A 144,179-nucleotide genomic window follows, 5' to 3' on the forward strand; every position below is an offset into this window, starting at 1 on the left:
CATGCTGCGGAGGGAAAATTCAGCACTGCAGCCTAATTTTCGCACAGTAAGGGTATGTTCACACGGCCTATTTTCAGACGTAATTCGGCGTTTTACGCCTCGAATTATGCCTGAAAAGACGGCTCCATTACATAGTTACATAGTTACATAGTTACATAGTTAGTACGGCTGAAAAAAGACACATGTCCATCAAGTTCAACCAAGGGAAGGGAAAAGGGAAGGAAAAATTACTACACATAGGAGCTAATATTTTTTTGTTCTAGGAAATTATCTAACCCTTTTTTAAAGCCATCTACTGTCCCTGCTGTGACCAGCTCCTGCGGTAGACTATTCCATAAATTCACCGTTCTTACTGTAAAGAAGCCTTGTCGCCTCTGCAGCTTGAACCTTTTTTTCTCCAGACGGAGGGAGTGCCCCCTTGTTTTTTGAGGGGGTTTTACATGGAACAGGATTTCACCATATTTTTTGTATGCGCCATTAATATATTTATATAAGTTAATCATGTCCCCCCTTAGTCGTCTTTTTTCAAGGCTAAATAGGTTTAATTCTTTCAATCTTTCCTCATAACTTAAATACTCCATGCCCCTTATTAGCTTCGTTGCTCTTCTTTGTATTTTTTCCAACCAGGGCATCCTTTCTATGAACTGGAGCCCAGAACTGGACTGCATATTCTAGATGAGGCCTTACTAATGCTTTGTAAAGTGGTAATATTACATCCCTGTCCCGCGAGTCCATGCCTCTTTTAATACACGACAATATCCTGCTGGCCTTTGAAGCAGCTGACTGACACTGCATGCTGTTATTGAGTTTATGATTTACAAGTACACCCAGATCCTTCTCAACAAGTGAATCCGCCAGTGTAGCTCCCCCTAGGACATATGATGCATGCAGGTTGTTGGTACCCAGATGCATAACTTTACATTTATCTACATTAAACTTCATCTGCCAAGTGGACGCCCAAACACTTAGTTTGTTTAAATCTGCCTGTAATTCATGAACATCTTCCATAGTCTGAACTATATTACATAGCTTGGTGTCATCTGCAAAAATAGAAATCGTGCTATTAATCCCATCCTCTATATCATTAATAAATAAGTTGAATAATAGGAGTCCCAGCACTGAACCCTGGGGTACACCACTTATAACCGGTGACCATTCAGAGAAGGAATCATTGACCACAACTCTCTGGATACGGTCCTTTAGCCAATTCTCAATCCAATTACAAACTATATTTTCTAAACCTATAGTCCTTAATTTACCCATTAGGCGTCTATGGGGGACAGTGTCAAATGCCTTTGCAAAGTCCAAAAACACTAAATCCACAGCGGCCCCTCTGTCTAGACTTCTGCTCACCTCTTCATAAAAACAAATTAGGTTGGTTTGACAACTTCTGTCCTTAGTAAAACCGTGCTGGCTGTCACTTATAATGCTATTTATTGTCACATAATCCTGTATATAGTCCCTCAATAGCCCCTCAAACATTTTCCCCACGATGGATGTTAAGCTTACTGGTCTATAATTACCCGGGGAAGACCTAGAGCCCTTTTTGAAAATAGGCACCACATTTGCCCTGCGCCAGTCCCTTGGCACTATACCAGTCACTAGAGATTCTCTGAATATTATGAAAAGGGGGACAGAAATAACTGAACTAAGCTCTTTAAGAATTCTAGGGTGTAACCCATCTGGTCCCGGGGCCTTGTGCACATTTATTTTATTTAATTTAGCTTGGACCATCTCTACATTCATCCAATTCAGTATATCAACTGATATATTAACAGCACTGGCACCGGCTACATCAGCTGCTCCTTCTTCAGTTGTATATACAGAGCTAAAGAACCCATTTAGTAACTCTGCCTTCTCTTGATCCCCTGTGACCAACTCCCCATTACCATTATCTAGGGGTCCTACATGTTCAGACCTGGGCTTTTTTGCATTTATATGCTTGAAGAATTTTTTGGGATTTGTTTTACTATCCCTGGCCACCTGCCTTTCATTTTGTATTTTTGCTAATTTTATTACATTTTTACAGATTTTATTAAGCTCTTTATATTTTACAAAGGCTACAGCTGTACCCTCAGATTTGTATTTTTTAAATGCCCTTTTTTTGTCATGTATTGCCCCTTTCACAGAAGGTGTAAGCCATGTGGGGTTTAATTTGAGTCGTTTATACTTGTTACCTGTAGGATTAAATTTTGCACTATAATAACTCAAAGTAGATTTGAAAATCTCCCATTTATCATTTGTTCCATTATTTGACATTAGTTCTTCCAAGTCCATATCCTGAATTGCAGCCCTCATCCTGGGGAAATTGGCTTTCTTAAAATTAAATGTTTTTGCCCTCCCAGCCTGCGTTTGTTTTTTACAGTATAGGTAAAATGTAACTATATTATGATCACTGTTACCGAGGTTTTCACGAACATTGACCCAACAAGATCTGCATTATTAGAAATGACCAGATCCAACAGAGCTTCACCTCTAGTCGGGTCTTCCACAAACTGGCCCATAAAATTTTCCTGCAACAGGTTGAGGAAATGTCTCCCCTTTGCAGTTGAAGCCGAACCATGACACCAATTAATATCCCGGAAATTAAAATCTCCCATTATCACTACAGTACCCGCCTGTGCAGCCCGCTCCATCTGTTTATATAGCTGAACTTCCATCTCCTCAGTTATATTGGGGGGGTCTATAGATTACACCAAAAGTAATTTTTTCAGTGTTTACCTCCCTTTCTAGTTCCACCCACAAGGTTTCAACCTCCTCACAGTATTCACCCACTATTGTCTCTTTCACACTCGTCTTCATATCATTTCTCACATACAGACATACACCACCACCTTTCCTATTTGTCCTGTCTTTACTAAAAAGTGTAAAACCCTGTAGATTTACAGCCCAGTCATGTGAAGAGTCCAGCCATGTTTCAGCAACACCAACTATATCTATATTTTCTTCCAGTATCAAGGCCTCCAGCTCCCCCATTTTGCTTGCTAGACTTCTGGTATTTGTGAACATACACTTTAACTTGCCTGTCAGTTTTTCACTTTTATTATCAGAAATGTGATTTTACATTAATCGGGCCTTTTTATTTACACTGATGTTTTGTAACGAAAGGATCTCCTTATCTTGTTGTCTAGTCCTCTCCCAATTACGCCTGCAAACATTTGCCCATTGCTTGCAATGGGTTTTTACGATGTTCTGTTCAGACGAGGTGTCATTTTACGCGTCGCTGTCAAGAGACGGCGCGTAAAAAGACGCCCGCGTCAAAGAAGTGCATGTCACGTCTTTAGACGTTTTTGGAGCCATTTTTCATTGACTCCATTGAAAAACACGTCCAATTATGTCCGTAATGGATGCCGCAAAAAACGTGAGTACTTGCAAAAACGTCTGAAATTCAGGAGCTGTTTTCGCCTGTAAACAGCTCCGTAATTTCAGACATAATTTTTAAGACGTGAGAACATACCCTTATTTTCCGCAATGTCTGAACTAAGTTTCCTAAAGATGTATAGAAACAAACGTAAAAAAATCGGCTGCTGCAGAGCGGAATTCACCGGCAATTCCGCCACATCTGAATGTGGCCTAAAACATTTCGATTTTGCAGCAGATTTGCTGCGGATAAATCTGTGGCTTAAAATTATGCCACACGTGAATCTAAACGTTTTTCCAACCTACTGTGCGCCATTAATATTACTGGTGTCTATTTAGCAGAGTGCTCCCTCCGGCACCAAGATCCGTGTGAGGGTCCTATTACACAGCCTGAAATGAGAGACAGCTCGTTGATCGGCGCTCATTTGCTTCTTTCACAAGAAGCTATGTATGGGGATGAACGCTCATTACTACGATTGTTCGTACCCAGAATTTTTTTTTATGTCGGCAACACGTTTCCCTGTTTACACAGGCAGATGTGCTGCCGACAACGATAATATTTCTCGCAGCATAAACAATACAAGCAGCCGATGAACGAGCCTTTGCTTATTCATTGGCTGATCGTTGCCCTGTTTACACAGGACGATGATTGAGCCATGTAAAAGGGCTTTTAGACTGTGACCACTGCACACTATAGCTATGCCCCTGGTTTGGGCAGCAATCTGATTCTAGGAAAGCCTATCTGTCATGGTCTTTGACATTTGTGGTATTAGAAGTACATAAATGTAACAGTATAAAATGTGTAAAAAAAAAATAGATTTTCTATATTCATCAGAATAAGTATACTTAGCAGATGACATACTGATGACTAAATTAATCAATGAAGATGTGCATACCTTTTGTTTTTCTCTCATTAATTATTTTCCTTCTAATTTTTTTAATTGATGTTTCTATTCTAGTCATGCCAGGCTTCTGAAATGAAACCAGACATGAAAACGGAGAAACATGCCTAATGTATTATTCACAATACAATGCCGGTAGATTACGCTGCATCTGATAATGAAGACAGGGCGCTTATACATTGCTTTGATAACAATAGCATCTGAATTGTTCTAAATCTGATTTACAGCCATGTGACCACTGAATAGCTATTAACACAGCAATTTTATTTTACTTATTTCCTTTTAAATTTGCTGTCAATATTTTTTTTTATTTTTTCTTTCTGGGACAGGCTAAGGACAACTGCCCGGCAAGGTTAAGTGCATTCTTACCAGTGGCAACAATTATTACCTTGAAATAAAATAAACTCGGAAATCTGTTTTGGGCATAGACAGCTAATTTACTAATGAATATGTGCACTTAATTTATAATAAAGTCATATTGGCCGGAGATAATTCAGCACTGATATTTATCTAGAATTATTTTTATTGTTGAAGACTTCTATTAAATAAATTGGAAAGGATTAATTTTGCGAGATGAGATTGTCACAGACTGCGGGGTAAACTAGATTCATGTCAGCACTAAATTTAATTATTGATCGCAATACAATAGTGCTGAGAATATCAATCCCCAAGCAGCTTCCAGTAACTATCAGCAAATTCCAAATATAGAGCTCAAGCAAAAGTGTGATTGCAAATGACTACATTTTTAATAAATATTTCATTAACAATTTCAAAATCCAATTTATCATTCCATACTGTCCACTTATGACTTGTTGTATAGACTTTATTTCATTAACATGCCAGAGGCTGTGTATGATGTTTACAGATTTATCGTCAGCGCAGTACATAAAAGATTACAGTTTTTAATGAATTTTAAATATGTACATGGTTTATTGGTTAAGAGTTGTGGTAATTCATGTTCATGACAATAATAATAATAATTACTATACAGATACTTTGGATTTAGTAGTCTACAACCAAGGGTTGAAACAGCTAGAGTTAAATGTCAATTAACCACTTTATTACCAGGATATGCTCATGAAGACAAAACCTTTGCATATGCACTGTTAGAGCATATGAACGACATAGAGAAGGGTTTTCTGCTCAGGATCCCTCGCTATGAGCCCATGTGGAGAGCCGTTAGTGATGGCTCTCACTCTGGCAGACCCAGTCCATCCATGTATTGCATGGTGGATCATTCAATAAAATTGCCGGCATGTAATACCACATTTCTCCAGTAGTGGGCTCTGAAGGGGAATTGTCTGTCCACATGCGGCTTCCCCTAGCGATCACAACTGATCACCAAGGGTTTCTCAAGCCAGATCTGTGGTGATGAGCCTATTGCCAGGCCGGTTTCAATTAAAAAGTTAATCTTGAGGAGACAACCCCTTTTGCTCCTTCTCGCAAAATCACACTTGTACATAGATAGTTGTGCATATGCAATGACTTGCTGGAGGGCAATTGTGATTGATAAACATAGAAGGCTAAGGCTGGCAGGGGCAAATAGGATTTTAAAAGGGGCTTTCCAAGTGTGTTGCTGCCCTTGGTAGAGATGGCAAAATTATTCCTTCTCTCCATTATACAGACTGTAATGGAATTTAGGAAGATTGGTAACTCTAGTTAACACCAAATATCCTCAGATGGTTGGGATTATGTATGGGTTAATAGAAGTGGCTTAGGACAGGAAAGTGTAGTTATAATTTAATTATATTCATTTGAGTAGGTCCAAAATTCTGTTTTGCTAATACAAAACTACAAATCCCATGCTAATCTTTAGAGAGCCATAGAGTTACTTGATAAAATTATATTTGCCTGAAGTGGTTGAGCTTACTGCATAGGGATTTATACAACTCCCATTGAATTCAATAATAGAACAGTATGTGATGAGCTCCAACTAGTGGCGGCAGAATGAATTTTATTATTTAACTCAGCTTCTCATGAATGGCTCAGAGGGGTGTTTCCAGGTATTCGTGTGGTCCTGGCTGCCACACACATTAGATAGAAGTCTTCAATTTCCATCAATTGATGTAGGATTTCCCAACTATCATTTATATATGTGTATATCCCAAGTATTGTCCCCATAACGGGAAACAAGAATAGAACAGATTGTATTTTGATTCTCTGCACCAAGATAGGGGGCACCAGAGGTGTCTGACAGCCACTTATCTCAACCCCCATTAAAATAACATGCAGGCTTAGCCTAACATTCATCTTTATGGTAGAGACAGAGAACATGCAATAGCTATCAGCTGAAGTTTCAGCTTAAAACTGTTAATAATACTGTAGTAATTTTAACAATAGTTCATCAAAATGTATTGGGATAAAGTGATAAAAATAATTTAAACAATACTATACATTACTAGGGCACGTTTGAATATTATTTGAACTAGCAATTAGGAATGAGCTAATTGATTCTAAACAAACTGAATTGAGTGCAAATTTCCGAAGTTTTGGATTCTGCAAAATCCAAAACTTTTTGGGTTTGCGGCACAAATCGGCAAAACAGTGGCCGCTGGCCGCCAGGTTGAGGATTAGAAACAGGAAGAGGGAATAAGAGGAAATAAAAAAAAAGTACCATACTTATTTGGTCTCCTGTAGCAACACGTCTCAGGAGATGGACAGGAACACATTGCTACGGGAGACCAGGGGAGGGGAGTATGGTATTTTGGGAGTTGTGGAATCGCAAGTGCCCCGATAGCCCTGTTTGAATCTCTAATGTCTTCTAGGGCTGTAGTCAACTTGGGTACAGACTAAAACAATATCAGAGAATCAAGAGAGTCATACAGGACAATCGGAGCACTTGCTTTTTGCGGCAAATTTAGTCATGATGAATCTAATTAGACAGCCGATTCAATAGAATTGGCCCCAAAACAAATTTTCGGAAATTCTCTCATCTCTACTAGAAATAGAATAAGTTATAGGATATAGGATCGATTTGTTACAGATTTAATACAGCCAAATAAATTTAAATTCTTTACTTGTATTTTTGCATTATATCTTTGACATTCTAAAAATGTGACCATTTTTCTGTAAGAAATACTTAAATGCATTCTTTGGAATATCTAAAATAGCTGCTAGTAAAAAATGTTACCTTCCTAAGATATATTCAATAGAAAGTGAACAAATATTGTTTTCTCACAACATACTGAGGACACGTAGACATTTAGGCTTTGGCAGTATTTTTAACTTATTGTTTCCATAGTAACCAAATTTCTTGAGAATTTATTTGTATTTATCATAATTCTTAAAAAAATAAAATAAACATTCTCCTGCATCACTGTTCATATACCAAAATGACTAAAATGAGTAGAATCCCTGAGTTCCTCTTGTTCTGAGGAGCAATAATTTATTCCTTGGTGAAATCTTTCATAAATATTATTAGCTAAGAGAAAGCGTCCAAAATATTTAACACATTGCCGTATTCTGAAAAATAAAATATATACTGTACATAAACCTCCAGATGCTTGTTGTTTTTGAGAGTTCTCTTATATAGTTGGTGGGAATACTCTTTAACTAAATTGTAGGGATATTCAGGATTCGGTTATCCACAGAAACCGAAGGCTACATTCACACGAGCGTATCAGATTCACGCATGGGTAAAACGCGTGTGAATCTGGTCCGTGTGTGTTGCGTTATGAATCAGTGTGCTTTGCGAGTGGCATGCATTATTCACACACTCGCAAAGCATTTTTTTTTTATTATTGTCAATTGAATTGATGCGCAAAGCACGCACCGCACATTGATGTGCATCCGTGTTGCAGTGCGTGGTCTTCACGCACCCATTGACTTCAAAGGGCGCGTAGGTGCGTGAAACCAATATAGGACATGCAGTGAGTGACAATGGATTCTCGCTGCGAGAAAACTCCTGCATGTGTGAATGGCCCCATTGAAATCAATGGGTCCGTGTGCTGCGCGTGCTTTCCATGCGCAGCACACAGACGTTATTCATGTTAGTCTGAATGAGCCCTTATACTTGATGCCACTTAGCAGATTTGCTGCAGATTTTCTGTCCAGATTTGCAGATGAAAAATCTGCAGCATATTACAGTAGCAGCAAAGTGAATGAGATTTAAACAAATTTTCTGCACAGAAATTAACCAGGGGTGCAGATTTTTAATTGCTGCAGAAAGTGCACACATTTGTTGCAGGTTTTCCCTATTGAATTCAATGGGGAATAAGAAATTCAGAATTAAATTTTATTGTTGCAGATTTTGCAGCAGATTAACTGCGGATCCACAGCAAAAGCTAAAAGTCTAGATAGTTTTAAAAAAGATAAAATAAGTTTAAAAAAAAAAACAACTATACATACCTCCCCTTATGCTCCCATGCCAATGTGTCCCTTCTTCCCTGCCGGTCTCTGTACACCCGGTCTCAAGCGATGATGTGTCGACAATCACAATCACAAGCTGCAGCAGTCACATGTGAGGACATATTATCGTTAGGGGCTGAGTGTACAGAGAACATGTGGGAGCAGGAAGGCGTTGCCAAGGGAGCGCCAGTGGAGGTGAGTATAATTTTTCTTTGTGGAGGTGGACAATTTAGTGCGGATTTCCCTGCAGCTGTCAACAATTTTTTTAAGTAAATTTCCTGCAGCAAAGCTGTTACATGTTTTGGAGGAAATGTTTAAAAATATAACTTTGAGTGGCAACAAAATATTAATTGTGTCTCCCCTCCCCCCATCACTAATGTAGAAACATTTCTTCAAATAAAGATATCACTTGCATTGAGCTTGGAAAATGTTTGTATATCTCTATTAGTACCTTGTTCTTCTCTGATCAGTTAGTGTTAGTCTACAAATTGATGAGTTGTGTATGTTAGTACTAGTGTTATTGTAAGTGGTTCAAAGTCTGAATTTATTATATCATATTATTCTCACTCTGGGAGGTGATTCTCTTGTGCTCATTGTATACTCTATATTAGAGCATGGGGGAAGGGACATGACAACTGGTCTGGATATATTCAAGGCTTAGAAAAGTGGTTGTCAATTAAATTTTGTGTCTTAATATTGTTTTTATACCATCATTAGGGGTTCCTACTTTAGATAACCCCAAGCCATATGCCCTATTATGGTCTATGAGAATAATAGGGACAAATCCCCTGCTCTGGACCCTCTCTACTGCTCAGAGCAGGAAGCTGCTGCAAAGAACATGTCTCTCTTTGAAGGACTTGGTTCCTCCATGTGTACTCTCTAACTTCTTCTCTAGCTGCTTCACAGCAATAACAGCAGATAATTGGATGTTTACCCATGATCAGCTCAATGGGGGGACTGGTTGTCAAGTGGTTGCCCAAACTATGTTATTATTGCCACCTATGGACAAGAACAATCTGACAACCCTTTTAACTCCTTCCTGACATCCGCTGTATATATACGGCGCACATCGGGTGGGGGAGTATGGAGCGGGCTCACGGACTGATCCCACTCCATAGCATTAGCGTGTCGGCTGTATCTTACATCCAACACTGCAGTGTAATGAGTGGGATCCCGTACAAGCGCAATCCTGCTCGTTTAACACCTTAGATGCTGTGGTCATTAGCGACCGTGGCATCTAAGCCATTAAAATAAGGGGGACGGCCCACTCAGACGTGCCATTTCCCCCCTGCAACGCGATCGCGGGGTGCCAATGGTTGCTATGGCAGCCAGGGGGCCTAATGAAGGACCCCAGGTCTGCCATCTTTGTACTCATATAAAGCCCTGCTACCGGCAGGTCTTTATAGGAGACTTTCAGTATAACAACATCAGTATTGCAGCATATCATGCAAGCGATCCAGCGATCGCTGTTTCAAGTCCCCCTAGGGAGACTAGTGAAATACAGTAAAATGAAGTTGTTGTTTTTAAAATATATAATAAAGTAAAAATATTAAAAGTTAAAAAAAAGAACCTTTTCCCATTTTCCCCCAAGCACAATGTAAACAAGTAACATAACCTTTCTTCAGTTTGTTATTGTTCTGGGCAGTGTGTGATGAAAAAAAATACCCATTATCTGGAAACTGTAAACAAGCAGGCTTACTGCTACAGATTTTTTACATTCCTACAGTTGAAACTTGCAGCATAGCTCATTAACAGATGAATCACTCATTGGATATTCATGTGTTAATGAGCCATTTCAAATATGCTTTGCATGACATGTGGGTTCACATACCTCAGTAAATCATATGGAATCACAGGATGCTTATGACGTAGATCCCCTTCTGAGGGAAGGCATACTTGGAGTTTATGTTAAAATTTATCTTCAAAACCTAAGGCATAAACAATGAAATAAAAACCAATGACAGCAACATTTCTATTTGATCTATAGGTTTTTTCTTAAAGGGTATGTGTACCTTTGCAAACAATCTAAAATTAAACATAACAAAGCAACTTTGAAAAAATATAAAAAATGTAAAATGCAAAAAATATTATACCATTTTAAATATACAGCTTATATACAGATCTATATGTAGCCATGGTGACAGACTTCAAACAAACCTCTGTGTAGGCTGATTCTGCAGTCATGTGTTACTTTGCTCCCTCTCCTTTCTCTTCTACTGTAAGTAGATTAGCAGGAACCAAGAAAAAGATAGAAGGAAGTAACACATGACTGGAGGGTCCGACTACACAGGCTTGTTTGTAGTCTGTAACTATTGAGACATAGAACTACATAAAAGCTGCATACAAAAAAGTTGCTTCATGCAATAAAAATAATTGCAAAGGTGGACATACCCTTTAAATATTAGGAAAGTTGATTTGTCAGATTCAAGATTTTCATAGTATCCAGCTTATTTCCTGGAGAGTCAATGAGGAAGAGAATTTTTGAAATCACGCTTATACTTAGTTAAGGCTATGTTTATATTTGAGTTGGAGACTCTGTTAGGAGCCTCCATCGTGGTGTCTGTCAGATGTGATGGGAAGAATAACACTGAATACAGCACTATTCTTTCCGTCAAGACGATGGACACCACATCGGAACCCTATGTACCCCTTTATAAGTCAGTAATATCCGTTGTAGGACACAATCTGCACTGCATCGTGGTTTTCCATTATAAACCATAACGCAGATAGGAACAGAGCCTAAGGTGTTTAAAAAAAATCCTCTCTAATAAATTCCAACTTGTCAACTAAAGCTTTGCCGTACTCTTGACTCAACAAACAGAATATGGTTAATCTAAATGTAAACATATTTACAACTCAAATGTACAGTAGGACTTTCTTCTGCCAAGACCTATTAAATCCACAAAACAGAGACTCAATTACTGACAAAACAAGCCTCAGTATTTACACTGAAGCTGTAATTTTCTATCGGGAATTAGCAGACCAGCTGTTATAGATAAAGTTCCACTTAACAGCACGTTTAAGAAGCTAAAACAATCAGAAGTAAAAAGAAATAATGATGTAGTTAACATTTTCAAAGCCCAACTGTAAAATTGGTTGTGCAGATGTGACAGGCGTTATTGTATCTTTCAAGGCAAATTGCTTCAATTTATCGCCTGCCACATCTGTAATGTATAAATGGATATAGACATATGCACATTCCTTGAAGGCTAAATGTGCCCATGAAAATAATTTCAGCGTAGATTGTTTTTGATGTGCCTAGTTGTAGTCATGCTTAGCGAAATTGCAAATATGTGCCTGCAGGGTGCAGTCATTTTGCTTCATTATTTCAAATTTGAGTTTGGGTTTTAACCTCTTCACTGTAGTCATGTTTACCTGGAACCTGATTAGCCGTATATAGAAAAAAAATATTAGGATAACTGAATTGCTAGATCCCAAAATACCACAATGTTTACTGAATATCAATGTTGGGATCCTGACCAATAGGAATTTTGAAGAGTGTCTGCCACCAAAATGCTGTCATTCTTAGTCTTTGGAGCTATCATTATAGAACCATGTAATAAATAAATTATCCTCTTATATGACTGTGATTTTTTTTCCTAGTTACTTAGACTGTAGCTCTCCTGAATTCATACATATATATCTTAACAAATATTTATTAAGGGTTCTGCCCTTGACCAGCCCTCTTAAAATACAGTATTTAGCATCTGACTGGTTAATCATGTCACCTCATATATTCTGTTTAATCTAATTGGTCAGAGTCTTCACTGCAGCTCCACCATTTAGACTAATTCAGACACAAGATTAAACTCTGGAGCATTTATCCAGAATGAATGGTCTTCTATTGGGTTCTTCAGTTTCCTTAATGACGTGAAGATGACTTCTCTGATAATATCCATCCATGGCAACAGTATCAGTGAGGTTTGTGATTTCCTAATACGATTGGAGTTGACTACAAATGGAGCATGGTGTATAATACTCTGTTTAGTTAAAAATGTCTTTAAAGGGTTGTCCCATTTGGACAAACTCTTTCCATGGACTCACAAAGGGTGGCCCCCTGCTCCACATTACCATGTTTTACATAATTGCCCATTCATTTGATTGGCCGTCCTGTAAAACCACATTTTCCTGGTGCAGTGAGAATGTCAATAACAGTTTATCGCTAGGGGTTAGAAAAGTCAGCTGATCACTGGGATGGCTTCATTCTAGGAGTAAAATGTCCACGTCACATAGTCACCGATGCTGATTTCTGGAGGCTGATGACTGGCAAAAGTTAATATGAACTATAAGTCACTAAGGAAAAACTTGGGCAGGAATAGATTTTGCATTAAATTATGAATGGTAACTGATATACAGAACATGTAGCTTGTCTTGACTGTACCAAACTTGATGGTGATTTTTAGGTAAAACTTTTTTGAGTAGGCATATATATTTTTATGGAGTTTGCAGGCCTGTGCACATTACTTGCCTTTCAAATCCAGCTAAATAAAAGATTTAACATTTATAGTCCTACTAAAAAGAACTGTTGAGATGTCAACATCTTCTAATAACTTCTAATATTGTTGTACAATGACGATATTCAAAATCTTATGAGGCATATTTACCATACATGCTATTTATACCATGTATTATGTATAATCCAGTGGTTTATATTAATCAAGTGGTGACATTTTTCTTAGAATGTAAAATTAAAGTTTAACAAATGGAATTCTTTGAAGTAAGTTTCTAGGAGCAAAGTACATAGTCTAAAAATATTACATTTCAGACATTGTATATATATGGCCCTTCTTTCACGATAACCTTGTTTTCCATAGTCTCCTGTACACTGAAATGTCTTCTATGTACAGATGAGGAGCAAAAACTCCAAACAGTGTTGTCTACAAATAGGCGTCTCTGGTTTGACTAATAACCCAGGTCTTGTTCCAAGACTTTATATCGGACTTTGACTTGTAGCATAGCTAACTATAGGTGGCACTAGAGAGACAATTTTCCTTCTTCTAAAGGAGAGCTATTTTGCATATGGAAATTATACAAAAGACAGATCGAAATAATTTTACAGTAAATAATGTTAATAAAAAAAATTATATTTAAAAAAAAAATTGCAGAAAAAAACTAAAGTTAAAAAAAAAATTATTAAAAAATACAACATTCCTAAAATACAATGCACTCAAAGTAAAATATTAGGCAAGTTTACAAATTATCTTGACTAAAAATATCTTCCATTTTGTATCTATAGCTCCTACGCAGATCTATGTATCTCCATAGTTATAGAGCACAAACTCTGTATAGTCTGCGGACATGCTGTCTTCCATCTGTCCCCTACTTTATGTGAATACATATTAAGTAGGTTAGTATGAAGTATCGGACAGATGGAAGGGGGTATGACTGTAGAATCAGACTACACAGATTGTTTGTAGTCTGTAACTATGGACACACATACGTTTGCCTAGGAGCTAAAAAAATAAATAAATAGTAGATATAGTAAAAACTATCGGCAGGTGTATTGGAACAATAAAAATAGTACACATACCTTTTATGAGATGTATATGCACTCATGTCTTAATCAAGTAGCACTCCTTGAATTAAAATGTTTCACACCCTGAAAACTCACCTGGTGTCCAAAACTAAATTTAATTCTTCAATATAATACTTTCAATTCTTGTGCCATTGTACAACTCAGAAAACCTCCTTATTAAAACATAATAATAAAACCAATCTTTGCTAGGTGCAAACTTCCAACTCCAATATCATCTTCCACCTTTACTCTCATAACTTCAAAACGCGTGGTCTTACTGTTTTTGTTAACAAGGTGCACAGAGAGTCTGCCCACACACTGAGTTTTGGTTTACATTTTACAATTTAAGATGACACAAGGCACAAGATGATGAGAAAACTGTGGGGAGGCTTCCAGAAGATTGATTCTTCCATCAGCTCAGTCTTTTTTTGTGTCTTTTATTGACTACAAACGGTACAACACCAATGCAGACAAGAGAAGGGCCGACTGTCCTGTTTAATCCTGAGGGCATCTGCAAAAGGTGATCACTTTTTTTTAAAGAAAAAAAAAAAGGAATCCTATGAGGAAATCAGCCCACGGTATGAGCTGTTGAGCTGATTTAAGCACACAAGGGATGCCTGGGGTTGAGTTGAAGAATTCCGAGGTGGTAGATGAGAATGAAACCATTCCACAGAGTAATATTACGGAGCCTTAGTAGCAGATGGCATAATGGATCAGCCAGAAACCTGTCATTTGGACGATAGGGCAATATATCTGAGAGGCACAAAATCATTCATGTTTTCCTTTTCATTCCATGAAAAAAGAAAAAAAAAATAGCAATTGTTAACTTTGATAATCACCCGCCAGAAATGTAGACATCTTGCGGAAACATTTCACATTTTTAACTTGACGGACGGGAAATTGTCTCTAGTGTCCCCATTAGATACAGCACAGTGGTGTAGTTAATTCTTTCCATGCCACATTGAAAATGTCTCCCATTATACAATACGCATTATGTATTTAAACCGCACAAGGGCTAAGAGGTTGTCCTGGTTCATTCCGTATATACAATATGTTTCGTTTTGATTTATTCCTAGAGTGAAGCTCTCATTTCTTAAAAATAAAACAACCGCCTAGTACATGATTATGATATATTCATAGGAGGGCAAGAAAAAATAAATATATATATATATGCCTATACACAGTATAAATTTATTTAAGTCAATGCATATGAAGGTCATATATTCAAGTGTACATTAAACATATGGAATATATTAAATCAGGCAGTTTCATATGAATAAACAGGTAGTAAAGGTATCTATAAACATAACAATCACTTGAGATATATATATATATTGCGTAATACAGGCATAAACAGATAGAGCAGAGCCCAATTTGTCATATAACTCTGTGGATTGTTCTATGCATTGTGAGAACTCTCCAGTTACAGGGCTTGTCTGGAATGAGCTGCAATACCAGACACAGCCCATTAACAAGAGTGGCGCTGTTTCTGGATTAAAAAAACAGGCCCTTTTTTTTTTCAAGATACGCACTATAAGGACACAGATTTACGGCATACAAATCAATCTTGATGCAAACTACAACTGTATTAGATATCAAATAGTGGCGAATAGGACAATGACCAAAATTAGGCCACTTTCAGCTGCTACTTGACACCAACACACTCCATACCACCCGCAACATGAAGTCCTGGTGCCCCTATCCCTTTGCTAATATCGCAGCACCATATCCCTGGGTGGATTCTCAATACCAATTTAAATGGTGCAGGAGCAATTTGGAATGGGCCGCTCTCCTGGGACCCTATTGCTGATATATGGCTGCATCTATGGTACAATTACCATTGTAGTCAATTTTCTGCCTTACTCTGGATCAACATGGTAGGTTTATGGGTTGGACTTTACAGACCTGTGACTTTTTTAATCTAAGAAAGGTAATACAAATGCCACATTTAATGTCAAAGTTGTCTACTATAGAACTAACGGATCATCTATTTGCAACATAAAATCTAGTGCCATTGCTTTGTTTATTTTAATCCAAGGAGCCTCAAAATCGGTTATCTCTGCTTAATTTACTTCTTATGGTCTACTTAAATTCCTGGCTGGCAAGATGCAACTGCCAGACCATAAGAATTTCTGGACTATCAGATGCAGAATTAGGACAATAAATTTCTCTAGATTAAATTTCCCCATCTTGCTTCTGTCATATGATTCATTGCCACAGCAATTCTTTTCATTGCATTCCACATTTAACAACACTATTTCACCATTTTATTCCTAATAATCCTCTTAATTCCCATACATCAACAGTCTAAATTCTATAAAAATAAGCATTCTGGGATCAATGTTTCCAGTAGCAAGTGCTGGAGCTGTTTTCATGAAGCTGGACACATGGGAGTCCTTCGCTTCTGTGATCAACACTCAACAATTTGAAGTAATACCATAATCAAGATGCAAAAATAACAAAAATTTACTGACAAGACCATAGTAGTAAGATGAGAATCACGTTTATAAATCATTGGTTGGTTGAATGTAACAATAGACTATAGAAAATTTTCAGATGTGACCTGTACATCTTTTTGGAACTTCTCTTATTGTAGATCTCCACTTTATACTTAGAAACCTGACTATATGTGAATTAAAACGAATATATATATGTGTGTGTGTGTGTGCGTGTGTGTGTGTGTGTGTGTGTGTGTGTGTGTGTGTGTGTGTGTGCGTGTGTGTGTGTGTGTGTGTGTGTGTGTGTGTGTGTGTGTAGAGCAAAAAAATCAGGCAGCACTCCGTAGAATTTCCGTGAACAGAAGTGGGTACTTTATTACCCTAGTGCATAGTTTCAGCTCCCAATGTTGGAGCCTTTCTCAACTGCTTGGGGGCATTAGTGTTCAGAGTGCTGTACCCATCTTAGTACATTGTAATAGATAGAAAGATGATAGATAGATAGATAGATAGATAGATAGATAGATAGATAGATAGATAGATAGATAGATAGATAGATAGATAGATAGATAGATAGATAGATAGATAGATAGATAGATAGATAGATAGATAGATAGTATTATTCATATGTTTGTTGCGAGTCAAACTGCCAAAGTACATACAGTATATTTTCCTTATATCATGCTTGAACCTTAAATATTGCAATTAAAGTTCTGATACACACATAGTCACTTCTTATATGTGACCTCACAGATAAATATAGAATACCAAATTGTTTACATTTCACAGATAGCACAGTTTGTCTAGACTTTACCTCCACTTACACAACCAACAGACGGATGTTTCCCAACCATCTGAATCAGATTTAGAGACATTTATTTTTCAGCACACATGCTTTAACAAACCCGAGGACATGTCGTACTGATACAGCTCATTTAGTGGATCAGCTTTGCACATAGCAACAACTTAGTAAATTGTGAGAAAAGCAAACTTGTCAAGATTAAAAAGTATAAGTGGAAATACCAATACAAAGGCACGGAGTGTAATGTCAGAAGTCAATGGCCTGATTTCCCAAAAGAAACAACAAAATAGCGGAATCTAAGTCCAAACAGCATACTAATAGATATCAATAAAATGTCAAAAGCATGTTATCCTAACTTGCATTATCCATTTACTGCAATTTGTCTGGTTAAGGTCAGCTCATTATCAAAACAACTTGTATCGGAGCTCAAAGAAATATGGTTGACTGTATATGACACATATTGAAAAAAATTGTCTGGTTCCAGTCTGATGTAAATAAAGTGCAAAAAAGCTAAAGTCTTTCTCTTCGTTTGTTCATCCTATTTATTTTTGAATCTTTAATATAGAAACTTGCAGTATGTCTGTATGTAACAGATGCCACGTTTCTGACTACTAGTTAGCATTCCATTGCAATACTTAATAACCTAAAGCTAATTAAAAAAGAATGGGAATAAGGAATTTAAAAAAAAATCATTAACCCCTTAGTGACCACTAATACGCCTTTTTACGTGATTCACTAATGGGCTTTAGGCTAGGCTGACGCCTTTTCACGTCAGCCTAGTCTAAGTCCTGCACGGGTCTCCCGTGCAGGCAGGAGCCGGGGCTCTGCTGTCTGATGACAGCTGAGCTCCTGCTCCAACGCCCGCGATCGAAGTTTACTTCGATCGCGGCCGTTTAACCCGTTAAATGCAGCCGTCAATAGCGACCACGGCATTTAACTTTGTTTACAGAGGGAGTGCGCTCCCTCTGTCACCCATCGGCGGCCCGCGAATGCAATCGCGGGTCTCCGATGGGGTGTCATGGCAGCCGGGGGACTGATAAAAGCCCCCAGGTCTGCCCTGGACATATGCCTGTTAGGACGCGCCGGAGGCACGTCCTAACAGATTGCCTGTCAGATTTACACTGACAGGCAATAATGCTCTGGTATACGAAGTATACCAGAGCATTATAGCAGCGTTCGGAACATCGCACAGTAAAGTCCCCTAGTGGGACTAATAAAATCAGTCATCAAAGTAAAATAAAGATTATTAATAAAAAGTACAGTAAAAAAATAAATAAAACCATTTTTTTCCATAAAAAGTGGTTTTATTTAGTAAAAGTGTAAAAAAAAAAAAAAGTACACATATGTGGTATCGCCGCGACCGTAATGACTCCATTAATAAAGTTAATATGTAATTTAAACCGCAAAGTGAACATCGTAAAAAAAAAACGCAAAAAACTGGCGAAATTGCAATTTTTTCCATTGCCCCCCAAAAAAGTCATAATAAAAATGAATCAATAAGTCCCATGTACCCCAAAACAGTACCATTCAAAACTACGTCTTGTCCCGCAGAAAACAAGCCCAAAAAATCACTACATTGATGGAAAAATAAAAAAATTACAGTTCTTGGAAAGCGACGATGCAAAAACAAATAATTTTGGTTCAAAAGTGTTTTTATTGTGCAAAAGTCGTAAAACATAAAAAAACCTCCACATATGTGGTATCGCCGTAATCGTACCGACCCATAGAATAAAGGTCACATGTTAATTACGTCGCACAGTGAACGGCGTCAATTTAAAAACGCATAGAACAATGGCGGAATTTCAGGTTTTTTTTATAATCCCCCCCAAAAAGGTTAATAAAAGTTAATATAAAAATTATATGTACCCAAAAATGGTGCCATTAAAAAGCACAACTAATCCCGCAAAAAACAAGTCCTCATACAGCTATGTAGACGAAAAAATAAAAACGTTATAGCTCTTTGAATGCGACTATAGAAAAACAAATAAAATAGCTTGGTCATTAAGGCCTAAAATGGGCTGGTCACTAAGGGGTTAATTGTAAATGTGGTCATGTGGTAGTGTGGATACCTGGGCAATAGGTGTAAAGACAATTTTTATTTTGTTTTTACCCTTAAAAATATTCAAATACCCTATTAGGGAGTTCGAAGTTCATAAAGGGAGTCCTACATTTGAGACCTCCATCAAAACACCAGAGCCGAGAGTGGCTACAATGAGAATCTCACTATCTGACCATGTATTACACAAAGCGCCCATTGATTTAAATGGCCATGGGGGTAATACTTTATTTCCCCTATGATGGTGTGCAGGGGAATTTGCTATCAAGTTCCCAGCAGATTACAGGGTATTGCTGGCAGTCCTAGCATTGGGAGATTTTGTGAACAACTTATTTTTCTAATACTTTTTAAGGCAAAAGTCATATAAGGTGTTTTGATCATTGTGCAACATACAGTATGCATGAAACATCTTATAACATTTTCAAGGGCATAAAACTGTCCAGAACACTGTAATTGTCGTGTCATAAGAGACGTATTCCTCATACATGAGACATATATAACACGCTAAGATGTTTCTAAATTCATAACAGCAATCTGTGTTCCTTAAAGGACAGCACATGATTTTACACACCCACACATTTTATACTTGTTTTTATAATTATTATTGTGTGAAAAATAGTTACACAAATTGCATGTTTTAACTTGAAACTTAATAAGACTTTCAATCACATAAAGAAATCTTTAATTCGAATGTCTATTTGCGTTGACTGTTGTCTGTCATTTATTTCAATATACAAAGTAACATGGTCTAGTAAAGGGAATTGAGGCAGGGCTAAGGCTTCAGGGACGGTTATTATTTTTGTTTTTCTTGTTTATTATTACTTTTTTCATTCCTATTTTTATGACATATTGTCTTGCAAAAGGTCATAAAAGATGGGGCGTTATTATAAACTGAACTTTTCTGGGTCTAGTTAGTCACATGGTAGCTATCCTAGTGATCATGTGATCAATAGGACCGATAGAGGCAGCAGCATTTCCTAACTTAGATAGACAGCACTATGTATATAACGTTTAAGAAAGCAGAGATAGTAAAAAGTAGTTTATGCCCCCTTGACCAATGGACAGTTGTCTCTGACCGGCTGTTGCGAAAGGGCTAATAGTGTGGCATTATCTTTCTCGTTGCTGTACAATATTTGTGATTTACAAAAATTAAATTAAGAACACTTACCACCAACTTACACTTCAGATCACAGGTGATCGGTGAGGGTTTCAGGAGCAGGATATCCTCTTATTGTTGGAGGACCCTTCTAACAAAAAGGAATTGTCCAAAGTGGACAACCCTTTTAATGCATTGGATACTTTCAATTGTCTTCACCCATTTTGATACATATCTTCTTATTCTCAAACACCCTTGTCAACTGACTATATCTAGAATTCTCCATTTTTTTTTCTTCAGCTTGTAGAAACATTTCTATCTTTTTTGTATTACTCAGTAAACAACATCATAAACATTTTTCATTTAGAAAAAAATAAAGTGCAAAAAAGCTTAAGTCATTCCCTTTGTTTGTTCATCCTATTTACTTTTAATATATTTTTCTGGTGCTCGTCGGTAAATGTGTTTGTCATGTTTCCATTGGCTTTGTAGTATAGGACAGGCTGTTAAGCTTGTGTCTGGTTTTAAGCTTCTTGTCAGAATGGCTGTCACTTCAAGACTTCAAGGTCCAATCTAGAGATGCCCTGGAAATAAAATTGTTTTTTTCTTTTTTAGAAAGCATCTCTCCTTAGATGTATCTTTTGTTAACATTACAACAAGTATGAGTATGATAGCTTAGAGCTCGATGTTTGTATAAAAATATTCGAAAAGGCCTTTTGTCCTCGATGTTTCTTGAGTATCAACACAAAGCTAAAAGATCAAACAAGAAAAGAATAACAACTACGAGAACACGAGATTGTCTGATATTTAGATGATTCATTGCTCTTGACTTTATATTACTGAAAAATGTATCTCTTTAAAATACAACATTATAATGTACAACCCTCGCCACCAATTTCATATTTATGGGGTTTTATAAATATTTGTCAGCTAAGTTTTTGAATAAAAGAAACAAAGTTTGTAGTCAAGTTTTAACCATTTAAAGAATATATAATGGCATGAACTTATCGGCGTCTATTTAAGCTATTAAAAGCTTGGAGGACTCCATTAATAGATGGACTCCCTTGGGCAGCCTGTAAAAAAAAAATTGGTATTAGGCGCTCATACATCTTGGCTTTATACTATTGAAAACAATGACGTACCAATGGAAAACATGGAATCTGAAGGTGTAAAAAACAATGTATACGCATGTAATTCTGAACAACAGCAGGCAGAGGCGTTATATTAAGCTCCTGGGCCACAATTTAAAATCTGTACTAGGACCCCCAAATGCCATGTGATATTTATAGCACTTATGTCTTCTTATGTTGCAGAGGTGCTGTTGGTCCCTCTCAGGTACCAAGTGGTGGCTGTAACCTCGGCACCCCCTTTAGTTTCTCTCCAGAGGGCCATTAAATTCCACCTAGACTTTCCTTAACGAGGAAAAATAATCAGTGACTATAGATCTTTGGGTCATCCTAAATTCCAAGTAGCAAAATAATACCTTAGATGGATTTCTTTTTTACTTAAACACCTTCTGCCATTTTTAGCAGGGGAATTACACTTTCGATCTTCAGAAATACTATTATTCAGATATATCAGAATAACAAAATTGTTCTTTTACAGGGTTATCGAGTAGAAATTGAACATTTTTGATTGTGCAGAGTGACCACACTTAAATTATTTTCCATAAAACAAAGACAGCTTAAGCAAGTCAATAGTGTACGAACCGTGCAAACAAATCCTTATACAGTATCTCAGCTTCCAGCACTGCTGTGAATGTAAAGAAGGAAGTGGGGTTATCTGCAGTATCACAATCATTTTCAGGGGTAAAGTGTCCGCTACAGGAGAAATGTGTATTGCATGGTGCCCATTCAAATGAATCTGTTGAGTCCTCCAGAGCAGAAACTACTCTTTGAAGAATCCCTCCGCTCTGGCTAATAGAGGGAGGACCTAAGCAGGTGACCCTCTTCTGTTAAGTCCAGTAATAGCACATATATTCCGGGGTTTTTCTTCTAATGTGACAAGCTTCGTAACACTAAATATTAAACCCATCTACCCATGTAACTTAATTGGCTTCAAATGTCAAGTCCACATGAAAACTTTATTGTGGCAAAAAAGGGACAATTGCCAAATGGCTTCTGCTACCTAGAGGCCTCTACTTCCCAGTTCCCTCCAGTGCTTTCCAGTTTCTTCTAGTTTTTCACAGACATTTTCAGCAACAAGATATGAGACTTAGAAAAGATTTAAAGCGTACCACTAACAATATAACATTTTATTGCGGCATGCTTTTGCCTGTACTGCTAAGTTGAAGAGGCCATATGCCTCCGGTAGCGGTTATCTCCTAGTTAAACAAAGGATCAGGCATATTAGAATCTAACTTGCAAAACCCTGTTTCTCCCAACAGCAAGGGGCAGTGCGGTTCTTCTCTTATGCATTAGACTGTCATCAGATCCTGTTGGATCAGCAACCAATTATCTAATGTTTACATAGTTACATAGTTACATAGTTAGTACGGCTGAAAAAAGACACATGTCCATCAAGTCCAACCAAGGGAAGGGAAAAGGGAAGGAAAAATTTCTACACATAGGAGCTAATATTTTTTTGTTCTAGGAAATTATCTAACCCTTTTTTAAAGCCATCTACTGTCCCTGCTGTGACCAGCTCCTGCGGTAGGCTATTCCATAGATTCACAGTTCTTACTGTAAAGAAGCCTTGTCGCCTCTGCAGCTTGAACCTTTTTTTCTCCAGACGGAGGGAGTGCCCCCTTGTTTTTTGAGGGGGTTTTACATGGAACAGGATATCACCATATTTTTTGTATGTGCCATTAATATATTTATATAAGTTAATCATGTCCCCCCTTAGTCGTCTTTTTTCAAGGCTAAATAGGTTTAATTCTTTCAATCTTTCCTCATAACTTAAATTCTCCATGCCCCTTATTAGCTTCGTTGCTCTTCTTTGTATTTTTTCCAACTCCAGGGCATCCTTTCTATGAACTGGAGCCCAGAACTGAACTGCATATTTAAGTCCAGTATAAGATATCCACACATCATATGACACTGCTAGGCTACGTTCACAAATGGCGGATACGCTACGTAAAGGTACACAGTGTATCCTGGTGGCCGCAGGGAATTCCGGCCGAAAAACCGCACCAAATTATGCTGCAGTTTTTCGTCCGGAAGACCGCTGCGGAAAACTGCACGTTTAAAAAAAACAAAAAAAACACATACTTACCCTCTGACGTCCTGCAGCACGTCTTCCTGCGAAGATGTTTAATCCCATGTGACCACTGCAGTCTGTAATTGGCTGCAGTGGTCACATGGTATGAAACATCATTCCAGGAGGCCGGCCTCTTTTCTGCTATGTGTCTTGAGTTTTACCTCCCAATGAGATAACTCACAACACGCAGCATTTACGCAAATACAATTAACAGGCTGCGGACTAAAAAAACACATTGCAGGTCAATTTCTAAGCTTTTTTTCCGCTTATCATTTACGGAGCGTGTGGATGAGATTTGTTCAAATTTCATCCGCTTTGCTACTACTGAAATCTGTTGTGGAAAATCTGCAGTATTTACAATATGTGTGAACTTACCCCTATTGTGGAGGGGGTCCATAACAAATATTTTGCAGAGGATCCTTCACTAGTTCTGTACTGCCTTGTAGACTATGTCAGCACTATATCTATAACAGGTAATAAGTACTGTACATACATAAATATTAAATTGCTGTGAAATAAAAAAGCAACATATTTCTCCTACTAAACCTGACACACGTCATGCCCTATTTAGAAAACGAAAACCTTACACCATGTCTTTAAAGCTAAGTGCAGCTTTGCAAGTTGCTAATAGCTGTGTCACTGTTTGGCTTTGTGTGAGCACCAGTAGAATGGACTATCTCCTAAGATGAGCTGGTAACATATGAAAATGGCACTGTGGTAATAAAATATCTTAACTGCAAAGTATCCGAACATCCATTGTAGTTATTGGATGTTTCACATTTTCTCACACAAAGTAAAATGCTCTTCTCTGTAGCAGCATCAAAGAATAGAAGCACGAGGCGGCCTTTACGCTTTTGAACATAACAGAAAAGGAATAAAACTGATACCATTTTCTACAATATAGGGCAATTATAAAGACGACTCTTTTATCCTGTGGGTTTCACTGTAACTTCTGGACGGCAAAAGTAGTATTCATAGATATTGGAATTTGAAGATTGGTTTAGTAGACTCGTAAAATCTGTATCAATCAGTGCTAATTATTTGAATATATATCTTTAAGGGCTGACATGAAAGTATATCACAGTTTGTAATGTTTCTGTCCCTGTGCTTTAACTTAATGGACCCTAAGTCTTTGCTTGTTTTCTTAATTAATTTACTTAAAGTAGAATATACATGATCTGAGAAATATAATGCATGATAAAGAAAAGGTTAAAGGCTAGAAATCATGACTATTGATGGCAGTAAAAAAAATAAAATAAAAAAAAAACATAAGTGGGAGACTCAGGATAGATAGATAGATAGATAGATAGATAGATAGATAGATAGATAGATAGATAGATAGATAGATAGATAGATAGATAGATAGATATGAGATAGTTATATATAATTCTCTACACTATTTGCGATCATTTAAGATAAGATACAATAAGATAAGAAAGACTTTATTAATCCCCGAAGGCAAATTAATAATAGTCCCAAAGAAGCTCCATAAAAAACCAACACAACATTAACACAAACATACAACTAAACAAATTACAAGCACATTACAACAACTTAAAAATACATAAAAACACAATGTACAATTCAATAAAACTATGATGCAGATATATTTCAATATTTCAATATATACCAGTTACAATAGAAACATTTTAGAGTATAAATCAAGTTATATTATTTTTTATGATGAATTTCCTGGTACCGCTCCCTATATATGTATGTATCTCTATATCAAGCAAAAGTCACACCAGTTTAGCCAGCAATTATTGCGTAACCATGGATTCCATAAATTTGAAATAATCTTTTCCCAATCCTGAGAGTGACAATAGTTTTTTTTCGATTATAAAGATATAGTATGCTGCAGAAAATCCTTGACTGGATGTGACTTGTGGCATTTTCTTTAGGGTTTCTATCCTTAGTTTAGCATTCACTTATTTAGAATAAATGTCTCTATGAGCAGAGTAATATCAGACTTCTAATCTTAAATTAGACCATTTACGAGTCAAAGCAGACTCCAGAGAAATCAATATTTTTATAAGAGTTTTATCATAATTATTAAAAAAAATTATTTATTTTTTATTATTTTTTTTCAATAAAATATGGCATGTACCCCACAACAAAAAACCCTCTCCCACCTTCCTTGGGGCAGTGATGAATAAACCGCATATAGAAACAGTTTAAGACTCACAGCATGTACAAACAAAAAAGTATACAAAATTCCAGCCCTATTAAGGTATATCGTAACAGAGATACATAATATAAAGTGTCAGGAAAGAGCATTACTCTCCATTGATTTGCTGTAGCAGTGATACCACCAAATACATTTCTTTAAATGCACCTTGGAGGTAGATCCGGCGTATCAATCCAAGGGCCACAGAACAACCCAATTTTGCCTCAGTTTTACTCTTCAGATACATGTAATATGAGTGAATGGAGTGTGTCTGTGGGTGTAATTGTCATTTCACTTTGTGTGTCTTCTGGTTATCCAGTTGTTAGTCAGTGTCTCCTCTGTCTGCATGTGCAGCCTCCATGATGTTGAAGCCTGTGATCTGAGTAAATGAAGCTTTCCAGCAAAAAAAATGATGTCAATTGTTGTAGAGAGAAGGAATATGTGCTTCATAAAACTAGAGGCATCTCATATACTCTGTGCAATAAGAACAAGTAAGATAACCTCTGTGTGGGAACTAGTTCCATCACTGCCAACCATTGATGGTCTATGAAAGGTCCTACATTTGCTTCCCATTTACTTTTAATTAGAACGGGAACTTTTGATGATAGAAGAACAGAAGTCTCCTAGTAGAAGATGACACACTTATAATATATTCTTATTACTATCATAGACATGTTGTTGCCCATGCTGGTGTAGATATGAATTGGGCTTCAATGTCTTGTCTTGGGTTCTGATCTTCAGGTTTCTCAGTGGTGATGACTATGAAATGATATATGTATTTGCAGTGCTCTACATAGAAGAAAGAGGCAAAAAAGCAAAGATCAAAATGGGCACCCTATTATGGCGCCAGGTTTGCCACCCAGGACAAAAGTGCCTGGTGTTTGTTTCCTCCTTCATTCCCTTCAATATATCTATAGCATATATATAGCATCCGCATGTTCTGCCTCTATGTAATGTATACCCTTGTATCCCAAAATCTTCTTTTTGGTTGTCCTTTCCCGCTTATCCCCGGTTTTCTGGAACCCTCTGATTGTTTGGAGCTTGGTCAGGGGCTCCCCATGACACAGTAGCATAACCTGGCAGGTTTACAGTAGAGACGGCAAACAGATTTCAATTTGCTTAAAGATGCTTGGCAAAACACATCTCAGTCAGAATCTAGAAATATAGAATGTGTGATCAGTCAAGACACCACTTTTCTCTTTTTCTTTCTGATGACTGTATTCCATTGTATTCTAAAAATTTCTACCCAACACCAAAGTTCAAAGGCATTAAAAGTATTCCTTCTTTATTTGGTGGCACTCCACTTAGACAATTCATCTCTCAAATATTTAGCTCTGGGCATAATCACTTAAATATTTACATTGAATCAGTAGGATTTAGTGTTTTTGAAAGCAATTTGTTTAACTTGTTTGTATATATACGTAATATGTCCCCCAATGGGTCATAAAATATCTCTGGTGGACATTCACATTTTTTTTTATTTTTTTTTCAGTTTTTCATCCATAGGAGCACCAGTTATAGGGGGGAAACAGCACCCTGAGCTGACATCAGTCACTGTCAGAGCTGATTTAGGTTTGCAAGTGTCTAGCAGCTATCATGTGATCGCCGGGTCCAATTTCAATTTCGAATCACTCTATAAATTAAATGAGAAAGTCAGAAGCTTTAATGAACTACTACATTTACAATTTTGCAGGTTTAAAGCCCAGGACCATGTGCCATACGTTTACAATTGCGCAGGTTTAAATCCCCGGACCATGTGCAATATTTTTACAATTGTCCAGGTTTAAAGCCCAGAACCATGTTCCTTACAATTACAACTGCACGGGTTTAACAGGCTACTCTTGGTCCAGCTTCTTCTCTTTGGAAGTCTGTGATATAGTTTAGGATATATATTTTTATAGTTTAGGTTGACTCCTTGTACCGCTTGTCTGAGAAGCATTAACTGGGTGCACAATGGTTGTACATTAGTGCACTTGCATAGTTCGTTTCATAGATTTTTCCAATTCATTGAACCGTTTATCTGTTATATTCACTGTTTAAATATCTTATGTAGATTGGTCTGTATCTAATGACCAATGTTCTTTATTTAAATGTATGCAAATAGAAAACTCTGAACCAAGAACGAGACTTCAGGTTCTTCAGCTTGATACCAGTAAACTTACTGGTCTCCTTGAACTCCTGTATCTGAATTTCTAATAGTAAAACTCATCAGACCATGCAACAGAGACTCATAGCTCTTACTATACATTAGTACTGTCTCCATTCCACATATATATACATCACTATAGATAAGCAAGAATGGAAACGGCAATTATATGTGAATTCATTGTTTTTATCGCTCCCTATTAAATCACTACTATTATTTTGGATAGGTATGTGTGCACCTGATGACCTATTACTTTTAAATCATGCAAATAAAGGGGTTTTATATCAATCCCTGGAACCTCCCACTAGGGAATAATTAAAATAAGTCACGGCAAATAAGCTGAGAGCTAATGAGAGGTTGCATTGAGTTTTCATATGTGTGAGTTTATTCGGAGGCCAAATACTTTCCATAACACTTGCAAAGCACATGCACAAGCTTGCTAATGATAAATCTGCCCTTCGTATTTACATGGTCATTAAGATAGACTGTGCTCTACAGTGTATGCCCTGCATGCATTAAATGATTCTTTCACTAATACACATTAGACTAAAGAAATTACTAGCTATAACTATGGTTGTTAGGTGAAAATGGCTATCTAAACATAATGACTAAGCTAGATAGGGAAATATAATTGGTCATTTTGTATATAATTGCATCCACTATTACGCAATTTGTGCAACCCAGTGCCCTTGATAATTGTGGTGCAATTTTTCATGTTGTTGTTTATAACACAGAAGCAAGGTAGGTCACAGCGTTTTCTAGATGTTTCGGTTGTAGAACAGCTGAATATATAGTCAGGAGACATGATACCAATCTTATACTTTTACCTGGATTTATATGAAACAACAGCTTTTAATTAAAGGAAAAGTATCAATTTGAAATATATTTCATATAAAGGTCCATGACTATGGCATTGCCCCATGCACAGACCTTGCACCACACCACACGGAGTCCCTATGGGTTCGTATTACATCAGGCACTATATTCTCCAAAGAAACATGCAATTGAGCGGGCCACCTTTCAGATGACAGGCACATGGAGGCACATTTTGGCATGGAGGCACAGTTCGGCCCCGATAGCAGGCTATGGGCACCGTATTACAGATCCATTCAAAACAGATTAATAATATGGCAGTGTGCATGAGGCCTAAAACTGTGTTGTAGTGACTCTTTTGTCACTCAGATCCTTTTAATTTTCACATACTGTACAAGCCGAGACCTAACGTAGATGTCCTGATACTTGGCTTAAATAATATAGCTGGGCATCTATCTATCCAAAAAGGCATGATAGAGTAGTGCCTGTCACAAGCTCATGGTGCACACAAAAACGTATCCACAGTCATTACCAATAGTGCTGCTTCCTATCACAAGACCTTATCATGCTAATTTAATAGAATTTTAATTGGAAGATTTATTGGCGTGGAGTGTTATAAATGTAATGTAAGCTTTGGTGTTCATGTTAAATCTGACCTCTAGGGTGGCAGTGTGAAGAAGTGTATGGTACACCCGCCTTGTAGCAATTTGGTCAAGGATTAAAATTCAAAGAGAAAAAAGCTATGTCACTGTAGCTTCCCTGGGGTAGCCCTAGTGATCCGCTTTGAAGATCTTGAAGAGGGTTACAGACTCCCAGCACCCTCCTTTCCCATTGTCCTGTCCCTTGTGATTCACCCTTAAATTGGAGCTACAGCTGCATGGAAGATCTTGAAGGAGGGTAGTCAGCCCGCTTTGAGAGGGGAAGCAAAAGGGAAAAGAGAAGCTATGTCACTGGAGCTTCCCTGGGGTAGCCCCAGTGACATAACTGGACCGTTACATCACTAGGGATACCCCAGGGAAGCTCCAGTGACAAGGTTTCCCCAAGCGGAGATAAGCAGCCGGGGATTCCAGCTGCTTTGAAGATCTTAAAGGGATAATAGTTGCCCCGCCAAGCACAAGCAGGAGTAAGGCTTGCAGCCTACTCACATGAAGATCCAACTATCCCCCCTTTAAGTTTTTGAAGGGGGGATAGTCTGCTTGCTCGCTTTGAAGTATAGACACCAGAGACAGGAGATGTTACATAACTGGAGCTTCCCTTGGGATAGCCCATCCAGACTCCCTCTATATATGTACTGTTTCTTTACTGGAGCTTACCGATGTACATGTTAAAAGAAGCCTGTGACAGATGCCCAACAATGGCATCCATCACACATAGGCTATAATGGTATCAGTTTAATGGAGACATCATGAAAATGGTCCTAAAAAATTAATTACATATCTGTTAAATAGATACCATTCAAGTCTATAGATGACAGATGCCAGGGCTAGGTATCTGTCACAGCCTCCGTTTAACGTATACAACGCAGTCTGAACAGAGCCATAATGAAAATCTGATACAACATTCTGAGCAACCAGTAATTGATTTGAATGCTGTGCCCAGTTACAGAAATCTATGAACTAAGCCAAAGAGCCCTTTCTTTCTGTAAATCATTGGTGGTCCACATGGTCACCATGAGGAATTACATTGTTGGGTTCCTCTGTTTGTCTTGGCTGAGCGATGTGCCCCTTTAACATCTGTTGGCTTTTTCTTCCTATTCCTAGAGAGGTGGGGTTAGTTGAAGACGGGTAATTTACAGTCTACAAGACCATCTTCAGCTGCAGTGGCTTTACCTGAGAAGTTCTAAAATGCTGAGAGCAATTTAAGAGGTACAGTGTTTACCTGACAACTTCTGCCTCTTCATCTAAGCAATCAGTGGGGGGTCTCAGTGTCTATATGCAGTGATACTCTAGTGGCGTCTGTTGACAGAATGTTATTATTTTTACTCTGACTGTGTGGCTGCCTCACCTGGCGGTTAGCTGAGAGACAGGCATCCATTAGGCCAGGCCCCTGACTGACTGCTATGGTGGTCCAAGATCACGGACTTCTCCAATTTAATGTTCTCAAAGGCTTTTCTGATATATATGATCCGTTTTAGCGGAGATATATATATATTAGCTTTATATAAAGTGGTCCAAGTTTTGTATAAGATCGAAAAATGTAACTATATGCCCCAGTAGAAGCAAGAAATCATGTGAACACATCTTCTGCACACATAATATCTAGGTGCTATAGATATAGATAGATAGATAGATAGATAGATAGATAGATAGATAGATAGATAGATAGATAGATAGATAGATAGATAGATAGATAGATAGATAGATAGATAGATAGATAGATAGATAGATAGATAGATAGATAGATAGATAGACTGCATCACCAGCATTTATATAAATTAATAAGCCAAATACACAAGTATACTGTATGCTGCTGATTTTTTTTTAAAATCTAAATGAAAAGCTCCAGGATATTTTTAAGGCTGAAAAGTAATAGCTAACAAATTAACATTTCAGCCAAGTACATTAAAATAATTTCCACTTTACAAACTACACTGATGCGGCTTTATTCCCATTTTCTCTGTTTTATTTCGTAAATCAGTTAAATCAGACGTGAAGAGGATCAGCATTCCATAAGGGGAGATTCTTTTTTTAGCAAAGAATTTAAAATGCGCATATTCTGTTTTGTGAAAAATTGCTGCCTCATTGTTTTATTTATTATGTGCTTCAAATGTATAAATCTACAAAAACCAGGCAAATCCAGCGGTCTTATGAAGCATCTCATGCTAAGCGTATATTTTCTTTGGAGACTCAGATGGAAGTATTAAACAATGTATGAGATATTAAACAAGAAAAAGTATTGAAAACCTCAAACATTGCAAGCCATGACACAGAATCTTACACTAATGATATGTTAAACACCTAAACATGATGTAAAGCTAGTTATACATCAAAGCATGAAATTTTTTTATATATATATATATATATATATATATATATATATATAGATTTTATTCAAGAAATGTACAAAAATAAAAACACATTAAAAAACCTGGTCGTCCTACAATGTTTCCTACACAGTGTTAAAGGACATATAGAAAACTCCCATTATAAATAGCCCAGGCTATCAGCTTATCCAGCTTCTGTAAACTCCTGAAATCAGCTATAACCTTTAAGTGGATGCAGTGGATGCTGCAAGGGAAATGTAGATTTACATGCCACAAGGCTAAATTAAGATTGGTGGAAACCTCGGTGCAAAAGTAGGGAACCGGACCTCACCTGAACCGCTATCACAGCCATTAATAGGAGAGGTATGGAGACGGCAACAACTCTTTTATATCCATACATATATGTGGCCAACCCCCAAAAATTATTTTGGCAGTTACTGTACCTAGCGAAACACTTTGTGGGTGAAGTGAACCTCTGTGTTAACGACTTTACAAATATCTGATTGACAAATGGTGTTTCTATTATGGAGATGAGCCCAATAAATAAAGGCACACAAAGCCTGGTTACTGTCAAATCTGTTCTTTTTAAGAAATTGTGGTTAGAGTGTACCTTTAGGAAAATAACAGAGGACCTCAGAAAAAGTGTTATAGAGATGCATTAAGCTGTCACCAGATTTTGCAACTCCTATCTGCTATTGCAGCAGATCGGCGCTGCAATGTAGATTACAGTAACGTTTTTATTTTTAAAAAACGAGCATTTTTGGCCAAGTTATGACCATTTTTGTATTTATGCAAATGAGGCTTGCAAAAGTCCAAGTGGGCGTGTTTAAAGTAAAAGTCCAAGTGGGTGTTTATTATGTGCGTACATCGGGGCGTTTTTACTACTTTTACTAGCTGGGCGTTCTGACGAGAAGATTCATCATCCACTTCTCTTCAGAACGCCTAGCTTCTGGCAGTGCAGATCTGTGACGTCACTCACAGGTCCTGCATCGTGTCGGCCAGATCGGCACCAGAGGCTACAGTTGATTCTGCAGCAGCTTCGGCGTTTGCAGGTAAGTCGATGTAGCTACTTACCTGCAAACGCTGATGCTGCTGCAGAATCAACTGTAGCCTCTGGTGCCGATGTGGCCGACACGATGCAGGACCTGTGAGTGACGTCACAGATCTGCACTGCCAGAAGCTGGGCGTTCTGAAGAGAAGTGGATGATACTTCTCGTCAGAACGCCCAGCTAGTAAATGTAGTAAAAACGCCCCGATGTACGCACATAATACACGCCCACTTGGACTTTTACTTTAAACACGCCCACTTGGACTTTTGCAAGCCTCATTTGCATAAATACAAAAATGGTCATAACTTGGCCAAAAATGCTCGTTTTTTTAAAAATAAAAACGTTACTGTAATCTACATTGCAGCGCCTATCTGCTGCAATAGCAGATAGGGGTTGCAAAATCTGGTGACAGAGCCTCTTTAAGTATGTACAATTTCTGAAATTAAAAAAGCTTTTTAGGGGGTTTGACTTTTTATTTTATCTTATCATCTATGGGAGGCAGAACATTTTACCATATATGAGTAAAATCACACCTTATTGATGACCAGGAGTGCTCAATATTGTATAAAAAGATCCCTCAATATCTCTTGGGGATTAAAACAATACTTCGAAAGACAAGGCCCATCCCCAAAGGTATCCAAGGGTCTTATAGATGGAAACATGTCTGGCTGCCATTAGTGTTGGAGAAAAATCTTCCAATGTATGGCCATCCTTAAGTAGACAAGTACATTTAGTTCAGTATTCATAGCTGATCTGGTTTGAGTTACTATAGGTTTGAGTTTTTTTCATCATGAGAATATGGTTTTATAGGTAGTAAAAAAAATAGCAATAGTTATATAGTATAAATACAGTATCTATACAGATATGTCTTCATACCAAGAAGAACATTGTTATTATGATTTCCATATCTTCGCCACACGTGAAGATAAGACATATCGTTGGTTGCATCCACCATTGGGTACCTATTTTTTTAAACATAAAGTATTTCGACCAATGTTTTAATAATAGCGACTGTTTCGAAAAAGCCCAAATAAAAGAACACTTGAGGCCTTGTCTTTTGCTTTCATCCTTCTCATCTAAAATAGGTTTCTTTCCTATCTTTCATTTTAAGGTACATTTCTACAGAAGCTCCACTACGAAAATACTGTTTCTCGATGACTGCAGGGAAGTGAGCCCCCTAAGAGCCAGTTTCAGATTAACAGAAACCATTTTCCATTCTTTGGTTATGTTTTTCATCTCAAAAGACTTTTCCTTTCTGTTATTTTCAAGGTTTCGCTCAGTATGAAGCTCGATGTGCTAAGGTGTTTCAATGACTGCAGTGAAGTGAACTCAAATAGTCTAACTTGAGAATGACATTTTGTTGAATTAATTTCATTCCTGGGTGGATAGGTGAAAATATGTTTCCTTTTTAACAGAAACTATTTTCTCTCCTACAAATGGTATCGGCCAGCAGATGATGGTGACACTTAATTATCTCCGTTAGTTTCCTGTATTTGCACAAACATGTTAATTGATGTCATTTTGATGCATAAGAATGAATGTCAATTTAAGATTAGGAAGCACACTCTTTCATTTTAACAATGTTGTGTGTCACCCGTAATTGATAATTAAAACAAAAGTATTATATAATGGAGAAGAAGTGAAAACAAGAAAATAAGGACTCGTTTGTCTGATGAATTCTAATTATTTTAATTAGCTTAACAGGAAAACTTGTATTTGTTGGTAATGTTGACCTTAATATGAAGAATTTGGTAAGATAACTTTTCTGTTATTTCATACACTCAACTTCATGTCAAAACACAGAAGGAAGTTACAATGGAAACGCTTTAGACTGATTGTTAATATAAAGTATTCATAAAATATCAAATCTAATACAAACAAAAACCAGAGCAAATAACCTTATGAGGTTCTGTTCATACCAGGCTTTTGGTGCGCAAATCGTAGGACATGCACATAGCCGCCGTCATTGTTTTCAATGAGCCCGGATCGCAGAAGACGGCCGTAATAGGACATGCCCGTTCTTTCTGCGGTGCGGGTTCCCGGGCCGTGCAAAGACCGTAAAAACTACGGTCGTGTGCATGGCCCCATAGAAATGAATGGGGCCGCAATTCTCCCGTGGATTTTCGGGGGAATTGCGGCCGCAAAAACACGTTCGTGTGAATGTGGCCTTATGAACTTCTCGCTTCAAGTCCTTCCACAACATTTCTATTGGATTAAGGTCAGGACTTTGACTTGGCCATTTCAAAACTTTTTTTATTCTTCTTTAAATATTCTTTGGTAGAACGACTTGTCTGCTTAGGGTCATTGTCTTGCTGCATGACCCACGTTCTCTTGAAATTCAGCTCACGGACACATATTGTGACATTTTCCTTTAGAATTTGCTGGTATAATTCATCAATAATGGCAAACTGTCCTGGTCCAGATGCTGTAAAACATGCACAAACCATGATTCTACCAGTACCGTGTTTCAGAGGTGGTATAAGGTTTTTTGTGCTGGAATGCAGTGTTTTCTTTTCTCCAAACATAACGCTTCTCATTTAAACCAAAAAGCTTTATTTTGGCCTCATCCGTTCCCAAAACATTGTTTCAATAGCATTCTGAGTTGTCCAGGGGACCTTTAGCAAACTGCAGATGGGCAGCAATGTTATTTTTGGAGAGCAGCGGCTTTCTCCTTTCAATCCTGCCATGCACACCATTGTTGTTCAGTGTCCTCCTGATGGTGGACTCATGAACATTAACATTTGCTAAAGTGAGAAAGTCCTTTAGTTGCTTAGAGGTTACCTTGAGTTCGTTTGTGACCTCGGGGACTATTATATGCCTTATTTTTGGCGTGATCTTGGTTGATCGACCACTCCTGGGAGGGTAATGATGGTCTTGCATTTGCTCCATTTGTACACAATCTCTCTGACTGCGGATTGGTGAAGTCCAAATTCTTTAGAAATGGTTGTGTAACCTTTTCCAGTCTGATGAGCATCAACAACTCTTCTTCTGAGGTCCTCATAGATCTGCTAAGTTTGTGCCATAATACACTTCCACAAACATGTTTTGTGAAGATCAGACTTTGATAGATCCCTGTTCTTTAAATAGAACAGGTCGCCCACTCACACCTGATTGTCATCCCATTGATTGAAAATACCTGACTCTAATTTCACCTTTAAATTATCTGCTAATCCTCAAGGTTCACATACTTTTGCCACTCACAGATATGTGATATTGGATCCTTTTCCCTTAATAAATAAAGACCAAGTCTAATATTTTTGACTTATTTGTTTGATTTGGTTCTTTTTATCTATTTTTAGGACTTGTCTGATGTAGTTTTAGGTCAAATTTATGCAGAAATATAGAAAATTCTGAAGGGTTCACAAACTTTCAAGCACCACTATATTAAAATCCATGGAACAGTAAGAAATAATGGTTTCTCTAAAAAGATGCCAATACAGCTGTGATAACAAAACACTAGAAGAAAGAGGACATTCATTAACAAGGATGCATGGATTCTATCAAAGAAATTGTGAACTTGCCAGAGACTCAAGAAGACTCAAAGAGAAGACACACTAAGAAACATTAAGGTGACCATGAGTCAAGATCAAATGAACTCTTACTGTAGCTAAGGCTATGCTCATTGTCCGAAGCCTCCATTGCAGATTTCATCATATTTGACAGTAAGAACAACGGAGACCTCAGCGAGACCAAGTGGACCTCATTGTAGGGGTTTTCATACAACTTTCCAAAGACCTTGTATAACATGAAAATCTTTACAGTTATATTCTGCCTCTCAGTTTACTAAGAAATTAGGAAGTTTCGGATGAACATAGGCTTCTCCTGAATTAGGGACTGCTGTAGTGCTTAGAACTGTTGAAGATTTTATTAACCATCAGTTAGCATGTTAAATCTGTAATCTATGGTAGCCTCCAGGAAAAGCCCTGTTTAGGAGTATGGGCAATAGCTTCATATTTCTTAATTAGATGGGTTGTACAAGATTATAAAAACAAGTGCTTTCTTCCAGAAACAGCACCACACATATCCACTGGTTTGGTCTGGTATTGCAACTTAGCCCCATTGAAGTAAATAGGGCTGAGCTTCAAAATTGCACACAACTTGTAAACATGTGTGGTACTGGTCATGAAAGAAAGCAGCCATGCTTTTCTAGTCCTGTACAATCCCTGTAATAATTCATATATTAAGAACATATTACTGTTATTCCAATATCCACAACTGTATACAAGTAATTCTATTGAAGTAAAAGCTATAGGGTTTGTCTATTATATCTGTTGACTGAGGTATTTGATTGATTTTGTGGTACGACTTCCTGAATCCAATGATGGTATTTTCTCAACTGTAAGGAAAGTGCAGTGGGATGTAAGGTCAATTTGATGAGAAAACCACTTAAGTGGTGGTTATTGTGTTTTTTTCTGATTTTGTTTCCAATTATTGTATTTAATGTGAATCTTGTGGAACCAACACCAAACATGTAAACCAAGATGTTCTATACAACAAGCACATAGTGCCTTAACCGGTACAGGTCCGTACCGTTTAGCAATACTTAGTTTAGCAATTTTTAGTATGTGTTAGTTTAACAACTATAACTTTTGCCTTTTTTATAATTTTTAGGCTTATGGTTTGAAAGAAATAGTACAAAATAATTTATGCTTTTTTAAATTTTAGAATTTTTTTCTGGTAATCATATAGTGTTAGCCTAAAATAGAATTTTTATTCATATTAGTCACCGTCTACTGTTAATTTAGATCAATTCCAAGTTAAATTTAGGGTAATTTTCCGGGATGTGTTTATTTTATTTGTATTTTTTTTTTCATTTCACTTATTTTTGGCTTTTACTTTTATTTCGTTTTTCCATTGTCTGTCCTTCAAAGGTCAAAAAAGACCATAGCACCCCAGAAAAAAATCAGGTGTGGCATTCTACTTATTTCAGCGCATTCTGCACGGAAAAGCCGAGGATTAGCTCCGTTGAATGACAATGGGTCTAATCCTCGTGCAGTTCTGCTGCACAGTTGCACTACATTCACGGCACATCTGCAATGAAAATGCCTTGGATTTCTGCTGCGGATCGTGTAGTAATTATGTTTCGGATTTGCAATATGCAAACCCAACACATTTGTATGGATCCTCAGGGTTACTGCCTTCCATCCACCAGATCCTGATCTTGTGAGACAAAGTACTGTAGGAGAAGAAGCTAAATATGAGTTAAATACATGGAGACTTTCCCCCAAGCATCGCTATAGTGGCTGCCCTACTTTACTGTGTAGGAGAATCTACACTAAACTGGATGTAAAAAGAACGAGTGTCCACGCTGACAATCGCTGTGTAAAAAACCTGCCAAAAAATTGTTCATAAATTGAATTTTTTTAATCCGCAGTATGTCAATTTATGTTGCGGAATCACTGGTTTTCTGTTGCAGGTTTTCAACATTGAATTCAATGGGAGGTAAAACCCACAACAAATAGCAGATGTTGCGATTTTTGTTTCGGAAAAGCAAAGATCGCAGCTAGGAAAAAAAAAATATCATACTTAGGTCCCATGCACACGAACGTAAAAACTAGACTTCTATTGGCCACGGGTACCTCCTTGTATGCTTACCGGAAGGTGCCCGTGCCGTTGAAAAATATAGAACATGTCCTTTTTCAGGCCGTAATTACGGCACGGGCAGGCACATAGAAGTCTATGGGGCTCCCGTAATTACGGGTGACTACGTGTGTGCACCCGTAATTACGGGAGCGTTGCTAGGCGACGTCAGGGGATAGTCACTGTCCAGGGTGCTGAAAGAGTTAAACGATCGGCAGTAACTCTTTCAGCACCCGGGACAGTGACTTCCGATCACAATAAAGATCAACGTGTAAAAATAATAGAAGTTCATACTTACCCAGAACTCCCTGCTTCTTCCTCCAGTCCGGCCTCGCGGGATGACGTTTCCGCCCATGTGACCGCTGCAGCCAATCACAGGCCAATTACAAGCTGCAGCGGTCACATGGACTGCCGTGTCATCCAGGGAGGTCGGGCTGGATGTCGAAAGAGGGACGCGTCACCAAGACAACGGCCGGGTACGTATGAATTTCTTTTACTTTTACTGCGGAAAGGGCTGCCCCTTCTCTTTATATCCTGAACTGATAGGGTATGTTCACACGAGGGCGTCCGTAACGGCTGAAATTACGGGGATGTTTCAGCCTGAAAACATCCCCGTAAGATCAGCCGTAATGGCATGTGCAGGCGCTTGAACGCCGCGTCGATTACGGGCGTAATTGGCGCTGCTATTCATTGGAGTCAATGAATAACGGCTCCAATTACGGCCAAAGAAGTGACAGGTCACTTCTTTGACGCGGGCGTCTATTTACGCGCCGTCTTTTGACAGCGGCGTGTAAATTACGCCTCGTGTGAACAGACAAACGTCTGCCCATTGCTTTCAATGGGCAGATGTTTGTCAGCGCTATTGAGGCGCTATTTTCGGACGTAATTCGGGGCAAAAACGCCCGAATTACATCCGTAAATAGGCCGTGTGAACATACCCTTTTACTGCGGAAAGGGCTGCCCCTTCTCTTTATCCTGAACTGATAGAGAGAAGGGGCTTCGGATTAGTGCAGTGCAATTTTGCAGCGAAAACGTGCCCGTAAATACGGGTGGAATACTGGTGACACTGGACCCGTATTTACGGGCACGGGTCCGTAAATACTGGTGCAATACGGGTCGAATACGTGTGACCAAGGACCCGTATTTACGCCAGTATTTACGGGAGGAAAAAAATATGTTCGTGTGCATGAGGCCTTACTAATTACTCTCCGCCCCTGCTTCCAGACCGTCCTCCAGGGATGACGTTTCTTCCCATCTGACTGCTGCAGCGAATCACAGGTTGCAGCAGTCACATGGGATGAAACGTCATCCCAGGAAACCGGCCCGCAGGGCGTCAGAGAGATGCATCTCCATGGCTACGGGTAGGTATGGACATTTTTTTACGTGCTGTTTTCCACAGCGGACATTCCGGACGAAAAACGACACCACAACTTGGTGATATGATGTCGCAGAGCAAAGCTCTAGCTACCCGTACATTTCCCTGCAGTGGGCTCTGCAGGGAAAACATAGCATTACATGGCGGCCATTCAAATAAATAGCCTACCATGTAATGCATGGACAGGAAAGGTCTGCCAGAGCCGAAACTGCACTTACAGAGTGGCTCTCATTTCTAGCTCATAATGGGGGTCCTGAATTGGGTACCCCTCCCTTACAAGTCCATAGGCCCTGGTAGGGAATATGAACAGTGGCTGTCATTGCGAGACAACCTTTTTAATTCAGTGAGTTATCACAGAGAACAAATAAATCAGTTAAATGGGAACTTCAGCTCTGCTACATATATCATCTGACAACAATAATAAAGGGAGCCGAGCACCTACTATCTTATAAGACCAGTCATCAATTCCGGTCACATTTAAACATGCCTGCTGTACTACCATCAGATGTTCTTTGTCATGCATTGCTTTTAGCAGTAGGAACACTATAATAAATGACTTAATTTCTTCCCTCTTTCTACAAAAAAAAAAACAATACAAAAAAAAATCCGAAGATTACATTTGGTGGCAATTAAAATGCAAAGCCCATCATTTACTTTGCAGTTCATTCAAAGGCCATCAATTAAATATGCAGCTTATCGTTTTCCTCTTTTAGAAATGAAAGGTGAAATAAAATGGAGAGCATTCTTTTTTCAGCTCGGCATGTATGGCTCTTTACATTTTTTCAATGCTCATGACACAGAAAGGTCTCTGGCTAATTCATGTGGAATGGGGGAGTTGTCTCAAATGTTCTAGCCATGACAAAGCTAATGAGAAATCACTTTGTCTAACATTTATGTCTCAAATACGCAAATATGTTCGACTCACAAATTTAAGTGATTAGCATGTTAGTGTAGCAATTTGAGATCAGCCTTTTCATTGAAGACCTGCTGCATTCAGTAAACTCAAGCAGTCATCCTTAACCGAGGAGACTATTAACCCCTAAAAGGGGTTGACTGGTTTAGAAAACCCATTTTCAAATACCCTATTAGATAATTCTCAGTAAAGAAAGGGGTGCTACCTGATCAAGGCCCTCATCTATTAGCCAGAGTAGAGTGGATGCAAAAGGTCTCTTTCTGGAGGACACTACACATCCACACATTATATGGACAGCCCATTGATTTTGATGGAAATTGTTTAATGCCTCAGTTCCCCTGTGGTGGCGCTGCAGGAGGATTGAACAATTGGGATTTCCCAACAAATTACAGCTGATTGCTGGGGGCCTCAGTGGGACACCCTGCGATCAGCTGATCATCAATTGAATGATTACAATGGCTATTAATATATGTTTTGAAGCGGTTGTCCTAACCGATTGTCATGAATACAGCTGTTGAAAGTGGTAGCAATCTTTTGATATCGCTCGGGAAGATGTGGGCAGCCACACATATAACATTATATGGCAGCTGTTCAAATGAATGGTCAGCCACGTGATACTTGGGCGTTCTGGCTAATAGCGCAAGTCCTGAGCAGGGAACCCCTTCTAAGATGGTCTATAAGCAATTATAATGTATTTGGACATGTGTCCATAAATGTTCTGTAAATTAAGCACATCAGCAGTATATAGCTCTCATTATTGCTACAATATATCAGTGTAGGTAAAATGTATCCGCCTGGTTAACTCACAGAGGATTGCTTCCAACAATTGTATCCAACGCTTAGCTAGGATCAGGACTAAGTCTTTATGGTCCTGACATGTGTAGGTATTAGTGACAACTTTAGGAAGTGCTTTCTCAGGACAGTTCTTTGTAAGCATGGCCAATGCACTGACATAATGATTGTCTGCAGTCACTAATAGGAGGAGTTCAGAAACTTAGTACATTAAGTTTAATAATGAAACAGTAAGCTCCTATACTCCCCCATAACTGTATTATATGTCCTCCATAGGGCATATTATATGACTCACTATCTCAGTAAGTTGTGTCCTGATTATCCTGACCTCTGTTCGAAATGTATGAACTCATCTATAAACTTTTTTTTCTCTTTTGGTCCAGCCCAAAATTCATGTTTTTTTGGGAACAGGTTCTCAAGTTTCTCAATGATCATACAGATGTTTGTGATCAACCCAAAACGTTTTGATTATTGATAGACCCGATAAGTTCTCCTCACAACCTGATTGCTCCTTTGTAAAGGGGGAACTTTTTCACCTTAGAAAAACTAAAGCCAAACTTTGGCTGGCCCCACGTGTGCCCGACCCTTTATAATTGGAACCGCTCGATCATCCTCGTTCTTCTATTACTTAAATGGACATTTAAACAAAAGAACTTTGAAATGAAATTTCTCCGGGTATGGGGTAGGTGGCTGAATACAAGGGCCCCCATTCCATTTGAGACTTCCACCATAGCTGGTTGAAAAATATTCTGACCGCTATCCTTCCCCCTATCTTACCCCCTTAAATTTTCCTGCGTGGCTATCCCATATGTGCTATCCGTTTTAGACTCCTTTTACTATATTGTTTTGCTTAGCTTGTGTGGTTACTATGAATAGAGAATTGATAACCCTCCGCCCCCCCCCCCCAGTTTTGATATAAATCTATTGCATAAGTATGTGTATTATACTACGTTTTGTGGAAGGCCTGCACGTCTTCATATTTTATGTTACTTTTGTTACTATGTCCCTTGTATCCTTCCTGATTATGTTATCGTATTTATAAAGTTGGATTGTTTACTAAAAAGAGACTGAGTGGTATATTTCAGTACAGGTTATCCTTTTTACTATTGTCGACACTGTGCTAAGTTTTAATGTAATGATATATATTGTCTTACATCATATAAAAAGATGAAATCATTTGGCTCAGTTATCCTTTAAATTTGTATAATGGTATGACACATGTCTCACTTTATAGCTGAACTATGTCCAACTCAAAAAGACAAGTTATCTTTTCTTGTACAATGACCCAGACATAAGGTCTTGTCATAATGAATATGTATGTTCATTTAGAGCAATTATACAAAATCTTTAAACACATACTTAAGTCATCTTTCATCACAGAGATCTTACCAATGTATTGAAAATGAGCAAGAAGAAGACCAGGGCCAAAGATGATCAATAATTACACTAATAAGTATATGCATTACAAGAAGTAAAGAGATCGTGAAAGGTATAAAATAGCTGAAGTTTCAATTGAACCCACAATAAAATTGTACTTCACTTTTATATACTGTAACTATTTAAGACTTGTTTAAAGCAACACCGATATTCATTCAAATGGGGTCATGTACTTAAAATATAATGTACTTATCAGCAGCTCTTATTTGAGTTTTAATGGCTTCCATGCCAAATTAGTTCGCAATGACATAGCTATTGCCTCTGACTAAGAACCTATTGCATATTGATTGAACCTACGTAGCTTATCAAATAGGAACTAACAGTAAATAATTCTCATTTAAAACATAGTATAAACTGTATACTAAAAGAGATGTAGCAGAAATGTAATAATGGTCCCTTTTATTAGTTGAAGTTACAGGTAGGACTGGCATTACATTGTATAGTGCCCTGTTCAGTGCCTTCTAGCAATATCTATAGTGTAATGTTGCAAAAAATGTAGCAAATGTAGCAAAACGTTGCATCTGCCATATTGTGCTCCTTGGGAAAACACTCCCACATTGTACGCCCAGTCTGGCACCCCAAAGTAAGAACTGCCGTATGCAAGAAAAACTTTCAAAAATGTTCATTCAGGAGCTTTAGCAATATGGTGCACATGTTTGCACTATTTTCAGTTCCACATCTATGCAAAAATGTGCCCCATTATCTTTACCAGTGGTAGAGCCAGCAACACAAAAGCTTATTTTTTTTCTTATTTTTTGCATCAGACTGTAATATACTGCAGCATAGATCAGTGTTCTGCAACCTGTCTTTCTCCAGATTTCATAGCTTCCCGGGACTTCTAGTGTCACAACATATGGAGAGTAAAAGGTTGCAGACCACTGGTGTAAACAGGGTCAGACTGGCCCATCAAAGAACCAGGGGATCCTCCGATCACCCCAAGATCTGACACAATAATAGGCCCCAAAAGTACAGTAGAAGGCAACCCCATTTGAAGATGACCTTGAACCAATCACTTTCCACTGGGGTCTATTTCTTATGGTTGGAGCCACTAATAACCTATTAGACCTCCTTAATAATATGTCCTATGTGTGTATAATGATAAAAGCAAAGATTACAATGCAATTAAAAGTGGACATCAAGATGCTTTGTATAGATAGAGGGTGGGCCCTCAATATAATCTCCAACAATGAGCCCAAGGAACACGACCTTGGGGTAGATTGTAACGTTCACGGCCGCAGACCGTCGTTCCTACTCACCCCCCGACAGCCGCGGCCATGGACTTGCGAGTGCTGGCCGGCAGCTCCTTCCTAGGAGATGCCAGCACTCGCTTCCACTCCGCACTGCAGTGTCCCGTAGGGTGTCCGCCGTCGTGCCTGGCCTTAAAGGGCCAGCGTGCGCAAATGTAAAATATTGTTAATTAGCCCTAATCACTATGGACTATAAAAAGGGCTCTGCCCTTTCACTCCTTGCCTGGGCATTGTTTGTATTCCTATGTTAGTCTTGCAGATGGTCCCTTAGTTGCATCCTGTTCCCAGTGTTCCCCTGCCCTGCTACCTGTATCCTGTATCCCATGCTGTATTTGTTCCTGTGCCCTCTCTAGTGTTGGAGTTGTGTTGTACTGTCTGCTACGCCTGCTGTCTTACACCACGTCTGGTGTCATCTGCCACGCCTGGTACCTTCTGACACGTTTTGCATCACCTGCCGTCAAAGTACCATCTCTGCCTAAGCCTCCGCTACTGTCTGGACTATTAGGGTATGTTCACACGGAGTGTTTTCAGCCATTTTTCGGGCCGTAAACATCCAGAAAAATGGCTGAAAAATTGGAAGCAGAACACCTCCAAACACCTGCCCATTGATTTCAATGAGAAAAACGGCGTTCTGTTCTGGGCGTTTTTTGCATGTCACTTCTTCAGACATTTTTGAGTTTGCGTGTGTGCATACCCTTACAGGTACCCTTGTGATTGGACTTTGTATAGACTTGGTACACTGTTGTTTGGCCAGCTGCTACTCCGCTATGGCGGTGCGGCCTAGTGGGTCCACATACCCCTAGATCGTGACAGTAAGTAAAGAAACTTTGTTTTAGGAACTAAATTTGGTGGCCAAGAGGGGGGAATGGTTTATTTATTTATACTGACGAGTGGTTTGATTTCTATGTAAGCACAATGTCTATATACCCACAGATCGTGACATAGATCATGGATATATAAAACAATGTTCCCTTATTTTTTAAATTTTTATTATTTAGGGGAATTTTGTGCAGTCTAGAAATGGACTAAATTGCTATTTTAAAAAATGAATTATACTTTTTTTTGTTTCAGAAATTCCCGTCATTCAAAAAAAAACAAAAAAAAACCCACTTTATAAAATAACTACCATGGGACATGATGTATTTTTTTTGTTGCAATAGCTACTACATTAGAAGAAATGAATGATGATATCATGTCAAGAAAGAAAACCCAAAGGCGAGCTTTAAGTAGCATAAATGGCTAATTTATCCCTTGTCTTCCCAACAGTTTTATTCAATATGTGCCAGCTTTATGGGAAAAAGAAGATAGTAGTTCTTGGAAACTTGAGCCTCTATCACTGTGTGAGATCAAAAATGTATTCATTGTAAAATATTGAGTCACTAAGCCTGTGTATTTCATTCCAAAAGTAGACTAGAAACATTTCAATCAAGCATGTGAGAATGTGGCAGGCAGGTTATTTGGGGAAAGGCATTGAGGAGAATAATGTTGGTGATGCTAGTGACCTAGAAGTAACCTGCTCTTGTAGCTAAAGTATTAATTCGTGTAGGAGCCTATAAGTAAGAAGTGGTAGTTTGTTCCAAAAAAAAAAAAGTATATGAAAAAATTTTCATATGTTCTGTAAGAATGTAAAGTGAACACAGCTCCCAATAGAAAACGTTACTTTCATTCCAAGTAGCATTTACCCTGTTGACCCCCCAAGTGTTATTGACTACAAGGCTCATGCATTACTTTATTTAATCTCTCAGATCAATGATTTTCCAGTGAAGCTGTAGAATATTATATTGTTAAGAATAACATACAGCACTAGAGGAACCACCAAAGTCTAAATCTACCTTTGGAAAGGGGTCGGGGCAAATCAGAACCGGGACCTCCTCTCAAGGGTGGTTGTTGTGATACCTTTCTGGATCTACTATATGGGTTTCACCTCTTCATTTTGTAAAACCGTGAAGGTATGTTGTTTTTTTCATACATAGGGGAGGGGTTAAAGAAAGTAGATGTGTGGGCAGGTGTCGGGAATAATAGACTGAACAAGAGGAACCACCAAACCACTTCGACCATAATTTCATGGAAAGCAGTAGAGCTTAACTTAGAGCTTAACTTCCTAGTGCCTGGTAGCCCCATCTGAGCCGTTCATGAGAACTGGAATTAAACAATAAAATTCATTCTTAGACCACCAGAGGATTTATGCCCATTGATTTATTCTAGAGGTCAACGGGGGCTGTATACATTCTTGTGCAATGAACTCCAACTAGTGGTGGCTGCAGACAGCCCAAATTGTATCATGTAACTCTATGACTGTGTGGAGGGAAGCAGGGGATTTGAAGCTTTGAATAATAAAAACAAAGCTCTGACCCCTATGAAGAATCGTGGACCTACTGTATGTATAGTAAATTAAATCAAAGCGGATAGGTCAGATATTTGTGTTGCCCTGTCTGAAGGCAGCAGAAAGAGGTGACAGACACACTGATTTCAGCATGCTTATTAGATAATGTGCCATTGTTTCTGAGCATTCTGAGTAAATCTAACCCTTGCGGCGGGCGGCCAGCGTCGGCGTATGAGTCCAGGTATATTTATATATTCAGGCTACCCTGAGTGAATTCCCCCACCTTCCATTCGCTGATTGATACTTTTCTCCCTACTGCACTTCATAGGGAGAAAAGTGTCAATCAATGTCTGAAGGGCGGGAGGGAGGAGGGAGGAGGGAGGAACATGAATATACTTGGATCCACACTTGCGGCGCTGGCTGAGCACTGCAAGTATAAATTTTAAATTCTATTAAACGACTTAAAGAGGCTCTGTCACCACATTATAAGTGCCCTATCTCTTACATAATGTGATAGGCGCTGCAATGTAGATTACAGTAGTGTTTTTTATTTAGAAAAATTATCTATTTTCACCAAGTTATGACCTATTTTAGCTTTATGCTAATGACTTTCTTAATGCCCAACTGGGCATTTTTACTTTTGACCAAGTGGGCGTTGTGGAGAGAAGTGTATGACGCTGACCAATCAGCGTCATACACTTCTCTCCATTTATTTACTCTGCACATAGTGATCCTGCATTGTTCACTATGTGCAGTCACATTTACACACATTAACGTTACTGAAGCATCTTGACAGTAAATAGACATCTTGTCCAACCAGGACGGGATGTCTATTCACAATCCCGACACTTCGGTAACGTTTGTGTGTGATTTACAGCACTGCAAGCGTCAATGAAAAACAGCTACAAAAACATTGAAAGAAGTGACATGCATTTCTTTGACGCGGGCGTCTTTTTACGCGCCGTCTTTTGACAGCGACCCATAAAATTACACCTCGTCGGAACAGAACATCGTAAAACCCATTGAAAGCAATGGGCAGATGTTTGTAGGCATAATGGAGCCATTTTTTCAGGCGTAATTCGAGGCGTTAAACGCCCGAATTACGCCTGAAAACAGTGCGTGTGAACATACCTTAACTAATAATTGACAACTTGCTGAAATAAGTGTCTGTCACTATTTTAGCTAAGAAAGAGTAAAAGAGACACGGCACCACATAGTGCAGGTAAATGATAATTATGGTAGAGCTACTAAATATTAGAAAGTGCTCACCTTAGGTTGTAGACACTGGCAGGTGTCACAACAGGGATAAATGTAAAAAAGCTGCTGCCGGGTCCGCAATCACAACAACACTGTGTTTGTTGTCAGGTAAATGCAAATAAAGAGAAAAAGGGGACCAAAGAGCGCTGCTAATGAAGGCAAGAGTCTATACAAGGTTAAAATTTAATGTAGGTATACGAGGACAGGGCTACGCGTTTCAACGCCGGACCGGCGTCTTCATCAGGCAAATCCTGATTGGCCTGATGAAGACCAGGTCCGGCGTTGAAACGCGTAGCCCTGTCCTCGTATACCTACATTAAATTTTAACCTTGTATAGCCTCTTGCCTTCATTAGCAGCGCCCTTTGGTCCCCTTTTTCGCTTTATTTGCTGTCACTATTTTATGCTGCCCTCAGACAGGGCAGAATAAATATCTGATCAATCCACTTTGAAGGTACCTTTTCCTGCCCTAGCCCACTTCCATTAACCCCTTCACCGTCTCACCCAGGGATACCAGTTTTACTTACATTTCTATACTATGTGTAAAATCGGGGGTGCATCTTGCCATCTCTATCCTCAGCACCAACGCGATTGGAAACACCCCTTTAAAAATCCTGTGTTTTACCTTGAAGAGGAAGGGACAAACCGTACTTTCTTTGTCGACAGTTAGTGGCTGCTCACATGCAATTTCCTCTGGAAGCCATGTCTGACAGATCACTTTTGAAGTGAGAGATGCACAGGCTTCTACGTATCACCACACAACTCAATGGTCGTGTTCTGATGTTGGAAAGTTCAGTTCATACTTATGACAAATCCATTTACCTCAATGGAAACTCTATTGATGTATACTATATATATGCCAACATAAAAACTTAAAAATTGGTCTGATCAAAAGAATTGAAAGCTATCTCTAGTAATGGGTGGATTAACCTATAGTTTAATAAAAACCCTAATGCAAAATCAAGAAGCGTGTTACAAAGTTAACTCCAGAAACTTTAATATTAATGCATTTAACCCTGATTAACATCATCTGTACTAATGTATAAATTAGACTTCTTTTTCAAACTTCACAACGCTGACATCTTTCTAATGAGAACACTAAATATAAGATATATGAGAGTACTACGAAATGTTGTATTATTTAAGTTTTCATTCTAATATTAAGTTGATTAAATTACTTGATGGACTGCTTTATATGTTATTTTCCAGTAACATTTTAAGTGTGCAGAAAAGCTGACGATAGTTTAGGAGGCTGGGGTTAGAGATTCAGATGTCCTGAAAAGCTGTAATTTAATCTTCTAATGTGTATTTCTTGGTGAAGTGTTGTGTCATGCGTTGTTAAGGGTTTATTTAGGGCTGGATTGCCAAAAATACGCCATAGAGTAGGCCGCAGCGAATCGGCCTGAAAAATTCACATTTTACATGTGTATTTCAGAGCAGAATTGCTGCGAATTTCACCCTTTTGTATTGCAAATGGTGAAATATACAGCAGTCTGCGGCAAATTTGCATTAAAATCTGCATGCAAAACATGAGATTTTGTGGCGTATTTGATGCGGCCAACTAGAAGGAACTGCTGTCAGTTAATATCATATATAATTATCATAAGGAGCAGCTGTCATCTGCCACTTCCTTGTAATTGAAGGAAGACTGGGTAAGTGCTCCCGCAGCTAACATTTCAGGGACTGTATGAATTTTCTAGACCGGAAACACTGTTCAATTGTTTGTGGCTGCTTTTCCTGTCTGCCTAGTCTACGCACTGAATACAACCTCTTTTTTTACGTTGTTCAATAGTATCCTGATGCTCAGGGCCAGTCTTAGGGGTGTGTGTCCTGTGCCATCAGGTGGAAGGGGGCGCTGTGCTGGCTCCCTTCCCCTGCTTGTTTCAGAAGCGCCTGGGCCCGGTGACTCAGCAGCCGCTTTTCCACCCGAGCGCTTCTTTACTCCGTAGCGTCGCTACCGCTGTAGTAGCCATTTTGGCTGCTAGCGGCGACACCGGGCAAGAGGGCGCCCGTGTCAGGTCCCCCCATGGCCAGTGGCGCTGCTAGAAGCCTCTGCGGATGCATCATCGGTAGCGACACCACTATGACAGAGCAGGGAGGTATCTTCCTACTCTACTATCTACTAGTGCCACTGTAGCTTCCTGAAGGAGCGAAATCCCTATGTGGCCGGGGATTCCGCTCCTGGACGGAGTGCTTGATGTCTCTGTCCATAAATGGACAGAAACGTCAGGGGCTTCTCTTGGACTGGAATCCCCGACACTGTGCCCAGGGATTCCACTCCATGAGAAGCCAGTGACCTCACTGTCCACAGACGACAGGGGATTCCCCTGGAGTGCAATCCCCGGTCACAGCGTCGGCAACGCTGTGGACGGGGATTCCGCTTCAGGAGTTGCCCCTCATCTCACTGTCCACATACGGACAGAGAGGTCAAGCGGAGCGCACCAGGAGTGGAATCCCCAGCCACAGGGGGATTCTGCTCCTTCAGGGAGCTACAGTGGTGCTATCTACAGGAAGGGGGGTGCTATCTACAAGGGGGCTGTGTGGCACTACCTACAAGGGGGCTGTGTGGCACTACCTACCAGGGGGCTGTGTGGCACTACCTACAGGGGGCTGTGTGGCACTACCTACAGAGGGCTGTGTGGCACTACCTACAAGGGGGCTGTGTGGCACTACCTACCAGGGGGCTGTGTGGCACTACCTACAGGGGGCTTTGTGGCACTACCTACAGAGGGCTGTGTGGCACTACCTACAAGGGGGCTGTGTGGCACTATCTACAGGGGGAATCTGTGAGTAGCGGGCTGATGGGCATTTTAGTGTGAGTGGTGGGCTGATGGTCATTTTACTGTGAGTGACGGGCTGATGGTCATTTTACTGTGAGTGGCGGGCTGATGATCATTTTACTGTGAGTGGGGGGGTGCTGATCGTCATTTTACTGTGTGTGGGGGCTGATATTCTTCAAGTGGTTTCCACCTCTGAGCTCCAATTGAAATTAACAGGAGGCAGAAAATACCTGCGGCACCCATTTGCTGCTTTATTTGCCTGCGACTTTTGCATTAGCTTCAACGGCTTAAAAAAAAACCTCAAAAATAAAATGTCAAATAACGCTGTCAATTCAAAATCTACTCAAAATTCTTGTGAATTTTCAGGCAGATTTTTTTTGCTTTACAAGAAACGCTGTGTGAACATACCCTACGAGTGTAGTGCTTGTTTTTAGCCATTTTCTGTCTGTCTGAAAACAATTTTTGGTAGGGGTGCCCTGAGGAAATTTTATTTTTACAGTGGTGCCTCAAGTCTGAAAAGGTTGGGAAACTCTGTAAAAGGCTACAGGATCACGCCGGCCTACACAAGGATCCCGTCGTGGAGCAGCTCTGTTCATCGTGGCAACGGAGCCTAGGTGAGTACATTTTTTTTTTGGGGGGGCACTGTCTACAAGAGGGAGGTGGGGGCTTATGGCACGATCTACAAGGAGGAGGTGGGGGTTATGGCACTGTCTACAGGGAGGCTGTATGGCACAATCTATAGGGGGGCTCTATTTACAAAAGGGGGGGCTGTGTGTGGCAGCCAGGGGAAGGGGGAATTATACTGTGTGTGGGCCTCTAAGCAGACATTACACTGTGTAGAGATGCTACAGGAGGCAATATACTGTGTGTGGCACTTAGGGGGCATAATACTGAGCAGGCACAATTAGAGGACAAAATACTGTGTCCTTGAATGCATTATAATATATTATATTATTAAATATTATTATTATACTGTATGGGGGTACTAAAGGGGCATTATACTGTGTGGGGCACTATATAGGGCATTATACTGTGGGGGGCATTATAATTTTTTTATGGGGCATTCGTTTTATGATGGGGATGGGACGCTGAAAGATAATTTTGCACAGAGCGCCATCTATCCTATGGCCGGCCCTGCTGATGCTTACTTCCACGAATCATATTAAATGCATCATCTTAAGTGTTTTTAGAATTTGCTACTTCTATAGGTATCCTGCTATACAGACTACATGCATGCTATACTAATCTGCAGAATTGCTCAGAATCAAAAGCTTAGAGCCAGCAGTTTGGCACCCGCCATTGTAGATACCACCACATGTTCCCAATAGCTTTTTTTAACCCCCTTCTCCCACTGAAAAATTTTTGGGAAATCAATAACGCAAATCCAAATTGGAATGAATAGTATCTGACAAACCAGTTTTTACTACAGTCTTTTTTATCAATTTGGAACAGATCTATTTTTAATATCAATAAGGATGACCTATTGGAGTCAAGGTCACCTCAATTGCAAATAAAGGTCTATACTGTTAAAAAGTAAAAAAGTAAAACAAAACTAAATAAAAGAACATTTTCACATGTTTCTGACCAATGGTTCTCCTTGAGTGAATGGGGCTGAGTTCATATACCAAACACGGTCCATGGACAAGAGTGGCACCGTTCTTGGAAAAACATATTCTTATACAAACCTTTCAAAAGCAGATATAAATGATCCTTCATGTTGATTTAAAAAGTAGTAAGGAATTGTAAGAAATAATATGGATATTCAAGTAACAGAACTTGCTTCAAAGTCTTATAGAGGCATTGCAAGAAATGTCTCATGAGAGGTGTAAATAAGAAGCTTTATCTTTCGCATAATAGGGTGTCTACAGTCACCAAATTGTGATTGTAGTAAAATGTTTGTGGTTAATTGTTAGATTTAGATGCATTTTAAGTTTGAAATTAGGACAACCTCTGTTTATATGCCCTATGGACAAAATAGAGGGGATCCTCTGCTTGGGAACCCCAAGCAAACGGCTTATCCCACCCTTAAGGATGCAGCAGGACCCTTTATTTATTTGAATGGCGGCAATGCAATACCACGTCCAATGCAGGAGAAATGTGTGGCCATCCACAACATTCCCCCACCAGCAATAACAGTTGATTACCGGATGTTTCAGGTGCCCATAATAGATGTGCCCATCTTTTCCTTATTTAAGCAGAGATTGCGTGTACAGGTTATTGTGTTTGTAATACTCATCAGGAAATGTTAATAATGTGCTATGTGCTTATATTAGGCTCTGGTCACATCTGTGTTTGAGAGAAATAGAGATAACCGGATCCGTCACCGGAACCTTCGTTTTAATGGGGTTCATGGGGTTTCTGTCATGGTGACCAGTATTTTACCATAAAAAAATAGCACAGCTTGCTATTTTGTTTGCCATTTTCTATGGAATCTGCAATGGAGGCTACTAATAAAACCTGTGACGCAGATGTGAATAGAGTCTCAATATCTGAGCTATAGACATATATTACTTGTAGTATTTATGATTCATTTTTGTTTTTTTTTATTTTGTGCATAACAAATTTGTCTGTCTGTGATTTTTGACTAAGTTGTCCGGAAAAAAACAAAGAAGAAAGTTGGTGACTCTGGTGGTCACCCATATATAGGGTCTGCCCTGAGCCCACTTATGTATATATGTTAAGCACCTAATGTTATGTTATGCAATGCAACTGTATTTGTAGTAGGAGAACATGTTCTTTTCCATAGAGCACTATATATTTTGTACAAACGGGACTCTCTGAATGCACATTAGCATCAGAGGTCAGTTGTACTAGGAGAACATGTTCTCTTCCATAGAGCACTATATATTTTGTACAAACGGGACTCTCTGAAGGCACATTAGTGTCAGAGGTCAGTTGTGGTGTGTGGCCCCTTTACAGAGATAGTGATGCGTGTGGGATAAGCAGGAGAGGGAGAAAGGAGTCAGTACAGAGTTGGTGAATTTGTAGAGCGGGGCATGAGCCGCTGTTGGATAGCCAGGCAGGACGACAGCTGCCAAATTGTATAGCTGGTCAGGGCGAGAGCCGCCAGATTGTATAACGGGGCAGGACGTGAGCTGCCAGATTGGATAGCCCGGCTTGGCGAGAGACGCCAGATTGTATAACGGGGCAGGACGCGAGCTGCCAGATTGGATAGCCAGGTAGGGCACAAGTTATCAAGTAACTGATCCACCAAAAATACTTTGTATAGCTAGCGTATCGCTAGCGCAGCACTTCATATGAGATCAAAGATCCCCTGCACCACAACCAACACGATGTCCCTTTCTCACCAGTTATATCAGAAATATCAGAAACTGATAAGTATAGAGTCTATTTATTAGTGAAACTGTCAAACTTATGTACCAAATATTGTAACTATGAAGATTGTGCCTTTGTTGGAGTAAAGTTCTATTCAGCATCTCATACCTGTGTCGTCTGAAGCTCCTGTTCTGCAATTTCCTCTGTGGGGCAGTAACCATCCTAAACCCTCTCCTAATACCAAGTCAACTATAGTTACAAAATTGCCCAACTGTGTTACTTTAGGCAATAGCTATATTAAGCATTGCTATCCTTTTATAACCAGGATTGCGCTGGCGGCTAGCCCCTACCGCAATCCTGATACTAGTAGGGAAATGGTATGTGGGGAAGCAACAGTTTTGTCTGTAATATAGTAGATTCAGCCCAGTCTAAATGAATAGAGCGGGTGGATACAGCTAATGATGTCACTCACCAGTGCCTGCCCATCCACTCTATTGTGAAGCAGTGGACCAGAGGAGGAGTAGAATGGCATCAGAGACTAGGTGAAAATTATTATTTCTATTGTTAATCCTATGGGGGGGTTCATAATGACTGCTCAGTCAAAGGATTGGACAGTCGCTTTATGAATGCAAAAATGGCCAGCATATGTACACTGCACTTGCACTTTAAGGGATCAATTTATGGTAGTAATGGATATATTAATGCTTTTATATCACATTCAACACGATCTCCCTGCTGTTCCCATATGAAAGATGGCCGCGTCTGCATCATGGATGTAAGGGCGCAAGCGCGGCCGTCATTATGATATCTCTGATGCCCTAGACACTTCTTAATTCTTCACGCATGCGCAGTTGCGCTTTCTGGTTTCCTTAATGGCGGCGCCGTGATGAGGAGGCTCGATAAGGTGATCTCCGTTTTTAATTATTTATATTAAGCACATATGCACTTTCACAGATGTTCCCACTTACTTACATTGGATACTTTAAAGAGATTGCTGCTTTTAGATACTGTACTTTTAAGTATCCATCTTAAATATACATATTTTGTTTACACTTTTTTGCAATGATGTGTGTTGCTCTGAAAAAATGTATTTTATTAATGTATTTTTATGTGCTCTGACCTTATTGATATTTTATTGATTGTTAATTGACACTTGGATTTATACACTGTATCACTCACATGTTAGTTGCTTGAGAAAGGCTCCAGTGGAAGGAGCTGAAACGTTGCTGTTTATGGGACAATAAAGTACCCTCTTTTTCACCTATATTTGTACGGAGTGCTGCCTAATTTTTGTACTATACACAATTGGGATCTTGGTCTGCTCCCGTTGGCATGCACCCAAACTATACCGGTGCTGCTGGATCATTTTGTCTACCTATAAATATATATATATATATATATATATATATATATATATATATATATATATATATATACACAAACATTCAGAGAAATGACCACTTAACCACTTAGCTATCTCCATTATTTATGTTGACCAACAACTCGTTACTACTAGTTAGCCTGTTATTATGTTTTCCCTATCCATTTTCTGACAGATGAATATATATGTAATGTATTTAACATTTATATTTGTATATATTTTCATATCCTGCATTGTAATATATAATGACACTACTGTATAGTGTCATTTCCATAGAAAAATAATGCATTCAATTCAATAAATAAACTATTGGCCGTGAAGAATAGGGACTTGACAAACAATATATAATAATAATAATAATAATAATAATAGAAATAATCCGTTATTTACTAATCTAGTATACTCACTATAACACATACAAGCCTCATGCATATACTTATGAGGCCTGCTGCTCTGTGGCATTGGAAGATCAGCTATGAATGAGGCCTTTGTTTAGGGCAAGCATGGTATAGGCTAGTGCTGTCAAAAAAAAATACATGCCAATAATACTTGGTGATGGTACATGTTGACTCATATGTCAATGTCAATAATTCAAGTCGATGTTTTGATGCAATTGTAATTGTGGAGAGCTGTCTGAAGCAATGTCAGTCAGGCAAGAGGTTTGCTCTCTATAAAACACATTGGGGCCAATTTATAAAATATTTGTGTTGCTATGAGCACCAATGGGAAGCTTGCCAAGATCGTATAATTTCAGGGGAAAAAAAATGCATACAAATTTAAGTATAGCAACACAATAGCAATTCAGAATGTGACTCTTATGGACCTTGACACAATGATTTAATGTCATATGATTCGTATCCCATAGTTACTGTTTAGGCACATACATAATATACAACATAAACAGTATTCAATTAACACCTAATTTATTATGTACTGTAATTGTTTTCTTCTGAAATAAATGTAGAAGTTAAAAACAATTTGCTTTATAGTATTCTATGGACATAAATCGTGACATTTATATATTCATTATATTTTAGACTACATTGACTAATAAAACTATTATTGTTTTTAATGATTATTGAGATAACAAATTTGTCTGTTAGATATGCATTTCTTCAATTGCTTTCACGTATTGTTAAACTGCAGAAGGTTGACAGTGAAAATAAAGACCTCAAATTAAATTAAAGTCAATGTAAACCTTTGAAGCCTTTTTTTATGTAATGTATGTCTTTAAGCATTTTAAATATTTTACTTTTATTTAAATTTTTTATTTAGTTTTAGCGTTGCAGCTTCTATACATGCACTATATGTGGAAGCTGCATAACGCCGCTATAAATTAAATCCGTCAGTCAGCTAATCTGACGGCTCGGCTGACAGTGGCTCCTGTGTGCCTCTGACACACAATCTAACACCAATACTAATAAAATCTTAGTTGAGCAAATCTAAGTCGGACCCCGCATTGATCCATCATTAATGTCCTATACTAAGGATATCTTTAGAATGTGTAGAAATGTAAGTTTACCCAATGTGCTGCTTCATTGAAAGGAAGAATTTGAATGTGCAATGGAAGGCTTCTCAATAATTATTTTTACTTTTATTAAAAATTAATATAACAGTCAAAGCATTTCAGAGCAGGACCTGCATACACTTGATCTGAGGTTAAAGGGATTCTCTGGGATTTTTATATTGATGGCCTTTCTTCAGGATAGGTCATCAATATCAGACCGGTGAGGGTCCGACTCTCGGGACCCCCACCGATCAGCTATCTGAAGGAGCCTCAGAGACAAATGCTGCAGCACCGCCACGATCAGCAGCCTGAAGGGGCCACGGAGAAGAATTCCGCGGCCTCGTTATAGTTTGCCAGGCACAGCGCCATACACTTCCGTAGTGGCTGTGCCGGGGATTGCAGTTCTCTGCAGCCAGGTCCCATTTACTTGAATGGGACCGGAACTGCAATCCAAGGCAAAGCCACTACGGAAGTGTACGGCGCTGTGTCTGGTAAACTATAGAGGCTGCAGCGTTCATCTCCGCGGCCTCTTCAGACTGCTGATTGGTGGGGTTGTCAGGAGTCAGACCAACACCAATCTGATGTTGATGACCTATTCTAAGGATAGGTCATCAAAGCAAAAGTCCCGGAGAACCCTTTTAAATCATCTGATAGACGGTCTCACTTTATCCTCAAGCACCCTCTGGTACAATATAGAATTCCCAGTGGATTATATGATAGTGAGCTGCCTAGACCATCCTACAGCAAATCAGCCCCAAACCCAAACATTCCCAACAACATGCTTTACAGTTGGTATCAGGTCCTTCCGGTGAAATTATGTATTTGGTTTTCAGTTAACATGTCTTCTGGTACTTTGGCTAAATAACTCTATCTAAAATCTTTGTATCATCTGTTCAGAGCACATTGTTTCACAAGTTCTGGTATTTGCCTAGACGTTCATGGTCAAACCTAAGTTATTCTCTGATGTTTTTGATGGACAGTGAGGGTATGTTCACACGCACTGTTTTCATACGTAATTAGGGTGTTTTACGCCTCTAATTACGCCTGAAAAGACGGCTCCATTAGGCCTACAAACATCTGCCCATTGCTTTCAATGGGTTTTTACGATGTTCTGTTCCCACAAGGTGTAATTTTACGCGTCGCTGTCAAAAGACGGCGCGTAAAAAGACGCCCGCGTCAAAGAAGTGCATGTCACTTCTTGGGCTGTTTTTGGAGCCGTTTTTATTGACTCCATTGAAAAACAGCTCCAATAACGTCCGTAAAATACGCAGCGAAAAACACGAGTTGTTAAAAAACTTCTGAGAATCGGGAGCAGTTTTCAGGCGAAAACAGCTCCGTAATTTCAGACGTATTTTGCTACTGCGTGTGAACATACCCTAAAGGTTCCCTCCTGTCACCTCCCATGTAGATCCAATTTCTGCAGCCTCTTTCTAATGGTAGACTTGTGCATGTTGACATCATTGGTGGTGAGAGATATCTGTAGGTCTCTGCAGAGGCGTAGCTAGGTTCTCCAGCACCCGGGGCAAAGATTCAATTTGGCACACCCCCCACCTCTTACCCGACATCCCCTTCCCCCTCGCTGTGTAAATACAACACGAGCACAAATACAGCTCAATTTAGTGCAACCCCTGCCGTATAGGTGTGTACGGCGTAAAACTACAGCTCCCAGCATGGCCCGAACAATGATAAGGATATGCTGGGAGTTGCTGTTTCACAAAAAATAAATCATATCATTAGCATCTCGCTGCAGATCATACAGTGACTACAGTGCTGATTAGAGGCAGAATGAACATTTACATTAGGTGACTCACCGGTGACGTCTCAGATTCTAGTTCTTTTTCTCCATCCGATCCAGACCTCTATGATGACTTCTCCCGGTCACAGCCCATTTCTGCAGTTTGCCGCTCAGATGTCTTCAACTTCTCACTTTTCCAACATTTCTACACCTATAAATAAAGATAAAGTTCTCATTATACCACTCACTACGCCCCTAAATATAATAGCACCATACACTGCACCTCTAATTTGAATAGCAGCATACACCGTGTCCCACACACACACACACACACACACACACACACACTGTGCCCCCTGTAGATATTGCCTGCCATAGAGCCCCCAGTAGATAGTGCCCCCCATAGATAGTGCCCCCATATAGCCCACCTCTGTATATATAGTGTCCCACAAATAGCTCCGCCTATAGTGCTCCACAGATAGCCCACCCCTGTATATAGCCCTCTGTAGATATAGCCCACCCCTGTATATAGTGCTCCACATATAGTCCACCCCTGTATATAGTGCTCCACATATAGTCCACCGCTGTATATAGTGCTCCACAGATAGCCCAGCATAGCATGAGATTCCAGGAAATCTAGTGCACACTCTGTAGTATTTTCCCGCACGTAAATTGGCCTGCAGTGCAGATTTTAAAATATGCAGCATGTCAATTTATCTTGCTTTTCCGCTTGCGAATTCTATCTGCCTAGTGCAGAGGAAAATCGCACCAAAACACGCAGCATGGAAACACTGCAAACTATGCACCAAAACGTAAAAACTGCACCGTAAAGCGCATCAATAAACCAGCGATCAGGTGCAGTTTTTACCTGTGAATTTCCTGCGTATTGCTGCGTTTTTTGTGTGTATTACCCGCTGCATAATACGCAACGTGTGCAAGTAGCTTGAGAGCTCTATTGATCTAAGACAGGTTCCACCAAGAGCCTCTCTAACAACGTTCTAATTACTTATACCAGATCCAGTCTGTCTGATTTTAATTTTAGGTCTTTAAGGCAGTGATAAATGTAGGAGTACTATATATATATATATATATATATATATATATATATATATATACATATAAAAGTATAGAACAAGAGGGACAGACATAAAATGACATTTCACATTTCTATGTAATGGGTATTTTAGGAGATTTTGAGAACATAATCTAAATTTTATAAAATTGCAGCTGGTGGTATACTGCAGATGCCAATGCTTTATGTCACAGTAGCGTTGCTTTCTCAGACTCAGAATTATGTGCTGAGATAGTTATTTATCAAGGACAAGCATAATGTGGTTCAAAGCTGAATCTATTTTGCTCCAGTCATATTTTGAATACACTTATATGCTGAAACACGACTTTTCCCCACAGGTAAGCTAGTACTGTACATGATAACAATGAAATATCGTCTTCTGTCAGCTGGAAGTCGTTTATTGTCCATTGTTCAATTAAAAATATATTTATTTGAATTTCAGTGTTTATATATATATATATATATATATATATATATATATATATATATTGAAATTTAAAGATCTTGCTGGAATTAGCATGGACTATGTCATGCTACCATTGTAATTTCTTTGTCAAAGAATGACATTACAAAATCAATAAGCTATTAATCTTCTTATAGATGTGTTAAGTCAATATAGCTCAAAGGAAAATTTACATACAGAAAACAGCACAGTATATCTTCCCCGTGCTCTTTGAATTTACAATCTGCTTGCAAATCAGCCGGTGCTAACGGAGACTACTTCTTGCAATCAACCTGCAGATACCTCCATAAGTGGCTTTTAAGGTGAAGAATGGATAATCCCTTAGATTCTGCACTGTGATGTAATGCCAAGCCCATCAGTAGCCCACTGGGTCCAATATCTGGCCATTAGCCAATATCTGTGATGGCCACATGTGACGTTGATAAATGTAACGCAGGCTATAAAATCTGGCCGTATGCAGCCAACACTGCAGAGATATTATGAGTAGTGATGAGTAAATTTCCTGAAATTCATTTCAGGCGCATTCCATAGAATCATCCCGGAAAATCGTTTTGGTCGGAAATAAATTTGCCGCGAAGCGCAAGTCCCTCGATTGCCCTGTCAGACTCTCTGATGTCGTCTAGGTTTATATACAAATTAGATACAGTCCTCGAAGACATCAGCGAGTCAAACAAGGCAATCAGGAGACTTGTGATTCGTGGCACATTTATTTGGACTAAAACTAATTTCAGGGTTGTCTGCAGTCACATGTGACAAAACTACCTCATCTCACCTGCTGCCCTCCTGAGAGGTTGTCTTATATATATTAGCTGCAGCGATCACATGGGACAATACGTTATCTCAGGAGGCCATTTGGGACGCGTTGCTATTGGAGACCAGAGAAGGTGATAAGTATGGTATTTTTTTTAATCTCCTATTTGCCCCTCTTGTATTTTTTACAATTTGAAAAATGTGGCTGCCATTTTGACAAGTTGTGCTCCACGAACACCAAAAGATTCAGATTTCGGTGAACAAGAAACTTTTTGGAAATTCGGACCAAATACGATTTTTGCCGAATCGTTTTGCTCAGCTCTACTTATGAGCTTACTACATACTATTTTATTATTGAGGTGAATGTATAACAGTATGCATTAAGCTCCCTCTAGTGGTGGCTACAGGCAGCCAGAATTGTGTTATTCAGGGCCGGCGTCAGCACCCATTGTCCCAGGCAGAGTGCTAGTAGCGCTCTGCCTGGGACTTTGGCTCTGGGATTACTCCTGACATCACTATGCATATATGGACAGTGATGTGAGGGACTTCCCCAGAGCCGGAGTACTTGGAGCAGAGTCTTTACTAGCGCTCTGCCTGAGAATTCAGCTCTGCTCCAGACATCACTATCCATATATGGACAGTGATGTCAAGAGCATAGCAGGAGTCCCAGGCAGAGTGCTAGTAGCGCTCTGCCCGGGACTACGGCTCTAGGTTTGCCCCTGACGTCACTGTCCATATATGGACAGTGACGTCAGGGGCTTCTCCTTAAGCGGAATCCCCGGCCAGAGCGTCTGCAATGCTCTGGTTCGGGATTTCACTTATAGAGGGAGCCCCAAAGGTGCTACCTACTGGGAGGAAGGCTGTATGGCACTACCAGGAAGGTGGGCTGTGTTTCAATACCAGGGAGAGGGGTTGTGTGGCACTAACATGGAAGTGTGCTGTGTGCCACTACCAGGGAGGGGTGCTGTGTGGCACTACCAGGAAGTGGGGCTGTTTGGCACTAGCAGGGAATGGAGCTGTGTGGCACTACCAGGGAGGGGGGCTGTGTGGCACTAACTGGGTGGGGGCTGTGTGGCACTACCAGGGAGGGGGGCTGTGTGGCACTACCTGGGAGGAGGAGCTGTGTGGCACTAACTGGAAGGGGGGGGCTTCTGTGGCACTCCAAGGGAGGGGGGCTGTGTGGCAATCCCAGGGAGGGGGCACTATCTACAGTGGACACTAAATCTATGGGGGTACAAACTGGGGGCCTAACTTCTATATGGGGGCACAAAGTGATGTTATCTGCCATTTTACTGCCGTCGTGAGTTCCCACACAAAGGGGCCCACTAAGCCTGTGTCGCCCAAGGGCCCACATAAACCTGGAGTTGGCCCTGGTGGTATTTAAGTTCTCAAAGTATACAATTTCAGGCACATATATAAATGAGAGACGACAACTTTTAAAGTAGAAAAGGTATAATCTTTGTATGAATATTGGGATATACAAGACACTATAAAATAGTGTGAAAATGTGAAAAGGTATCACCCCATATCTTGAAGTCCTTTGTTTCAGGCAAGCTGGTAAGGCATCACTTAGTCCGGATTAGAATCTGAAGGACTTCTGCAGAGACCGACATGGAGGATCAGTTGGCGTTTGATTACGCCTGATGTGACATTTTGGGGTCCTCCCCCTTTCTGAAGGACTAGGTGTATACTTTGACTATTTGAGATTATGAAAAGCGTCTCATTGGCACATTGCACCCCTATGTTAAACAAGGTCTATCAACTACCTCCTTCTTATGGACGTTATTTAACTTCTGCCCATTCAGCCATAATATTAAAACCAGTGACAGGTGAAGTGAATAACATTGATGATCTGGTTACAATGGTGCCTGTCAAGTGATGGATATATTAGGCAGAAAGTGAACAGTCAGTTCTTGAAGTTAATCTATTGGAAGCAGGAAAAATGGGCAAACGTAAGAATGACATAAACAGAGAGAAAGATAGCTAGATAAATAGAGTTATTCTTCAAAAACTACAACTACTTAACACAATACAGTTTGTTTGTTTTTTTCTTTCAAGAAAATTGTATCAGTATTTGTGTCTAAAAAGTAATTTTAAAGCAAACAACATAAGCTCCTTGTGCTTTGTTTTTCTCCAAGAGAATATTATTTGCTAAAAAAAAAAAAACAAGACGTCTTCAGTAGGGCAATGAGTTTGAAGGATATACTGTAGTTCCTAGCACTATCTAAACTTCTTCGAAATTGGAACGTGAAGGATATTGATTAACAAGATTTCAGCACAATATGAAATGGTATTATAGGTGTCAAAAGTGCAAAGTTAGCAAACACATGCTTTGTTGTGGCAATTTTCTCCTCATAGAACGGGAGGCTTCAGTCATTGACACTGTTACATAATACACAAGTATTTGTATTTTCACACAATCAAAATCTTCTTCAAATTTACCACCAATATAGTGCTGTAGAGTTAGCCAAGGTATGATAAGTTTGGATAGAAACCTATATACTATTGTTCTTCAGCAGTGGTCGGCAACTGGCGACCCTCAGGGGCAGGGCCAGTGTCAGCATCCGGCTGTATGCCCTGCATTTACCTCCTGTGTGGATTCTGATACACAGGACATTGTTATGTTTCACGTTCTGTGAACCACAGGCTGAACTGCTACCAACAAGATAATTTTCTCTGCCTAAGTGGCCTAGATATTATTTACAGGCATAAAGTTCCCTAATAGGACTAAAAATTTTTTATTTGTTTTCAGTAAAGTTTCCGTTTCTACCGAAAATAGTGCTGCCAAATGCTGCAATAAATGCATACGCTTTATTAAATAAAAAACATTTAACATTATACCATTATAAAAAAACATTATCACATTATTTATGGTAATCAGCAAATGTAGTAAAAAAAAAACAAAAACAACAATATAGCTTTTTACTTCTGTATTTCCCCCATAAAAAGTTTATATAAATTAAATGTTTACTTATATACAAAATGCACCTAAAAAAAGCTGTCACTCTTCTCACAAAATACAAGACCTCATACGGCTAGGTCAACGTAAAAATGAAAAAATAATGACTGTTGGATTGTGGGAAGGCAAGAACAAAAATAATTCTCTGACTACCTGAACAAATACAGCACCCAGGGGCTTTCCTTGCGGTTCCTGGAGCCCCTTGTTTATTTGTGTATTGTGCAGCATAGTACAGAGTGCATGCAAGGAGCTGTGTACTATAATATATCATTTTTAGAACCCAGATGAAAATGTTTTTTTAGAATCAAGATCTATTGTTCTTTTTTTTTTGGTGTTGGCACCACCAGCACTAAAGGGGTTTTCCCATAATACACATGTATGAAATATAACTAAACTACAAATACATGATTAATCAGAGAGTCCAACTAAAAGTATCAATACAGAGAAAAGGCAAGGGCATAATTTCAGGGGGGGTATAGCAGTCGTAGTCGCACCTTGGCATTTTGTCACATAATGGAATACCGGTGTATTATCTATGTGCTGTGACATCACTAGGGTCCTTTGACCTTAGCTGAGACTGAGACTACTATGATCATAATCTTTATGTCATTACCACTGTGTTGTGACATCACTGTGCATATTATTTACATATTGTGACATCGTTGTATGCAATAACCGTTTTGTTATGTATTGATTGATGTATTGAATTATTGTCCACAGTCACTAGAGGGCGCTGTTGCTGGACTGTCAGTTACAATATTCTTTCTCATGATATTAAAATTTTTGTTTTTTGTGCATTCTCAATCTTGATGACCAGTACAAAAGAATATATACTATTGTTATCCCAACTGTCAAGGCTTAAGTATTAATAAAGTCAGAACATAACACCTTTCCTCTACAGTGTCTATTATCCAAGTTCTATGACATCACAGTGTTTGTTATTCTCGTTTTGTGATAGCACTTTGTGTATTTTTAATTTATACAGATACACTGTAACTATAATCACTGTGTGCATCATCCCTACACAGTGACATCACTGTCACTGTAATTCTTGTATGGTTGCTTCACATAGGCCAGTGTAACAGTGTTTATTATCCCTGTACTGTGACATCACTGTGGTTATTATGTCTGTATTGTGATATCACAGTATTACTGTTACAGATTTAGCATCAGGGCCCAGGAACTGAAATAAATGCCTCTGGGGAAAAAAGGTTATCATGTTCTCCAGAGTAGTAGCCACACATATACATATGTACCTTGAATTCTATGGAAAACCACAGATAACTCATCTCATATCTATCTATCTATCTATCTATCTATCTATCTATCTATCTATCTATCTATCTATCTATCTATCTATCTATCTATCTATCTATCTATCTATCTATCTATCTAATATCTATCTATCTATCTATCTATCTATCTATCTATCTATCTATCTATCTATCTATCTCATATCTATCTATCTATCTATCTATCTATCTATCTATCTATCTATCTATCTATCTATCTATCTATCTATCTATCTATCTATCTATCTATCTATCTATCTATCTATCTATCTATGTCCACCATCCAGCAGCACCAGTCAAGAATATAGGTGGGTGCACGTCCCAGGAGCCCGATCACTGCTCCAAGATCCTCAATATTCGTCCAATGAGAGGGGCTAATAAAAAGCCGTTTTTTCCTATCACAAATTGGAGTGCTGTCTCTTATTGGACGAATATCTATGTATCTATCTATCTATCTATCTATCTATCTATCTATCTATCTATCTATCTATCTATCATCTATCTATCTATCTATCTATCTATCTATCATCTATCTATCTATCTATCTATCTATCTATCTATCTATCTATCTATCTATCTATCTATCATCTATCTATCTATCTATCTATCTATCTATCTATCTATCTATCTATCTATCTATCTATCTATCTATCTATCTATCTATCTATCTATCTATCTATCTATCTATCTCTCTTAAATAAATCTAAAGCATTAATCTTTCATTAGGATAAAAAATGCTTACAACATATGTAAATTAATGCCTACCACATGTATTTATGGCTACTCTATTATCAGGGGGAAAATATCCATAGTAATAATTTTATTGCAATGATATTTCGTCCTACAAAGTTCTGCAGAAATGGCAGCGTACCAGACATCTTTAATGGCAGCATAAAATTAAACACCATTTAGTTTGATATAAACTTGATATAGTATGTAAATTAAGTAAGTTTCAATACATGTCTCCTTACTTACATCTGTTGGCAGTTTAAATAGTTTTAGTGTCATTAATTGTTATGAAAGTGCAAGATTTGCTGTATTCTTGCCGCTAAGGACCAAAGGAACAAAAGTCTAATTGAACTAAGTAATTAGTAATTTGTCATTTCCTATTGTCAGCAATTACTTTCCATTAGAAATCCACAGTGAAAATACTAATTTGAAGTGAGGTTTGCATTTTATTGCTGTCCATCCAAATTAACTTAAAATTGACAGCTACATTTTCATTTAAAAGTTGTAAAACATAGATTGAAAAGGAGGAAATATCTTGCTGGAATTTTTTTCATTCATTATTAACCCTAGAATTCTGGAATCACCTCTGAACCTGAATTTCTGATAAAACAAAAATCCATATTTTTACATTTATATACATATATCTTTGAATGAAATACTGGGATTCTTCTGCTAATGGATTACTTTTACATTAATTAGATTAAATCCTAACTAGATTTTGAAAAAGCAAACGTATTTTTTTTTTTTAACTAAATTTATAAAAAATAAATAAATAAATAAATATATATAAATATATATAATTAGAATATCATAATAAAAGTTAATTTATTTCAGTGATTCAATTCAAATAGTGAAACTCATATATTCTATAGATTCATTACACACAGAGAGATTTATTTCCAGCATTTTTTTTTTCTTTTAATGTTGATGATTATGGTAACAGTTAATGAAAACCCAAAATTTAGTCTCTCTGAAAATTTGAATATTGGGTAAAAGTTGAAGATTGGAGACTCAGGGTGTGACACTCTAATCAGCTCATCAACACAAAACACCTGCAAAGGTTTCCTAAGCCTTTAAAAGGACTGGTCTGTTGCTCAGTGTCCAAAGTCCTGTTTTCAGATGAAAGTAAATTTTGCATTTCATTTGGAAATCAAGGTCTCAGAGTCTATAGAGGCATCAATCCAAGCTGATTGCGGTCCCGTATGAAGTTTCCACAGTCAGTGATGGTTTGGGGGCCGTGTCATCTGCTAGTGTTTGCCCACTGTATTATATCAAGTCCAGAGTCAACGCAGCGTCTACCAGGACATTTTAGAGCACTTCATGCTTCCCTATGCTGACAAGCTTTAGGAAGATGCGGATTTCATTTTCCAGCAGGACTTGGCACCTGCCCACACTGCCAAAAGTACCAATACCTGGTGTAATAATCACAGTATCGCTGCACTTGATTGGCTAGCAAACTCGCCTGACCTAAACCCCGTAGAGAATCTATGGGGTATTGTCAAGAGGAAGATGAGAGACACCAGACCCAACAATGCAGACGAGCTGAAGGCCGATATCAAAGCAACCTGGGCTTCCATAACACCTCCGCAGTGCCACAGACTGATCGCCTCCATGCCACGCCGCATTGATGCAGTAATTCATGCAAAAGGAGCCCCGACCAAGTATTGAGGGCAGATACTGGACATACTTTTCAGTAGGACAACATTTCAGTATTAAAAATAATTTTTGAAATTGGGCTTATATAATATTAACATTTTCTAAAAGACTAAATTTTGGGTTTTCATTAACTGTTACCATAATCATCAACATTAAAAGAAAAAAACTGCTGGAAATAGATCACTCTGTGTGTAATGAATCTATATAATATGGCGAGAAACAACATACTATTACTATTGTCCTGAGCCTGTGTCACACCAAGATGGCTGACACCCGCCTGCCACGACCAGGATCAAAGAAAACTCCTATCACGCCAGTTTAACTACTCAGATGCCAGGACCAATAGCGACCGCAGCATCTGAGCCATTAGACAAAGAGAGCTCCCTCAGTCCCCCGATCAGCCCCGATTCCGATCAGTTGCCATGGTAGCCGGATGCTTACTGAAGGTCTCTAGGTTCAAAATGTTTAATAAAATTATTTTAAAAAAACTCGTCCTGCAAAAAACAAGCCCTCAAATGGTTATTTCATTAGAAAAATTAAAAACGTATGCCTCTTGGACTGCAACTGAACATATGGTTGTGTCTACGCCTGGTACTGCACTTGAATGGGACTGAGCTCCTTTGAGATGCAGGTACAGCCACAACCAAATGTTCAGCGCTGTGTCTTAATTAACAAGAAAGGGGCTCAGTAGTCGTCGGGGGTGCCAGTAAGTCACACCCCCACCGTATTGATGGCCAATCCTAAGTATATACCATCCATATTACAGTCTCGAATTGGTGCCTGATCATAAATATCATAATAAGTATATTTATATATGTTTTGTCAATTTGCAGAATTTAAAATACTTTTATTTTCTCTTTTAAATGTATTCAAACAGGAATTCCAATTTGCTTCTTGTTATTTTTTAGGTTGTGATAATCTATAAGGCACTATAAGTAAAAGGTGCAATATTTGTTATTTGTCACTTTACAGCCCCACTGTAGAGTACAGTAGAACCACAGATGCAAAAGGAATTGCAATAAACTCTAAATCTGCCCATGAACATTCAATGAAAGTTGTCCGCACCCACTTCCAAATTACTGCATTATCTCACAATGATCTAATGTATTTAGGGGCAGCCGACAGTCCCCCGATGGCAGATGTTGGGGGAAAAGAGGATCAGGATCGTTCCCACAAGTAATAAGCAACTGCTAGAGTATGAAGAGTAAGGGTACGTTTACACGGCCTGACGTGAGCCATGTAAATGAGTGCCGATCAAAAAGACAGCTCATTGATTGGTGCTCGTTTGCTCTTTTCACAAGGAGCAATCTACATTTGCTCATTCATCGGCTTATCGTTGCCCTGGGAAACTATCGGGCAATTATCGGGAACGAGCATTCTGTGAACTCGTTTTCCCAATAAATGGCTGGTGTAAAAGGGCCCTTAAGCCAACCTTTTGTCTGCATATCTCGTTGTTTTTGGTCATTTTTGGTATGGTTACTTGTCCCTGTTTATTTCAGTTGATCTTCTATTGTTCTCCCTGCAGTGCTAGCAGTGCCCATACTACTCACCTCTCCTCTCTCTATAGGCAGGGCCGCCATCAGGGGGGGACTGGGGGTACTGCAGTGAGGGGCCCGGGCATAAATTTTAAAAAAAGGGGCCCGCACTCTGCCGCTGGAATTAATATTCTCACGGCAGTGTGACTCTTACGATTTCATTTCGGTGAAAGGAACAGGTCCCATCACGAAGCAGGGGCCCGTTCCTTACATCAGAATATAAAACCGTAAGGGCCCGCTGGAGAGTGAGATGTGCCCGCCCCTCCTCCTCCACAACAGCGTGACAGCGTGAGGAGAGGAGACAAGGGGTGGAGACATCACAGCAGCGGGAGTTATGAGCTCAGCCTCGGAGGATACATACAGCAGCAGCAGCAGTCGTCGCCTTCTTCTTCAGACACAGTGAGTACTAAGTTATGTCTGTGTCCGGCTGCTGCTGCCCAGAGCCTCCTGAAAAGATCTCCTCCTGCCCCCATAGAAAGTAAATATCTTACCCACCTCTGTATTATGTTAACACTGCAGCATAGGATTGTATCAGCTCTACGGCTCTTATCTCCCGTCCTGTGTAACATGTGACAATAAACCTGTCTTCTCCCTCTGTTTACACAGGACAGGAGAAAAGAGCCGTCGTAGAGCTGAGTGATACAATCCTATGCTGCAGTGTAAACTAATACAGACGTGGGGAAGATTTTTGCTTTCTATGGGGAGGTGGTAGAGTTAGATGATAATGGGGGCAGGGAGATGAAAATGGGGGCAGGAAGATGATAATGGGGGCAGGGAGATGATAATGGGGCAGGGAGATGATAATGGGGACAGGGAGATGATAATGGGGGCAGGGAGATGATAATGGGGGCAGGGAGATGATAATGGGGGCAGGGAGATGATAATGGGGGCAGGGAGATGATAATGGGGGCAGGGAGATGATAATGGGGGCAGGGAGATGATAATGGGGCAGGGAGATGATAATGGGGGCAGGGAGATGATAATGGGGGCAGGGAGATGATAATGGGGCAGGGAGATGATAATGGGGGCAGGGAGATGATAATAGGGCAGGGAGATGATAATGGGGGCAGGGAGATGATAATGGGGGCAGGGAGATGATAATGGGGGCAGGGAGATGATAATGGGGACAGGGAGATGATAATGGGGACAGGGAGATGATAATGGGGGCAGGGAGATGATAATGGGGGCAGGGAGATGATAATGGGGGCAGGGAGATGATAATGGGGCAGGGAGATGATAATGGGGGCAGGGAGATGATAATGGGGGCAGGGAGATGATAATGGGGCAGGGAGATGATAATGGGGCACGGAGATGATAATGGGGGCAGGGAGATGATAATGGGGCAGGGAGATGATAATGGGGGCAGGGAGATGATAATGGGGCACGGAGATGATAATGGGGGCAGGGAGATGATAATGGGGGCAGGGAGATGATAATGGGGGCAGGGAGATGATAATGGGGCAGGGAGATGATAATGGGGGCAGGGAGATGATAATGGGGGCAGGGAGATGATAATGGGGGCAGGGAGATGATAATGGGGGCAGGGAGATGATAATGGGGACAGGGAGATGATAATGGGGGCAGGGAGATGATAATGGGGGCAGGGAGATGATAATGGGGGCAGGGAGATGATAATGGGGGCAGGGAGATGATAATGGGGCAGGGAGATGATAATGGGGGCAGGGAGATGATAATGGGGGCAGGGAGATGATAATGGGGGCAGGGAGATGATAATGGGGGCAGGGAGATGATAATGGGGGCAGGGAGATGATAATGGGGGCAGGGAGATGATAATGGGGCAGGGAGATGATAATGGGGCAGGGAGATGATAATGGGGGCAGGGAGATGATAATGGGGGCAGGGAGATGATAATGGGGCAGGGAGATGATAATGGGACAGGGAGATGATAATGGGGCAGGGAGATGATAATGGGGCAGGGAGATGATAATGGGGGCAGGGAGATGATAATGGGGGCAGGGAGATGATAATGGGGGCAGGGAGATGATAATGGGGGTAGAGTTAGATGATAATGGGGGCAGGGAGATGATAATGGGGGTAGAGTTAGATGATAATGGGGGCAGGGAGATGATAATGGGGGCAGGGAGATGATAATGGGGGCAGGGAGATGATAATGGGGCAGGGAGATGATAATGGGGCAGGGAGATGATAATGGGGGCAGGGAGATGATAATGGGGGCAGGGAGATGATAATGGGGCAGGGAGATGATAATGGGGCAGGGAGATGATAATGGGGCAGGGAGATGATAATGGGGCAGGGAGATGATAATGGGGGCAGGGAGATGATAATGGGGGTAGAGTTAGATGATAATGGGGGCAGGGAGATGATAATGGGGGTAGAGTTAGATGATAATGGGGGCAGGGAGATGATAATGGGGGCAGGGAGATGATAATGGGGGCAGGGAGATGATGGGGCAGGGAGATGATAATGGGGCAGGGAGATGATAATGGGGCACGGAGATGATAATGGGGGCAGGGAGATGATAATGGGGCAGGGAGATGATAATGGGGGCAGGGAGATGATAATGGGGCAGGGAGATGATAATGGGGGCAGGGAGATGATAATGGGGGCAGGGAGATGATAATGGGGGCAGGGAGATGATAATGGGGGCAGGGAGATAATAATGGGGGCAGGGAGATGATAATGGGGCAAGGGTATAGATATATGCCTGTGTACTATCAGTATATAGATATATGCCAGTACATTAAAGTTTCAAAAAGAAAGTAAAAACATAAAGTAATGTTAAATTTAAAAAAAATACACATACACTTTTTTTACAAAACACATTAAAATAAGTCTCAATACATAAAATATTCACATTCAGTATTGGCACGGCCGTAATAACCTGCACAACAATTTTTTTGCATCATTTATGATGTGTACGCTGTAAAAAATAAAATAAAAACTTCTTTCACTTATTAATGTGAGGCACGAGGTATTATGAATTTTGAACCTCCATGTGCCTCACATTAACAGTAATTCACCCCATCATGTACCTTACACATTAACCCTTTATAATTGAGGAACATGATGGGGTTAATTACTATTAATGTGAGGCACATGGAGGTTAAATTTACCATCACACCTCGCGCCTCACATAAGAAATAGAAGAACTGTTTTGTTTTTTTATTACTGTTGGCAAAGTATCGCTTTGTTATCGAAATCGCAATACTACACAAAGCATCGGTACCGAAGTCCAAATTCTGGTATCGTGACATCCCTCCACTGGAGGAGGCATTATACAATGTGGGGGGGGGGGTAATAATTGGGTGAAAAGTGATGATATCTGAAGGGAGGGGAGAAATTATACATGGGGAGGGGTAGAGGAAGGAGAGAGTATACCTGGGTAGGGGGAGAAAGCTTATACCGGAGGCATAGTTAGCAACAGTCCTGAATTTGCAGGGACTGTCCTGAATCTAAAGAGGCAGTCCCGGCAAATTACTGTCCCAGACGTGTCTCAGCCACTGCCATATTCAATTGTATCTGCGTCCACAGGATGCAGATACAATTGAATACTATGGCAGAGCAGGAAAGTATCAGCTTCCTGCTCTTCCATTCACCCATCCAGGAGCGGAATCCCCGGCCAGAGAGTTGCCGACACTCTGGTCGGGGATTCCTCTCCTAGAGGTAGCCCCTGAGGTCACTGTCCATATATGGACAGTGAGGTCAGGGTCTCCTCCTGGACTGGAATCCCCTGTAGAGAGTGCCACACACTTCCCTGTAGTTAGCGCCGAACATACCCCCTGTAGATAGCGCCACACACACACTCCCCTGTAGATAGTGTCACACACTGCCCCCTGTAGATAGCACCACACAATCCCATGTAGATAGCGCCACACAATCCCATGTAGATAGCGCCACACCCACCCTGTAGATAGCGCCACACACCCCCCCTGTAGATAGCGCCTCACCCACCCCTGCAGATAGCGCCACACACAGCCCCCTGTAGATAGCGCTACACACAGATAACGTGTGTGCAGCGTGTGAAGAGGATGCAAAAGCATCATCCAGACATGCCCGTGGCGGTGGGAGATCTTAGGGACTACATTTTGGTGAGTGACTCTGCTGTGTATAGGGCTTCAGTGCAATGATTTTTGTTTATATTGCCCTCCTACACCCTGACAGATTCTACATACACACACACACACACACACACACACACACACACACTCACTTTCCCTTTTTGCCCCCCACAGAGCCGCTGTCTCTTGTCTCTTCCTTGTCACTCCACAGAGCCCCTGTGAGGTTGCGTCTCCCCCCTGGCTACAACTGCTACCTTCAGTTCTCCCAGCCCTGGCACTTAGTTTCTCCCCTTTGCCCTCCGACACCCACCTCCTGTCTCTGCCCTGCTCCTCCAAAGAGTTTTCTTTTTAATGTGCCCTACCTCCCGCCCCTTTACATTTCACACCCCCTCCTAATAACGAGGGGGGCGGGGGCCCAGACTCATTGGCAGTATGGGGCCCAGAAATTCCTGATGGCAGCCCTGTCTATAGGACTCACCCGCAAGTTAAGCTTGGACTCTGTTATCAAACAAAATAACTCAAGTCATGTTGATGCCCCCCATCCCTGCTAAAATAATAATATAACAGAGCGTCGGCAACGGGGATTCCGCTTCAGAGGAGCCACTGACGTCACTGTCCATATATAGGTTGCTCTGCTCCTCCACTCTGAATTAACACTGAAGCAGAGAGCTGACTGTTCCTTGTTTCAGCATTAGGTTTAACTGTATCCACGTTCTAAGGACGCGCATATAGTTGACTGCAGGTCATACCCCAGACCATCCAGGACGGTTGAGAGGCATGATTCTGGAGGAGGAGCCTTTGACGTCACTGTCCATATATGGATAGTGACGTCAGTGGGGATTCCGCTCCAGGAGAAGTATTTAATTGTGTCTGCGCCTGGCCCGGCGCCCCCCCCTACCTTCTCTCCCAGTTACGCCTACCACATGTCTTACTATTGTTTTTTTTTGTGATTGTGATTTTTTTTTACAGGTTTGGTTGTTGGACTATGTTGGATTCGAGGACTACATTGATGATGGCTTTTTTTTATTTTAAATAAAATTGTTAACGAGGGTTATGTGTTTTTTTTAATTTCAATAACATATTTTTTTCTATATCTTTTTTTTTTTAAGCTTTATTACTACTGCCTTAGGCCCCATGCACACGACTGTGTCCACAATCACGGTCCGTGATTACTGGCATGGCCGGCCGCGGACAGCCATCTGTGTTTGCGGACCATGCTCCCATTATAAAGTATGAGCACGGTCCGTAAAATAAAAAAATAGGACGTGTCTATCGGCCATAGAAATGAATGGGTCTGTAATTATGGACCGTAATTACGGACCGTAATTACAGACTAAATATACGGTCGTGTGCATGGGGCCTTAGTAATGGCTGCTGGCTGATTGACAGCGTCCATTACTAAGGTGGGGCTTAGTGTTAGTCGGTACAGAGGCTAACACTAACCTCCATTATTACCCCGATACCCCTGGTGGCGGTGGGTACCATTTGTAGTGATGGTCGGGTACTGGGGCAGCCGCAGGCTGATATTATTAGGCAGGGAAAGCCTAAAAACAGTGGCCTTTCCCACCCTGAAAATGCTAGCCTGCTGCTATGTTCTATCTGGCTGTTTTTAAAAAAATGGTGGGGACCACACATCATTTTTACAAAAAAATAAAAAACAAATTGGAAGAAACGATGTTGGGGTCCCCCCATTTTTCATAACCAGCCAGATACAATATAGCAGCAGGATAGCATTAACAGCGTGTGAAGGTCAGAGGTTTCTGGCTTTTCCCAGTCTAATAATACCAGCCTGTGGCTGCCCCAGTGCCCGGCCATCACTACAGATGTCGGGTACTGGATCGCACCCGGCTCTTCCCGGTACAAATGGTGGCGGTGGGTAGCGGGGTAATAATGGGGGTTAGTGGCAGCCTTTTCACTGGCTAACATTAAGCCCCGCCTTAGTAATGAACGCTGTCAATCAGCCGGCGGTCATTACTAAAGCGGTAGTAATGAAGTTTAAAAAAATACAAGGACATGGAAAAAAAAAATTATAATAAAAATAATACTCTGCCGTTACCACACCTCCAGTACCCTTACTTAGTACGACGGCAACTGACTGCTACAATCACGTGACATGAACACGTCTTGTCATTGTGTAAGCAAGGTAAACAGAGATGACTGGGGACATGCGGGTACCTGCGGTGCAGGAATGGCACAGAATTACTAAGATAAGTACATTACAATTTGATCTATTTTCAAACTAAAGTCTTATTAGATTATGTTCACAGCACGTTCCTTTCCGCTGAGGGGTTCCGTCTGAGGTTTCCGTCCGGTTAACCCCTCAACGGAAAGGCAAAGGGAAACCTCAGCTTCTGTTTCCCTCATCATTGATCTCAATGGTGATGGACACCTAGCTAATGGTTTCCGTTTGTCACCGTTTTTTACTAAATCGATAGCGCAGTCGACTGCGCTATTGATTCCGTCAAATCGACGGCACCCTGTCACAACGGTGACAAACGGAAACCATTAGCTAGGTTTCCATCGCCATTGGTGAGGGAAACTGAAGATTAGGTTTCCGTTTGCCTTTCCGTTGAGGGTTAACCCGACAGAAACCTCAGGCGGAACCCCTCAACGGAAGGGCAATGGTGATGTGAACAGGCCCTTAAACTAATTTTAATGTCACAGAAAGCCCCTTTGACAACCTTCCCCTGTGGTCGCTGCTTACTATGCTTCCCGCTCACCATTCTGCTCACTTCCCTCCCTTCACAGGCTCAAATGGTAAACCCCCAGGGGTCCTGATCAATCTCACTGTAGGGGGCCCCAAAATTCCTGATGGCAGCCCTGCACACTACTACAGTTTGGTATAAAACTACAGACCAAAGTGAGTACATATACCATACAAGAAGTCCAGACAGCTATATGATTTATAAACTCAGACTTCTTAAATCAATTATAAGCAAAAGATAATTAAACTGTACACCATCTATGTAATAATTCACTAACGATCACATATGAGACTTGGTGTATGTGTGTTTTGAGATGTTCACCCGTGGTATAGCAAACCATCGCTTTTATAATTTATGTTCAGACATGATTAACTTGTTGAAAAACAAGAAAGATAAATCTCAATTCCTTATTTAATGACCCTACAAAAAAGTTATAATTTTCAATTCACACACTTTGATAGCTCCGATTTTTCAGTTACTTTCTAATTTACTCACTATCCAGAGAATATTGCTGTTCAGTGACACTTTATACTAAATGGAAATTAAGTAATGTTAATTAAAATGGAATCCCTATAAAGACACGCATTATGCCGCTGACACGGACAGGAAGGGAATGCATTTATATTACTTTAACGTGACGTTTATTATCCACATTTAGTTACAGTTCTGGGATGTGACCATTGTGTACATATTGAGTTTTGTAACTAGATGAAATAATGGCTTTATAATAAATTATTGTTTGAATATTTTGTAGATAATGTGATTTTTGTTGTCTCTTGACAACCTCATAGCTAAAGTTTTTATCTTTAAACACCATTTATATCAGAGGGGCCCCATAGAAAAACCCACATTTTTCACACATAAAGTTGCTTCCATAGGGACAATGAGAGAATTAAATGATAAAATGATGGCTGCATGCAGCTACCTCTAGGGGACGCTAACTGTATAGGGAGTTATACAGCTACTGTTGAACTTAATAGGAAAATCTTTATGCAATGAGTTCCCCCATTGACTATGACTGTGACATGTGAAGCAGTTCTGGCTTCCTCTCACCACATGTCCCTTAGCAGTTGCGTGGTCTGCATCTCTGGTTAGTACGACACCGGTCACAGTCTGTATTATTGCTCATTCTTGCCTGGAATTATTATTTTGCTTGTTATTGTGCTGGTGCAGCAAAGCCTACCTGCTTAGCACTAGTCATTTGAATTCTAGTACAGTAAGTGTAGTCTTTACATTAGGCAGGTTAGAGCAATCTGATGTGCATGGATTTACATTTCGCCATGCAGTCTAACAGAGGGTATTGGATTATATGAGCTGAGTTTTGTATATATATATACACTACCGTTCAAAAGTTTAGGGTCACTTAGAAATTTCCATATTTTTGAAAGAAAAGCACAGTTTTTTACAAATACATTAGAGTCTCCAGTTTGAGAAATAGACACCTCACAGGTCCTCAACTGGCAGCTTCATTAAATAGTACCCGCAAAACGCCAATGTCAACGTCTACAGTGAAGAGGCAACTCTGGGATGCTGGCCTTCAGGGCAGAGTGGCAAAGAAAGAGCCATATCTGAGACTGGCTAATAAAAGGAAAAGATTAATATGGGCAAAAGCACACTGACATTGGACATAGGAAGATTGGAAAAAAGTGTTATGGACAGACGAATCGAAGTTTGAGGTGTTTGGATCACACAGAAGAATATTTGTGAGACGCAGAACAACTGAAAAGATGCTGGAAGAGTGCCTGACGCCATCTGTCAAGCATGGTGGAGGTAATGTGATGGTCTGGGGTTGCTTTGGTGCTGGTAAAGTGGGAGATTTGTACAAGGTAAAAGGGATTTTGAATAAGGAAGGCGATCACTCCATTTTGCAACGGCATGCCATACCCTGTGGACAGCGCTTGATTGGAGCCAATTTCATCCTACAACAGGACAATGACCCAAAGCACACCTCCAAATTATGCAAGAACTATTCATGGAATAAGCAGGCAGCTGGTATTCTATCTGTAATGGAGTAGCCAGCACAGTCACCAGATCTCAACCCCATAGAGCTGTTGTGGGAGCAGCTTGACCGTATGGTACGCAAGAAGTGCCCATCAAGCCAATCCAACTTCTGAGAGGGGCTTATGGTAGCATGGGGTGAAATTTCTCCCGATTACCTCAGCAAATTAACAGCTAGAATGCCAAAGGTCTGCAATGCTGTAATTGCTACAAATGGAGCATTCTTTGACGAAAGCAAAGTTTGAAGGACAAAATTATTATTTGAAATAAAAATCATTATTTCTAACCTTGTCAATGTCTTAACTATATTTTCTAGTCATTTTGCAACTCATTTGATAAATATAAGTGTGAGTTTTCATGGAAAACACAAAATTGTCTGGGTGACCCCAAACTTTTGAACAGTAGTGTATATATAACTATACAGTATATATGTCTTTAATAGCATGGAGATCAGGGTTTGAAGCACATGGGCGTTGTCAGGCTAAAGAACCATTCACATCACGTTTTTCCCCTTATGTTTAGCATATGTGCCGGGGGCTTGACGGATTCCATACAGTGGAATCTATCACCCATTGTCTATTATGGTTTGACATATACGTTATGAAAAGCTCATGACGTATACAATAAACAGATGCCATGTTATGAATAAATATACCGCGTGGTATATATTTTTTTACAGGATTCTGTTGTATGGAATAGTGTAGTCTGCTACACTAATCCATACTGTTTTTGTGTTTTTTTTTTTTTTTTTTTTGCAGTATTCTGTCGTATACCAGCCTGATGGAGGCCAAAGGGACACACTTTTGGCCTCCGTCAGGCTAATGTAACCCTATGGACATGTTTAGAATGTATGTCTAGAGCTTTAGTGAGGTAGACGCTAAACATGGGGGAAAACGTGTTGTCATTGGGGCCTAAAACAGGGCCTTGTCTAAACTGATCGCACAAATTCGGAAACCCACAATTCTCCAGAATGTCAGTGTTTTCTGTAATATTAACCTTTCACTGGAACAATGGGGCCGAGATCATGAAAAACAGCTTGAGACAATTGATTGGTGTAGGAAACCACTTAACATCAGGGATTTTAAGAATACATTAGATACCAAAAACAAGTTGGTGACGTTTTAGAAGAGAATAATGCAGCTTCTGTCTACCATGTTAATTATAGAAATCACTTTTATGGATTTTGCATCAAGGCCCAGATATTGCACCTCTGCTGGTAACTACATGTCCCAGGCTTCACAAAGATAGGTGTGACCATATCACATCTATCAGAAGAAGATATAGTTATAGAGATCATCCCAAATTGTGAATAGGATGCGGGCGAGCCATAGATGCTGGTTGGTGGTAGTTGGAAAAAAAGCCACAGGAGATGCTGCATACTGTGCTCTATGCAGCAGCATGCATGTCACAGACAATATGTAAACTCCAGCTCACTGCAGGGAGGAGAAGAGATGATTGGTTGGCAACAGTCTTATATCATCTACAGGAAACATGAAGCAATCTGGAGGGAATTCGGTGACAACAGCAGAATACACGGAACTAAGGGCTTGTTCAGATCAACGTCACCCTTCCGTTCATGGGTTCTGCTAGACCTTTCTGTCAGAGGAACCCATGAACAGAAAGGCAAACAAAGAAGTCAACTACGGTATTGATTCCGCAAAAATAATCTGAAACCTTACGGAACGGAAACAAACGGAAACCATTTATTAGTATTAGTAAGTGTGTGTTCACATCAGCGTTGATTTCCATTCATGGGTTCCGTTAGACCTTTCCGTCAGAGGAACCCATGAACGGAAAGGCAAACTGAAACCATAGCTTCCATTTCCCATGGATTTCACTGGTAATGCTTCCGTTGCAAATGGTTTGCATTTATCTCTGTTCCGTAAAGGTCTCTATTTTTTTAGGGAAAACAATAGCAAAGTCGACTACGCTATTGATTCCACAAAAAAAACCGGAAACCTTACGGAACGGAGACAAACGCAAACCATTTGCAATGGAAGCATTTCCATTGAAATCAATGGTAATGCAAACGGAAGCTATGGTTTCCGTTTGCCTTTCCATTCTTGGGTTCCTCCGATGGAAAGGTCTAACAGAACCTATGAACTTCGGGTGACGCTGATGTGAACAGGCCTTAAGAAGATTTGTGGTTGCTATCAATTATTGCTAGGCAATGGTCCAATATTTTATTATTCAGCAGTGACATTAGACATCATGATTACAGTTCTCAATTCACATAGGAACAATATTTTTCCGCAGTTTTCCCTTAGTTTGGATTCACCATACTCCTCGGTCCAGTAACAGTTGTGCTACATGACATTTCTATTACCAGCTGCTCATTTATTAAATAGTGATAATGAGTCCAATAGAAAGAAGTTTCAGCCAGCATCATGACATTGTGTAGTCTCTTTTGGCTTTTGTTTAAGCATTAGATTAGAATGAGCTGAATAAAGAAGTCTCCGCTGTGTAACTTGTAAATAAATCACTGGCTTCACTTACTTCACCGCTACCTGTTTGTCATTCAGAAAATAATGGCTAATCAATGTCTAATCAATAGAGATGTGTAACATATTCGTTTCCAGTCCTTCATCATCCTATTTTCTTCAATTGCCTGGAGGTTCGTGTTCAGTACTCACAGAATCGATTACAATTGAAAGTGATCATTCAGCCTGTGTAGAGAGCTGTCAGCTGTGCTTTCTGCTAAGTCTTATCATCCTATTTAATTCTACTTACCGTGGCTTGACAAACCAACTACCCGATTGGCAATATTTCAGATACTGTACTACAGTGCTAAAACTCCAGCAGAAGAATGAAACCTCCAGGGTATTTATTACAATGTGCGCTGCACCGCCAGAGCAATCATGCAAAAAAAGGAGCTCTTGACATGGCCAGGGGAAAAGCCTGAATTTCTAGTCTTGGAGAAGGTTGCTCATTGAGATAAAGTCTTCGTATTTTGTTGAACGACAACAGAAAATAACCTTAGATATTTTCTATTCTCTATTATAGTTTGTTGTTTGCATGACATCCCTTTTTAATTCTCTATGTACACATATGCCAAATTGGAATTACTATTAAATTGGGAAAACTACTTACTGTAAAGCTTAAAGGGGTTTTCCCATCTTGGACACAGGATATGCCATAAATGCCCTAAAGATGCAGGTCCAACCTCTGGGACCAGCACCTATCTCTAGAACGGGGCCTCCTGACCACCGTCCTACCTTGCTCAGCTCCCGCTGCTGCTCTCCGGCCACTCTCTGACGAGGAGGTCGGGTGTACGGAAACAGCCCAGCTCGTTGAGTTATGTTGTTTTACCGTAACTCCCAAAGGAGTGAATAGGAGTTACATCAGCAGTGTAGCGCGGCGAGCCACATGGTTTTCGTAGCTGCCATTACAAACCAAGATATAACTAATTACAAAAGTCTATAACAATAGCGGGGCAAGCTCTTGGTGCTAAAGCATGTCATATAGCCAAAATGTCTATCAATGTTCACATCCTAACTGATTTGAATAGAGGCAGTTAGAATGTGGCTTATGACAAGGCTAAGCTTACTAGACCCTGTTCACACAATAAAATATTCACGCTGATTCTGACACAAATTCGGCGTTGCAATCAGTGGAAATTCTGTTGGTAACAAAGCTCTTATTGATGTCAATGGGAAAGCGCCCCATCTAAACTTCATGCTGGGAGCAGGTGGTATAGTGAGAGGAATCGCATACCGCCTCCATGGCAAAAAAAGTTGTGACATTTCACTTCTAGATGCAGTTTCCGCAATGTATTCTGCCTCGAAGACAGTGTCAGTCTAGGATTTCTGCTGTGCAAAATCAGTAGAATACACGTTGGATTTTTCCACTTGAAAAATCTGCCGTCTGAACAGGGCCTTAGGCAAGAAGTGAGGGTTGGTCGCTTGTACTGCTGAGATAAGGCTTCCAAAGTCACTAATGCACACTGAAAAATCTTTAGATATAAGAAAAAGAACATGAAAAAAAAACGTATATATTAGGCCTAAAGCTTATGAAATACAAAGCGTAGGGGACAGGACTGACTTGAACAGTTTATGGGGTTGTTGGAGACCCTGTAAATGGTGGAAGCCCTGGGGCAGTTGCCCCTTTTGCTCTCTTGATAATCAAGCCCTGTATCTGTGTTGAATCTTGGCCTTCCTTCAGAATAAAACCATCCATCCAACTTTATTCTATAAATAATTTAATAGAAGACATTAAATCTTATAGGCTACCATAAACATTGCAGTAACCTGTGCTGGCCTTAGGTTGGGCATTGCCCTGTGCAGTACCTTTTGTTGGTGCCCACCCACAGGGTGTACTGTCATAACAGATACAAATCACTATGGGTGGTGACTAAATAGCTGTGCCATATGTTGGCCACTGAAAAAAAATGATGTACAGTGCCTAAATAGCGGTGCCACACAAGTAAATACCTCCGGAGCCCAAATAATACCAACATACAGTGCACAAATAACAGAGAGTAAGCTAATAACAGCGATATACAATGTCTAAATAATACTGCTGTACAATTTAGATTTAACATTTGTGGGTCCAGGCCATCGGTTGCAGCCCCATCAGCAGGGTCGGCTGCTGCACCCTTTGTGACTGCACAGCTTGCACCTCCCTAATGCCGACCCTGGAGTAACCCAGTCCCTCTGTAGCAGGAAGCTAACACACTGCAAACTGAAAGCAGCCAATCAGTACTTAGCGTTCAGCTGAATAAGATAAGTCTGGAGATAAAAGAAAATCTTATATGGTAAGTAATAGAAAAATATATATCACATTGCTAAATTACTTTGGCGTCACATCTTAAACAGGCTCGTATGTATCCATGCAAAATGTTGTAGTCTCTTTGGTTATTTAGCTTTTAGTATATAATCCCTTAACCTCTGCAAATGCATTCTGTAGGATACAACCACAAAAAAAATCACATAATACATAAAACACCCTGATTTCATACTTTAATATAGCAAGAATGGAGCTGTAGTTTGAAAGATGAAGTGATGAGCTGCGGGTTATAAAATGGCTTGTAAAAATCTACCATTCTTGCCAGTTTACTGCTTTAAAGTGACTTAATCTATCATGTCGGTGAAACAAGTAATGGGGACTTAAAAGAAAAGAAAAAAATCTAGAATGTATATATACAATCCTTAGAACGTGGGGACGGCTGTGCCAATCCTCAGAAATAAGATATCATCTTTAGTACAGTTTATGACTGAGCTATATTTAGCCTGAAGTGAAATGGCATCCAGATATCCCTCTGTCTCCAGCGCTGCCCAGACGGCACAATTTATGGGGTCCTTGTTTAGTTAACATATGGCTATTAAAAAGACAACTCACACCAATGTATTAATTGTCTCTAAAATGTGTTCTTTACCACAACTGATAAAATTCTAAGTGTTCTTTCACATGTTCTGCAGCCAGACTTTATATCTCATTGTATCTGTCACTGGGGAATTGTGAAAATAAGCAGAGTTTTTACAGGTTGTTACTGTGCTATATTTTGGTTTAGACATAGATAGATAGATAGATAGATAGATAGATAGATAGATAGATAGATAGATAGATAGATAGATAGATAGATAGATAGATAGATAGATAGATAGATAGATAGATAGATAGATAGATAGATAGATAGATATGAGATAGAGATAGATAGATAGATAGATAGATAGATAGATAGATAGATAGATAGATAGATAGATAGATAGATAGATAGATAGATAGATAGATAGATAGATAGATAGATAGATAGATAGATAGATAGATATGAGATAGATATAGATAGATAGATAGATAGATAGATAGATAGATAGATAGATAGATAGATAGATAGATAGATAGATAGATAGATAGATAGATAGATAGATAGATAGATAGATAGATAGATATGAGATAGATAGATAGATAGATAGATAGATAGATAGATAGATAGATAGATAGATAGATAGATAGATAGATATGAGATAGATAGATAGATAGATAGATAGATAGATAGATAGATAGATAGATAGATAGATAGATAGATAGATAGATAGATAGATAGATAGATAGATAGATATGAGATAGATAGATAGATAGATAGATAGATAGATAGATAGATAGATAGATAGATAGATAGATAGATAGATAGATAGATAGATAGATAGATAGATAGATAGATAGATAGATATGAGATAGATATAGATAGATAGATAGATAGATAGATAGATAGATAGATAGATAGATAGATAGATAGATAGATAGATAGATAGATAGATAGATAGATAGATATGAGATAGATAGATAGATAGATAGATAGATAGATAGATAGATAGATAGATAGATAGATAGATAGATAGATAGATAGATAGATAGATAGATAGATAGAATGTACTTCCGCTATTCATCTTTCCTTTAGTCTCTAGCAGCAGCACAGAAACAAAGGGGATATAGCAAAAGAGCAAAACCAGGGTGAGAGAACAGAACCAAGAACTGAGCCCCCGAAGGCTGCTTCCTCTGAAGCCCCAATGTCCAGTCTATAGTGATCATAAATGTATAAAGAGATGAAGCTGACTTGCCAATTTGTCCCATCTGAAATTTGTCCCTCTCTGCTCAGGGTGCCGCCATAGCCCAGGTTGAATGAGCCCTCAGATGTGATCACTTTTAGATTGTAACAATGTAAAAAAGTTTTTCTCAATCACCTCGCCAAGGTCAGTTTTGATGATTTATAGGATCTTTTGGGTCCCAAAAAAAAGGATAAACACATTATGTTCCTTACTGAATTCAGGAGTTCTGTCCAGATAGGACCTCAAACATCGACCTGGGTCCAAGGACATCAGAATAACTTCATCCAAATTACCCTTATAGACAGGGAGAGAAATCTCCTTGTTCACATTAGACGCTGATGGGACCTTTGGTAAGAAAAGAGCAAAGTTGTCAAGACCCCTCCATCTGTAGACCAGTATATGGTTCTCTTGCTGCCAAAGCTTGTACAATAAATCACCCACTCGCTTGGTTGAAGTGATTTTAATCAGGAAGACTACATTAAATGTCAGACATTTTAGGTCAACCTTCTCAATAGGCTCAAACAGTTCTTTACAGAGCCTACCTAAAACTAGCAGTAAGTCCTTTACGCAAAGGCCTAATATTCTGTATAGCTGTCACAAACCTCTTGACCACAGGTGCTATACGTAGCTATTGACATGCCCGTCAGAGCTATCAGGACTTATATCTGAATCCTAATAAATTCCTTTCAAAGTCCTGCCACCCGCCGTCTTGGAGCTGGGGGGGAACATGGGACTGAGGTCCCCCATTGTTGCGATCTGTGGGGGTCCCAGCGGTTGGATCCCCACTGATCTAGCATTTTTAACCTATCCAGTGGATAGGTAAAAAATGCTTAAGGCTGGAGTACCCCTTAAAAAACAAATAAAATGTACAAATCCCACAATATGATGTATATTCGTATATTCTGCTGTAGTTGAAATGATTCTATCATGCAATCCGGGAGCTAAGACTGAATCATGATTAGCTATAAATAAGTAATTTCTAGATAATTGTCATTATTGCCACTATATACGTTTTAGCGGCTCATGTGGTGACAGGGAACTCAAGCGTGAAAGATTTATAGACAAGCTTACAAAGCTTAATACAGTAGATAAAAAGGTAAATTATAGTACAGTGTGCGGCAGTAATGTTCAGCTCCGCACTGTGATATTTTACTCATTATTATTTAGGGATTATTGTTATAGTTTGCAAAATAATGCAATTATTATGTCTTTGGGATTTTGTAGCGTGTGTGTGTGTGTGTGTGTGTGTGAGTATTTATATGTATGTTCTGTGTGTGTGTGTGTGTGTGTGTGTATGAGTGTGTGTATCTGTATGCGTTTTGTATACTTATGTTTGTACTGCACGTATTTGAGTGTATGTATGTATTTTTATATATGAGTGTTTGTATATATCTGTAGACAGTATGTTTATGTGAGTGATTCTATGTGCATATGAGTTTTTGTTTCAAATTGTATATCAACTTTATGCTTTTTTATTGTACACAGTTAGCATTAATTTGACGGAGTCATTTTCCAAACATATACTGTGCAAACATTTGCAAACATATACTCCTTGGATTTGTCTGCCATTGACTTGATTTGTGGTGTCCTGTTCTGCTGCACGTGTTTTTCAATACACTAAAAAGACGGTATCCATATAGTAACCCGCCAGACGTATGCCGAAAGTAGACATTTCTGTCATACATCTGCCCCTTATAGGTCCATGGATACTGTACAGTATATCTCTGAATACCTGATTGTTGTTATAGATCTACATTTCCAACTGTACAGAAAAGCGTGGTGTGAATTAGATATAAATGTGAGTATTTGTATGTATGTATGTATGTGTATAAATATGTCAGTGTTTGTACAGTATTCAGTATGGGATTGTTTGTATGTGTATATGAGTGTATGTGTACGAGTGTTTTTTGTGTATATGAGTGTATGTACATATATATGAGTGCTTGTAAGAGTATTTGTATGTGCATATGAGTGTTTTTTTATGTGTATATGAGTGTATTGTATGTGCATATGAGTGTTTTTTTATGTGTATGTGAGTGTATTGTATGTGCATATGAGTGTTTTTTTGATGTGTATATGAGTGTATTGTATGTGTATATGAGTGCTTGCATGTATGAGTGTTTGTATGTGTATATGAGTGTATTGTATGTGTATATGAGTGTTTTTTTGATGTGTATATGAGTGTATTGTATGTGTATATGAGTGCTTGCATGTATGAGTGTTTGTATGTGTATATGAGTGCTTCCATGTGTGTATAAGTTCTTGTACTTGTATAAGGGTTTGTTCACACGGCTTAGCAAAATACGTCTGAAATTACAGAGCTGTTTTCAGGCGAAAACAGCTCCTGAATTTCAGACGTTTTTGCAAGTACTCGCGTTTTTCGCAGCGTCTTTTACAGACGTAATTGGAGCTGTTTTTCAATGAAGTCAATGAAAAACGGCTCCAAAAACATCCCGAGAAGTGCCATGCATTTCTTTTTCGCGGCTGTTTTTTGACGCGGCCGTTTTGAAAAACGGCCATGTAAAAAACGGCCTGAACAGAGCGCCGTTTTTGCCATTGCAATCAATGGGCAGATGTTTGGAGGCGTTCTGCTTCCGATTTTTCGTCCGTTTTTCTGACGTTTACGGCCCAAAAAATGGCCAAAAATAAGCTGTGTGAACAAACCCTTAGGGTATGTGCACACGCTAGACTAAAAACATCTGAAAACACAGAGCTGTTTTCAGTGAAAACAGCTCCTGATTTTCAGGCATTTTTTAATCAAAATCACGTTTTTCGCAGCATTTTTTACGGTAGTTTTTGGAGCTGTTTTTCAAAGGCGTCAATGAAAAACAGCTCTAAAAACGGCTCAAGAAGTGACATGCACTTCTTTTTCGCGGGCGTTTTTCCTAAACGGCCGTGTAAAAAAACGCCCCTTCGGAACAAAATGGAATTTTTCCCATTGCAATCAATGGGCAGATGTTTGGAGGCGTTCTGCTTACGATTTTTCGGCCATTTTTCGGCCGTGTGAGCATACCCTTAATATTATACTGGTGTATGTTGCTGGGATTTTTGCTGCAGCTTTGCGGTTCCATTTCCATGCTGCAGTTGCGCAATTATTTTTGGGCAGCATGTGGTTGTATCACACTGCAGCATGCTCTATCTATCATGGTTTTATTCCTGCTCTGTTACACTTATCACCCTTTGACTTTAAGGCTGGGTTCACACGACCTATTTTCAGACGTATTGGAGGCGTTTTACGCCTCGAATTACGCCTGAAAAAACGCCCCTAATATGCCTACAAACATCTGCCCATTGCTTTCAATGGGAATTACGATGTTCTGTTCCCACGAGCCTTTATTTTACGCTTCGCTGTCAAAAAACGGAGCGTAAAAAGACGCTCCGTAAAAAGAAGAAGCATGTCACTTCAGGAAAAAACAGCCCCGTCATTTCAGCCGTAACAGCATGTGCAGGCGCTTGAACGCCGCGTCCATTACGGACGTAATTGGCACTGCTTTTCATTGGAGTCAATGAATAACGGCTCCAATTACGTCCAAAGAAGTGACATGACACTTCTTTGGTGCGGGCATCTATTTACGCGCCGTCTTTTGACAGCGACGCGTAAATATACGCCTCATGTGAACAGACAAACGTCAGCCCATTGCTTTCAATGGGCAGATGTTTGTCAACGCATTCAAGCCGTAATTTCGGACGTAATTCCAGGTGTAAAACACCCGAATTACGTCCGTAATTTGGCCGTGTGAACATACCCTCAAAAGAAGCTCCAAATTTAATTCTCAGGGTATGTTCACACGGCAGCGTCCGTAACGGCTGAAATTACGGGGCTGTTTTCAGGAGAAAACAGCACCGTAATTTCAGCCGTAATGGCATGTTGAGGCGCTATTTCGCTGCGTCCATTACGGACGTAAATGGAGCTGTTTTTCCATGGAGTCAATGGAAAACGGCTCCATTTACGTCTGAAGAAGTGACAGGCACTTCTTTGACACGGGCGTCTTTTTTACGCCCCGCCTTTTGACAGCGGGACATAAAAAAAATGACCGTCTGCACAGAACATCGTAAGGGCATGACCACACATGGCGGAATTCCTCCGCAACTGTCCGCATCAATGCCGCACAGAATCTGCGTTGCAGATTCTGCAGCGGATCTGCACAAAATGTGCAGAAAATTGATGCGGACTGGCCGCTGCGGACTGCAGGAAAAGTGCTTCTCTTCTCCCTATTCAGTGCAGGATAGAGAGAAGGGACAGCACTTTCCCTAGTGAAAGTCAAAGAAATTCATACTTACCGCCCGTTGTCTTGGTGACGTGTCCCTCTTTCGGCATCCGGCCCGACCTCCCTGGATGACGCACCAGTCCATGTGACCGCTGCAGCCTGTGCTTGGCCTGTGATTGGCTGCAGCCGTCACTTACACTGAAACGTCATCCTGGGAGGCCGGACTGGAGACAGACGCAGGGAGTTCTCGGTAAGTATGAACTTATATGTTTTTTTACAGATACATGTATATTGAGATCGGTAGTCACTGTCCCGGGTGCAGAAACAGTTACTGCCGATCGCGTAACTCTTTCAGCACCCTGGACAGTGACTATTTACAGACGTCTCCTAGCAACGCTCCCGTCATTACGGGAGCCCCATTGACTTCCTCAGTCTGGCTGTAGACCTAGAAATACATAGGTCCAGCCAGAATGAAGAAATGTCATGGTAGTAAAAACAATACGCTCCGCAGCACACATAAGATCTGCGGACTTCATTGCGGAATTTTGACTCTCCATTGAAGTCAATGGAGAAATTCCGCCATGAGTCCGCAACCAGTCCGCCACTGCTCCGCAACAGACAGAGCATGCTGCGGACACCAAATTCCGCTCCGCAGCCTATGCTCCGCAGCGGAATTGTACGCATCGTGTAAACGAACACTGCTAAATTAAAGTGAAAGTCAATGGAGAAACGGCTCCGCTGCGGATTAACGCTGCGGAGTGTCCGCAGCGGAATTTAAGTGAAATTCCGCTATGTGTGAACCCGCCCTAAGACCCATTCTAATGAATGGGCAGATATTTGCCAACGCTATCGAGCTGCATTTTCGGACGTAAATCGAGGCGTAAAACGCCCGCATTACGTCCGTAAATAGTGTGTGTGAACATACCCTCAGCTTCAAAAATGCCTGAAAATCAGAGGCTGTTTTCTCTGAAATCAGCTCCGTATTTTTCAGACGTTTTTTGTTAAGCGTCTGAACATACCCTAAGGGTATGTGCACACGATAACGACAATTATGGCTGAAATTACAGAGCTGTTTTCAGGAGAAAACTGCTCCTGCATTTCAGACGTAATTGCTCGTACTCGCGTTTTGCGAGGCGTCAATTACGGCCGTAATTTGGAGCTGTTCTTCATTGAAGTCAATGAAAAACGGCTCAAATTACGTCCAAAGAAGTGTCCTGCACTTCTTTGACGAGGCTGTTATTTTATGCGTCGACTTTTGACAGCGACGCGTAAAATTACAGGTCGTCGGCACAGTACGTCGGCAAACCCATTGAAATTAATGGGCAGATGTTTGCCGACGTATTTGAGCCGTGTTTTCAGGCATAATTCGAGGCGTAAAATGCCTCGTTTACGCCTGAAAATAGGTTGTGTGAACCCAGCTTAAGGGTATGTTCACACGCTTAACAAGAAACGTCTGAAAATACAAAGCTGTTTTCAAGGGAAAACAGCCCCTGATTTTCAGAAGTTTTTTGAGCAACTCACGTTTTTCGCAGCGTTTTCGCAGCGTTTTTTATGGCTGTTTTTGGAGCTGTTTTCATTGGAGTCTTTGAGAAAACGGCTCCAAAAACGTCCCAAGACGTGTCCTGCATTCTTTTGACGAGGCTGTCATTTTACGAGCCGTCTTTTGACAACGACGCGTAAAATGACAGGTCGTCGGCACAGTACATCGGCAAACCCATTGAAAGTAATGGGCAGATGTTTGCCGACGTATTGGAGCCGTTTTTTCAGACGTAAATCGAGGCGTAAAACGCCTCCATTACGTCTGAATATAGGTCGTGTGAACCCAGCCTAATAGTAAAATACGCAACCACTAAGGACATCCATGAGACAGCACATTAAGACAACTGCAATTGTCAGGGGGTCTGCTTTCAGAAAACATATATGTGTGGGGGTAACTCAATTTTCATGTTATGTAATCCTTGTTTTTATAAATTGTAACTTTAAATTTGCAGTAAAACAGAATTTTATCTCTTTAATTTTGCTGATTTTGTGAAGATATTTTCATTTGGACATAGAAAAAAGTGACATGTATGAATTCTGCACATCTTGAACATTTTATTTGTTTGAAGATGCTGTATGTCTAATTTTCTTCTTGGATCAGACTTTTAGCCACAAACATGATTTTTTATGAATTGTTAAAGAATAATTACATGAAGGCACCTGTGTGTACATGTTCCAGGTGTCGACTTTCAGAAAAGATATGAGTATTGCGGGTTTAGTATGAATTTTCATTTTATTATTCAGATTTGATTGAACATGTCAAAAGAATAAAAAATTTCCCGGCTACCAGAGGTGCAAAATGTGCAGAAACCCTGACAGCAAAAGGGTTAAAGGGATCGTCTCATGAAGACACCCCCTGATCGCCTGGAGAATCCGCATCTAGCCAGACATTTTCCCTGCAGCGGACACTACAGGGCAAATGTAATATAACATGGCGATCATTAAAATAGCTGTCCACGTAATACATGAACGGGACAAGCCGCTTACTGGACCCCCCTCTATGACATCCATATGCCCTAATATGGCATATGGACATGGGTTGTCTTTACCACCCATTTAATGGCAGAAAACAGTATAGCAATGATTGAAAATTGCTTGCCTAGGTTAGAAATGCACTAGAGATGATTTGTGTAAGTGGTATTGAAAATATACAATAGTCCGAAATATCTAATAATTCTGCACCTCATCAGTCCCAAGCATATTCTATGAAATTATATTAAATTCACAATGGAAATTTATTTTATAATTGAATAATCTACAGTTATGGTTAAATAATATGTTTTGCTTTCATGGAATTGATCTATAAATCTCTATTTCATTGAGGATAAATACAAATATCTGCTTTATATAATAATAATAATAATAATAATAATAATAATAATAATAATAATAATAATAATAATAATAATAATAATAATAAAAAACTACAGATGTGAAATATTTCATCTAACGAGTTGCAATAAATTAAAATACCAGAAATACTGTACTGATACAAATATAGAAATAGAATGTAAGTCTTCAGTTGTGCTATAAAATTAAAAGATGTGATATCTGTGCCAGATATCACAGGTACGATGCTTCAGGATGCTTCAATAAATATGTAATTGCAATCATTTTACGTTTGTATTGTCTCTGATTATTACTGTGTACATCTTCCTAAAGGTGCAATATATCTATATCAATGGTATTGAAAGTTGACAACCAGTAATTATTCATGTCTTTTGTTTAATTCATTTCAAGAGGTTGTGAATAGGAGATTTTCTGTAACAAGTTCTAGTGACTACAGCGCCCTCTAGTGAATCAGAAAAAACTACCAAATGTCTTTTTGCTAATACTGAACTAGCTGCTTTTATTATCACAAGAAAGATCTCGATGCACAATAATCGTTTAGGACAAAGCGTGGAAAATCTATAGAAGTGGAAGAAGATATGGTTTGCATGTGACATAATGATAATAAGGCAAAATAAGGCAAAAGAATTGATCACCAAGGTGCTACAACATTTCCTACATGGGCATTTAAAATGTTCACAGTTGCTGGGATTTGTAAATGTCCTGAAGTAAATGTTTGTGAGGGAGTAGAGGGGGTGTCGCAATGTGCTTATGGCCGCTACAACATCTGTTCTGGTCTCAGCATTCACAGAACACAGGCTGTCTTAAAGGTAAGTCCGTATTTGAACTCCACTTTACAATGTATACATAGATTTAAACTACATAAAAATATAAGTTCCTTTGTATATACATGTTATTACTTATGGTTTAAAGTCTGTATTATAGTCCAGTGTTGAAGTCACAGCTCTACTGGTTGTCCTTGGAAACAGTCAACAAGTTTGTCATCAGACAGATCCCTTGCATCTTACCTTCATTCCAATAATGCAGAAGGATAATTAGTTTACACTACTTTAGATTACATATTCTACACTCCCTGGTATAAATATTACACATCCTAAAAGGCAAACTCCTAGCGCAAGCTCTGTCCAATCATTGAGTCAGCAAGAATTGCTTGAAGAGTTCAGCTCTGAAGATATAAAAATGGTTAATGCAGCTCTAGACTATAATACAGGTTGTAACTACATGCTGTGTAGGTTGTGGACTCCAAATTCCTTACCAATTCGGTTCGAGACATTGGCTTGCGACAATTAGTCACAAATTGACAAATCTTAGTGATATTTCTGGAGATGAATAAAGGGCATGGCAGATTCTCATGAATATTGTTATAACTAACAAAATGTCTTCTTCGCCATAAAGTAACTGTTGGTTTTGGTTCCTGTTAGTCAAGTAGGTAGCTAATGTGGCTGAGATGCAAAACCAGGCACAGCCAATGGCAAAATGAGATCCCTCTTTTGTAAACCCCTTTAAGTCCTTGTTCAAACATTGAAGTTCTGGTCCAGTTTTCGCATGCTTTTATTTCTGCCCAATCTAGGATTGGATAAAAAAAAAAAAAAAAAGGAAGTAGAGTAACTCTAGAATTCCTTTCTTCAGCTTTAGTTATACTTCTGGTTTGGGAAAAATAAACGCAAAAAACAAATACCAAATCTGCACTGGATGAACAAGCCTTAAAGAGATCTTTACTCTGGAGCCACAACTACAGCAGGAAACAAGAAAAAACTTCCTAGAGCTTGTTTATCCAAACCCACTGGTCTGGATGCACTGGTGACCCCCGTGTGCCTCTGTGCCAGCTTTTGTAGACACAAGAAGGCAAGCAAATTTGAACTGCCAAGACCCTGCCAAAGCATCATAAGTTTCCATTTCCTGGACCCCATTCAGTATGACCCGTGAGGATGAGGGTGGGAGAGAATTGTCTCCCTACTTTTTGCTGAAAGAAACATCAGTACTATTGATTGGTTGTTCAATTGGAATCAAACACAGGCAACAACTCCGAAACAGAGCTGTCTACAGATGAGTTCTCAGGTTTTCCAATTCCTGAGTCACGTTTTACTCTATTTAAAGGGTTGGATATTAATTTAGAGGGTGTCTGCTTATAGGTGGCACTGGAGACAGCTATTTTGAATATTTTCCCAGGGAGCATTGCCTTAACACCTTGCCGACATTTGACGTCAATGTATGTCATAGGCGGTAGGAAAGGGAGTGTTGAGCGGGTTTACGGCTGAGCCTGCTTCATACGCCGTGAGTGTCAGTGGTGTATTACAGCTGACACCTGTCTCTAACAGTCGGAATTTCGCTTTACGTGCTGTTCAACCACATACATGCAGCAGTCATCTGAGCTGCTAGACTGAGGGGCTCTCTCGTTCCATCACCCCCCCCCCCCCTCCGATGCCGATGATTTTCATGACAACCTGGGGGCCTAACGAAGGCCCCCAAGTCTGCCATCTTTGTGCTCCTCTAAAGCCCTGCCGGAGGCCAATAAAAATCACGATATACTGCAATACAGAAGTATTGCATTGTGTTGTACCAGCGATCAAAAGAGCGCTTCTTCAAGTGCCCTAAATGGACTAACACATTTTTTTTAATAAATAGTTGAATAATTTTTTTTTATAATATATAGTATTAAAAATAAAAATAAATAAATAAACATAATTGGTTTTGCCGTGTCGGGAAAAGTTTGAACTATTGTAATATCCGTTATTAAACCTACACGGTGAATGCCGTAAAAAGAAAGAACAAAAGTCATAATTGCTGGGGGGTTTTCTCACCTTCCAAAAATAAAATAATATGAGATCAAAAAGTGATATGCACCCCAAAATTGTACCATTAAAAACTATAGCTCGTTTCGTAAAAATAAAAACAAGCCCTCACACAGCTCCGTCGACATAAAAAGAAATAAGTTATTGCTCTCAAAATATGACAAGACAAAACCATTTTTTTTAAACACGTTTTTATTTGGGAAAAGTGGTAAAACATACCACCATAATCATATTGACCCACAGAATAAAGTTAACATGCTGTTTTTACCACACGTGAATGCTGTAAAAAGTCATTTAAAGCCACGCCTCCTTTCTAATAGACCACTCCCCTTTTCTGCTAAGCCACTCCTTTTGTCATGCACAGCATAAAAAAAATTCTAATATAGTTAATAAACGTGGCGCAGAGCATGTATGCCAGAATTCTGGCACATTTTGAATAGTAAATCTGCCACTATGATCCCAGGTGGAACAAATAGTGACTACAGATCCCTAAAATAAGGGCTTTGTGTACATGTTGCATTATTGAGATTCCTTTTCTTATATGTAATAATAGAAAAAAAAATTATGTGAATTGCATACGTAGCACACTTGAGGTTTTATAAGATTTGTCCTCTTCAATTTTAATCATTTCAATACAGCACAGTTCTCCTTTATACTTCAAGTAAATGCATCACTCATTTTCATCAAAGGTGACGAAAAGGCCATTATTCAAAGAGGTGAAATCCAAGGAGAAAGTCAACAATGTACTAAACCTTTTAATAAGGGTAGATCTTCCTTTCTATCGTAATGTTTCCTGACTAATTCATACCGGACATGTGTTTTGCGATTTGCTGAGCTAACTTTTTTATGTTTGGGGTCTATTAAGCAAAAAAATGTATTAAGCAACTAATAACCTCATAGTCAGTGACTGTACTTACTATTCAAGTTAGGTACCATCCCCATAGCCTGCACAGAGTCACACAGAGTCCTACAATACAGAAGTAGGCACTCTGTGTGCCACCTTATGATGCCTGTCTGTATGGCACCGTATTACTGAGATATTCTCCTCTAGGAGTAATGCCTCTAGGGGAGAATATTGCATCTCTGTAATAAGACATCAATTGGCACAATTTTTGTTTCTGTCGGATTCCATGTGAATCTGACAAAAACGAAAAAACTCTGTATACCTCCATATGAATTTGAAAGTTTACAGAAGGGGTACAGTAGGACCCCATTAAGTGTTCACATAATACCCACTTGCAATTTATATGATATCACAACTCAGGTGGCATTAAGCTTGCGGTGCAATTTTAGTCTCCTTTCCCCCCTTTATATTCCAGAAAAAAAACTCTCGCAGTAAATCATATGACATAGTATGGGGCCACTAGGTCACACCAGACTACCCTGGGGGTCTCTTGTCAACACATTGGGAAATGTAGCGTCTGCGGCCGCGGACCGTCATTCCTACTCACCCGTCAACAGCCATGGCCATGGATCTGTGAGTGCCGGCCTGCGTCTCCTTCCTAGGAGACGCCAGCGCTCACTTCTGCTAGATTACCCTAGACAATAAAAAGGGCTCTGCCCTTTCACTCCTTGCCTGAGCGTTGCTTCTATTCCTCTGTTAGTCTTGCAAATGGTCCCGTAGTCGTATCCTGTTCCCTGTGTTCTCGTGCCCTCCTACCCGTATTCTGTATCCCATGCTGTACTTGTTCTTGTGCCACCTCTAGTGTGGAGTCGCGTTGTGCTGTCTATTATGCCTGTTGTGTTACACCACATCTGGTGTCCTCCGCCATGTCTTGCATCACCTGCTGCCAAAGATCCCGTCTGTGCCTGCCGTTACTACTGTCTGCACTATCACAGGTAACCTTGTGCTTGGACTATATATATTAACTTGGTACACTGTAGTTTGGCCAGCTGTTATCCCGCTATGGCGGTACGGCCAAGTTGGTCCACACACCCATAGATTGTGACCGTACGCTCAGGCCGTGTACCCCGCTGACCAACCCAAGACCATGACGACGTCACAAGCCATGCAGGCAGACATACGACACCTTTGGTCATGACAGGACCAAATCCCCCAAACGGTGAATTGCATTGCACATCGGCTGTCCCTGTTGCTCCGGCTGTTCCTCCTGCTACACCTCCTGTCAGTACAAGTGCCGACTTGCAATTCTTGCTGCCACTATCTCCTCACTACGACGGAGATGAGAGGGCCTGCAGGGGATTTCTGAACCAGTGCCAGATCCCCTTCAGTCTACATGCCAGAGCATTTCCTTCCGATGGCGCTAGGATCGCATTCATAGTCTCTCTCCTTGCTGGCAAAGCTCTGGCATGGGCACATCCCATCTCGGAACGTCCGGGACCAGAGACCCGTGACTTACAGTGCTTCCTACAAACTTTCCGCACAGTATTTGAGGAACCTGGACGAGTCTCTTAAGCAGCTGCATCCCTGCTGACCCTGCACCCTCTGTGGGCGAGTAGGCCATTTGGTTCCGTATCCTGGCGGCCGAGCTGACCTGGAACAACGACACCTTAATGGCCACATTCTGGCAGGGTCTATTCTCTGAAATCAAAGACGTGCTTGCCGCTCGAGACCTGCCTTCTACCCTAGAGTACCTCATTCTTCTAGCTACCCTGATCGACCTGCGGATTCAGGAACGGTCTCAAGAGGTGCGCCGGTCCAGAAGACTTCCTAGGCTGGATCCTACATTACAGCAACCCCTGTAGCTCTCATCAGCTGCTCCACCTGTGGAGCCCATGCAAATTGACCACCTCAAATTGTCTGTCCAAGAGAAACAACGCAGACGCACTTCGGGACTATGTCTGTATTGCGGCCTCGGAGGCCATTTTGTGCGTCTGTGTCCCCAAAAAACTCCAGTGCCTTTGTTTGGTTGGAGTGACAACCCTAGGCGGAATGGCGCTAAATAAAAAACTCTCTCCCAAATTGTCCATCCCCGTGACCATAGTGTCCGGCGAGAAGACGCACTGGGTATCGTCCTATCTGGACTCAGGATCTGCGGCAAACTTCATCCAGCAAGATCTAGTGGATCACCTCCAGTTGCCCACTGTTCCTCTGGAGACGTCTTTGGCTGTTACCTCGGTGAACGGTCTTCCTCTGCCGATCTGATCATGTCTGAGACAAAGCCACTGAAGCTCCAAGTTGGAGCCCTTCACACTGTACTGATTACATTTCTTGACTTGCCTAAAGCCATCAATCCAGTTCTACTGGGTCTGCCTTGGCTCCAGTTGCATGCTTCAGTCCTGGATTGGAATTCTGGAGAAGTTCTCTAATGGCGTCCCAAATGTCCCCACCACTGCCTGTAACAGATCCAGCCCATCCAGCCTCCTCTGCATCAGTCATTAGTGGGATTACCTACTCATTTTTCCCAATTTGCAGATGTCTTCAGCAAAAAAAGAGGCTGAGATGCTTCCTCCACACCTGTCCTACGACTATCCGATTGAACTGGTTCCAAATGCTTCTCCCCGTGGAAGGGTATATCCTCTCTCCTTGCCAGAGACTCAGTCCATGTAAGCCTATATCAAGGAGAATCGGAAGAGGGGTTTCATACGAAGGTCTTCCTCCACGGCCAGGGGCCGGGTTCTTCTTCGTTAAGTGGAAAGACGGATCTCATCAACCCTGCATTGACTACCGTGGTCTCAACCAGATCACGGTCAAGAACAAACACCCATTGGCACTAATATCCGAACTATTTGACCGCATACGAGGAGCGAGGATTTTTTGCGTGGGGCTTACAATTTTATTCGAATCTGTCAAGGTGACAAGTGGAATACTGCTTTCAATAGTCGAGACGGGCACTACGAATACCTGGTGATGCCCTTCGGTCTGTGTAACGCTCCCGCGGTCTTCCATGAATTCCACAATGATATCTTCTGAGATTTCCTCTATGTCTGTGTTCTGGTCTATCTCGATGATATTTTGATTTTCTCTCCAGATCCGACGACTCATCGGAGGCATGTTCATCAAGTTCTAATGCGTATAAGGGCGAATCGTCTGTATGCCAAGCTGGAGAAGTGCTTCTTTGAGAAAAATTCTCTGCCCTTCCCGGGCTACATCAACTCAGATCAAGGTCTCAAGATTGATCCTGAGAAAGTGCAGTCCATCCTGGAATGGCCACGTCCTCAGGGCCTGCAGTCCATGCAGAGTTTTTGGGGATTCACCAACTTCTACCGGCAGTTTATCCCAAACTTCTCATCACTGGCGGCTCCCATCTCTACCCTTACCAAGAAGGTTGTGAACGCCAAGGCGTGGACTTCAGAGGCAGAATCTGCATTTAATAACCTCAAGAGTGCCTTTACCTCAGCCACAATCCTCCATCATCCTGACGTCTCTCGACAGTTCTCGTTGGAGGTGGACGTTTCCTCTGTTGGTGCAGGTGCACTTCTGTTCCAGAGAAGCTTCAAAGGAAAGGCAGTGGTGTGTAGCTATTACTCAAGACTTTTTTCCTCCGCTGAGCGCAATTATTCTATTTGGGATCGGGAGTTACTGGCCATCAAATTGGCGCTGGAGGAGTGGAGACATCTTCTAGAGGGCATAGCTCATCCCATCCTGATATACACCGATCACAAGAACCTCACTTATCTCCAGTCGGCTCGACGGATAAACCCCCGTCAAGCCAGGTGGTCGCTGTTCTTCACCCGGTTCCAATTTGTGCTCCACTACCGTCCTGCTGACAAAAATGATACATGAAGAAGAGAGCCTGCCTCAGTTTCCTCCGGGTACCAAAGTCTGGCTGTGCTTAAGGAACATTCATTTGAAGGTGCCTTCATACAAATTTGCTCCCAGGTTACTCGGACCCTTTGAGATCCTACAACAGATAAACCCTGTCTCCTATAAGCTTCGGCTGACTCCTACTCTCAGTGATAGTTGTGAAACTAAAGATAAAGGGAAATATGTCTGAAGTTTTTTTTGTCATTTTTTTTAAATTGCCCCTTCTTTTACCTAATGGGCTTCTCAAAATGTTGCCTGAAAAATATTGCATATCCCAAAATTTACAGTGTAAGGCCCCATGCACACGACAGCAAAAAACCTCCGTTTTTGCGGACCGCAATTGCGGTCCGCAAAAACGGAGCCATTCACATTAATTGAAAACTGACACCTTTCCGTAGCACTACGGAAGGGTGTCAGTGCCGTGGAAATGTTCCGGGAATAATGGAACATGTCCGTTCTTTCGCATTTTGCGGGCCGTGCTCCCATACTTTGTATGGGAGCACGGCCCGAAAATGCGGCTGTCAGTCAGCGGCCGGCCGTGCCCGCAAGCGCGGGCTGTGATTGCGGGCACGGTCGTGTGCATGGGGCCTCACTATGTGAAATAACAGAACAAAAACGTTATAAATGCTATAATAATAGTAAGTGAAAACCAAAAATGTGTCCAATTTTAAAGGTCAAAATTAACTCTGAAATTAAAATCTGGAATATAATAAAACAAATTAAAATGTAAAAAAATGAACCCTTAATTAAAAAAATAAAAATACTATAAGAATATTAAAATACAGGCCATTACTGTAAGAAATGTAAACATCGTCATTAGACTTTGAACCATCCGTCTATCTCTAATGTATTATGCAAAGGTTCAAGCAAGCAGCATGATATATACCTAAATGGAGTGGAAACTATCTGTTTTCATTTGATGGGTGACAAATGAACAGGGCATTTACCCACGCATTCATCTCCCATCTATTACATATGTAATGTTCTCATTGGCAATTTTATAAATCACTTTGCAATAGAAATCTAATAAACTATGATACATAGGTTTCATGACAGGCAACATTAGACAAGCATTGCCATCCATAAAGCAATGACAAATGAAAGAGAAAAAGGTTAAGACTGTATAAGGTAGTATTCCTTCAATCTCGAAGGCAATCAAAATTGATGCGTCCTCCGTGATACGATACATTGTGACACTAAGTTCTTTACTGAGTTCCAAAATCTGTGTGGGGGTGGGGAGGGGTAGTATTGAGATTGTTTATTGTCAGGTGCTATTTATAAAATATTTAATATGGAGGAAACAAGGAAAATTATATAAAACATCCCAATTTGTCTGTTTGCCTTAATTGTTGAGTTTTCTTCTGTCCGGCAGGATGATATATGAGTACCTGGCGTCTGTTTTTGTTAAAGGAGGAAATTTGCTAAGTTACTTTGATGTATGATACTGTATGATGTATGAGATCTGTTCACGAAATTCAGTGGCTAAAATATATAGTTCGGTCTTTATCACAAGGACTTGTGGGAGTAGGGAGAGAGTCTAAACAATGTCATGTAGTATAAGTTAGAGAATATCTCCGGACAATACATCAGGGTTATTTAAAGGCAAAGCAAAATATTTTTATAGAAGAGGAAAATAAAAGCATTGTCTGAACTTGGGGGTTGTCACTTTTTTTTGCATGGCTAGCATTAAAGGGGGTTTCCAGTTTCAGCAAATGAAGGTTACTCTTTGTATAATAAATAGTTATAGAAATTTCCTATATACTTTATGCATCAATTCTTCACTGTATTCAAGATCTCTGCTTGTGGTCATTCAATAGCAACATTCACTGTTCACTTACAGGGGGTAAAAAAAACTGTCCTGGGTATGTGATGGGGCACCCAGGTGCAGGACTGGTTACAGATACAGCATAGATATCAGAGCTGTGTCTTGTAAAGAGCCGAGGACTTGTGTGATCATGTTATGATGATGGACATCACGTTTGACCCGACATTTAGCAAGTACATCGGGAAAACTCCCAACGTACACACTAAGGCTGGGTCCCCATCTGTGTTCGGCATTCAATTTCAGAAAATTGAAAAGGAATGGTTAGTAGTGCCGGATCCGTTGCAGGATGAACACCAACAGCAACTGACAAAACCAGTTGACTTTAATGGGCTCCGTCAGGCCTCCATCATGGTGTCTGTCATTTTACTGATAAAAATTGATCAGCATGCTGCACTATTTTTTATGCATCTTTTACTGTATTTGCAGGGGAGGCTCCTACTAGAAACAGTACATAGTGTACATTTCCTTATATTGCTGATGTTTTTCCCTCTTAAAGTCATTAGGTAAAAAAAAAAATCTAGAGTGTTCAAAAATTTCATTATGTTCTACAATCACCCAAAAAAGAAATTTTGAAACAACATGCAAATGAGAACTTTATGTATTCCCCTATAACAGTGTCGTGGAAGTCAATGGCTCAAAATATATTAGACTGAAATTTAGACGAGTGTTTCAACAGACACTCATGTCAGGCACTTTATCCAGCATCCTAATCAGTAGATGTCATACCGATATATATCGAGAGAGGAGAAATAACACACAGACGCTGCTGATATGCTCAAAATACTCCTCTGGAGGTTTATTGCCAAACTCAATTATAATAATATCATTCAAATTGGGTGTAGACTTGAGGTTAACCAATCAGAGGCAATGTGACAATAACTCTTATTCAGCCAATAGCAGACCATAAGACTATTTCAAATACATAATTCTAATTTTTCTTTAAAATGCTGACATCAGGTAACACCTGGAGACAAGCATATAATGGGCAGTTGTTAGTGGTTTGTTCTCATGGGGGAATTTGTTGCAATAAGGAGAAATAATTGCACTTTATGTCTGGGCATTTAGCCAACCCGCTACAATGGGAATATATGAAGGCCATATTATGAACACATGAAGATAAGATATTTCTTTGAAACTCTTATATACAGAAAAGGTCATTACAAAATGGAGAATACATATTTTAGTAATTCGGCATCCTGATTGATAATTCATAATGTAATTTCATACAGAGAATATAAGCAAATAGACCATCCTTCATACCAGCAATGAGCAACTGGCCTCAGTATTAAAATATTACAGTTGAAAAGTAATGCAAGGATTGTGTGTGTGTGAACCCAACCTCTTACTGCATGTTCTTCACCTACAATACTCATAGTGCAAACCGTGCAATCCAAGTGGCATTGATCTTTACATCAGCATAGGAAATGCCTTCTCAAAGCTGTGTGATTATATTTAGATTTCTGAAGTTAATCTGTTTTCCCTTAGTCCTAAGTAATGGGATATTTATGAACCTGTGGACTGGTAGAACAGAAAGAAATTTAATTAAATTAAACTTAATCTTAAGTAATTGAACAACCCCCCACCAAACTTCTAAAGGCTAAGCTACCCCATCCCACTATGTGTTTTAAAAAACATAGTAGACAAGGTTTGGACACTTGTGCTGCAGTTATTAGGGTGGCTATACACATTAGAATAATGTCGGCCGAACCTGCAAATTTCGGCAGGATCAGCCGACCATCTTTTGCGTATAGTAGCCTCCCGAATTTCCATCGACGGTCGATGGTAAATTTCAATGTGCCCGATCCTTTTCTTCTCAGCGCAGATTAGCCGCATCTAGAGGTGTCTGTCAAGGGCTTCCTCTATTCTCCCCATTCAGTATACATGCACGCCCAGCCATCTTGAATGTACATGTGTGTGAGGGGATTGGGAGGAATAGTTGACGGCCAGCAGCTATCTAATCTGTATGGCCAGTCTAAGGGAAAACAAATTAACATAAGAAATAAACATTTTCCTTATGTCCTACCAGCAACGCAATAATAGCCTACCAAAAGGCCATCCTTTTTTAACCCCTTAATGACCAAGCTATTCTTTACATTTTTCCATTGTTTCATTCAAAAAGCTATAACTTTTTTATTTCTGCGTCGACATAGCTGTATAAGGTCTTGTTTTTTGCAGGACAAGTTCTAAATTTTAATAGCACCATTTTGGGGTACATAGAATTTATTGATTAACTTTTATTAACTTTTTTTGGGGGGGAATAGAAAAAAAACTGCAATTTCACCACACTTTTTTGCGTCCTAAATTTACGCCGTTTACCGTGTAGTATAAATAAAATAATAACTTTATTCAGCGGGTTGTTACGATTGCAACGATACCAAATTTATACAGATTTTACTACTTTTACACAGCAAAAACACTTTTTTTTCAAAATTATTTGTTTTTGTGTCTCCATATTTGAAGAGCCATAACTTTTTGATTTTTTCGCCGATGTAGTTGTATGCAGTTTCTTTTTTGCAGGACGACTTGTAGTTTTTATTGGTACCATTTTGGAGTAGATGCGACTTTTTGATCACTTTTTATCACATTTGTTTTTAGGCAGGATTCAAAGAAAGCAGAAAATTTTGCATTGTTTTTTATTTTATTTTTTACAACATGTACCATGCGGGTTAAATGATTGAATAATTTTAGAGTTGGGGTCGTTACGGACGCAGTGATACCACATATGTCTAACTTTTTTACTTTATTTTGTTTTTTAATAATAAAGCAGTTTGTAAGGGGAAAAAGTGGGATTTTCATATTGTTTGCTTCTTTTTTTCTTTTTTTACTTTTTATGAAACTTTTTTTTTTACTAGTCCCACTAGGGGACTTCACTTTGCGATCCTCCGATCACATTTAAAATTCACTGCAATACTTCTGTATTGCAGTGTATTATGCCTGTCCGTGTAAAACGAACAGGCATCTGTTAGGCCACTTTTTTTTAAGCCGTTAAAGCTAATGCAAAAAATGCAGGCAAAAAAGCACTTCAAACGAGCGCCGCAGTTTTTTCCTGCCTTCTATTAATTTCAATGGAAGGTCAGAGGCGGAAACCACTTAAAGATCATCAGCCCCCACTCACAGTAAAATGACCATCAGCCCCCCACTCACAGTAAAATGACCATCAGCCCCCACTAACAGTAAAATTACCATCAGCCCCCCACTCACAGTAAAATAACCATCAGCCCCCCACCCACAGTAAAATAATCATCACAGACAGAAAGTGTGCTTACTCCTGGGGAAAATAAATAAATAAGGAGGTACAGATGTAGCCGTCTTTATCTTGACTTTTAACGCATTAAATAAACAATGGCTAGATCCTTTATCTTGACTTTTTCAATGACTTTTGTTGTGTGATATCACGCTGCAACAAGTTATCAGAGTCAAGTTATAGATGGCTACATCCGTATAAGAGGAGAGAACTACAACTCCCAGCTTGTACAGGCTGTTATTATGGGATATCAGAGGACATTACAGGGCAGAGGTATAAGAGGAGAGAACTACAACTTCCAGCATTCCCCTGGCTCCAGTTCTCACACAATTGCTAACAAACTAAAAAAAAAAATACTTACCCTGCCCAGCGTTAATGGCTCCTCTCCCTCCGTCAGTCTCTTCTAGTGGGAAGCAGTGGCCGCTACTTGTAGCAGACGTGCGTGCGTCACATCTGCTACAAGCATAGTTGGGGTAAGCGTTGGGGGCAGAGCTTGTAGAAAAAATAATAATATTTTTTTTTGCAGTGGATGAGCGGATTGTCGCGGCACCCCTGGATGGTTCTCGCGGCACCCCAGTTGGGAACCACTGCATTAGAGGATAGAGGTAGAAGATCAAAAGCACCAAGCAAAGACACATCATCTGTTCACATTATGTCCAAAGGACAGAAAAAAAAATCATATGGTGCGAGGGGTTATCTTAGTTTTTATGTTAGGTAGGGGGGGTTTCAATTTCTTAAAGGGGTTGTCCGGGCACGGCTGTTTTTTTATACTGATGACCTATACAATAGATAGTTCATCAGTAGATAATCGGAGTAGGTCCGACACCTGGACCCTGCATCGATCAGCTGTTCCGGCTGCCTCCAGGCACCGGATGTCTGTACCTGAAGTAGATGGCTCCGGTTACAGTATAGCGGTCATGCTGCAGTACTGCAGCTCTGCTCCTATTCAATTGAATAGGAGCAGAGCTGCAGTACTACAGCGCGGCCACTATACAGTGTATGAAGCCATCTACTTCGGACACTGGCCACTGTATGACATCCCGTGCCCGGAGGCAGCCGGAACAGCTGATCGGTGCGGTGTCCGGGTGTCAGACCCCCACCGATCATCTATTGATGACCTATTTTGTGTATAGATCATCAGTATAAAAAAAACGCCCATGCCCGGACAACACCCTTTAAGTTTAATTTAATTAAATGGAATTTCCATCTGTCCTACTAGTCCACAGGGGCAGTATTATACCATAATTACCCCCTTAGGACATAAGGTAATTTGTGTTTGCATCATTTGATGTGTTAATAAAGTATAAAGCTAAAGTTATTGATCAATGTGGGATTTTCTGTGTGAGTAATTATAGGAAAGTATACACAGCAGTATCTGCCAATGGAAATTTGACAGATAACTATAGTTTTTAAGATAGGAAATCAGCAAAAGCATGAACTTGCTGCTTCAGCGGGTGTGTCATTGATTTTAAAGGGTTCTATCTGCATTCCAATTTGGAAATGATGTTGAGTGGGTAGTATTAGTTACATGCATGACTAGCATGGATATTTTATAAATTGAAGGAATAGATTTGAACCAGACTTAAAAGCCTTTGCTACATGCAGTAAAGCAAAGTATGCTGACTTTCCTAAAGTATCTACAGAGCCCCAGTATGCATGCACTTCACTAATATATATTATATCTTTATATATTCACTATATATTCACTATATACTGTGCAAAAGTATTTTCCTCTTCCATGTTTTATCTTTTGTCACTCTAAATAGTATTTGATCTTTAAACAAAATGTAATATTAAACAAAAGGATCTTGACTGATCACAAAACACATTATTTTCTAATAACTAGAGCATTTCTATAATAAAGTTACCCGAAACTCATATCACCCATGTACAAAATGAATTGCCCCCTTAAATGTAAACTAATAATATAATCTATGGGGAGTAGGGAAGGAGGGCATTGTTTTTGGGGGCATTTGGCTTTAAGGGGAAACTTGATAAGTATCTCTTATATGGGCAGAATGGTTGTCATTGTTATGGGTACCTCTGTGTCTATTATAGGGCTCTACAGTTGGTATTTTAATGGATTGAGGTGGCCATACACATTAGATTTATGTTGGCCGAACTCTGCGATTTAGGTGGGATCGGCCGACCATCTAATGTGTTTGGGGGCGTCCCAACTCTACCGCAATGACAGATATTGGGGAAAAGGAAGGATGCTCGATTCTTTTGTTTAAAAGGACATAAGCCGCTGCCAGAGGAGTCTGGCTTTCTACTTTCTCCCTATTGAAAGCACATGCGAGCGTGAATGTATATGGGGGAGTCGTTAGGAATAGCTGTCGGCCGAACGATTGTTCAGCCGACAGCTGCCTATGACCAGCCTTACTGTTGCATCTACAACTAGCATGTGTATGCAAAACCCGTTAGGGAAAGTTGTGCTGCCAAAGAGGGGGAGAGGTATGCTTGCAGAGAGGGTGGGGACATGATGCAAGAGGGGTGTCAAAGAGCTGCTCTGTATCTGGAAGGTAGCATTCGTGATGGTTTTATATGAAAAGAAAAAAAAATATTATACACGAGGTAAATATAATTAATGGAAGATGTGTGCATTATTAATAGTTCAGTAAACGCTACATGTAGTGCATTTACTGTACATTATATTGTAATGTTTGACTCTGTTGTAGAGTACATAACATATTAGACATGCTATATCTGATTTTATGAAATATTTCTTCCATTGCATTTCGTCTATTATGGCTCAGCTGGCCATGTTGCACGCCACAGTTGAAGGCATATCATGAGCTCAATATGAGGTCACTGCATTATTGAATTTTTGAATCATTTTCTACTTACCTTGTAGCAATAGAAGCATTTTGACCATGAATATTGCGTAAGAAGGTCAAAACTAACTAACCTGGTGCAACACACACCGTCCTAATTATTGAATCTACAACAAATTGCTGTTGGTGATGCATTGATTGTATGCTTAAATGAATCCCTTAATGAGCAATTGGATATCTGATCTGCTAACATAACATAAAAGGAATTTATAAAACTTGTTTCCACCAATAGATATTTATCGCCCTTTAACACTTCGCTGAAAATGCAAATTGATACGATGCAACAGATTAAGTGTTGACAAGTCCTGCATATCAAAGGCTTCGAGCTATGTCCATTTCGTATTTACTTGAACGAAATAAAGTATTAGAGATCATATGGAGATTATAAGTCAGAAAAGATCCAAATAAAATTATAGAAGCCATGGGGTCTGATAGAGGGTGTTTTTATTTACCACATATGCACTGAATGGCCACTTTATTAGAAACCCCCATCTAGTGGCGTGTTGGACTTCCTTTGGCCTTCAGAATCACAGCAATTTGCCGTGGCATAGATTCCACTAGGTGTTGAAATCATTCGGCAGGAATATTAGATCATGCGGACAGGATAGCTTCACACTTTAGCCGCTAAAGTGTTCTCCTGCCAAAAAGTAAAAAGCTGCCATGGGGGAATGAACTTGACCGGCCACAATGCTTAGGTAAGCCCTACTGCTCAAACATCCATCCACAGTTATCAAAGGGCCAAGATGTGCCAAGAAAACATTCCCCACACCATTGCTTCAGCTCTACTCGCCTGAAATGTTGACACCTGACAGAAAGGGATCATTGATTCATGCTGCTTGTACCAAATTCTGACACTTCCATCAGCATGGTGACACACAAAATTGACCAGGAGATGTTTTTCCGCTTCTCAGTGGTCCAATCTTTGCGCTCTGTTGCCCACTGTAGTCTTTCATTTCTGTCTCCCTTAGACAGCAATGGCACTCGAACTGGTCGTCTGCTGTTATTGCCCATCAGTGCTAAGGAACAATGATCAGACACAATACTTGGTCCCAACATTGTACTCAGCTGCAATTTGCTTGACAGTACACCGCCTGTTTGTCAGAACGATTTTTGACAACCTCTTCTGACCCCTTTTCGTCGACGAATTATTCATGTCCAAAGGATCCATTTTCGCTGGATGTTTTTTCTCGATCACACTATTCTCAGTATACTCTTAACACCATTACACAAGAAAATCTCACAGGGTTTTCAGTTCTTGAAATACTGGCCCCGGCTCACCTAGCATTGATGATCATGCCTCGTGACTCCATGGTCACATTTAATTTCCATACAGGGAAACTCCAATCGTGAATGGGCAGGTGTCTCTTATAAAGTGGTCAGTCAGTGTGTTTCCTATATCTTAGAGCAACTAAAAACAATATAGGTCTTGTTGCTAGAATGGGGAGTGTAGTGTGTAGGTCCCACTTGATCCCGGTTTTGGGCTGTTGACCAGACAAATTACAGTACCACCAGACGTGATATACCTTTAATAAGGGTTTTCTAGACTCTCTCCATGAAATAGATACTGGTATCCCATGAGTGTAGCTGAGATCTTTCTGATGTAAGTACAGGTTGTTCTAACTCATGTTGGATTTGATACTAGCAGGGTTGCCAACTGTCCATCAATTCCTGGACAGTCCGCAATGAAAGGGGATTTTTGTCTAGTGTCCGGGAAAAAAGATTGATGCGTCCATAATTTTTTCTAAAGTTGGAGTCGTTTTGTACAGATTATTTTGATTTTCAATATAATAATTTTAGCGTTTACAGTACATGCTACCAATGTGTTCATATTAGTATTCTAAGCTATAGACATAATTCATTATGGTTTTCCAATTAGTCCACAGAAAAATGTTGGTGTGGGTATCCATGATTATTGGATAAATTGTGCTAAAAAAATTAAAAAAATCAGGTTGGCAATCTTGGGCACTAGACTAGTGTTATATTAGAGGAGGGTCAGGAAGGTCTAGAGGTGGTTGTCCCCTGTAGACAACTGTTTGTGACTTGTCCTATTCCATTCCTTCCAGTTTGGCCCCCTCCCCCAATATTAGCTAAAGCTAAGAGCCACATTTAATGTCACTCGCTCCCTGTTCTGAAGAACCTGTTAGAGCTTGCTGAGAAATAAAGGATCCCTACAGATTGCAATTTACATGCCAACAGAAAGATCCTCTTTCCCTTGTGAGAATGTGTGATGTAAACACAAAATGTTAGAAGGTGTTATCCAAAGCAGGCAACCTGGCAATTTGTGCTTAAACCCACTGAGTTGGACACTATTTCTTGTCTTCTGGGTTCCTTATGCTTGACTACACCTACAAGCAGGGGCGTAACTAGGAAAGACTGGGCCCCATAGCAAACTTTTGACTGGGGCCCCCCTCCGCTGGGTATCACACAACCCCCCCTTGTAGATAGTGCCTCCCTATAGATTCCACCACACAGCGCCCCCCTACAGATAGCACCATACAGCCCACTGTAGATAGCGCCTTACACAGCCACCTGTAGATAACACCATACACAGCCCCCTGTAAATAACGCCTTACAGCCCCCCTGTAGATAACGTCTTACAGCCCCAAATCCCCCTGTAGATAACGCCATACAGACCCCATGTAGATAACGCCATATAGCCCCCTGTAGATAACGCCATAGAGACCACCATGTAGATAACGCCATACAGACACCCCCTGTAGATAACGCCATATTGATCCCCCTGTAGATAACGCCATACAGACCCCCTGTAGATAACACCATACAGACCCCCCCCCTGTAGATAACGCCATACAGACCCCCCTGTAGATAACACCATACAGAACCCCCCCTGTAGGTAACAGCATCCAGACCCCCCCCCTGTAGATAACGCCATACAGACCCCCCTGTAGATAACGCCATACAGACCCCCCTGTAGATAACGCCATACAGAGCCCCCTGTAGATAACGCCATACAGACTCCCCTGTAGATAACGCCATAGAGCCCCCCCCCCCCAAAAAAAAACGGCCTATAGTTTGTCCTACAAAAGACATGCATCCCCTATCCACAGGATACGGGATACATGTGTGATCGCTGGCAGCGATAGTGAGAACAGGGGACCGAAAATCCCCCGAAGTTCTCCATGACATACCTCGGACTTCCGGCGTCTGCGCAGTTCAATAAAAATGTAAAAGTTCACTTTGTATAATACATGCAATCTGCCTGGCAAAACAGTACTATGTGTGGTTTTCCAACACTGCTAATTAAAGGGATCATCCATTTTTTTTATATTATTGAAATAACAACAGCAGCAAATATTTGAAACATTTTTTTAAAAATTACTCACATCTACTATGACCCATTGGTCCAGCGCTGCAGATCCTTCAGTTCCCAGGTTATTGCTTACCAGCAGCTAGCACATGACCACGGCAGCCAATTAGTGACCTTAAACCCCCCCCCCCCCCCTTCCCCCCTTCCCCCCAAACGGCACATGAGGAATGACGTTCCGACTCTGGGTTCACTGCCACAGACTCTGAATGTCATCACTTCCAGCAAAATCACGCTGTCCCCAGCACCATTTATACAGTCACAATATTAAAAGATATTCATTTCTAGCAATGGATGGGGGGAGGAGTAGAAATAAGTTGGAAAACTCCTTTAAAGCAGCTTCAATGGGGATAGATACATAGATAGATGGATGGATGGATGGATGGAGGAATGGATGGATGGATGGATGGACGGACGGATTGATAGAAAAATTCTAATATTTAACAGATTTTATTATTGTCATTTTTGTGGAATTTTATAATTTTTCAATCATTATTTTTTTTCAATATATTTCTTAATTGATATTGATCTATTCTCTTTTTTTTTTATGACATATCGCTGTGGCTTATCCTTCCTGCCTTCCACACTGTTTAACACATGAGGTCAACGGCCTTTCAAGTTATTTTCTTCGTCCAAATGTAAGGTGTTAATACGTATTTTTAATAATTTTAAAAATAATTTAATCAGGAACAGTGTTATCCAATGTAATGCCTTGCTATGTAAAGAAAGGAGGGTGATTGTGAATCACATATCAATTACTTTCAGAGCCTAACATGTCTCAGATAACCTGAGGTGTGATCAAAGATCACACATCCGCTGCTGAGTAGTAAAACTGAATTTGATTAAAATTCTGCTGCTCTGCACAAAACGGCTCATTGTCAGACAAGCTTGTTCCTTAGTTAAAAAAAAAATATTCTGCTGCTTTTAGATTTGCAGTATTTTTCTTGGACCATAATTGAGTTTGGTGAAGCACAGAAGATGTAAAGGCGACCATACAACTGTATGGACAATGTGATGATCCTATAACTGATTATTTGCTGGATATGAACTCATAGGGTAGGGTGATTTTCTTTTGGAGATCTGCTCATACATGACTAAGATGGACCAACATAAAGAAAAACCGTAATAAAACATACATAGCCGTACATAGCTGTAATAAAAATGAAGCACCCTCCTTATATTCAAGCTAAACAGCCCTTTTTCTGAGACAGGATGGTCCATCTGTTATTCACCCACCCTCCTGCTATACCCTAGGCTCTGTTCACATTAGTGTCATGGCTTCTGCTCATAGTGGAGCAATGACAGCTATGACAGATCCATTTTCGAATGGACCCGGACAAATTCTGACAGACCCATTTGACTTATAATAGGGTCCATCAGGTTTCTGTCGGGGTTACATTATTGTTATTGGCCAGAATAGCCATGTAGACTATAGTATTCTTGTTTTCAAAGATACAAAAACCCCAGACAGAAAGCACAGAATGCACATGCGAAGTTTTTACAAACTTTACATAAATAAATAGTACAAACAATTATATAAGAAACAATGTAATATATATCTTATTTGAGAAAATTACCTCTTTATCCACTTATAAGCCATTTTGCATCCCTCCTTGCCTCCTACACTGATCACTCACTCTCAATTCACTGCTAAAATCCAATTTGAGAGACAAGATGGATTATCAACTCACAGCTCATAGAAGTCTTTGGAGAGTGGAGGGGAAGGATATAGCTGCTGGAGGGAGACAGAGGCAGAGATACACACAGAGACGGTGCTGCAGCTTCTAGTAAGTGTTCTATGTCACCCCAGTTCTGAATTCACAGCAACACTGCTCAGTACTTCTGTCATATATCCTCCATGCTACTGCTGCTTCTGTAGGGTGTGCTACAGAGAGATAGGGGAGCAGGATCTACTCTTTTCTCTGTGTGCAGTGTATGGGGGACATAATAGCAGGTAGTCTTCGTCACTTCTGAGCTCAGGGAAAACTGAGAATTAGAGATAGAGCATACGGAGGGAAAAACTGGTGAAACATTACATATACAAGTCATATAATAGCCAGAAATCGTGTAATTCCTCATGTACATACACATGACAGCTTATTCTGAAAAGTCACCTGAAACGACAGGTACGATTTAAAGGCAGGAAGGTTGATGTAACTTTGCTAATGTTATAATGTCAGACCTGAGTGCCTTCAGGCAGTGGATAGCTTCTACTTCGGAGCCAATGAATATACTTTAGGCCACAATTTACAGATCATATAAATGGTGATATAGAACCTCTTTACCATGTAGTTCAGCTTAAAGGGCTTGTCCAGGTCTGGGGCTGTTATTTATACTGATAACCAATCCACAGGACAGTTCATCAGTATATGATTGGTGGGCGTCCAACACTCGGACGATCATATACTGATGGTCATTAGTATATGGTCGTGAGAGTCTGATACCTAGACCCCGCACCCATCAGCTGTTCTGGCTGCCTCCGGTCGCCGGAAGCTCCAACCACTGTATAGTGGCCGTACTGGGTTACTGCAGCACGGCCGCTATACTGTGACTGGAGAATTCTGCTTTCGGCACCGACCACTGCATAACATCCGGCGCCCAGAGGCAGCCAGAACAGCTGATTGGTGTGGGGTCCAGGTATCAGACCCCCACGACCATGTACTAATGATCTCTCCTGTGGATAGGTCATCAGTATAAAAGACAACCCCAAACCAGTTCAACACCTTTAAGTTTATTAGGCTCCATATTGTAGATTAAATATAAAAAAGTTTGATTGGAGTTACTATATTCCAGAAGTGGATCAGAGCCAAAGTAGAATTGATTTATTTACCAGGCAGCTTATTAACAAAGATTTAGGAGTAGAACTTCTTCTGCAGTCTGGCCTAGAACTCTAATGATAAATGAACTTGCCAAATATAATATAAATGTAAAAGTATAAGACATAGAGATTAACCCAGCAGCAGATATTACCAGATGTGACAGTAATCTAAATTCCTTATAGAGACTTTTAGCAGTTCTTATACTTTACATGCTTGTGTTTTGATTTAGGATTAGCTGATGTTTCAGCAGAAAAAGCTTTCATGATTAAATACATTTAACGGAAACACATTCCAAAAAGTTAAATATAATGCAAATACGGTAGGTTCTAATATTCTCTCAAGAATTTTCCTTCCCATAGCTATAAGGGTGTAGCATGGTGCATTAAAGCACAGAAAACCATGACGTACATTTGTCATTGAGATTTAAGTGGTTAAATGGGTATTCCCGGGACTGAAAGGGGTTGTCCGTATTGAGTTAACAAACGTTATTCTTTGTATAATTAAAAGTTTTACAAATTTGCAATATACTTTCGAATGTATCAAGTCCTCGTTGTTTTCAAGACCTCTGCTTTCTGTCATCTAACAGGAACCTTCATTGTTTACTTCTAGTGAATGAAAATCTGTCCTGGTCAAGTGATGGACACACAGGTACAGGACTGATAACAATGAACGGTATTATAGTTGTGTCTTGTAATATGACATGTTCAGGACAGATTTTTATCTACTGGAAGTAAACTATGAAAGTTCCTATTGAATGACAGCAAGCAAAGATCTTAAAAACTCTGAGAATTTTCTACAGAAAGTATATTGGAAAATCATATAACGTTTCATTATACAAGAAATAACACTTTTTTGCTAAAAGCTGAATATCCGTTTAAATACTGATGTTCTATCATTGGTATAGGCCATTAATATTTCATCAGTGGGGGTCCACTGCATCTCCTTGGTTGTTTACACAGGCACCGTGGCTCATCCATAGGGGCAGCTGTGCCTGGTACTGAAGCTCAGTCCTGTCCCCTTGAATGGGAGCAAGCTGATTGACGAGGGTCGCAGGGGACAGACCCTCTTCAATCAAGTATTTATCACCTAGCCACAGGATAGATGATAAATATCTGATTGGTTGGGGTTGATAGCCCTCGGCAGCTCCATAGAAATAATTGGAGCGGTGGTCGAGCAAGCGCACTACTGCTCCATTCCTATGAGGCTCCCAGGAATGGCAAGGTAAGCCTATTCTTGTAAACGGTGGGAGTCCCAGCGATCGAACCCCCACCGATCAGATATAGGATCGGTGATAAATAATGATTATAGGAAAACCCCTTTAAGCCCTTTATAGTAAATGTCTAATATCGTTAATTCTGCTACAGAGGTGCAACCTGTTAGAATACATTTAAGAAGACAGTTCTATTTCCCATGGGTGATATTGGTGTTAAATAACGACACTGTGTGCACAATTATTAGGCAAGTGACATCATATCTAAAAGTTAATGTCCCACTGGATAGTGGCTGTAAAGATTAAAAACCATTCAGTATGACAAGTATGCATTAATAAGAAAAACATCAGACGACTATAAAACATTTTAGATCACTGTACTATATATAGACCCTGCATGGTCTAAAATGTTCTTTCACTACTCTTGACCATCAGTCTTAAACGGATTGTCTACTTCATGGCAACAAGTGTTCAATTTCCCTGCACCAGAGGAGGAAATCAGTATTACATAGTGCCTATTGGGACAGGCTGTCCATATAATGCAGAGGTGCTGGGTCCTCCAGAGAGAATGAGGGAGACATACTTTGTAGACGCTCACTGCTTTGGCTAGTTGATGGAAGTTTCGAAGGTGGACCCTATTCTAATAACTTAGAATGTCCTATTATAGTATTTGAAAATGTTTTTTTCAAAACCAGACAAACCCTTTAATAGGATCAATGTCAAATATGAATGTATTCAAAGATGTAACATGAGTAAAGCTGCAAAAATGTAGAATGTGCCTACCGCATATAGATGACATTATATATCTTTCATTAGATGTAAAGTACGTAAAAGCAACTAGTCATTACAATGATATCAAAAAGAGGGAGCGCTCAAGCATAACATCCTCCAAAATGTCAGCAATTTTCACCTTCATTTACATGATATGGCATTAATATCTTTTGACTGGGTATAATCCACGGAGGTTTCCTCATTAAGATTTTTTCTCAACAGAAAGATGTTAAAAAGCATCTTGTCAAATATTAAGATTTTGCTACATTTGGTCTAACTAGATGTACATATTATGGAAAGATCTATGATTCCTGGGAAAAAAAACGACAGGGTGACAGGTTTGAGAATTAAAATAAAGTAGAATAATTGTTTTATGTGAAAATTCAAACATAACTCGACATAAACATCATGAAGGTTATCTGTAGTTTACCCAGGCAAATGCAGCCAATAAGGCCTCATGCACACAAACTTATTTTTTTCCTCCTGTAAATACTGGCGTTAATACGGGTCCTTTGTCACACGTATTCGACCCGTATTCCACCAGTATTTACGGACCCGTGCCCGTAATTACGGGTCCGTTGTCACCACTATTCCACCCGTATTTAGGGACCCTTCTCTTTATCAGTGCTGGATAGAGAGAAGGGGCAGCCTTTCGTGCAGAGTTTCCGCAGCGGAACGCAGTGATTGTAAGTAAAAGAAGTTCATACGTACCCCGGCCATTGTCTTGGTGACGCGTCCCTCTTTTGACATCCAGTCCGACCTCCCTGGATGACGCGGTAGTCCATGTGACCGCTGCAGCCTGTGATTGGCTGCAGCGGTCACATGGGCTAAAACGTTTTCCCAGGAGGCCGGACTGGAGGAAGAAGCAGGGAGTTCTGGGTAAGTATTAACTTTTTTTTGTTACAGGTTTTTGAAGTAACTTTAGACATCTATATTGTGAGCGCCGCGCATGGTACTCACTGTCCAGGATGCTGAAAGAGTTACTGCCAATCAGTGCAGCCCCTTCTGTCTGTCCCGCACTGATCGTTGAACTCTTTCAGCACCCTGGACAGTGACTATCTCCTGATGTCGCCTAGCAACGCTCCCGTAATTACGGGTGCACACACGTAGCCACCCGTAATTGCGGGAGCCCCATAGGCTTCTATGGGCCTTCCCGTGCCGTAATTACGGCCTGAAATAAGACATGTTCTATATTTTTCAACAGCCCGGGCACCTTCCTGTAAGCAAACGGGAAGGTACCCATGGCCACAGGGGCGTAACTAGGAAAGACTGGGCCCCATAGCAAACTTTTGACTGGGGCCCCCCCTCCCCTGGGTGTCACACAACCCGCCCCCTTGTAGATAGTGCCTTTTTTACAGCCCCCCCTGTAGATAACGCCATACAGCCCCCTGTAGATAACGCCATACAGCCCCCCCTGTAGATAACACTATACAGCCCCCCTGTAGATAACGGCATACAGCCCCCCTGTAGATAACGGCATACAGCCCCCCTGTAGATAGCGCCATACAGCCCCCTCTGTAGATAACACCATACAGTCCCCCCTTGTAGATAACGCCATACAGTCCCCCCTGTAGATAACGCCATACAGCCCCCCCTGTAGATAACGCCATACATCCCCCTGTAGATAACGCCATACATCCCCCCCTGTAGATAACGCCATACAGCCCCCTCTGTAGATAACGCCATACAGCCCCCTCTGTAGATAACGCCATACAGCCCCCTCTGTAGATAACGCCATACAGCCCCCTTTGTAGATAACGCCATACAGCCCCCTCTGTAGATAACGCCATACAGCCCCCTCTGTAGATAATGCCATACAGCCCCCCTGTAGATAGCGCCATACAGCCCCCCTGTAGATAACGCCATACAGCCCCCCTGTAGATAACGCCATACATCCCCCTCTGTAGATAGCACCATACAGCCCACCCTGTAGATAGCACCATACAGCCCCCCTGTAGATAGTGCCATACAGCCCCCCCTGTAGATAGCGCCATACAGCCCCCTCTGTAGATAACGGCAAACATCCCCCCCTGTAGATTACGCCATACAGCCCCCTTTGTAGATATCTACAGAGGGGGCTGTATGGCGTTATCTACAGGGGGGACTGTATGGCGTTATCTACAGGGGGACTGTATGGCATTATCTACAGGGGGGCTGTATGGCGTTACCTACAGGGGGGACTGTATGGCGTTATCTAAAGGGGGGACTGTATGGTGTTATCTACAACGGGGACGGTATGGCGTTATCTACAGGGGGGACTGTATGGCGTTATCTACAAGGGGACTGTATGGCATTATCTACAGGGGGGCTGTATGGCGTTACCTACAGGGGGGACTGTATGGCGTTATCTACAGGGGGGACTGTATGGTGTTATCTACAACGGGGACTGTATGGCGCTATCTACAGGGGGCTGTATGGCGTTACCTACAGGGGGATGTATGGTGTTAGCTACAGGGGGGGCTGTATGGCGTTACCTACAGGGGCGACTGTATGGCGTTATATACAGGGGGGACTGTATGGCGCTAACGCCATACAGTCCCCCCTGTAGGGAACGCCATACAGCCCCCCCTGTAGGGTACGCCATACAGCCCCCCTGTAGGGTATGCCATACAGCCCTCCCCTGTAGGGTACGCCATACAGCCCCCCCTGTAGGGTACGCCATACAGCCCCCCTCCTGTAGGGAACGCCATACAGCCCCCCCCTGTAAGGAACGCCATACAGGCCCCCCATGTAGGGAACGCCATACAGCCCCCCCCGTAGGGAACGCCATATAGCCCCCCCCGCAGGGAACACCATACAGCCCCCCCCTGCAGGTAGTGCCATACAGCCCCCCCTGTAGATAGCGCCATACAGCCCCCTCTGTAGATAACGGCAAACATCCCCCCTGTAGATTACGCCATACAGCCCCCTTTGTAGATATCTACAGAGGGGGCTGTATGGCGTTATCTACAGGGGGGACTGTATGGCGTTATCTACAGGGGGACTGTATGGCATTATCTACAGGGGGGCTGTATGGCGTTACCTACAGGGGGGACTGTATGGCGTTATCTAAAGGGGGGACTGTATGGTGTTATCTACAACGGGGACGGTATGGCGTTATCTACAGGGGGGACTGTATGGCGTTATCTACAAGGGGACTGTATGGCATTATCTACAGGGGGGCTGTATGGCGTTACCTACAGGGGGGACTGTATGGCGTTATCTACAGGGGGGACTGTATGGTGTTATCTACAACGGGGACTGTATGGCGCTATCTACAGGGGGCTGTATGGCGTTACCTACAGGGGGATGTATGGTGTTAGCTACAGGGGGGGCTGTATGGCGTTACCTACAGGGGGGACTGTATGGCGTTATATACAGGGGGGACTGTATGGCGCTAACGCCATACAGTCCCCCCTGTAGGGAACGCCATACAGCCCCCCCTGTAGGGTACGCCATACAGCCCCCCTGTAGGGTATGCCATACAGCCCTCCCCTGTAGGGTACGCCATACAGCCCCCCCTGTAGGGTACGCCATACAGCCCCCCTCCTGTAGGGAACGCCATACAGCCCCCCCCTGTAAGGAACGCCATACAGGCCCCCCATGTAGGGAACGCCATACAGCCCCCCCGTAGGGAACGCCATATAGCCCCCCCCGCAGGGAACACCATACAGCCCCCCCCTGCAGGGAACGCCATACAGCCCCTCCCTGCAGGGAATGCCATACAGCCCCCCCCTGTAGGGAACGCCATACAGCGTCCCCAACCCCCCAAAAAAAATGCAGCCTACAGTGTGTCCACCTCTACCCATTATGCAGAGTAAATATTATGTAAGTTTCTTACATTTTTTTATTGTAACAGTAATTTTTATTAGTGTCACAAAGTAGACAAAAGAAAAGAGTACAATAAAAGCAACGAATCAAGAACATTAACTTACAATGCAGTGAATTAAAATAAGCGCACATACAGATGACTTTCTTACTTTTATGTTGATTCCAGTCCAGTTTCTAAAAGAGTCAATTTAAAGCCACCCTTATATCCCATAGATACTGTATACATGGATAGTAACTTGGAATTACAATTTCAGCATTCTGTTAAAAGAGAAAATCTCACCGGACAGACTCCATGGCATAGACCAAAGGGCACTATTTCCAGTTGTGTATACTCATTCATTTACCAGACCAAGCGAGGACACTCAACAAATATGACTGGACAAGAGCACTTGGGCATCTTAATTTGCATAATGTGCCAAGTTTGACGCAACATTTTCCTGTCCATCATGATAAGGGACGTTGTTCATGAAGGACTAATGCATTTTTGTTTTATCAAAATTGAACCCCATTGAAATGATCCTAATCCATTTTAAAATACTTGACAACGATATATTGCAGGATCCATTGTTTATTTAGATAAATTTAATTTCTTTCTTCTTGAACTCCTAACTCAGTGATGACAAGCTGCACATTTAAGCTCAATTATTCTAATTAATTGTCTCTTGTTTCCGACCAGTTATTTCAGAGTGAAATTCAAATACAATTCCCAGTGTATATATCATATAGTTAGTCTCATCCATAACAAGCGTTCCATTTCATTATTCATAAGATCATATGACACCGTCTTACTCTTCATATAAGTGTCTGAGTCCATATATCAGGAATTCAAAAGAAATGAAAAAAAAAAAATCACATAGTCCTAATTATATTTAAAAATAGAATTTTTTTCCTATTGCTACATACGACTTGTTCCATAGTTTGAGATTTAATAGCTCTCTCGTGGTTTAATGGAGAATTACTTTCAGTAATTGATTATTAAAATTTAAAATTGCTAACCATCTTCATTATTAGTTGAGCGAACATGTTATGCTTGTAATTAAAGTAACTTGAGGCTCATACAGTTGACAGAATACTCAGACGGTCTTGGCACTTGATAGCTTCAAGGTTTGTGTGCAAAATAAAAATAATAGCTATCGAGTCATTTGATATAAATCCCTAACATCTAGAGAGAAAGAACAGAAAAAGCCTAATGAGGACAGATAAAATAATACCTGGGCTACATACTAATCAGAGTTGAATCATTACAGGATGATATTTAAGAATGATTTGTTAATCCTGTTTATTCTAATTAGGAATACATGTCAATGTCATGTGGTGGAGTCACGTCCTCCAGGCAAATCATCTCTTGTACAGAAATATCAGGCAATAAATCAGCAAAGAGGATATTTTGTCTGTTAGTGTCTCACCGCACGAGTAGATCTATGTTGATGTAGAAAATAAAAAGTTAAAGCCCTAGAGATATTCAGATTCCATGCAAAGCAGACCTGTCACTAGGACTTTTTTTTTTTTGCCTTGTTTTTTTTCATCCGAGGGCAAATTTCATACAACCTGAAAAAGTTAAATGAGTGGACTCTAGTCGCTCCACCAAAAGACCCCCCAAATGGAATATATTGGGGGTATTGTCCAGTGGCGCCGCTAGCAGCCGCTATGGCTGCTAGTGCTACACTGGTAGCGATGCCAAATTCAATAGTATCTGCATCCTTAGGACGCAGATACTATTGAACACTATGGCAGATCAGGGAGGTTAATCCCTGCTCTGCAATTTACTAGGCTACCGGCCACGTCCGGCCTGCAGCCTATCAGGCGCAGGGACAGGATCCCTGCGCAGGCTGGCGTGATGACTTCACTGAATCACGCCAGCCTACGCAAGGATCCGGTCAGCGTTGAGGATGCTTTGGAGCAGCTCCATTAGTCACAGGAATGGGGCCTAAATGAGTATAATTTTTTTTGTTTTGTTTGTTTGGGGGGGGGGGTGCTATCTACAAGGAGGGACTGTATGGCATTATCTACAAGGGGGAGGTGTGGGTGCTTCCTTCAAGGGGGAGGTGCGGGACACTACCTATCAGGGGGAGGTGGGGGCGCTATCTACAAGGGGGCTGTACGGCACTATCTACAAGCGGGAGGTGTGGCCACTATCTACAGGGGTCTGTATGACACCCATCTACAAAGGAGAGGGGGCACTATCTACAAGAGGGGCACTATCTACAGGGGGCTGTATGGCACTATCTACAAGGGGGAGGGGGCACTATCTACAAGGGGGGCTGTATGGCACTGTCTGCAAAGGGGAGGCGGGCACTATCTACAGGGGGACTGTATGGCAGAATCTACATAGGGCTGTATGGCACTATCTAAATGGGGGACTGTACGTCCCAATCTACAGGGGGATGTATGGCACAATCTATGGGGGGCACTATCTACAAGGGGGACTGTGTGTGGCACCCAGGGGTGGGAGGGGCAGTCAAAAGTTTGCTATGGGGTCCATTCTTCCCTCGATACGCCCCTGAATGAGACCAACAGTGTTAAGTTTGTCATGTCTAATGCAGGGTCTGAGGAGGAGGTGCATGACACAGAGATTTAAAGGACACCAATGAGAGAATCCCTGTGTCATGTACCGCTCCTTTAGGACTTGCACTGGGCAAAACATGGTGTATAAGTTGTAAATTGTAGTGAGAGAGATGGCTGTAACCTTTCATGCTGTTTGCTTTGTCCTCCCTAAAAGGCACTTTTTAACCTTCTGCATGCCACAATAAAGGCAATTTTTCTACTGGACGAGTGAGTGCCGCTTTTTTTATCTCTCTTACTACAATTTATGTCAGTATTTCTTGCTTTAATGCTGAGCACCACCCAGAGTAGATAAGGGAACACCTGATCCAGAACTGCTCCACTTCCGATCTGTGGATATATCTCCCAGTGGTGCCAACTTTTTCTCACTCATGAGTGTATAAGTTGTGCCCAGAGTGTTCCTTTAAATGACATCCCTTCTCCACTTCATCAGATCTCTAATATGATTTGCAGAAGTGTTTGCTCATACCACGTCACCTCTTCATCTGTAAACTTGATGAGAAAGTGTAGGTTGCAGGTGAAGTATCCACCCGGATCAGCAGTCAGGAAGAGTGAAATTTATTGGGTGCAACTTGGACTTAAGGACCTTTAACACAGGCCGATGACAGGGCGAACGAGTGGTCAAGACATTCCCAATCATCAGCCTGTGTAAACATGGCAGCGATCAGCGAATGTCCGCTGATGAGAACTTTTGTGCTATCATAAACTTTTGTCATCAGCACAACTCTCCGTGTAAACAATTTGAGATTTGTATTAGGACGAACATCCCCATATAGCCTTGACCATTGCTCCATGTAAATCGAGCAAATGAGCACCGATCTACATGTCATTATCGCCATTCAGTGCTCGTTATTGGTCAGGGATCTGCCCGTATAAAAGGGTTTTTACTATATTGGAAATGTGATTAAATTAATTGATTACTTAGACTCCATGTTGTCTGTTATATAATGCTGCTGTGACTAATGTTCAATGTCACTCTTCTATATAATTTTGCTATATAATTTGTTTCTAACAAGTTGAGCGTTGTCTGGGCGTAGAGCCAGCATTGTTCTGGACTATCTTGTGCTTTTGATTCTCTCAAGGTCTGCGGATGGCCACTCCAGGTTATGGGGGGGGTCAAATACACAATACGTACACTGATTTAAAGTGCGCATGCACTGGCTATTGCCACATTGTATAATGTGCCAAAGGTACAAATTGGGGACTTTCTCTATGCTGATTAGAAGCTCTTGTACATGCAACTCTGAGGGACACCTCTATGCAGTGTGGAATTTTGCACTTAAGTTCCCTGATCAGCACCGAGGGGGCTTCCCGGTTTATGACCTGTCAGATTATGCTTAACTCAGTGGTGATGTAAGTAACCTTTATCCTGTGTATATCTTTACAAAAGGAGGACATTATTTCACCAATGAATATTATTGCTTAATATTGAATTTAATAAACTATAATTAATTTATTATACATGAGAGTCTCTCTTTAAAGGGTACTAACCCAACTTTTGTAGTAGTTGGCAAAACACTTACTAATTTTACAATTATTTATTAATCTCCTATTGTTTACCTACCAACATATCTCGCAGAACTGTTCATAGATTCACATCACTACCTACCATTAGTGGGGCTCATAGCAAAAGCTTCCTAATCTCACACACCCACACACACCTCATTAAGGCAAATTTCAGGAACCAAATTCAAATGGGTTTTTCCAACTAAGGTAGGTGAAGGCATGTTGCTAAGATTTGCCATAATTTACTGATCGATCCTTAGGTTCCTATATTCTTTCATGATTGAGCGACCAGCGATGACGTAGCCAGTCATTTGCATTTGTAAGACCTTTTTTTACATATGACAATTGTCACTGTTCTGTCGTTACTGAGATTGCTGTTAGATTTCCCTCACCCCATTTCTGATCTTCTAACGACTAGAATATTTCCAATTAGACGAAGGGATGTGGCCGCAATAAACGATAATCTTTCACTCAGGCAGATCTGGCCGATTCATGTTTCAAGAAATCATCTACTCCTTTCTTGAAGATATCAACCTTTTTCTGCTAAAACCAGCTCCTGAGATGACTATTCCACAGATTCACAGTTTTTACAGTAAAGAACGCCTCGGGAGAGTGAACTTTTTTCTCCAGATGAATGGAGTGCTGCCTTGTCTTTTGAGAAGAATTTACATGCATCAGTTTTCCCAAAAATTTTGTATGGGCCATTTAAATACAAATGTATCATGTACCCCGTGTCTCTTAAATGTAATTATTTTAATCTTTACTGATAACTAAGATTCTCGATGCCCCTTATCAGATTTGGTCGTAAGAGAGGTGGGGCTGCTCATTATGCTTGGTGCTCTTATTGAATCCCTTAGGCTGCCAATGTTACCTGTAACAGGACTGTTGGGATGAACATGTTATGCATCTGTATTATGTTTTTGTCGTTGAGGGTAGAGAGAGAATGGCCAGTTACCGACTTATCATTGGCTAAAAATCGGACGTAAAAACATTTTAAATTCGCCTAAAAAAAAAATTATTTGGGTAACTAAAGAATTTGGATTTGCTCAAACCACACCACCTCTAGGAGAATAGAATAGGTGAAATTTTTATGGTTTGATATAAAATGTCAATTTCAGAGTAAATAGATGTTAAACACTATTGTATGTGCATCATGTGTTCACTTAGGATTATACAGAATACACTACAGAGAATTTCCTAATGTTACACACGTAGTAAACATGCTCATATATCTATTGACTGGAAGATCCACACACAGAACAAAAAAACCTTCAAGAGTCAATATAATAATCCCGAAGCAGTGTTAGACCATAGTGTCATTGGTTTCTGGAAGGTGAGTACATTAGAGACAAATGAAGCACGTAGGAGATAAGGAAGACATTCTGAAAGAAAAGAGGTCTAACGAATGCACAGCTTAATTCAGAGTTACCTTTCATTTAATGCTCTGAACTTAAGCTGATAATACAGACTTCACATCTGAGAAAGTTTCTTAGTTAGGAATCTCTTAGAAAGATAGATTAGTGCAAATTTAGGTTAGATATAATCATGATTTATTAGTGTCAATTATTTCATCTCCAGATACATTGAGATATTGAAGCAATTGACAAAAAATGTAGCACATTTTTTTTTTTTTACATTTATTTAAGGTGGTTATCCGAGATTTAATGACTTTGTGTTAATGCTTGTAATTTATAAATGTTAATACATTTGTAATATACTTACATTTTCCAAAGTGGCCCAGTTTCCAGATCCTGTCGTGGGGAACTTGACGGGTGACGTCACTCTCTGCACTGGCTCTGGCCACTTTGTTGATCTTGAATACTTTGCCGGGTATACGACACGTCACTTGTGACGTGGTGTATATCGGCTTGTTCTGCTTCACAGCCCGTAACGCGCATGCGCTGTCACTGCTGTTCTCGCGGTCCCTGCTGTTCTCGAGATAACAGCAGGGGCCGTGCATGCGCATTACAACAGAACAAGCCAATATACACCAAGTCACAAGTGACGTGTCGTATACCCGGAAAATAATTCAAGATCAACAAAGCGGCCAGAGCAGAGAGTGACGTCACCCGTCAAGTTTAAGGAACTGGAAACGGGGCCACTTTGGAAAATGTAAGTATATTACAAATGTATTTACATTTATAAATTACAAGCATTAACACAAAGTCATTAAAGGAACAGTGTCACCACAAAAAAAATTTCATGTCAGTTTAATGTTAGTATTAAAAACGTTTTTATTTATTTGTGTGTTTGTGTGTTACTTTTTTCTATTTTTTCACTTTTTCTTCCCTATGGGGGCTGCCATTTTTTTTTCCATTTCTGTATGTGTCAATTAACGACACATACAGACATGGAATACGGCAGCCACAGTCCCATAGGGACTGCGAACGGGTCCCGTCCCATCCACTTCTGTGTACGCCGTCTGTGTGGGAACTGCGCATGCGCCGCTCCCACACAGTCCAATTTGAAATGCGCGCCGTCCGGCGCCATTTTCCTGTGGACCGGAAGTCGCGGCCGGACAGTAGATTACTATTTCCGGTCGCGGCTTCCGGACTTTTGCACTTGGAGCGGCGGTAGCAGACGGAGCGGACGGACCGGAGGGAGCGGCGGCGACTGGAGCAGGTAAGTTATTTCTGTGTATGTAAGTGTTTTACTGTGTGTTTACTAGTGTATGTAAACCTACTACACTGTGTGTTAGCTCAAAAAATGGCGGCACACAGTGTAGGAGGTTTGACCGTTCAATCCCCTCGTTTCTCCCGGCACTAGCCAGGATAAAGGAGGGAGGGATTCTCAGAGCTCACTAGAGCGAGTGCTTTTTTCCCAATTTTGCAGCAAAAAGCAATGTGGTTGCTTTACCACTGCAATGCTGCAATTTTGGGAATAGCTCCATCTAGTGACCAGCAATGGGAAATATTATAAATTAGAATCTAATTTATATTATTTCCTGACTCGTGAAAAAAAAAAAAAAAATTGAACAATGTTTAATCACCTACACACTAAATGTTTAATTAAAAAAAACAAAACATGTTTTGCTGGCAACACATTCCCTTTAAATCTCGGACAACCCCTTTAAGACAATTTGGTATTGCTAGTTCATGGAGTTGCATTGCATTTCATGTCCGTCATACACGGATACTGGCTGGTGACCGGCTCATGCAGCTTTATGTGTACCACCCCACGTGTATAAAAGATGGCTGGACCATTGTACTGAACAAACACTTTTACACTTTGTGTCTCCCTTATTTCCTCATAAGTTGTAAGCTCTTGCGAGCAGGGTCCTCACTCCTCCTGTATGAGTTGTAAATTAGCTTTGTCACTGTGTAATGTCTGATATAGTCTGTTTATGTCCCCTCTAAATTGTAAAGTGCTGCGTAATATGTTGGCGCTATATAAATAAAGATTATTATTATTATTATTATTATCAGTGCCGCAGGCTGATCGCCTCCATGCCATGTCACACCGCATTGGTGCAGTAATTCATGCAAAAGGAGCCCCGACCAAGTATTGAGGGCATATACTGTACATACTTTTCAGTAGGCCAACATTTCGGTATTAAAAATAATTTTTTAAATTGGGCTTATATAATATTCTAATTTTCTGAGAGACTAAATTTTGGGTTTTCATTAACTGTTACCATATTCATCAACATTAAAAGAAAAACATGCTAGAAATATATCACTCTGTGTGTAATGAACCTATATAATATATGAGTTTCCCTTTTTGAATTGAATGACTGAAATAAATTAACTTTTTGGTGATATTTTAATTCTTTGAGAAGGACTAGTAGGTTTCTGCCAAACACCTCTGGGATGAAAACAACCAATCATTTTTTTTTTTATAAAAAAAAATCTAATAAAAACCCAAAAAATCTTAGTTGGTTTCACAAAATCTTGTCACTGACTGACTGTCTATATTTGTTACATCACATCTGGTTGGGAAAATAACATAACGTCATTAAAAAGATACCGAGCTTCTAAATACATTTCCTTGAGTTTTTCCAGACTGATCAATAGTAAGAATATTAGAAAATGTTACATTTTGCCTTACACAAAAGGATAATACTATATAGATGGCTGCTATGATATGATATGGCTGCTACAAATGTGATTTAACAACAATGTTTCATGTATAAAATTGTTTTTATTGTGACCTTATGTCAGTTAAATTATAGAATATAAGTAAAGATACCGCCCTTACAATGGAATTTTTTTAAATGTCTGTCATATAAAGTAAAACAAGTTTAGTCAACCACGGGTGGTCAATCCAGGTCCTTGTGAAACTACATGTCCCAGATTTTCCTAATCTATGATATTTCAGTTATTTTATTTACCCTTTCATTTATATAAATTAAAGGCGTTTCCAGGGACTTGGTTGTTCAGGATTTATACAGGATTAGAGAAACATGGCAGGTTTCTTTAAAAAATGGTGTCATACCTGTTCATAGGTTGCAAGTCAACCCTACATACATCAATGGATTTGAGCTGCAATACCAAAAAAATCTTTTGGACAAGTGTTGCACTGTTTTTGGAAGAAAGAAGGCCTATCCTAATGTTTGATCATTGGGGGGTCTGACTTCTGGGACCTCTGAGAATCAGCAGAATGAAGTGCCCCCTTCAATGTTTGCAAAGACACTTTGGCTCATCTGTTCAGGTGGATTTTCTAATACCACAGCTCAGTCCTATTTACTTGAATTGTCATTCTGCAGATTGGTGTGGTCCCATATTTTTGACCCCCACTGATCATACATTGATGGGCTATCCCAAGGTAAACATGAACTGCTACAATGCAGAAACCATACTGTATCTGAGAATATAACTGTAAGGAAACTTCCGTTTCTTTAAGGTTGTCATGACTACTAGCCTAGCTTCTGGGCGGCTCTGGTTTAAGTTGCAGAGCCAATCTCATTACTCTGTTTTATCAGATTCTAGGGTGTAATATTAAAGTCTGGTTAGTTCCTTCATTGTTGCTTGTGAATTTCTTTGTGTATGCAAGTATCTGATCAAGCTCCTTGCTACACCCTGTATCACCTGACTATTTGGATTCTTGTAACTGGACCTCAGCTTTGTCTTTAGATTAAAGAGGCTCTGTTACCACATTATAAGTGCCCTATCTTATACATAATGTTACATAACAGCAGTGTTTTTATTTAGAAAAACTATCAATTTTGATGGAGTTATGACCGATTTTAGCTTTATGCTAATGACTTTCTTAATAGACAACTGGGCGTGTTTTACTTTTGACCAAGTGGGCATTGTGGAGAGAAGTGTATGACGCTGACCAATCAGCGTCATACACTTCTCTCCATTCATACATAGTGATCCTGTCTTGTTCACTATGTGCAGCCACATACTCACACACTAACGTTACTGAAGTGCCTTGAGAATTAATAGACATCGCGTCCAACCAGGACGGGATGTCTATTCATCACTGCCGACACTTCGGTAACGTTAGTGTGGGAGTTAATGACAGCAAGCGTGATTTACAGCGTGATCTCGCGAGATTACGCTTGCTGTGCTGTAAGTTCCACACAAACGTTACCGAAGTGTCGGCAGTGATGAATAGACATCCCGTCCTGGTTGGACACAATGTCTATTAACTCTCAAGGCACTTCAGTAACGTTAGTGTGTGAGTATGTGGCTGCACATAGTGAACAACACAGGATCACTATGTGCTGAATAAATGAATGGAGAGAAGTGTATGACGCTGATTGGTCACTGATTGGTCAGCGTCATATACTTCTCTTTACAAGGCCCACTTGGTCAAAAAGTTAAACACACCCAGTTGTCCATTAAGAAAGTCATTAGCATAAATATAAAATAGGTCATAACTCAAAATTGATAGTTTTTTTAAAATAAAAAACACTGCTGTTACCTACATTACAGCACCGATCACATTATGTAGGAGATAGGGCACTTATAATGTGGTGACAAAGCCTCTTTAACACTTTTGCTCACTGATATGGACATTCTGCTCTCAGGTGGTTTTGACCTCTGCAACTCCTGGTATTCTTCTGTTTTCTGATTTGGACTAAAGTCTCTCCTGCTTGTGAACTCTGTTTGCTGTTTACCCTCTGGCAGTCTGGTTTTCCATTCTGGTATTGCCAGCATTGCACCTCCTGTTCAACACCGTATTCTGTTAGTTTAACCTGGGTTCTATGCAGCCAAACCCAACCTGCCTTGCGGTGCGCTCTGGTGAAGACCATAGAGTAGCCTTAGACTCTGCTGATCAGAGTAGTGACGGACTTGAGGTAGCAGATTATTTGCATGCTTATTCCTGACAGTTTCCAGCTGCCTTTGGGGAATCGCTTACAGAGCAATTCCATAACTTGCACTATGGGGACTTGCTCAACTAGTGATTCCATTACAATAAAGATTTTACCGTTTACAGTACAGGAATAAATACAAACAATATCTGATAGCGGAAGTTTTCCTTTTGCTAAAAACAGTATAACAAAGCTAAATATTTTTTTTGATATTCAAAATTATTATTGGTTTTATAACAAACAAGTATAAAACACAGTTGGAAGAAATACCTCCAGAAGAGAGAAAGAAAAAGAAATTAACAAATAGAGGTAAAGCCCCAACAAGGAGGTGAGCATCTCATTCTATGACAAGCGATGGTATAAATCAGCAGTGTGCAGAAGCATAATGAACAGGAGCATTGCATAAAAATGAAGTAGAAACATAACAACTTAGTGTCCTATAAAGCATAAAGTGTAACGGCATCCTACGAACGCAATCACAGGAAGTGAAGCTCCTTCAATAAGACAAGGGAGGGGAAGGAAAAAACAGGAGGAGAACAAACAGGGGCGGGAGAGGGATATGGTAGGGCAAAGGTCATGGTGAGCCTGGACTCCAGTTCCGGATTATTATGAGTAAAGCGAGGCGAGAGCAGTTATTCGTATGGAGAAGAGAGTAACGTAGTCCAATGAGACCATGTGGACGTGTATCGTCTAGAGGCAGCTGGGGATTATGACATCAGGTGTTCCATTCTCTGTATCAAGGCAACCTTCTGGAACCTCTTGTCCAACGTTGGAGGATCCACCGTTTTCCATTTACGTGGGATGACTGTCTTTTCAGCCTGGAGGAGGTGTCTAGTTAGGGACCGTTTATATATGGGCAATGGCATAGGGAACATGAATGGAAGAGCCGCCTCGGGGGAATTAGGGACCAACACCCCAGTGACTTCTGATATGATTTTGAGTACAGCAGCCCAAAAGCTCCGCAGGGAGAGGCAACTCCACCAAATGTGAAACATGGAGCCCCCTGTGGCTCCACAGCACCAACAGTTGTCTGGTATGGATGGATATCAGTATGGAGGGCAGTATGAACCCGATACCACCTAGAAATAATTGTATAACTGGTCACCTGAGCCCGTATAGCTATGGAGGCTTTTTGGGAAAGGAAAAAACATCAGTGAATGTTTTGTTCAGTTCTTTTTCCCAAGCCTTAGAGAAGGATGGCAGTTGTTGAGATCGTTGGAAAAAGGAGCAGTTTATATAGTGTGGAGATAGGGCGTGTAGGAGGCAGGGTAGAAACACATAAGCGTTCAAAGTCTGTTAGCGTACGGTGAAGGTGGGCTTGACGATTGGTTACATTATAAAAGTGTTTTAATTGGGTATATTCAAACATGTGGCGTGTTAAAGGCGCATTACTTAGGAAGAACGTGGCCAACGGGAGTAGGGTGGAGTCGGAAAGGACTTGAGTAAAGAACATGGGATTGGTGGACGACCTGCCTAGGAAGGAAGAGCGTATTGCCAAAAGAGTTTGGGAGACATCAAATGAGGCTTGATTCGGTCTCTTCCTAGGCAAGGTCCACGTCCACGACAGAGTAGACAGGGTACGGGAACATAACTGTTGGGCTAAACTAACCCAAATTTGGGATTCGTGGTTATGAAAAAAGTCAAGAACACGTGCATGGGTCGTCGCAAGGTAATAGAGACGACAGTCCGGCATACCAACCCCACCTGCATCTCTTGAACGAGTAACAATTGTCCTGCCTAATCGGGGATGGCCAGAGGGCCAGGTGAAGAAAAGAAAAAAGGTAAATACTTTAAACAATTTTTATTTTTAATATAAAACAGAAATGAACAAATTAAGTACATATTTTTTATGATATTTAATTAATGGTAAATTTGGACAAATCTTTTTGTCAAGTGAACTTCTGAAAAGGTTACAAGTGCATTCCCCTAGATACTTCTATTAGCCTCCATATGTCCTCAAGTGTTAATTTGTAAGCTGAAGCTGTTAAGTGCAGGTCCTTTAAATGAATTAAATTGGTTATCTGTCTAGAATAAAACTGCATTGAACATGACCTGTATATTGCCCACTGCTTACATATTTTTCTTCTATAGGTAAAACAGAAGTCTGGAGAAATTTAACATTTTGCAATTATAAACTGAAGAATTGTTGGATTGCATATTTAAGATTTCTTTTATAGTTCATCTGTGAGATATGCATGAAGTAACCTTATTAACAGTGCCTATTAAACAGATGAGTTTAACCCCTAACCATTTTTTGGTTTTTCACTTTCGTTTTTCACTCCCCGCATTCCAAGAGCCATAACTTTTTATTTTTTCCGTCAATAAAGTGGTGTGAGGGATTATGTTTTGTGTGAGGAGTTGTAGTTTCTTTTGGTACCATTTATAGTTCCATATAATGTACTGGGAAACGTAAAAAAATTATTTGCGGACTAAAGTCAGTAAAAACTGTGATTCAATTCTTTTTTGGGTTTAGTTTTTACCGCTTTCACCGTGCGGTAAAAAAGACAACCTATCTTTATTCTAAAGCTCAATACGATTACGGTGTTTTTAAATTTCTATAGCTTTTTTTTATATTTTACTACTTTTATTGATTAAACTTTTTGTTAAAAAAAAAAAATTGTGTCGCCACATTGAGAGAGCCATAACTTTTTTATTTTATCACTAATTAAGCAATGTGGGGGCTTGTTTTTTGCGAGACGAGCTGTAGTTTTTATCGGTTCCATTTTTTGGTACGTAGAACTTTTTGATCACTTTTTATTACATTATTTTTAGAGCTAAGGTGACAAAAAAAAACAGCGATTTTGGCGTTTTACATTTTTATTTTTTTACGGCGTTCACCTTGCGCATTAAATAAAGCTATATTGTAATAGTTCAGATTTACGGATGCAGCAATACCAATTTTGGCACTTTGGGACATTAACCAGCGACCGTTAGATCGCCTGTACAATAAATATACTGCAATACTAACATATTGCAGTATATGGTAATTTTTACAGGCATCTGTTAAGCCCTGCCACAGCCAGGGCTTAACAGAGACAGAGTGAAGGCAGCCCTGGGGGCCTTCATTAGCCACTGCGGGGGGCGATGAGCTGTCGGAGGGGGCCGTCCTCTCTTTTCAACGCCTCAGATGCTGTGGTCGCGATTAACCGCAGCATTTGAGGGGATAAAAAGGGCCAGGAACAGCGCGATCGCTGCTCCCAGCTGTTAGTCCCGGGTGTCCGCTGTAAAATACAGCCGATACCCGCAGCACATGGAGCGCGCTCAGCGCGAGAGCGCGCTCCAAACATCACCCCACGCACCTGGACGTAATAGCACGTCTGGGTGCGTGAAGGGGTTAAAGAGGATCATAGATATCGGCTCCACAAACACCAGCTCAGAGTGGCAGCAAGAGAGTGCATGCTGTATATTAATAAGTACAGTCATCTAAACTGCGGGACAGAGAGGAATCATATGACCACATCCACGACACCTTTTTTGCATTAGCATCTGCTGCATTGTTCAATAAGGGCATCTTATTGATGCCCTAATTTAAGGTGATCTATTGCCATGACAGATACTCCTTGCTAAGGTACGCAACATAATTTAAATCCACTACCATAAGTTAACTTTTTTGTAGTCCTTGCCCTGTATTCTCTATTGCAAACAGTCAAGGGACTTTAAAGTTAATGTCCACCATTGAATCATTTAATGATTTTTTTTTATCTGAATAGGCCCACAATTCTGTGCTATTTTATACCTTAATAGGGGTTGAAACTCCTGAATTTTTGTTGCTCTATATGCAAAAACATTTGGAAACTTATCAGCAAAGAATAATGAACCTAAAAATGACATGGTGTTAAAATGTGGACATTCACCTACAGGGGTGGTATTTTTAACAAGCATCACACAATTCAGTGATGAGATGGGACTGTGACAACCATCTAAGGACATCTGTCACTAGGACAGAACCTTTAAAATTAAGGTATGTACGAGATGTCCTAGTACTGTATATTCAAGCTAGTGGTTGTATTTGTACACACCTAAAGGGGTTGTCCAGGATTAGAAAAAAGGGTCTTCTATCGTTAAAGAAGCAGCGCCATATCTGTCCATCTATGTCTGGTATTGCAGTTCAAATCCATTCACTCTAATGGATATGAGCTGCAGTACCAGAACCAGCCCACAGACAGACCTTGGAGCTATTTTTGGTGAAACAATAGCAAGCAGAAGGATATTTAAAGGGGGGGTTTTCAAGAACGTTGGTGTTGACTGTTGAGGATTGAGATTGCAAAATGCCCTTCCCCCATTATACCTTATGTCCAGGAATTTATGAGCATTTGGTAACCTTTGTTAACACCTAATAATCCTGGTTGTTTTGGATGGTGCATGGGATAGTAGAGGTGGTTTGGGGAAGGGAAATGTACCTATAATTTAATTATATTTAATCTAAATAGGTCCAGAATTCTATATAGGGGTCATAGCTCTGTTTTTCTGATATGAAGGTCCAAATTTCCTTCATAAAACAATTGTAAAGTTACATGATGAAATTCTATTTGCCTGGAGCTACCACTAGAGCTCACTGCATTGGGATTCATACAGCTCCTGTAGAACTCTATAATGAAATTATATTTAGTGAGCTCCCCCTAGTGTTGGCAAACATAATTTTATCATTTAAATAATGAACGACTCAAATGGAAGCTACTCCCTCCCGCCCAGTGCACGCATTGCAGATAGTTCATCACGCGAGATAGTGATATATATGCTCACCTGGTGATGTCGTGCTAGGTGCACGACACCCTTTTAGATATGGTCTTTGGAGTGGTGTACTCTTTTAGGGAACTGCAAGCCACGGCTATTACCGAAAACAAAGGCTTTGTCCGGTTCTTAGAACGATAGCAGTAGCAAGAATGGCAACTTGGATAGGTGATATTCAGTAAAACAGCAGCACAGCCACACAAAAATTCTTCAGTGTGAAAGGACAACTCCCCAAACATGGGTGGTGCAGCCAGCAAAGAATCCCAGGTCCAAGGGAGACAATCAATATGCAATCGAAGAAAGGAATTGCAGCAATCAAGATAATCCAAAGAAGTGTATTTGATTTATTCACCAAGCATAAAAACACTTGAAACGTTTCAATCCATGAATGGGTCTTTATCAAGCAAGTTTTTATGCTTGGTGAATAAATCAAATACACTTCTTTGGATTATCTTGAGTGCTGCAGTTCCTCTCTTCGATTGCACCTTGGATAGGTGGAGATGCCTCAAAATCAGCCCTTGGATTGGCGCTGTTCCCTTTGAGCCTGGTATAGTGCTGGTTTTTAGTGTCGCATGGCAAGGAGGCAGACACTATGTAGATCAAAATTCTTTAAAGTGTAGCTAAACAATTGACAAACTTCTGACATGTAATAGTGACATGTCAGACGTTTGGATTGGTGGGGGTCCGAGCACTGAGACCCCCACCAATCGCTAAAACAAAGCAGCTGAAGCGCTGTTCGTTTTTTTCCGGAAAGTACATAGGCTTTCTATTTACATTTATTTCCGGAAAAAGCCAAACAGACACGAAGCGGCTGAGCGCTCACACAAGCACTTCTGCCTCTTTGTGTTAGCGATTGGTGGGGGTCTTGGTGCTTGGATCTCCACCAATCCAAACTTCCGACATGTCACTATGACATGTCAGAAGTTTGTTAAACGTTTAGCTACACTTTAATAATAAGAACGATATAGGTGACTCGTTTCGGAGCCGAACCGGCTCCTTCCTCTCGCAGTATCACAGAGGGTTTTTTTTTATCTCTGTGATACTGCCTCAGGAAGGAGCGGGTTCGGCTCTGAAACGCGTCGCCTGTATGGTTCTTTTTATTAAAGAATTTTGATCTACATAGCGTCTGCCTATTGCCATGCGACACTAAAAACGAGCACTATACCAGGCTCAAAGGGAACAGCGCCGATCCAAGGGCTGATTTTGAGAAATCTCCACCTGTCCAAGGTGCCATTCTTGCTACTGCTATCGTTTGTAGATAGTACATTCTACATCTCACTGAATCCTATTGGCCAAAAATAATTACTGGGAGGGCTCATTGAAAACTTGATTAAATATACAAGACTTGGAAACACAGGTGTGTGAATGTTCTTAGGGAGGAATTTACTAACTTTTATGGTGTTAAAAAAAAAAAAAAAGCACAAAAGTCACAATTTCCCATTTCCGCTTTAAAAAAAAAAATTTGGGGGGCGAAGTGCATGGAAATGGGCGGGGCCATTGTCAGTCCAACACATTTACTATAATTTATGCCAATAACCAGTGGAAATTATAGTGGAAATCTATGCCAGCTCCTAGCTGGCGTAGATTTACCTATGTGGCACACGGACAGCCGAATATATGCCTCCTAATAAATGTTGTCGCTATTTACTCCAAGTTTCTTTAGTGTATGAAACCTTAGTATTTTATGGTGGGTTAAAAAGTCTTATTGAGTTATGCTGGATCCTCCTTCCCCATTTGGCCCATTGGGGTCCATATATTGAGAGATCTTGCACCCATTGTTTCACATCTCATTCTAAAATAGTCTATATTATTGTATTGACAGAAACCATCTAAGAACTTTTTTTTATATAAATTACTAAAAATTCTTTGAAATTTGGGAAGTCTAAGATTCTATTAAAAATAATGCTTTAAATTTTTACCTAAATTTCTACTTTTAACTTTACCTATATTATATTTACTGGAACTTAAATAGTAAATATTTGGTGCATTACACAGTAAGCTAATATCAAAATGTGCATGAAGCATGATTATTATTAGCATTGAAGCATCCGGCATATTCAAGGCTACATTGTTTCTATTTTAATGATGCATTCTGCATAGCTCTACCTTACTTCTAAATTGCTATTCATTACCTTCAGCAAAAGTTCAAGCTGAAATGTTTTCTTTCCCCTTAAATTTCGACTGTTAATGTATGCTTGTTTCATTAGTGATCACATTTGTACAAAGAATGATTGTCTCTTTGTTTGTAATTATGTCACCTAGATAATCCTTTCATAGTTTCCATTATCTTGTAGAGTCTTTTAAAATTATACATACTAAAAATGTAAAAAAAAAAGGAAAAAAAAGAAAGAAAGCCTAGATTGGGTTGTCTTTTCTGACCCTCAAAATAATGGTAATAATGAAATGTTTTTAACAAAATTAAAAGCAGAAATTGTATGTCTGGCAAAGCACTCCAGTGACGCAGTTGCACTTATTATTCCCTAAAGGTAAAATCATTTTTTTCCTTTCATACAATATATTTTTTTCTATTTCCAGAGCTGCTAATGCCAACTGTACCTTAACTGTTTGGGTCCCAGTGGGTCTGAGACTTTTGTTTAGAATGTTTTTAGATTTTAATATGTTTGTCTTTGCTTTTATATTTACATTTGTATTACATTGTATTTAATTTACATTTGATCATTTGCCCATGAGACAGGTGCACTTTAAGAAGGGACAACAGTAAAATTCCTATAAGTGTTAATTTAGTGTGAGATAATATTACCCACTATACAGCCTCCCAAAGTTTGCCCTACTCCAATGTGCATTACCAAGAAGGCACTTACGTGCATATTAGAGATCTCTTTAGAGAAACATAGCTAGGAGGGGCTAGTGGGGAATGTGAAATAGGTGCTGGGAGCCAGAAGGGGCACCAACAAGCCACTCTGCCTTGACCAGGGTATTTAGTTACAGCGGTAGGGCAGTGAACCGACTGTTTTTCTTGATGAGGGAAAGCCTAGCTATGACTTTGCAGAGAGAAGATGTAGAACAGGACTTCTGAATCTTTTTCTACTGGGGTCTCACCAGCCAGAACATGATGGTGCCAGGGCCTCACTAATAGTCAAAGTCCAGTGCAAAATTAAACATTTTAATTTGTCTATTAAACGCAGTATAAAACTAAAGTAAGCACAAAAAGAGTCAATATTGTTGCTAAACCAGTGATTGGTGCATCCAGAGAAAGGACTGTGCAGCATGTGATCTCTTCTGTCAAAACTACCACCCCAGCTGCACTTCACCCAACAACTAGGGGGCGCCTCACAGTTTGGACAGCACTGATCTAAAGAAATAAAGAAAGCTTCTTCAGTTTTCCTCTAATGTAAATTTATTAAGCAGTTATGAATATAATATAACTATGAAGGCTGTGATATAGGCCACATAGGGTTTCATAAAGCATTTCCAAAAACCGAAATAACAAAAGAAATGACTGAACAGCAGGCGTGGACAGACCATTCTGACATTAGAACTGTGCCTAGCGCTCATAAATGAATGGGTCCACAGCCCCTTAGTCAGATGCATTATAATACAGGGCCTCATTAAATGGACACTAACTTTTCAAACAATTCATGCTAATCTAATAGTATACCCAATATAGATTACGTTTTTTAATTTACTTAGGCTACATTTACATGACAGGGTAAAATGGCCGTATGACGGACGTTTTTTTAACGGCCGTCACATGGTCGTTTTCAGAACAATGAAGTTCTATTGCTGTATTCACATGCCCATTCTTTTGTAATGGCCCATGAATACTGGCCGTCAAAAAATAGGACTTGTCCTATTTTTGGCCGTTTCATGGCCAGACGGCCCCCTCAGAACTCAATGGATGAGTTTTTAATGGCCGTGTTTCCGGGAATCAATTCTTGTAACGGCCGTTAAAAACTGATCCTAGCCCTCACGAGAGTGCTACTTTAAGCACTGAGCCCGGGGAAGCCCTTGACGTCACTGTCCATATATAGACAGTGATATCAGGGCTTTCAACTATGGAGTCGCCGGCCAGAGCATCGCAAGCTCTCTGGCCGGGGATTCCGCTCCTGGAGGAGCCCCTGGTGTCACTGTATCTAAATGGGCACTGTTGTACTATATGGGCACTATCTACAGGGGACACTGTGGCACTATCTACATGGTCACTGAGTGTGGCACTAGCTACAAAGGCACTGTGGCACCATCTATGTGGGCACTGGCACTTTATATGTGGGTACTATGGCACTTTACACATGGGCATTGTAGCACTATCTACAATGGGCACTGTGGCACTATGTGGGCACTGTGGTACTATGTGGGAACTGGCACTATGTGGGTACTATCTACAATGGGCACTGTGGCACTATCTACAAGACATTGCGGCACTATTTACATGGGTACTGTGGTGTTTTCAGGGAGTTGGGATAAAAGAACCCTGCCAAATGAAATCCATGCATTTTTTTTAATGGCCATTAAAAACGGATGGCAATCGGTTGACAAACGGCCATTAAAAACGGACCGACGGACTGAAAATGGATGAAAATTTGAAGATACACTGAAGGAAAACCGCCAAGAAAAACTGTTGATCAGTTTTTAATGGCCATTTTTTTCCACTGTTGTGTAAATGTAGCCTTACTGTTAAAATGTACTTGTTTTATCCATGCAAATTATGTGTGAAGATACTGCCACTAGGTGTCTCCCTTCCTGTAATCTGCTGTCCACCCCCTGTTGTTAAGCAAAATCCTTCCCTTGTTACAGATGGGTTGCAGAAGGTGGAAGTGTGTCTGTTCCCTGCCTGCCTATACAAGGCTATGTTGAAAGGTGGGAGGACCAGGAGGAGGGAGGAGATGCAGAGTGAGTCAGCAAACAGACATGCTGCGTACAAGTCCTTTGAGGGGGAGGGGTGCGCAGGGGGAGGGAGGAGCAGAGTGAGAATGACAGATGCTGCTGGTAAGATTTCTATGTCACCCCAGTGCTGGATTCTCAGCTACACTGCTCATTACTGCTGTATAATCTCCTTCATGCTGCTGCAGCGTCTATATATGTGATAGATAGAGATAGGAGAGCAGGATTCTCCTCATCTCTGTGTGCAGTATAAAGAATACATGGTAGCAGTTAGGCTCCGCCTACTAGCTCAAATAAGCTATAGGGAGAGAGCCTGCAGAGGGGAAAACTGTTAAATAATGCCACATACAAGTTATATAGTGGCCAGAAATAGTGTTATTCCTCATGTACACACATATGACAGCTTATTCTAATACGTCATCTGAAAAGTTAGGTACGCTTAAAAAAAATGGAAAAAAAACAAGAGAAACGTGAAGTAAATGCTGCCTATCTATAAATCTGTTTATGTGTGAAGGTGTGACAAAATTGGGCAAATCTCTCAAACTACTCTCTCTACGTTGGTGTAAAATACCTCATTGTGAATAAATTTGGGCCATTGTGTTAATCTGGTTGAAGTGTAATATAACTATCGTGGTTGGTAAGGGGCCCTTAACCATTATTACCTAGGGGTGCAAATCACCCTCTATCTGCTTCTGCTGAGTGGTGTTTTTAAGGACAATTCAAGTTTGTATATATACTACTGAATTATTATTTTTTTTATTTGTTTTATTTCAGGTGGTACCGCTCTTAATTATGCTCCATGCTACAAAGACCATTTTATGATATAGTCAGTTAGGACCTAAGGGATCATGCACATGGCAAAGCATGCAGGGTACTACAGAGGAACCATATTCTTCCCTAAATGTAATGCTTCTAGAAGTCAATGGCAAACATTTATTATTACGTTTTCACCTCATTTTGACAAAAAATTTCACAGGTTTAAAAAGCTGCATCTAAGATTCTATCAAATTTTGCGCAGATATATATCTTGTCATGCCAACAAAGAAAACAAGCAAGTAAAGTGGGCATGATCAAGCTATTAACATACTATTAGCCCCATTTATCAAAGGCAAAGTTTAAAAAAGGTCGGTTCCAAATGCATCCGATTTTTAAGAAGATGTGTGCGTTTTAATAAATTAAATTCTCACCAACTACCCTCTTCAATTTTATTGGTGCAAAATAAGCCATTATTAATAAATGTGGGCCACCATCTCCATAAACTGCATGCCATGTTGTATGCCATATGTTTTTCTCACAGATTCCATATGGATCCATAAGAATAAACTGGTTGTTTCTAAATAGAATCATAGGCACTTAAAGGTACAGTATGGCCCGTAACAGGCAATGGACACCTCATTTTGGATCCGTACATTACAGATACATGAAATGGACATGTGCATGAAGCCTTGTAGTCATTTATTATACATTTTCCAAAACAATTGTTCTGGTTCGTCTCTATTATTATTTTATTTTTGACAATTTCCAAAACCATATTTTATTTGTCAGCCACAAAGAAAGTGAAGGTTTCCGAGTTATCTTTTCTTTGGTTCAACACGTTCAAATACTTTTAACTACACTTGTAACTACTTTGGTTTTGTGATATATTGTGTCCATAATTTATTTTGCCCCTGTATTTTATTATAGTGTGACCAAGACCTCGCAAGACATCTTGTCTCGGATAAGATATATTTGAGCCTGCTATAAATAAATAACTTAATAAACATTTCCATAAGGTTAAAAATGTCAAGCTATGTCAAGCAAAGTCAGGCATGTTTTCTCTACTTCTCATCAAACAACCGACTCAAAACTGCATAATAGAAGAAAGACAATGGAAATGCTTTGTTTTCCGATTAACATTATTACAAGTTAACATTTCGGAATCCTGAAGTTACAAATTGCCTCCAGTACAAAAAATTGGAATTCATATCGAATTGAATTTTCATTGAAGAGCATGTCCCCCCAAATAACATTTATATGAGTACAATCATCCATCGCATTTCAATCTTACTTCTGGGATAAAGTTTTTAAGCCCCTAAATGTAATTTTCATGGTCAGAATTTGTGATAATAATCCTGTGGGGGAAGATAGATTAAAATGTCTCCTAACAAAACAGGTCTTCTACTATAAACCAGGTGAACCTCCTGGAAAATGTGATCTCCGGGTGGAAATCCTACACCATTTATAGACCATACATTAAAGGATATGCCATAAATGTCTAATACATGCTGGTCCCACATTTGGGAGCCGCACCTGTCTCTAGAACAGCGCCCCCTGACCCACGTTCTACCTTCTGCCTCTGGTCCCCGGCCACTGAGTTACAAGGTGGCCAGCTTCTCCAGAAACAGCCGAGCACATTTTGCTATGATTTCTTTTCTAGTGCTCCCACAGAAGTGAGTTTGGGTTAAGGAAATGTGTGGCAAAGTCATCCACACTGTTACTGAAACTCGGGAGCTACGGAAACAGCATATCTCACTGTGTTATGCATTTTCCGTATATCCCATTCACTTCTATTGGAGTTCCGAAAACAGCCTAGAAAAATGTGCTCGGCTGTATCCGGAAAGCCACCTTGTAACTTAGTGCCTGGGGACCAGGGACCTACGATAGCGGCAGAAGTTAAGACATGAGTCAAGGTGCCCGGTTCTAGAGATAGGTGCGGGTTCCAGAGGTGGGATAATGTAGAATGGTGTATTCACCTTCATAGAAAAATTATCAAAGCGACTGTCTAATCACCTCACTGAACAATCATCCTGGCCCCCCATTAAATGATGGGCTGAAAAAAAGAATTCTTCTGTTTCCAGGGAACTCCTTTTCCAGCTAATTGCTTCTGAATGGAGCAGGCGAACAGATACTGGTGAGTGATGTCACCAGCTATGCACACCCGCTCTATTAACTTAGACTGTGATAAAGTCTAACTACAGGCATCAGCACAGTCTTAATCTCCTGGCATACCCGGTAAAAGTGTCCATAGGGCTCTATCAACCTGATGGAGGCCAAAAGACTATCCTATTGCCCTCCATCAGATTGATATACACAGTATGAAATAGCATGAAATAGCATACTAGACTACACCATTCTATAAAAAAAAAAAAGTTACCATGCGGTATGTCTTACTTTACATACTGTATTAAAGAAAAGCTCCAGCACACTTTTTTTTCTAAAATACTTTAGAAGTGAATGAGCAGGGCAGATAAATACAAAGTATGGCATGCATCCCATACAGATTCACAGTATATGTTCTATCTTAGCTAAAAAACAAAAAATCCTGATCCAAAAATATGCCAAAAGTATACCAAACTTTTTAGGCTAGATCCATCAAACGTTTTATATATTTTTTTCAGATCTGCTCATAACACAATGTGAACAAAGTCAAATTGGGAAAAATCTTGCAACATGAAAATTAAAAGAAAATGAAATATTAAGATTTATTTCAGATAATAAAAAAAACAGCTAGAAAATAAGTTAGGCTTCGTTCACATCTGCGTCTGGACTCCGTTCATGGGTTCTGTCTGAGCTTTTATTCAGGGGAACCCATGAACGGCATCCAAACTGAAGCTAACGGAAACCATAGGTTTCCGTTTGCATCACCATTGATTTCAAAGGTGACTGATCCAGTGCAAATGGTTTCCGTTTGTCACCGTTGTGTAAGGGTTCCGTCGTTTTGACGGAATCAATTCTGTAGTCGACTGCTGCGCTATTCAGTCTGTCAAACCGACGGAACCCTTACACAAGGGGGACAAACGGAAACCATTTGCACCGGATACGTCACCAATGGTGATGCAAACGGAAACCTATGGTTTCCGTTAGATTCAGTTTGGATGCCGTTCATGGGTTCCACTGACGGAAAGCTCAGACAGAACCCATGAACCGAGTCCCGATGCAGATGTGAACTATGTCTTACTGTGCTTTTTAATCTAAGGTCAAAATCATCAAAGGTAAATTTGTTAAGTATGAGGAATCTCAGTACAATAGGCTTAGAACTAATAATTTCTTAAACTCTTTTGGAAGGTTATTTTTATTATTGTTTTAAAAATGTATTTACATGTTTGGGTACCAAAGGACAAACTACATCCAGACCTTTGCATTTTAAGGCATCTATGGCTCGTCACTTACCTTAAAGTGTATCTCTAATTATAAAAATAACTTTCCAAAAATCAATAGTACAAATGAAGGTACAGATGTAGCCATCTTTCGCTTGACTTTAAACGCATTAAATTCACATTGGCAAAAAACTTTAACTTGACTTTTTCAATGGCTTTTCAGTGGCTTTTGTTGTGTGATATCATGCAAGATAAACTTGGCTACAAACTTGGCTACATCTGTAAGAAAATTTGTAATATGTCTTATTGCAGAAAAATTCCTCATATTTCTCATTTCCCCCTGCCTCCTTACATGTTTACTCACTCAGAATTTACTCATAGAATTGTAGTACAGAAAGTAGATGGATTCTCCGCTTTACTGATAAATCAGGTTACAGCTGCCCATAGAAGTCTATGGAGAGGGGTGCAGAGGAGAAAGCAAAGGAGACTAGCTGCTAACAATTTCTTATACACAGCATACATTAAAGATCCTGCCCCCCTATCTCTATCTCTCACACATACTCAGAGGCAGAAGTATAGAGGACATTATCCAGAAGTAATGAGCAGTAAAGCTGTGAATCAAGCACTAAGGTACGTAAGACAGTAAAACACTTACTAGAGCCAGCAGCGTGTGTGTGTGTGTGTGTGTGTGTGTGTGTGTGTGTGTGTGTGTGTGTATGTGTGTGTGTGTGTGTATTCTGCAACACACACAAAATGCTGATATTTCCTTTTTTCGGCAGCTCACCTGTCAGCTTTGTTGTATAGACTGGAACAGAGTCAGCACAGTCTTTTACTAATTTTTGTATTATTATGATTATAATTTTTTTTAAGTAAAACTAGGTACAATGAATCGTTAAACCCGCGCCTCAGAAAAACACGTAAAAAAAGCACTAAAAAAAACGCTGGCATGTCAAAACCTGCCTCAAAAATTATGAAAGGGAATTTTGAGGCAGAGTTTTTTTGCCTGACACAAAAAATTGCCGAAGATGGACATAATGCATTTAGTATTTACACATCTTTTCTATAAACAGTCTATTTAGATGTGAAAAGTTCTCACCATTATTTGCAGTTGTAATTAAGACTGAAGTTTTATGAAAGCCATATTGCCAAGCATTAAATGTAATGATAGCTGTAATAAAGTGATTGCATGCTCAATCTTAACAGTACAAAGTAATCAACACAGAGTCTCTTCTAATTGTAATTTTCCCTGTGGCATTTTCTATTGCAAAGATTATGCTGAAAATGATTCTAGTGATATAAAAATGGTCTGTCTTCTTGTAGAAGGTTGTAATTTTCATAGCAGTAAGTAATTATTTTATCTTGAGAAGCATATGTGCATCTTGAATACACATAGAAGATAAGCAGAACAAAATGTGAGGAGAATAATGGGTTATTTTGCAAAGATACATGATCAAATATTTGACATAATTCAAGCATCATATGTATAAACCTCAGAGCTGTATCTTGGCTAAACGGTGCTTGAAGCCCAGGTTCACCTTTAGTAAGTCAGAGGTG

This window comes from Rhinoderma darwinii, chromosome 6 (genome assembly GCF_050947455.1).
Source record: "Rhinoderma darwinii isolate aRhiDar2 chromosome 6, aRhiDar2.hap1, whole genome shotgun sequence".
In the NCBI taxonomy this organism is placed as follows: Eukaryota; Metazoa; Chordata; class Amphibia; order Anura; family Rhinodermatidae; genus Rhinoderma; species Rhinoderma darwinii.